Source organism: Passer domesticus, chromosome 22, assembly GCF_036417665.1.
Source record: "Passer domesticus isolate bPasDom1 chromosome 22, bPasDom1.hap1, whole genome shotgun sequence".
In the NCBI taxonomy this organism is placed as follows: Eukaryota; Metazoa; Chordata; class Aves; order Passeriformes; family Passeridae; genus Passer; species Passer domesticus.
Window position 1 is genome coordinate 4,585,795 of NC_087495.1, and position 122,017 is coordinate 4,707,811.

General features: G+C 51.7%; 7 protein-coding genes and 1 long non-coding RNA gene across 13 annotated transcripts; 5 read left to right on the forward strand and 3 right to left on the reverse strand.

Moving 5' to 3' along the window:
- Positions 1 to 52,103: 52,103 nt before the first annotated feature.
- Positions 52,104 to 55,205, forward strand: C22H1orf174 (chromosome 22 C1orf174 homolog). The gene is made up of 3 exons (XM_064397518.1): positions 52,104 to 52,293; positions 52,869 to 53,354; positions 54,119 to 55,205. Exons 1-3 carry the CDS (start codon positions 52,129 to 52,131, stop codon positions 54,233 to 54,235), a joined length of 768 nt encoding a protein of 255 aa, XP_064253588.1. The 5' UTR covers positions 52,104 to 52,128; the 3' UTR covers positions 54,236 to 55,205.
- On the reverse strand, positions 54,568 to 60,007 carry DFFB (DNA fragmentation factor subunit beta). Of its 2 annotated transcripts, XM_064397516.1 has the most exons (7): positions 59,840 to 60,007; positions 59,345 to 59,471; positions 59,077 to 59,265; positions 58,280 to 58,359; positions 57,955 to 58,128; positions 57,479 to 57,579; positions 54,568 to 57,002 (listed from the first exon to the last, which is right to left on the reverse strand). In XM_064397516.1, exons 1-7 carry the CDS (start codon positions 59,951 to 59,953, stop codon positions 56,786 to 56,788), a joined length of 1,002 nt encoding a protein of 333 aa, XP_064253586.1. In that variant the 5' UTR covers positions 59,954 to 60,007; the 3' UTR covers positions 54,568 to 56,785. The 2 variants fall into 2 exon arrangements, with proteins under 2 accessions (XP_064253586.1, XP_064253585.1); XM_064397515.1 differs by lacking the exon at positions 59,840 to 60,007 and having other exon boundaries at positions 59,345 to 59,832.
- Positions 59,997 to 74,194, forward strand: CEP104 (centrosomal protein 104). Its single transcript, XM_064397514.1, has 22 exons — positions 59,997 to 60,087; positions 60,700 to 60,863; positions 61,369 to 61,542; positions 61,861 to 61,999; positions 62,311 to 62,376; positions 62,808 to 62,884; positions 63,028 to 63,196; positions 63,462 to 63,620; positions 64,225 to 64,455; positions 64,666 to 64,866; positions 65,373 to 65,540; positions 66,110 to 66,283; positions 66,640 to 66,816; positions 67,232 to 67,438; positions 68,013 to 68,129; positions 68,591 to 68,627; positions 68,704 to 68,776; positions 69,371 to 69,479; positions 69,740 to 69,878; positions 70,585 to 70,652; positions 70,873 to 70,963; positions 72,128 to 74,194. The coding sequence occupies exons 2-22, from the start codon at positions 60,751 to 60,753 to the stop codon at positions 72,259 to 72,261; spliced, it is 2,823 nt and encodes a 940-aa protein (XP_064253584.1). The 5' UTR covers positions 59,997 to 60,087; positions 60,700 to 60,750; the 3' UTR covers positions 72,262 to 74,194.
- A 972-nt stretch (positions 74,195 to 75,166) lies between these two features.
- On the forward strand, positions 75,167 to 80,011 carry LRRC47 (leucine rich repeat containing 47). The gene is made up of 7 exons (XM_064397080.1): positions 75,167 to 75,833; positions 75,907 to 76,353; positions 77,079 to 77,195; positions 77,502 to 77,617; positions 77,924 to 78,026; positions 78,418 to 78,507; positions 78,685 to 80,011. Exons 1-7 carry the CDS (start codon positions 75,198 to 75,200, stop codon positions 78,895 to 78,897), a joined length of 1,722 nt encoding a protein of 573 aa, XP_064253150.1. The 5' UTR covers positions 75,167 to 75,197; the 3' UTR covers positions 78,898 to 80,011.
- Positions 80,012 to 80,229: 218 nt separating this feature from the next.
- CCDC27 (coiled-coil domain containing 27) lies at positions 80,230 to 83,541 on the reverse strand. Of its 2 annotated transcripts, none has more exons than XM_064397084.1 (6): positions 83,449 to 83,541; positions 81,893 to 82,023; positions 81,673 to 81,750; positions 81,190 to 81,402; positions 80,575 to 80,679; positions 80,230 to 80,459 (listed from the first exon to the last, which is right to left on the reverse strand). In XM_064397084.1, exons 2-6 carry the CDS (start codon positions 81,995 to 81,997, stop codon positions 80,325 to 80,327), a joined length of 636 nt encoding a protein of 211 aa, XP_064253154.1. In that variant the 5' UTR covers positions 81,998 to 82,023; positions 83,449 to 83,541; the 3' UTR covers positions 80,230 to 80,324. The 2 variants fall into 2 exon arrangements, with proteins under 2 accessions (XP_064253154.1, XP_064253153.1); XM_064397083.1 differs by lacking the exon at positions 83,449 to 83,541 and adding an exon at positions 82,819 to 82,976.
- Positions 82,957 to 90,437, forward strand: LOC135285122 (myo-inositol 2-dehydrogenase-like). The gene is made up of 9 exons (XM_064397082.1): positions 82,957 to 83,282; positions 84,324 to 84,845; positions 85,729 to 85,799; positions 86,204 to 86,312; positions 86,447 to 86,577; positions 86,960 to 87,067; positions 87,977 to 88,095; positions 88,822 to 88,978; positions 89,412 to 90,437. Exons 1-9 carry the CDS (start codon positions 83,041 to 83,043, stop codon positions 89,549 to 89,551), a joined length of 1,599 nt encoding a protein of 532 aa, XP_064253152.1. The 5' UTR covers positions 82,957 to 83,040; the 3' UTR covers positions 89,552 to 90,437.
- Positions 90,438 to 90,565: 128 nt separating this feature from the next.
- TP73 (tumor protein p73) lies at positions 90,566 to 121,026 on the reverse strand. Of its 4 annotated transcripts, none has more exons than XM_064397087.1 (14): positions 120,896 to 121,026; positions 116,771 to 116,866; positions 116,068 to 116,191; positions 111,011 to 111,256; positions 99,501 to 99,687; positions 99,295 to 99,410; positions 98,463 to 98,572; positions 97,997 to 98,139; positions 97,581 to 97,672; positions 97,154 to 97,278; positions 96,094 to 96,248; positions 95,224 to 95,356; positions 94,417 to 94,510; positions 90,566 to 92,887 (listed from the first exon to the last, which is right to left on the reverse strand). In XM_064397087.1, the coding sequence occupies exons 2-14, from the start codon at positions 116,827 to 116,829 to the stop codon at positions 92,564 to 92,566; spliced, it is 1,908 nt and encodes a 635-aa protein (XP_064253157.1). In that variant the 5' UTR covers positions 116,830 to 116,866; positions 120,896 to 121,026; the 3' UTR covers positions 90,566 to 92,563. The 4 variants fall into 4 exon arrangements, with proteins under 4 accessions (XP_064253157.1, XP_064253156.1, XP_064253155.1 ...); XM_064397086.1 differs by lacking the exon at positions 120,896 to 121,026 and adding an exon at positions 118,391 to 118,476 and having other exon boundaries at positions 97,587 to 97,672; XM_064397085.1 differs by lacking the exon at positions 120,896 to 121,026 and adding an exon at positions 118,391 to 118,476.
- LOC135285127 (uncharacterized) lies at positions 99,414 to 104,148 on the forward strand. The gene is made up of 4 exons (XR_010350121.1): positions 99,414 to 99,712; positions 99,863 to 99,983; positions 101,558 to 101,665; positions 103,432 to 104,148. It is a non-coding gene; the product is annotated as an uncharacterized LOC135285127 (long non-coding RNA).
- Positions 121,027 to 122,017: the final 991 nt, after the last annotated feature.

Here is a 122,017-nt window from a genome sequence, read left to right on the forward strand (position 1 = left end):
AGCAGCTCTGTGATGATGCAGTGATGAAGCAAAAAAAAAAAAAATAAAAACCTCCCTGCAATTAAAAGCTTAATCCCTCTGAAATGGAGCAGCCACAGGAAAAGGGGCAGGCAGGTGAGGATGGATGTCACTGCACAGGAAAGCGATAATGGAGAACAGAGAAAGGTGAGCAAGAACAAAGATTAATCACAGGCAGAGTTCAATGGGAAGGTTTTAAGGTGAGGTAAGATAAGTGGAAGTGTCTCCTGAAATGGATAATTGTCAGGAATTTGGAGAATTACCAGTGCTGGATGTGTGCTGGAGAGCCAGGGCTGCATTAGCCTTTCCTGGTGATTTGCTAAATTTATTCTTCTGTGATTCCTAACAAAATTCAAAGCTCATCAGCACCCGGTGGGTTATTTCCATTTATCTGCTTTAGAAGTGGTTTTAAAAAACCTCAGATACTTTTAATTAGCTTTAAATTCCTCTGTTCTTTCCCTCAACCTGTGATTACTGTTTAACCCAACTCTATCTATTGTCTTCCCTCCCTCCTCTGGGCAAAGAAATTCCAGTTTCCTTCAAACCAGCCACTGCTGCTCAAAGCCCTGCAGTTGGGTTCTGGGAAGAGCTTTTGCTTTGTCTGTCACGACCGGAGGGGAGCTCGCGATGTGAGATCTCCTCGGCTCCTCCCAAAAGGGAGCAGCAGCAGGGGAGGCTGTTTCGGGAGACCCTTCCCCGCTTCCCGGGGGGCTGAAGCTCTCGGCAGGATGAGCAGCAGCACTTTGGCAGCACTCAGAGCTGCCTGCTGCGAGTTAACCCCATGCACTGCAGTCTGCAGGGGTGTCACCAGCTGCAGGACCGCTCCTGCAGCCCGGGCAGTGCCCGATGTGCCAGGCTGCTCCTGCCCACCGAGCCCCAGGGGGACCCCCAGCCCTTCCCACCACCCCGGGCTCCAGCCTGCTGCCTCACACGGGTGACTCACTGGGAGTGAACCCACTCATTTTTGACAGGATCTGGAATTTCAGGTCCCTCTGAGACCTCTACCTCGATCCCCAGCCCTAACATGGATAGTTCCTGGCATGCTGCAGACACAGGAATCACAGCAGCCCACCTGCCTCCCTGCACACTCCTATCCGTGCCTGGCCTGTGTGCCTGAGCTGGAAAACCATCACGGTCTGCATGGGATTGAGATCAAAGCTGCCCAGCGGTGCTGATTACTGACTATTTTTAATTCCAGGAGTGGTGTGTGCCTCTGTGCCAACCTGCGAGCGCTGTCAGTTTGCAGGGAAGTCAAATCCGATTAGCACAGAAAATATGCAGGGAGGGTAACATGGTGTGAACTGACATAACACGTGCTGGTAGAGGTGCCATCCTGGGCTTGTCTGTTTTCTGGCTGTTATAAATCCCACAGCAGCAAAGAGACACACATATCCAATGGTGATTACTCACCGTAAGCCCTTCAGCTTGAAACATATTTTCCAGGAGACTCCAAGATGGGAAATTTCCTTACAAACGAGCACCCCTTTTTACAGGTGGGGTTTGCACCCTCTGTGCCCTGTGGGAGCAGTTCAAACTGTGCCAGCTGCAGTGAGGATGGCACAGGGAGCCCTCCTGCACACCCACACCGGGATCAGGTCCCTCTCCATCCCCTGGGGGAGCAGAGCATGGCCACAAGGGCTGGCATAGGCAGAGCTGGGGGCTCAAAAGCCACAAAAGGGCTCAAAAGCCACGGAAAAGAGGCAGGGAAAAGGCACAGAGCCAGCACAGGGCTGGGATAGGCAGAGCTGGGGGTTCAAAAGCCACAAAAGGGCTCAAAAGCCACGGAAAAGAGGCAGGGAAAAGGCACAGAGCCAGCACAGGGCTGGGATAGGCAGAGCTGAGGGTTCAAAAGCCACAAAAGGCTTCAAAAGCCACGGAAAAGAGGCAGGGAAAAGGCACAGAGCCTCAGCAGGCTGCACGGAGATCTGCCTACCGAGGCACCTCTGCGGCCCCACCGCTCACGCAGCCAGGCCAATTAATGATCCCAATCAATAATCCTGACCCAGAAATTTCAGACAGGAGCTACAATCAGAGCGAGGTCTCCCCAGAGGCAGCCTCGCAGGCAGGATCTCTCAGCCAATTTTCCCGGGTCCTCCCCTGGACTTTGGGCTGTGGGATCAGCAGTTTAAAGAGCTCTCCCAGCTCCTCCGGGGTAAGTGACATCGCTGGCATGTTTGATAATCACCGGTAATTGCCCCTGCATCGCACTGGGCAGCTGGAGATGGACTGCAAAGCACACCCTGTTCTCCGGGATGCGCTTTTAAATCCTGATGGGAACCGGAGGAGACGGGCGGTGCTGGGCTCAGCACGGCGGGGAGCAGCATCCTCCCCTCCCAAGGGTGCTGCTGTCACAGCATTCGCAGTGACAACAGCGATTCTGCGACCCCAGAACAAACGATGCCGGCTAATGCAGAGGCAGCTCGCTTCCCCTCTGAGTAATCACCTTCCTGATGCTTGGAAAAGGCTGCGGGTGACATGTTCATCCAGGAGGGCAAACAGGTTTCCAGTGTGCTGACAGGGCACGGGCAAGCTCCAGATTTTGCCAGAGAGAGAGCCTAGCTCTTATCTGGTGGGATTTAAAACCTGAGGGGTGATCACCAAAGTGGGAAAACTTAGTGTGTTTCACTAGCAGGTGTGTTCCACTACACCCCCAGATGCTGGTGTGAACTCAGGTGGAGTTACTGAACCTGGGATGAGCCACGTGGGGAGAGCAGAGGAGAGGGGAAATGGAAGATGCACTTTGTGTTGGAGGGTTTAAGGGTGAATACAATAAAATCCATCTTTCAGCGTGGAAAAAATAGGGGCAAAACATGAAAAAAGAGAGGTCTGTAAAAAAAAAGATCAGCTAGGGAAGCTGTTGCAGGGAAAGGGAAGGGGGCAGGTGGCTGAGGGCAGGCTCAGGGCAAGGGGATGAGCTGTACTGTGGTTTTGAGAGACGTCCTCAGCAGCTGTGTGAGGGCATTTCTGTCCACCGAATCTGTGCTCTGCTTTGAAAATTTAAAATCTTTTCAAGATGAGAGAAGCACTCCCTCCTCAGAGAAGGCTTTTATTGACCCGGCAGATCCAAAGCTGAATGCATTATAATGTCAGAAGCAGTTTCATCCTCACGGTCAGTCCCTCGGCAGGGCTGTGGATCTGTCCATGTCCTGCACAGCCGCTCCCACTCCTGGCACCTGTGGCATCCTTGGAGATGCTCCACACCCCAGAGGTGTGGGCACTCTGTGAGGATCCAGGAGAGAAGGGGTTAAATGCCTCCCTCCCCATGGCCACACCTGGGAGGAATTTGTTCCTTCTGAAAGGTTGAGGACAGGGAGGGAGATCTTCAAAGTTCCTCCACAAGCCACTGAAGCTGAATTTTAATGGTGAAGAAAACAAAAAAAATATGAAAGCGAACAGAACAAACAAGAATAAATTATTTATGAGGATGAAAGTGAAGAAAGGGAAGTTAAGCGAAACAAAGGGAACCACGCATTTCCCACAGCTGAGGTAGCATGATCAAAGCTCTCAGGAAACCAAAGCCTTTCGCTGGCGCCCGCCGTGGCGAGAACACCCAGGCTTTGATAGCGCACTGTGAGCGGCACAGCGCTCACAGCCAGGCTCCCCTGTGCTCCCTTGGAGCTTGGAGGGCTCCTCTGCCACCTCTGCCCACCCAGGGGATGCCTGTCACCTCCAGGGAACAGGCTGGAGCAGAGGAAGGGACCTTAAAGCTCGTCTTGTTCCAAATTTCCACAGGCCAAGCTGCTCCAAGGTTGGGCTGGAGGGAGCTGTGCCTCCCTGTCACTTCACTGCTCAAATAACCTCCTCTTTTGGGTAAATGAAAGACAAACTATGGCAAACATCTTCCCCTTAAATATTTCAGAGCTGTTAACCTCCCTCCACACTCATCGTCATCTAGCAGGTAATTGAAATGGCTTTGCCTAAGCAGAAATTTTCGGAGATCAATTATTTACTTCCAGCAGAAGGGTCTGGTTTCAAGCTTGTTTACGATGCAGCTGTTGCTACCGCTGGTTCCTCAGCCTTGTTTATCCCTAAGCAGATAAAAGCTGGCTGATTGGAGATAAAGTTCTTGATTTTCCCAAAGTGCCTGATGGATCTTGTTGGCCACACTTGGAAATTGGGATGCAATGCCTTCATTACGCTGTTGTCTTCCCTCAATTGCTGTTCTGCAAATAAGCAACAGGACGGTGGAGTAAGCAAAGAAGAGCTGGTGTGGAGACAGGAAAATCCACTCTGATGTCTCACCCTGAAGAGCAGCAGCCATGGATACACGAGGACGTGCTTCTCTTCCCTGGGGAAACCCAATATCCCCAGCTGGGAATCTCCCTGCCCTGGAGTTGCCTCCACTTTTGCTGCCCCAAAGCAAATGGGAAAAGTGAGAAAATTACCTGGGAGGGAGGGAGGGTGAAGTGAGAACAGATCTTTCACTCTTCCCATGAATAATGTAGTTACCAAGCAAGGCCAGCATGGGGAGGGTGAACTGCATCGTGCATCCGGGCCAGGGAACAGCACAGGGGTTGAGGAGGGGGCTGGAGAGGCTGTGGCTGCTCTGCTCCTGGGCCTGCCGTGCTGCAAACAAGCCGTATTTGACCATATAAATGGTCTTATTCAAAGAGGAGAATTAAGGTAATAACCGTTCTCCAGGAAGGAAAAGGAATTCAATTTCAAAGCCAAATTAAACAAAGCTTCCAATTAGAGCAGATAATGTTTGCAGTGAGCTGAATGGCCTTTCTTCCAGCTCAGCCTGAGTTTAATTTTTCTAATCGGCTCTATTTTGCACCTCGGTTGCTTCAAGGTGGCCAATTTCTTAGGAATTGGCAGATATTGACTGAGGATGCTGGGCTCAGAATTGGGGCTTTTTTTTCCTCCAGCGCCGAAGTCTTTGATCGCTCACATACTGCTGGCACCCAGCTGGGCTTCCAAAACCAAACCCAGGCTGGGATCCAAGCACCAAACCCAGGCTGGGATCCCAGCACCATCCTCTAAACCCAGGTTGGGCTTCCAACACCAAATCCAGGCTGGGATCCCAGTGCCTGCACCCATCTGGGATCCCAACCAGACCCTGGACGGGATGCCAATGATGGCACCCAGCTTGGCTTCCAACACCAAATCCTGGCTGGGATCCCAACCCCAGACCCTGGACAGGATCCCAATGATGGCACCCAGCTGGGCTTCCAACACCAAACCCTGGCTGGGCTTCCAGAACCAGACCCAGACTGGGATCCTGATGGTGGCACCCAGCTGGGCTTCCAGCATCAGACTGTGGCTGGCATCCCAACACTGGCACCCAGCTGGGATCTCAATGGCAGCATGGTCCTGATCCCTGTGGCACAGTCCCAATCCCTGTGGCACAGTCCTAATCCCTTTGGAACAGCCCCGATCCCTTTGGGACAGCCCCAGTCTCTTTGGGACAGTCCTGATTCCTTTGGGACAGCCCCAGTCCCTGTGGCACAGCCCCAGTCCCTTTGGGACAGCCCCAATCTCTTTGGGACAGCTCTGATCCCTTTGGGACAGCACAGCAAGTCCCTGCACGGGGCAGTTTTAACCTGTGCCATGGTCCCAGGCTGCAGCAGGCAGCTGCCCTCACTCCTGCAGTCCACACGTACAAGGCCCAGATTTCTGTTATTACAAATGACCCGAAGAGCTTACTGGGTTCATGTAGATGAAAATATTGATTTTTTGCTTTCAGGAAAAAAGCCCAATTAAGAAAATCTAATGGAAACGCGACCCTTTATCCCCTCTTTGTCTTATCTACCAGAAGCCAATATTCCACTGTTTCAATGAAGGAGAAAATCTGATCATTTTTCCTCTATTTCCCTCTTGCTGCTTGTGGCAAGAAAGACTTGCTGAGCATGAAGGAATTCACCCCAAGGGCACCTGACCTGCTGACTGCTGTACTGGGCTCCCAGGGGAGCTGCTGCTTGGGAAACACAGGTGGGATGGGAAAAAACAGCCCCAATAGCACAGGGCAGCCCCAGTTACCCCACATCCATTCTCCCCCATTTGCACAAACCAAAGTGTAACAGGAAAGAGTCATCAGCCTCGTCTGCTGATCCCTGACTCGCTTTCTCATCGATTTCTCTCCGGACTACACGACAGAGATGCCACTTCCCAGTAAAGAAGGGCTCTCCTGGGAGCTCATCCACACTCCTGATATGACACAAGCAGAACTCCTCGCCCTGGCCATGCTGGGGGAAGCTGTCACGGGAGCAGGGCAGAGCAGACAACATCATTGCCTTAATACGCGTCTTTAAGCAACTCTGCTCGCTGGGGAACTGCGTGGGGCTGACAGCAGAAAGGATGATCAGCTGCACTGGCTCTCCCACTCCTGTGGCCAGGAACCTCATCCCAAATCCGAACATCTTGCAGGGCTCCTGCTCATCAGCTTCCAAATCCCTCTGTATTAAACCAGCACTGGAGGGACCATCCCTGACTTGCTTGGCGTGAAGCTCTGCCCACCACAGCTTCTCCAAGGAGGAGTTTGGGGGGGTTTGCCGGATCCAAGGTTCTTCTCCCTGCTTCTGCTGCCTTGGGAAAGACCTGTTGGAGCAATGCCAGAAGGAGGGCAGGCTACAGGGGCACCATCCTGCCCCTTGATTAGGAGGAGGAGGGCTCGAAGCTGCAGTCCCAGCACCCGTTCTCAGCCCTCGGACTGCAGCGCTTAAACCTTCCAGGGCCAATCTCTTCACTGGTTAATTATGTTGGAGGATTACACTTATTAAAACTTCCCACTTTGGCAGCTCATCTGAGATGAAATCCTCCGGCTTTGCAAAAATAATTCGCATCGGATCTGCTGCCTCATACTCCGAGCTCGCTTGTTAACAGCGAGCTGGGCGGGTGCCAGCAGCCGTCATCCCGGCCTCTCTGGGAAACGGATGATTTCCTGAGAATAAGCTGGTTTAATTTCTCCTGAATTGCTAAAGCACACACACTCTGGGATTTTCAGGCCACCTTCAGCGGAGGCGAGGGAAGGTTGGTTCTCAGATGGATCTGCCTCCCGTGGGAGCGCTGGCAGCAGGAGCTGTGTGAGTGGGGGCACTGCCCTGTCCTGCTGCCCTTTCCAGGGGCATCTCCCCAGCCCAGCGGGCAGGAACCCTCCCAGCAGGGTGGCCGCAGTGCGTGTGGCATTGCCCTCTCCTGGGAGGAAACAGAACTCCGAGCAGGAATTATCCACAAGGAAAGAGGGACAGCAAGTGCCAGGAATAGCCCAGCTCCCTTTCCCCTCTTGGTCAGGTGCCCATGGCTGGCACATGGATTGACTTCTGCCTGTGGATTTTGCCAGTGATAACAGAGATCCCAACAGCAGCAGGACCTGAGCTGTCCTGGTGAGGGAAATCGATGTGAAAACAAGTCAGGGATCAGCAGTGATGACTCTTTCCTGTTACACTGGTTTGTGCAAATGGGGGAGAATGGTTGTGGGGTAGCTGGGGCTGCCCTGTGGTATTGGAGCTGCTTTTTCCCACCCCACCTGGATGGAACTCACAAGCCACACTCTGTGCTTGCCCACAGGTCAGATTCCTGGAGGGATTTGGCTGGGATGCCAGCAGGGAGCCAGGCTCCAAGCTGCAGCTGCCAGATCACCTGCCCACCTCTTCTCTTCTCTTCTCTTCTCTTCTCTTCTCTTCTCTTCTCTTCTCTTCTCTTCTCTTCTCTTCTCTTCTCTTCTCTTCTCTTCTCTTCTCTTCTCTTCTCTTCTCTTCTCTTCTCTTCTCTTCTCTTCTCTTCTCTTCTCTTCTTTCCAGATCTTTGGCAGTTCCAGCACTGGCACTGGTTCTTTGGAGCACGGGTTTGTAAGGATGGAAGGGCTGAGCAGCTGCACGGTGCATCCCAGCAAAGCTCTGCCCGAGGCTTCCCGAGGGCAGAGCTCTGTGAGCCCTGTGCCAGGCACCTGGCTCTCCCACCTCACCCAGGGACGGTGCAGGAGCTGTGTCAGGAGAGGTGCTGGCACCTGGAGCAGCAGCTGCTGATGCCTCCAGACAAGGCATCCCGTGGACAGGATGGCATTTGCATTTTCTGGAAAAATCCCTATGCCCAGGATTTTTCTCCTGGGAAGCTGAGAAGCCTCAGAGAAAAAGGAAAATAGAGTCTTATCTCATTTGCTTCTCCTGTGTTGTGCTCACATGTGGAATGTGGTTGGAGATTGTTTACCCACAGGTGGTTGCTTCATTGGTTTCAGCTGTGAGTTGTTTTCACTCATTGGCCAATCAGTGCCAAGCTGTGTCAGGGCTCTGAAAAGAGTAATGAGTTTTTATTATTATCTTTTTAACCTTCTGTAAGTATCCTTTCGGTATTCTTTAGTATAGTTTAGTTTAGTATTCTTTAATATAACATAGCATCATAAAATAATAAATTAGCCTTCTGAGAACATATAATCAGATTCATCATTCCTCCCTGCCACGAGGGACCCCACAAATACAACAGGAGGTTTTGCTCCCAAAGGATGGCACGGAGCTGCTGTGCAGGAGGGAGAGCTGGGGGCGAGGAGCTGCTCCTGCTGGGCATGGGGTGAGGGAGCCAGCAAAGGGCTCAGCCCAGGTTTGTGCTGAGCTCTCTCCCTCCTGGTGAGTTTCCCAGCACGCTCAGAGCCGCTGCCTAAACACGCTGCTGCTCCAGCAGAGCCACCCTCGCACGGCTCCTCCGCCAGGAAAAGTGATTTGCAATTAGCTCAAACGCAGGTTTATCTCCTCCCTGCACAAAGGGGGCTCGCGCAGGGCTTTGAAATAAATATTGGAGAGAATAACCAGAGGCGGATAGAGCCGTCTACTCCGTATTTTACCTCTTTCAGGAGAAGAGTGTGAAATATGTTTATAGTCCCAACTCCCAGCCATCCCGAGGAGCGGCTCCGTTTGGGCAAATGGAGCTGATGAGCAGCAGGGATAAATCAGGATTTCCCACCACAGTCAATAAAGCTCCATCTCGGGCTGCTTAAAGCCTAACGGGGGATGGAGCCCGGCTTAAATCCAATCTGGATCCAGCGGCTGGGAAAGCTGAAGGAGGGATGTGAGCTGTATTGATTCTCAGGCTCTGCACTGGAAACGCTGGGAACTTCAAAAAGACAAATGTCTGCTGGGAGCAGATTTGGAAAGTGGAGGCCTGAAAACAATAAATATGGCTCATAAAAAAGGTTAAATGTGTTACTCATATCTGCGTGAGGCAAACCAGGTTAGAGCCTGCTCGGGAGGGATGGCTGGCAGAGCAGATCACGCCTGGAATATGGAAATTCCTGCTAAGAGATGGTGATGGATAGACCTGAAAGTGCAGTGGAAGAAATTGGTGAAATATGGAGTTCTCAAAGTCCTCAGGAGCAGTTTAGCTCTCAGGTGTGAAAATTCTGAGAATGCAGCCAGCATGGCTGGTGCCAAGGCCTGGGCTGGGATGAGATGGGAAAAAGCAGCCCCAGAATGGCAGGAGGGTGGGATGAGATGAGATGAGACCAGACAAGACGAGATGAGATGAGACGAGTTGAAATGAGATGAGATGAGATGACACAAGATGATGAGGTGTGACATATGAGACACTCCTCATGTGCTGGAGCAGAGGCAAGAGTGAAAAATGGTGGCCTGGTGGCCTTGGGGTCAAGGTGTGAGTCGCTGTGGCAGTTCAGGCAGCACGTTCTGCCTGTCACACGTCACTGCCATGAGATGAAGCTGTCTCCATGTCCCGAGGTCTCTCCTGTGCTCCATCACCCTCTCCTCCTCTGAAATGCTAATGGCATTAACATATTTATCATTAACAAATCTTTTAAGTCCCAGAACTGGATCAAACTGCTGAGTCGTAACACCTCATTTATAATTTTCATCCCCGAGGATGCCTTTAGGATTATAAATAAACTCCCTGCTCCTAAAAACACATGGAACTTTGGGAGGCTCATCCAGGCTCTCAGGAGCTCAGGGATGCCTTGGGGGAGCAGGGGGAGCTCGGAGTGCCCCAAGAGGAGCAGCAAAGCCCAGTGCTGGAGGGGATGAGGCGTCAGGCTGTGATGGGTGAGTGACACGTTGGGGCTGAAGCAGGAAGGAATGAGAGCAGCTCAGCACAGTCATCCCTGATGTGCTGTGGCACGAGAGGTCTGGGATTTCCCCTTTTTGGGGTTTGCAGAGCAGCACCAGACCCCTCCCAGGGCTTGAGGGTGGTCAGGGGATGCTCCTGGGATCACTGGGGTGGTGATCACTGGTGTGGCCTCTGGGGCAGGGCTGCTTCCATCACCCACCTCGTGGGAGGAGGATTCCCTCCTGCCAGCAGCCTGTCCTGGTGGGAATGCTGCTGGAAAGCAGCACCAGCACTGCAGCATCACCTCCTCCTTCTCCTCTCAGGGTGCAGCCGGGTCACAGGGCTAGAGGTGGGTTACAGCTCCCAGGAAGGGTTGTCAGGGTGATCATCAGTGCTCAGAATTATTGGGACAATGAGGAATAAACACCGGATCTATTTATAGAAATTACAGGGAAATCTCGCTCTAGCCACAAACCCCCTTAATTGCAAATCTGCACAGATGTTTCCTTTGGATTTGAAAAGTGATTAATAAATAAATGAGAGTAGTGCTTGTTTTGGCTGAAATAGAGTGATAAATGATGTCTGCAGGGCTTCGTTACCCAAACAGGGTGAGGGATCTGACCTGGGACAAACAGCCAGAGCTGACAAGAGGGGAACAATCAACACCAGGCTCAGGCCAGGAATGAACTCAGTGCCACAAGTGGCTGTGCAGGAGCCCTTGTGCCTCAGGGCACGTGTGGTGTTTGTGAGGGAAGAGATGATACTGACTCCATGTTCTCAGAAGGCTGATTTATTATATTTATTTATTCATTATAATATTATAAATATAATAATATTTATTATATTTATCAGAAGGCATGATATTATATTATATTATATTATATTATATTATATTATATTATATTATATTATATTATATTATATTATATTATATTATATTATATTATATTATATTATATGCTATACTGAAACTATACTAAAGAAAGAGAAAGGATACATCAGAAGGCTTAACAAGAATGAATAATAAATTACTGACTTGTCAGTCTGACACACCTGGCTGTGATTGATCATTAAGCAAAAACAATTCACATGGAACCAATCAAACACTCACCTACCACATTCCAAAGCAGCAGAACAGGAGAAGCAAATCAGGTAATATTGTTTTTCTTTTCCTCTGAGGCTTCTCAGCTTCCCAGGAGGAGAATCCTGGCAAAGAGGATTTTTCAGAAAACATCACAGGCAGGACACGGCACCTGGATCCTGGCACCTGGTGGCTTCATTCTGCCTCTGATTTCCACACCACAGGACCCTCCCCTGCACCCCCTCCCCTGATCCCCCCTCTTCAAGCCCCTGGCAAAGCCAACGTGTTTACTGCACTGCTCGTGTTGACTTTTTTTAATTCATGCATAATTCAGGCTATATCTGTAATTCCTGGGTAAACACAGACATAACTTTTCTGTTGACTATTCCTTGACCCACTTACTGTACAAACATGCCTTGGAATGGAGCAGCACTGGGGAGGAGAGACCTTCAGAGGAGTCAAGGGCTCCCGGGGGGCCGGGAGAGCGTGGCCAGGCAGTGCCAGGGCTGTGTCAGTGCCGTGCTCTCTTGGTGCCCTGAGTCTGCCCACTCTGCCCCTGTCAAAGCCAAGGCATTCCCCGTGCTGGGGGAGTGACCAGCCAGCTTGGCAACTTGCAAAATTGCTGTCAAATCCCTTCAGGTTTCCACTGAAATCGGAGGTTTTGTATTAATTTGTATTGTGATGAAAGCGTGTACCAGCACCGTATCACAAACACAAACAGGGCAATCTTATAAAAATTTCATCTTTATCTATTTTGGGGAGAAATAGCCGTGTCTGCCTAATTGAAGCATCTGTCATTCTGACATTAAATAGTGCATCCGTGGTTCTTTTATTATATTCCCTTGCATTTCCCATACACTGTTAAATTGAAATAACACCGGTGGCTCGGAGATAAAGGGAGATAATAGGTATTTTATAATGAGCAAAGAGGAGGATTCATATTCAGTCAAAGCCTAGAATTGCTTTTAGATTTTTTTTGCGTTGTTATTTTTGTTTGATGTTGTTATTTTGCCACCCTAAAGTGGGGATTCTCCCACTCAGCTTTCCCAGGAGGAGATTTGCCCACAGGGGAAGGGAAGTGAGCACCAGCAGCTGAGGTGACACCGTTTTGACTGTGCACAAAATTAAGTTTAGTGAGTGCCACTCCTACCAAGGAGGAGCTGGGGCAAATCAATTCAGCCTCAGGTTTGCATGGAATAAGTAAAAGTGGATCCAGAGATCCACACACTGCCTGCTCTGCTCTCTGCACCAGCGTTTGTCACCTCCTCTTTGGGACAGGAGTGCCCCAAGGACAGAGACACCAGGGCCAGACCTCCCCAGCTGCAGCTTCCCCCTGACACAAACGAGCCCCAGAAAACTGAACCTTCCCCAGAAAATTGAACCTTCCCCAGAAAACTGAACCATGCAACGCTTTCCCCATGTGGATCCTGTAATTAAATCCCATGCAAAACGAAGCAATTACAAAAAAAAAAAAAGGCACCGTGTGAGCACAGATAATTATCAGCGTGGAGGCTCCCCAGGTAGCTGGCACAGAGGCTGTGGCAGCTGCTTGCCCTGCCTGGTGCCCACCCCAGGGATGCTCCTGCTGCCAGGGAGGGGTGGCCTGGCCTGGGCACCCCGCTGGCTTTGGGTGGCCCCCACTTCCAGAGCTCCCTGTGGCTCCAGCTGGATCCAGCAGTGGGCACAGGGAGCTGTGGGGAAGGAGATGCCTGGGGAAGTGAAGGAATAGCCACAGCTCGGAGTAAAAAGCACAGATATCTAATTGAGATTTCCTTGAAACCCACTGGAAATAATTAAAATTGACTTCTAATACTTTACAAACTAATTAGGAGTATCGGACTGGATAACTACATTGAAGTATAAGTGGCATTTAATTGGGATAAACTGAATCATAATTGGAAATAAGTGCAGCCCAAAACAATAAACAGCTTGGTAGGAGAGGTTATGGGCAGCTTGTTCCAGTACAGGGAGCGTGGTGCTGGCTCAGAGGCTGTCCAAGGCACTGGGACACCTCTCATCAAACCACAGAATCTGCTGAGATAAAAAGGACCCAAAAAGATCACCAAAGTTTACCCCAAGCACACACCCCTGCACACACACCCCAACAATCCCTGAGAGCATTGTCCAAGCCCTCCTGGAGCTCTGGCAGCCTCGGGGCCGTGCCCGTTCCTGGGGAGCCTGGGCAGTGCCAGCACCCTCTGGGGGATGAACCTTTCCCAAAATCCAACCTGAACCCCCCTGGCCCAGCTCCAGGGGTTCCCTGGGTGTGTCCCTGTCACAGAGCAGAGGCTGGAGCTGCAGAGCCTGATGAGATCTGACCTCAGTCTGTTCCAGCTGAACACACTCAGTGCCCTCAGCTCCTTGTGTGGCCCCTCCAGGCCCTTCCCCCTATTCCTAAATGGGATCACACCCCTGGCACACCCCTGGCACACCCCGAGCACACACAGAGCCAGGGAGCCCTGCCAGGCTGCCAGAGGCACTGGGTGCAATCAGATCCATTGCAGCCACCCCAGAGGTGCTGCTCCCTCTCCAGAATCCCCAAACTCTGTTTCCAGAGCCAGCCTGATGTGTGTGAGCAGCCCCCAGCCCGTGCCTGCTGGTTTATTTATCTGAGCTTTAATAACGCCACCCTTTCAGTGGTATCAAACAGTCTCAGCTTCACATTCCCCTCAATGAGCTGGGAACAAATGAAGTGGGTGCAGAGCTGCCGGCCCTTTGTTCTCCCTCATCTGCTCCACTCATTACTTTGAGGAGCCCTATTTTCTTCTTCTTTACTGCTTTCTTCTCTCGAACAATGGGCTCTGAATGTATTCAAGTAACTCTTTTATCATTCACTTCTGCCAAGATCTTTAAGTTCTCCACCTGAACAGTTGGTATTTCTATTTATGAAAACTTTCTTGCTGACTGCTGAAATTGGGATTTTACTCTTGAAACGACTGGTTAGCTCAATTATGGCCTGTTTCGTTCCCCCCATTTAGATTTAATAGCTACAATTTATAAACGCCAGCCTTCCCTCTTGTTTCCTCATCCCCCACACACCGTCAGCAAAGCCAGGAGCCTTCTGATCTCCCTCCGAGGGGATCCAAGGTGGCCAGGCCATTTTTTTGTACACTTTTTGCCCTATTAAAAGAAAACACAAAACAAATTCACAAAACTCTCAATGCATTCCCTCCCTTTTCATCATTCTCCCAGCAGCAGACCTCACAAAGTGCTTTATGGGATGCAGGAAAGCCCTCACCAGCCTGGGAGCCCCTCGGTTCCCTGGTAACTTAGAGGATGCTCCTTTTCACATGGTTGTTTGTTCTTCCAAGCCTGGCTCAAAATATTAAAAAGCTGAATGGCTTTTTCTTCTCTCATTCATTTCAACAGCTCCTCTGAAGATCATTCTGCTCCTCCCTTGTTCCTGGAAGTTTTCCCTCACTGGTAATTGCTTTTTGCACTTGTGGCTGGACAGTGCCTGAGTCCAAAACCTCTTGCCCTGCTTTTGGAATATCAGCTTTTTACAGGCTGTGCTGATGGCAGGCACTGGATGCTCTGGGTGGCAGTGACAGGGGTTGCTGGGTGTCCTAGGTGGCAGTGGCAGTGTGTGCTGGGTGCCCTGGGTGGCAGTGACAGTGTGTGCTGGGTGCCCTGGATGTTCTGGGTGCTGGTGACAGTGGGTGCTGTGTGTCCTAGGTGTTAGTGACAGTGGGTGCTGGGTGCCCTGCATGCCCAGGGTAGCAGTGGTGGCACATGCTGGGTGCCACAGGCTCCCTGGGTGACATTTCCAGAGGATGCTGTGTGCCCTGGGTGCCCTGGCTGGTGGGCACAGGGTGCTCTACGTGCCCTGACTGGCAGTGGCAGTGATGATGGCAGTGCTTGGTGGCAGCACTGGGTTTGCCCAGCAAAGGGGCACAAGGAGCCATGGCTGGAGTCCATCACAGCCTTGAGAGGAGCTCCAGGGCTGCTCATCCTGGCTCGTGGGCCAGCCCAGCTCCTCAGCTGGAAATAATGTTCTGCTTAGCTCCAGCCCATCTGTTATCCCTCTCCTTTGCTAGCAGAGCCTGGGCTCTTTATGCTTTATTAATATTTATTTAGTCTGTTTGAAACCTAAGCCTGTTGCAGGAGACTTGGGATGCACCTACAAGGATTTTATCTCCCAGCTCAGGTGCTGCTGCACCATCAGAGGGCAAATGGGGTGTGGCAAAGGGATTCCCCTTGGAGGTGGTGGCTGGTGCTGGAACCCAAATCCATGGGATCTGCTCCTGCACCTACAACACTCACCACACCCCACCTGCCCCCAGGGTCTTCTCAGCACAGCTCTGCTTCCCCCCATCCACGCCCTTCCATTTTTAAGCATCTCAGGGACAGCAAGGGGCTTCTGCCAGGACACAGAGCGAGCAGCACGGGGCAGGGTGGTGAGACCCTGACCCACAGCAGAGCGAGCCCTCTTTAGAAAGAGCCTGTCAGCGCCCTGGAAAAGCCAGGGATGGAAAAGGAGGTCATTAAAGGAGCTTTTCCACGAGTTTGATAAGTACTACCACGCTGCAGGCTTGGGGTGAGCGGCGCAGACGTCGGCTGTAACGAGCTGAGTGGCCTCTCAGGAGGCTACAGGAAATCAAGTTTAACATCAATTTTTAACTCTTGCTCTGCATTATTTAATAAGTGGTTTGAAACCTGCCTGGCATCACGAGAGGTTGGGACTTGTTCCTGTGCTGGAAGGAGGGAATAAAAAAATATTTTGTTTTGCAATTAAAGGAGCGTCGCCTCGGCCGCAGGGGCGGCATTGATTGGGGTTTATAAAGAGCCCCCAGCAAAGCTTTTCTGCTCCTTTAATGAGATAAGCAAAGGTGGGAGATGCAGGAGCTAATCTGAATCAGGGCCCCCTGTGCCTGTGTTCTTGGCTGGTGCACACACCTGGAGAGGTTTGGAATGGCCAGAAAATGTGTCCTGTCCTGTCTGGTGGGCAGCAAACAGGAGCTGGCTCTGCTCTGTGCTTCACCTTCACTAATCACACACCCTCGTTAATTTACTTCTGCCAAGCTGTTACAACATCACCCAGAGCTGCTCTCTGAATCATCGTGTTGGGGTGTTTGAGCTGTGTTTTCCCTGGCTGGTGGCTCTTCCCAGGAGGGAATGCCTGGCTCTTTGCTGTCTGCAGCTTAGCATTGCAAAAACCCCACGTGGAGAGTGCAGCAGTTCACAAAGCAGCTGAGTTGACCCCAAAACAGGGTGGTTTTGGCAAAGTGGCATCTTCCTGCTGTGTCAGAGCAGGGATGGTGAGAGGAATCATGTGCAGCATCACTGCTGTCCCCAGAAAGGTGGGGTGTCTGTGTCTCCCCAAGACCAGGCAGGACTCAGGGTCCTCTCCAGCTCCTGCTCGTGAAGGGTTTGACTTTTCAAAGCTTCCAGGTATTTCCCAGCTGGAATAAAACTCACCTTTAACGTTTTATGGAGGCATCAAGCCGTTCATGCTTCTCTATCCCTGTTTTAAGGGAAGTTTTATTAGGTCAGCCCATGGATTTTTCAGTTAAAATAATTGGTGTTTTACACCGTGGGCATCAATACAAATGTAAACACAAGCAGGAACAGCAGCCATGTGTGTCCTGGGTTTGGCTCCCTGGGCTGAGCTGGTCTCAGGTTCTCTAAGGAGTGACAAAGGAGTGTAGAACAGGGCTGACCAGCTCTCCGTGGATCTTCACCACCAAAGCCCACCTTGTGCTGATCCTGGAGCTCTCCTGTCCCTGCTGGCACCTGCGAGGTGTTGACAGGACCCGTCCTGGTGGCAGGAGATGCTCTGAACTGAATTGGGTACAGCAATCACTCTCAGGTTGGGAGGGCTGAGTAGCTCTTCCATCCTCAGCTGGATAATAACTTCCAGCAGCTTCTGGAAGCACAATTCCAGCTGGAATGTCACACCAGGACATGGCATTCACTTGTACTGCTGCATCCCTCCCTACCTGGGCAAGTGAACTCACACCAGGCTCTGGCAGAGGGGGAGGGAGGCTCTATATGCTATTCCATACTTCCTCCTCCATTTAGATGGATTAATTGACCTTTAAAAATGTGCCCAGAAAATAAATGACCTAATAAAATGAATTATCCTCTTCCACAGTGCTCGAAATCCACTGTAACTTGAGAGGAGACTAATGAAACATTGAAAGCATTGAAGAAACGACTAATGAAAGAAATAACCCTAATAAAGAATAATTGATTAGTCATTTGGAAGCACTGCAAAGGGTGGGTGAAGACTCAACCTGGCCACAGGCCAGGGAGGTGTGGACTGGCTGGGAGACCCATTTTCCCCCCATTTCTGCTCATCTGGTGGGAGGCAGGAAGGTGGGAGCTGCTGCTGAGGCTGTTGTGGGACCTGAGTGCCACCAGCATGTGCTCATCTCAAATCATCCTTCCTTGCAGAAAAATTAAGGCTTAAAGAAAAGCTGGATGAGACTTCTGGAACTGCTGCCACTTCTTTAATGGTAATTTCCAAGAATTTAGCAAATTGAGCATGGAAGAGGGAAGCTGGCACTGCTGCCATAGCCTCCTTGGGCTGGAGCGACTTTGTGCTTGGTTTTTGGCACCACAGAGCCCTTATCTCACTGACCTAAGCCTGTGCCTTAATTTTGACGAGCTTCTTGGCGAGGCTGGTGGAGCAGAACGACAGCAGTATATCCCAGTTCAGCGAGGGGATATTGTTCCCAGGGTGGGAAATAAAAGTGGAAGTGTCCGCAGCGAATTTACAGCTGGCGATAAGCAGGGTTTCACCAACAGTCCCCCAGCAAATTCTGTTTATTGCCAGCTTCTCGCTGCCTGGAGCTGTGTCCAGGACAGAACAATTCAGGGACACTGCAATTGTCTCCCATCGACCTGCCCTGTGCTGCCTGGGAATGATCCTGCTGCTCCTCCCAATGCTCATCCTGCTGCTCATCCCTCTGCAGCAGTAACAGGACCAGGGAGCCTCTCCCTGAATGCCAACTCTCACTCTTGGTAACCCAGCTGAGCTGGAGGAGGAGGAAAATCTCCTGTGCCCTGACTCCCTGTGAGTGACACCTGACACAGCACAGGATATTCCAGAACTGTGGGAGGGACCCATTGGGGAGGGGGCTGCAGACTCTGCCTTGGACTTAAACAATCCTGCTGGTTCTTCTGGAAGCCCAGGGCACTGGGAATAGTTCTCTGTCTGCTCTGGGGTGCCCTGACCCCCAGGGGAGCAGTGACTTTGACCCTCATTCATGGAGAAAGTTTCCTAGACTTCAAGACAGACTGGAATCCACAAAAGTGTGAAATGGATTGTAGAGAGTAGTGTAGGTGTATCACTTGGTGAGAAATTTAGGGTTTAGGATTTTTAGTATATTGTGGATGGGAGCAAGATAGAGGGCACAGGGTGTTGTTCTGGGTTTCTTCTTCATGCTTCTTCTTCCTCCTTCTTCTTGGGTTTGGGTGGCATTTTGTAATTGGGCAGAAAAGTCCACATTGCAGCTCTTTGGGATCAGTTATTGGGTTAAAAGGGAAATAATCTAGGTGTTGGTTCTTAATTGGATAGTTTAGTCTCAAAACACTTTGTAACAAGAGATTGTTGGCCATTTCTGTGGTGTTTTCCAGTGTGCTTAGCCTGGTGTGGACAGCGTGCAAAACTTTAGATAGAATAATAATAAAGAAGAAGCTGAAGATTGAAAAAGTCCAGTGGGTCTCTCTTTTCTGACACAAAACACTCCAGGAGGGTCTCCCCTGACAGGGGAACCTCCTGGGAGGGCCCAACCTGAGGCCCAGAGGGTGACAAACCAAGAGTCCTGTCTGAGCCACCCCTGCCAGGCCCCCACTGGCAGAGCCCTCGGTGTTACCAGCACAGGCTGCCAAAGCACGGATGCATATTTACATATTTTTTTAAGCAGTCATTAGAAATTCTGCAAAAGAAAGCCCCAATGAAGTGCTCATTAATAATCCCCCGGCCTGCAGGTTGGTGATGCAGTTGTTTGCACAAGCAGCCGTGTTCCACAATCCCACCAGGATGTTCTCCCGCGACGGTGCCATCCATAACTCTGTATTAAAAGTGTCACACGCAGCGTGCTCTCGTTCCTCAAACCTGCGCCTTCTGTTTGTTTATTTGTTCTTCCAGCACAAAACAATTCAACCTCCACAGTTATTTTAAGCAAATCAGGTTTCACTCAGCGTTTCATTTCCATTTTAAAAGATGTCCTTGCAGGAGCTGCAGGAGGTGCGGGCGTTTCCAGCAAATCCATCCATCCCAGTTGAACTGTTTTTGTAAGGGTGTTATTAACACTGGCAGCCAGAGGTGGGCTCCACAGGATGCCCTCTCTCCCAAAAAATGCCAAATGTGGCAAAAAATGGGGGCGTGGGAGCAGCCAAGCCAGGGAGTGGAGCCCTCACTGGAACTCAGCTCCAGGCACGGCGTTCATCACTTCCTCAGCCTGATTTTCTTCTCCTTGTCCCAATCACGACTGCCAGATTAGCTGGAGGTGAAAGGAATATTAAAACTTTAATAAAGTCGTCAAGACTGAGCCACGTCTGGGCTCTGTCCTTGTCTGAGTGTTACCTTTGGTTGGGATTTAAATTTTTATAAAAGATGTCAGATCTGGACGGAGCTGGGAGGAAGAAATCAGGCTCTCATGTAGTTAGTGGTATCCCAAAAGGAAGGTGCAGCAGCATGAGTGAACTCTGTGCTGAGGGTGAGAATGTAGCTGGGTCTATCCAGGGATTGCTTCTCTGCAAGAAAAGGCTTTGCCCTCTGCCCTAAGGTGTCCACAAATCCCTGTAAATCTATAATCTTCATCAGTCAGGGCTTCTGCTGGGAAGATCCACGTCCTGTCTGCACAAGGCCCCTGGGAATTGGCTGCAGAAGGCACTGGGAAGCAGCTCCAGCTGCCGGATCAGGGTCCATAACTTCAGTTCTTGCCATTGATTTTCCTCCTGCGTGCTTGGCACATGATGTATCTGGCTAATAAAAGCTAAGTGGGAGCTACTGCTCGTTCCACAGAGCCCCAGTGCTGGTATCCCTCGACATCCTCATCCCCAGCTCCTGACATCTCCTGCACCTCTCCCAGGGCTGGTGAGAGGCACCACAGTGCCAGGGATGGTGACCCTGGGGTCTCTCACAAGGTGCAGCCATTCCCCAAAGCTGTTTTGAGAATTGAAGGTCCTCACACCCTGCTTGGAACCAGATCCTGGCCTTCCCCGGAGGGAAGGGAGCACTTCTCCTGCAGGTCTGGGATGTGCTGGCGGGGTTTGGGATGCAGCAGCTCCAGGTGCTCGAGATGCTGAGCTGTGCACCCAAACACCCTTCCCCAATTCCCCTCCACATCCCTGTTTGTGCAGCCCTGGATGTTCCAGGCCAGTGATTAATCACGTGCTGAGTCTCAAATCACAACCAGCAAAAATTGAACCGTAGCTCAAAACCAGCACTGAGGTCATGGCTCGAGGTATTGAAGAACTGTCTATGAGGCACCATAAATCCTAATCTGGGTTTGTTAGGGCTTTATTAGGAGGGAACCCTCTTGGCTGGGGTGCTGTGGCTTTGCTGCTGCCCACGTGCCTGCTTTGGCCTCCCTGGGAGCAGGAGAATTCCTCAGCCCTTCAGAGAGAGCACCAAGCCCTCTCCACGTGGCCTCAAGTGGAGACTCCTCATATTTCACCCAGAAACTCATCTTCAAATCTCAGCATGACGAGGGCACTTGGCACTAATGAAATGAAAAATGTTTCTGTTAAGCAGAGAAGCTGTTAGGACAGCTTGAAGTATTGTGCTCCTCTGTCAACTCCAAAGTGGACCAATTTTCCACGAGGTTCTTACATATATTTGTTCTTAACCTTAAGAATATGATTGCAGGGATAATAACTCAATCCTGCGAGCAGGAGGGAGAGCAAACAAAGAGCTGCCCCGCTGTTTGCCTTGGGAAGGAAGAGCCCAGAGCTGCAGCTGCCTTTGCTCTGGGCATCTCCTGAATTCAGACCTGAAACAGCCTCTTTGGGGGTCCCTGGCTGCAGCCCCCCTTGGCTGATTCTCTGGGGAGAAAGGAGTGTGTCCTGGAGTGAGTAATGCCACAAGTGTGGGCACAGTGACAGAGCCTCTCTAGAAATGAAACGAGATCATGCACCAGGTAGAGCGTGGGTAGGGAGCTCCAATTCATCACCACTGAAATGACATTCCAATGCAAATTCCCCCAGCTCTGTTGGCAATTCTTAATTGGCCAGTCTATCAAAACAGGTATCAGTGCTGTTCCATCCCAGGGATATGATACTTCCCTCCAGCTCTCAGAAGTGGCTTTATGTGTTTTCCAAATTGTTCTTCGGCTTTGAAAAACCTAATGTAGCCTGAACAGCTGAAATGAAGGGCTGCAAACAGAGTGCTGGCTCCGTGCAGGATCCAAATCCCTGAGCAGCAGCATCCTGGTGGCTGGGGAGCAATAGCACAGAGCAAGGGTTATAAATTACCCAGGATCTCCTGCTTCTATTTTTTCCCCCCCTTTTTTTAACAAAAAGTGAATTTATGAACACGGACTTTGAATTATTACCCAAAAAAAGGCACATTAGGTATTTTACAGCATATTTCATGTAGTTTCTCATCTAAAAAAGGCAGACAGGCAGAGGAGTGTAAAGAACAAACTGTTCTTCACTAATAAAGTGTCGCCAAAGATAATCAGCAATTTCCTTTCACTGTAAAGCCTGTACATGGGCTGGATATTTATAGTTCCTTGTCCCAAGCTGGGCCCCTCTGTGCTCCCCCATTCCAGCCACCACCAGGCCCCCAGCCCCACTGGCTGCACTCATGGGGGGAAATCTTCCTTTCTCCCAAGCTTCTCCAGGGTGACAAAAATCTCTATTAAGTCCCTCAGCAGAGCCTAAAGCCCGTGGATCTGCCTGACATTATGATATAGCTCGGAACAGCTCAAAATCCACCCTCGCAAAGTCCACGGGAGTAAGAGGATTAGAAGTGATGGGAAATTAAATGCCAGTTGCTCCAGAAGATGAGCGGAGGAAGCTCTGCTGGTGCCCTCCTGGTTCTCAGAGATGCTGGTTGACAAAAATGTCCTTCCTGGGAGAAGGAGCCAGCGTTGATTCCCTGAACTGTCCCCTCCCTCTTGCCCTTGGGTCTGTCCCAGCTGAGCCTGGATGGGTTTTGCCTCTCCCAGAGATCTGGCCCTGGCATTTGGCTTTGCCTGCCTGGCCCAAGCTGCTCCTTCAGTAAGAAGGGACAAGGTTTGCCTAAAAACATGTGGCTGAGGCAGCAAATGTAAATTGGATGCATCCATCTGCCATGAAGTACTTGACCTGGAGAAGAGTTATGGTGGCTTTGGGAGCTGTTGGGGACAGGAGAAACATTGGGCAGATCGGCTGGAGCAAATGGTAACGAGGATTTATGGGGTCTGCTGGTGGCAGGAGTTTATCTGGGCTCCTACAAAGTGCTCCTGAGAGAGGGGCATGGACGTGTAACTCAACAGGATGGCAGGGGCCACCAGGAGTGTCGCTCAGCCCAACCTGGACACGAGCATTAAACCGGCCTCAACAAGAAATTAATGAAGGTACAAGGCTCCACGGTGGCTTCTCTGCAGGAAAGCTGCTCATTTTGGGGTTCTTTGGAGCACACACAGCTCACAGGCACCAACTGGGCTGGCTGCAGCTGCCAGCACTGGCGTTTCCTTCTGCTCCTCCGAATCACGGTCGCTGGAATCCGCCTCCCCATATGTGGCAGCTTCCCAAAACTGTGCAATTAAACAAGTGGCTGGAAATGAAGCAGGAGAAGGGGCAGCTCTGCTGTGGATGCGGGAAAGGAAACAAATGTTTTCATATAAAGGGAGTTTACACTGCGTATAAATCTGAATGCCAGAAGCTTAATACATTGTGGACAGAAGCTGTTCCATCATTCCAGGGCTATTAAATTTTTTAATCAAACGCTTTAGCTATTAAACTGCTGAGGGTTGGCAAGGGCTGGCTCTTCCTGTAGGATAAACCGGCCGTGGTCCAAACAAATACAAAATTAATTCCAGGTGCCAAAGGAATGGGGGAGTCAATATAAGAGTAATATTTCCTGGGGCTTGGCTGGTGCCATCCCACCTGCTGGGAGGTGACCTGAGGTTTGGGGGTCTGGGTGTCTGTCCAAAGTCACCCAGGGAGCATGTGGCAGACCTCTGCAAGGACTGGGACTCTCCTGCCTTGCCTTGTCTCCTCCCAGCAGAGCACCTGGGCACTCTGAGGGGGTTGCTGCCCACAGCTGTGGCCCAAGTGTCACATCTGGGAGGTCCCACACCAGGAGGACAAGAGCTTCTCCCAGACTGTCACAGCCCAGGGGAGGAGCTGCCGCTGCTGGCTGCTCTCATCTGCAGCTCTGCCCTTGCCAGCTGTGCTGCACAGCTGGATGCCCTGCTAGCCCTAACCAAAATATGCCTGTGAAAGTCCATCTCCTGTGTCCAGCAGAGCTCCAGCAAGGCTGGTACCACAGGAGAGCCCGTGCTGAGCTCATCTGGCTCGGCAGCTCTGCCAGCAGCTGGGGGCTCACTCATCCAGCACTGCTCAGGAGCTGAGAGCAGGGGCACTGACACTGCCACGGAAAGAACCAACACAGAGCAAGCAGTGGGAGAGAAAATATCTGCAGCCTGGTAGTTAAAGCTGGTTTTAAGGATACAGAGAAAATTTGTGGCGGGTGAGAAATGTAGAGGTTCACCTTGATTAAGTCACCTGAAACACGGTGGCTTGCTGGACTCCTGCTCTGGAAGCTGGGCTGGTCATTACTCCTCGTGACACTGCCCACGTTTCCTGAGCTGAAAAGGTGCTGGGAACAGCTTTCCCACCTTGAGATGTGCCTGCCTGGCCCCTCTGCTGTGTGGCTGAGGCAGCAGCGTGCCTGTCATCCCAGTGTCTTCTCTCCCAGAATAACCCGTAACTGATGGCGCGGCAAAGTAAGGGAAGGAGGCAGCAGGTAATTATGAATTCCTGCCTGGACCTCGGCTTCTTCCCTCACATACCAATACCCTTGTAGGTTTTCCCTCAGGCAGAGCTGTAGCTGTGGATTTGCTCTTTATCCCTCTAAACACATAATCCACCCCAAACCCCGCTGGTCCCTTGCAGCTCATCCTGACAAGGCAGCACTGCATGTGCCTAATAACCCATTCTTTTTAAAAACATTTGATTTTATCCCTTCTAATTGTTTTTCCCTGCAATCTTGAGGGGAAAAAAAAACCAAACCATGTAAAACTGCCAGCTTTCAAGCCTAGGAAGCTGGATCTTTGAGCTCCCAAAGTTCAGGAGGGAGGTTGTGCAGGTGTGGGGTGGGTGGGTGGACAGACGGATGGACATGGACAGAGCTGAGCTGTGGGGCACGCTGGCCTTGCCCCATCTGCTGATTCCATGGGCTCCAAGCCTGTCTGGGTGCCCCAGCAGCCCCAGCACTGCTGGTGTGGTGCAGCAAAGACACATCTGGGAGCTCACTGGTGATGGCCAAAGTTATTTGCTCACGGCAGCTGCAGGTAAAGCAGGAGACCAGGGCTGGCATTCCCCCACCAGAGCCAGCTGCACACCACTTCCACAGATCTCTGACTTCTTTTTTTCCTTGCTGATCCCAAAATATATGTTATTCTGTGTCTTTTCACACGCATACACACACACAAGCACAAACCCCAAAAGCTTTTGTCCTGGATTTCCAGGCACTGAAATAAGTCTGGAAAAGATTAAACCTCATTTCAAGGTCTCCTGGGTGGAGGAATTGCTTTCTCTGCCCTGAACCTTTCTGCAGCTGCTCAGCTGTTAGGTTTTAAGCTGTGATCCTGTGGGTCCAACGCTTCCCTGGGCCATGCTGGAGAGCCCTGCAGGTGCTGTCACATCCTGATGGTGCCACATGGCACCTTCCCACCCAAATCCCATCCAAATCCCATCCCCCGTGCCTGCCCCTTTGGCGCTGACATGTTCACCACTTTCATTACATCCTGTACAATTAAGTTAAAAAATACAGAATGTTATCAAATTAGAGTAACGGCCAAGAATAGACAGAGGCACTTAGCTGGGAAATGGAAGTGTGAGCGTGGAGCACAGACAGGCCCTGCAGGAAATCGAGCTGAGTTTCAATCACTGTAATGACACCTTGTCCAGCCACACGGGGAGAGCAGGAGCTGGAGACTGGAACAGCCAGCAAAAAGGGAACAGCTCTGAAAAATGGCCCTTGGTTATGGGCAGGAGAAGGGATTACTTGGGGAATGCAGCTGAGGGAGTTGAGGACTGCCAGCAGCTTTCCTTGTTCTTCCTCCAGCATGCACAGACCTTGCCAGTGCTCAGCACCCCCCAGAGAAATGTCACTCAAGCATCAGTGTTCTACCATTAATGGAGCAGCCTGGAGAGCATGGACCACCTCCAGAACCAGGCAAGTTCCTGCAGGAGGTGTCTCAGGAGCCCTGAGATGAGGGAGAACAGAGCTGATGTGCTTATCCTGGAGTGGGAACATCCAGTGGGGTTCAGGATCAAGCAGCTCTGGGTCTGAGCAGCTGCAGCACAGAAGAGGTGATGCCCTCAGCTCTGGGGATTAAATGAACACCTTGAGCTGGTGTCACCATTGCACAGGTGACACTGGCTGCTGTTCACGGCTCAGGAAAGCAGGGCACTGTGTAATTAGTGTGTGCAAGGAGGGTGATGTGGTTACTGCTTATCAGAGATCTCTGGCCGAGCTGAGGTGATACACGTGGCCCTATGGACAGGGGAGTATTTTTATTTTAAATAACAGCACCTACATGTTTAATTTAGGTAGCACAATAACCATAAACCCTAGAAAGCAATTCTTCGTTTTAATAATTCATCTCCTCAAGTTTTACTGTGATTGACCAAAGATATTAAATTTAATAAGAGAATTTATCAAGGTTATCTGGTGTCAAAATAAAAGAGCACCAGGGCTGTGTTCCCTGGCTGGGGGACTCTGTGTGTTTGTGTGTGTCCACATTGTATATCCAGGCATCACATGGGGCAGAGGGAAAACCGAGGTCAAGCTGCTGCAGCTTCTTGGGAGAATCCTTCAGGAGTGTCTCCTTGGGAGAATCCTTCAGGAATTTCTCCTTGGGAGACTCTTTCACGAATGTCTCCTTGGGAGAATCCTTCAGGAGTGTCTCCTTGAGTGAATCCTTCAGGAATGTCTCCTTGGGAGAATCCTTCAGGAGTGTTTCCTTGGAAGAATCCTTCAGGAATTTCTCCTTAGGAGAGTCCTTCAGGAGTGTCTCCTTGAGTGAATCCTTCAGGAATTTCTCCTTAGGAGAATCCTTCAGGAGTGTCTCCTTGGGAGAATCCTTCAGGAGTATTTCCTTGGAAGAATCCTTCAGGAATGTCTCCTTGAGTGAATCCTTCAGGAAAGTCTCCTTGGGAGAATCCTTCAGGAGTGTCTCCTTGAGTGAATCCTTCAGGAAAGTCTCCTTGGGAGAATCCTTCAGGAGTGTCTCCTTGAGTGAATCCTTCAGGAAAGTCTCCTTGAGTGAATCCTTCAGGAAAGTCTCCTTGAGTGAATCCTTCAGGAGTGTCTCATTGGGAGAATCCTTCAGCTCTGGCTCCAGCTTCTCACCCAGTCCCCAGTGGAGGGGCTGACCCACGTCCCCCCTGGCTGCAGGCTCTGATCCTGGTGTTATTTTTGCATCAAGGCTGGACCCCTGCGTGGTGCCATGGACTCTCCAGTGTGAAAGTGCCTGCAGAGTCAGCAAGGAAAGGAATATCCCAGGAAATGAGAGGGCTGGCAGTGCTGGGGATATTCACAGGGACGAGGGCAGCAAGGAGGAGTCAGGAGCTCACCCAGGGCAGAGCCAGAGCCCAGGCTCTCCCCTGGCACTCAGAACTGGATGAGGAGAGCAGGAGCAGAAATCAGAATCCCTAATTAATGTCCCCAAGCACTGGCACTGACACCAGGAGTTTGCATCCATCACCCACTGGTGGTGATTACCATAATTTTGCCTTCAGTGCTGGGGGTGTGACTGGATTACGGAAGGGAAACCCCACGACTTTAATGCAGTTATCAATCTGAATTACATCGGGCATTTTTAATCATGTAGCTCATTCCAGGAGCCTTCCCATGCTGGCTTTGGCATCATCATCCTTCCTGTACTTCTAAAAACAGCCCAAAGGGAAGAAACAAGCAGAGCCCCTGTTTGCCTGCACACCAGCCCAAGGTAGGAGGGGACAGGTTGGGTGACACCAGTGATGTCCCCATGCTGGGCAGAGCTCCCTGCCGTGCTCCTGCCTGCACACTCAGCCCTGACCAGGAATTATTCTGGTCGTGAAGAGGCCAAATTACTTTTTATATTTCTTGTTAATGCTTCATCATCTCCTCGAGCTGAAGGATAAGCTCCCTTTATGAACAAGGTTCAAGACCCATCAAGAATTGTTCAGACAGGTCAAGCAGGAGCTGATGTATTCAAATAATGACTGTAAAAAATGTCCATTATCTGTAAATTAAAGCCAGGATGGCCACAACTCTTCTCACCCCTCTGCTCAGGAGAAGTTCTCTTTTGGAAAGTCACATCTTCCAGCCCAAGAGTAAAAAAAAAAAAACACCCTTAATTTGCCTTGCTACAATATTGAATTACCATTACACTGCTGAATAAATAAAGAATGTGGTTTCTGGAAATTCCCATAGATCACCATAAAATGCCTCATTATTGTCGATGTGGCTTATGACAGGGGCTATTAACAGGGAATGGAATCAATAATGAGAGGGAGTGCAGGGAACAGGCTGTGATGGGAGCCCCACAGAGAAAGGTGGGCTTTAGGGGCAGGCAGGGGTGGGTGGGTGCCTGGGGGCTTCCCTGCTCTGCCACCCTACATCCTGCAGTCCCTGAAACCCCACAGGCAGCACCATCCATTGCTGGCAAGTGCCAGGTGACAGCAGGCTCTGGGCCAAGCTGCTTTTCCAGATGCAGGAGGGGGAATGTGGGGGGACCCCCTGGGCACCTTTGCTAGCTCACCCAGATAAAGGCAGAGCACGGCCCAAGGCTTCCCAGATGCAGGAGGATGTTTTCCAGGGAAGTAGGCCCGCTGGCCAGAGAGGTGGAATCATTCATTTCAAAGTCTAAAGTACATTCTGCTAATCAGGATTACAAAGAGCAGGGATAAAGAAGCCAGCAACAACTATGTCCTCTAAGTGCTGAATTTGCCCTTGGACACAAAGAACAAATTGATAATTATTGTTCTAATTCTTTTCCCTGAAGGCCTGGCTAGAGAATTAAAGCCTTGAGCTTTCTAGAGACTGAATACCCCAGTTTATAATGTGCGTTCCAAAGCACATTGTGCTGTGGCTTTCTGCTTGCTCCACCCTCAGCTCCATCAGCTCCCGCCACCCTCACTCCTGTTAAGGGGTCACAGGGAGCCCCTTCTAATTTTTCTGTGTTGTAATGAATAAATAAATTCAGCTGGTGATCCAGAGCATGTGGAGATGAGGGGTGAGCACAAAACTCGGCCGCAGCATCAGGAGAGGAGCTGGGATGGGCACTGCAAGGGCAGGATGCTGGTGACACCAAGGAAGGGCTGATGTCACCAAGAGGCAACATTCCTGCTCCATTCCTTAAAAATCTCACTTTCAGAGCCATTCCCAGACCTACCACTCTTGCAGAGGGGGGAACCAGGTGCATAAATCTTATCCAACCCAAAGGGGCTTGGCATTCCCTGGGTGCTAACAGCACCTCAGGGTGCTTGGGTACAGTGTGGCACTCCCTTCCTCTGCCCAGGACACTTCTTACACCAGCAGAGGGAAGTGCTGCTGAAATGTGATTGCTTTTCATGCTGAAAGGGAAGCTCCAAAGTGTGAATTAAGACTGGCTTAAAACCCCTGGAACACAAATGCTGAGGTGGCAAAGCACCCACGGCTGAGCGACGGCGGGGACAGCCCCATCCATCTCCAGGCTCAGCCCCTAAAACCCAATTGGGGGTGTTAAAAGACAGTAGATTTGAATGATATGCAGAGTCCAATATTATTTAAAGCCTCATAAGTCAGTAATAACGCTTTAAAATCCTTCCTAAATCTTGCCAGTAGCTGGGGCAGGTTGGTTTGAGGCTGGGAGAGGATGAGCTGCTTCTGTTGTGCTGTGAGCAGGGATGGAAGGGAGCAGAGAGCATGGACAGGGACTGGTAGCACCGCGGTGGGGAAGAGAGACAAATCTGAGATGCTGTGGACTGTGGGGAGTGGCAGGTTGGGGTCTGATGGCTCGACCTGGATGCCCAACCTTCCCAGAGAGAGGTCCAGCAAAAGACAACTTTCTAGGAGTCTCAGGAGTCCTTCAGCCACAGGGTAACCTCAGCAAGGGGCAGGCAGCTCAGCTCTTAGCAGTGATTTCAGCTCCTAGCAGTGATTTCAGCTCTGCCTTGTGAGGTGTATCCTCGCCAGGGACACAGGGACAAAGGGACAGGAGCACTGTATGGTTGTTCCACAGAGTTCTTTTATTCCAGCACCCTGCAAAGGACACCAGTGATGGCAGTGCCCTCCTGAACAGGGCAGAAACTGGAGGTTTTATGGGGAAAAGCAGGGGTGGTACAAAGGGGGAAAAAACAATCAGTCCCAGCAAATCTACATGGAGTTCCAAAGCATGGTGGGAACTCACCATGACCAAGGAGGATTTCTCAATCCAGGAGAGTTTGAGAAGATCTTATCACAGCCCATTCAAGGGATACCTCTCCAAGGGAGAGGGCTGCCATGCCCATCTGTCTCCAGAGTGGACAGCCCCTGGTCTGTGTGGGGTGGGCTGTGCTGGCACTTGTTGCCACATTTCTCTTCACAGAGAAAAGCAAGGCACAATTTTTCCCGAGGATTTCTGAACCTCAAAGAAAGGAAAAACACAATTCTTATCTCATTTGCTGTGCCTGTGTTGTGCCTAAGTAGAATGCAATATGGAGATTTTTTACCCAAAGTGATGATGTTTTGTTCCCTTGGCCTATCAGGGCCAAGAGTTGTGTGTGTGTCCAGACAGTCACTGGACACATTGGACAGTCACTGGAGAGTGGACAAAGTGGACAGTCACTGGAGAGTCACAAAATGAGTGCAAAAAATACAGTGTATACAGAGTGAGTGCTTAGCAGATTCAGTTTAGATATAATGTAATATAGTACAATAAAGTAATTAATTAGCCTTCTAATAAGATGGAGTCAGATGCATCATTCTCTCCCCATGGTTTGGGTTGCCCTTTGATTCGATCGGCGCTGGCAGCAGATGCCGATGTGCAGCGCTGACATGTCCCATCTCCTCGGCACCTTCTGCCAGAAGCGTGTCCAGCTCGGTGCTCCCACCGGCTGTGAGCGTGCCCTTGTGCTGGGCAGGGACTCGTGGGGACAAACTCATTTTCCTCTGGGCTTCGGAGCGCTGCCACCGCCGGGCCCATCACCGCGGTGCCGCGCGGCGACCCGGCTATTTATAGCCTGGAAAGGATGTCAAATGCCTCGGAGACAAGGGACAGCGTCTGGGGATGGAAACAATGCGAGTGCATTATGTGGCCTCCCTGGCAGGCAGAGCTGCCTCTTCTCCAGGGGACTGAGGGCAGCAGCTCCTCGTGCCGTGCCCGCGGGCGCTGCGGTGCCGCCGAGGACCGGCACGCGCGGCACGGAGCCAGGCGGCTGTCAGGATCCTCACCGCCGCCACTCGCTCGTCACAACGTGGGCTGGAGATGGGAGATCTGTTTTTCCTGGTTAATAAGGTTTATTTTTGTTCTGAATGAATAATACATGATTAGTGTCAAAATAAATTACAGTCCTTCCATTATAAACCACTTTGCTGTTCTGTATCTTCTCCTCTCCCTGTCTTTCTGCTTCTTTCAACTATCTTTCTTTCTCTTTGGCTTCTTCTCTCTCTTTAAAGCTCCCTCTTCCTCTTGTCACCGTCACACCATTCATTTCACAGCGGCAGGACAGAATATAAATGCACTGCCTTAGGGCTCGTCGAAGTTAAGCGCGTGTTGCGTGAGGAAGCACTGATTGGCCTAAATTATGTAAGAGCAACCCGAAGCAGCTGGGGATTCACTCCTTTGATAGAAACAACAACAATTTCAAGATTTAAATGCCTGCATTTTCCAGCCACACTGGGGTCCCAGGCTGAGGGAGGGAGCAGGGCTGGGTGCTCTCTCCCATGTGGAGCCCGCCCAGGGGCTGGGTCACCAGGGGTTGGAAGTTCAAGCGGACACATGGGGCTCTGATGCCATCCTTGAATCACCCCTGGATCTGCCCTTTGAGAGATAAATGAAATTCCAGGATGGTTTGGGTTGAAATGGACCTTAAAGATCATCCACGCCCCTGGCACGGGCAGGGACACCTTCCACTCAACCAGGCTGCTCCAAGCCCTGTCCATCCTGGTCTCGGACTCTTCTAGGGATGGGGCAGCCACAGCTTCTCTGGGCACCCTGTGCCAGGGCCTGCCCACCCTCACAGGGAACAACTTCATCAATTTCTTCTCCTCCTTCAGTTTGACGCCATTCCCTGTTGTTCAGTGACTTCAGGCTCCTGTAAATAGTGTCTGTCTGTCTTTCCTGTAGTCTCCCACCAGGCACTGGAGGCATCACTGCCACTGGCATCCCCACAGCCCTTCACACCACCTGGGGCACAGAAAGCCTGTCTGGAGCTGAGGGGACACACCTCCCCTCCCTGGAGCACACCCTCACCCACCAGCAAGGATGTCCCAGTGCTGTTTGGCCACTTTTTCCAAGGCCACCACCTGCCCAGGACCACTGAGGCAGGAGGGAGATGCTGACTCTCTGCTGGCAGAGCCAGGGCATAGAAGACTTCAATCAGTCTGTTCAGTTCACTTGGGCAGCTCTGAGATGTCTAATTTAACAGAGGATATTCCATTGCAGGCTCCTTGCTAAGATGCCTGGAGCAGGTGACTCAGGTAATGCAGGCTCTGAGGTGGGATTGCTGCATTTCCCACCTGCCACTGAAGAGCCAAGTGGCCGTATTTTTCTTTATTCCATCATTACAAAAAAGAAGCAGCTTCATAAAATATTTATATTTCTAAAAATAATTGATTTCCTTTTAAGATCCTTGAAGTGAAACCTTAGGGTGGTATAAGAGCTGTCCAGGTCACATTCCAAAGAGAACAAACCATAATGAAACTGCTGGCACAGCCACTTCAGAGGGAGGACCGACGGCTTTATTTAATTACTTTATACAATCCAGGCTCTACTTCTCAGCCTCAAACAATGAGAAATGATCAGAATCTCTGCAAGGACCCACAGCTCAAAGCATCTGTAGTTCCAGATTGAGCTGCTGAGCCACATGGGGCTTCAGCAGCTCAGGGAGGGTGAGAGAAGGGGAAAGGGAGCTTGAGAATTTGGGAGACTGAGGGCCCCTGGGAACCTCAGGCTGGCTAGGGGGAGCAATATGATGGGAACATCCACAAGTTTACTTGCTCCAGGAAAAAATAAAAGAAGGAAAAAAAAGATTCTTTCCATTGGGTGCTCTGAAGTTTCTTCAAGTTTTCTCAGTTTTCCTACCTTTGGGGGCTGACTGGCACATGGCTGGTGCTGATCACAGCTTCTGTGAGAGCAGCACAACACACAAACACTGCATTACAGAGATTTCCTCTGCAGAGGGGGGGCTTGCATGTGTTGGCCTCACCTTGCTTTGCCCACACCAATGTGTCCAGAACAGCCCTGCCCCAGTGAGGGCAATCCATGCCTGCTGTATGTGGAAAACAGAAGGCATTGGTGTGTGGGATTCATAAGGCTGCCAAGGTAAGATGGGGTGGGAGCAGGCTCACTGTAAGGCTGAGGCCCAGCCTCACTCTCCATCATTTTACCGTGAATTTCCTTTCACCTGAAGGTTTTCCAAACAAACACTCGCTCACACCCCAGGGCAGCTGCCCTTGGTCTTTTGTTCTCTATAAAATGAGGCACACTGCGACCTTTCCCAAAGGGGAAAGACAATCTCAGTTTGATAAATTCCTGGGAACAATGCGCATCTCATTCCGGTTTATTACCCTTGTCAGAAGGTTACAGAAACACTCGCTCAGATTATGGTGCTTAACCCACTGCCAGCCCCAGCCATAAATCCCAGCCACTGCCTGCACTGGTACCTGGGGCAGAGTTTGGGCATCAGATGGATCTTTGGAGCATTGGGAGGCCTGAGCCAGTGGGTCAGAAACCACTGCTGGTTTAACCTCACTCATCCCAATAAATCTCCTTTAGGGCATGAGGGTATCAGAGCTGACTGGTTTTTTTACAGTCATGGTATTTCTGCCTTCCTGAGGTACAAACCCAGCCAGGGAAACATCTCCCAGGTTGATTTGTGCCAACAGCTGAGTCATTTAACTGGTGGGATTTATACAGGCAGGGACAAATTGGACACCTGCGCTGAGAAAGCGGAGTTCAAGCCAAAATAAAAATCAGCCCCCAATTGTTCGGAGGTGGCTCCGCTATTATCCATCAAGGGCATTGTCTTCAGGGAGACAATTCCTGCTCTCAGTTCGTCCCCACATCGTCTGTCACAAATTCATGTCCATTGTTGGGGATGACGACACGTACATAATAATTCTGTGAATTCCAGCGCGTTCCAGCTTTGCTGTTTAAGCACCAGCAGCCGGTGAGGGATGAAGGTTTAACACACGGGTGTTAGCTAATGTAAAGCTCTTGCTGCCGTGCAATCCGGAGGCAGATGGCTCCAAGCTGCAGAGGGCTGTGATCCTGAGTGGCTCTTTTTGAGGATGGCTGCACTGGGGTGTTGGGCAGGAGATGAAAGGTGGCAGTGACTGCTCAGAAAAAAATAAAATATCAGGGCAGAGAGTGGTGGTCACAGGCTTTGATTTCCCCTGCACAACAGGCTGAGCAGGCTGGAGGATCCTGTGTGGGGCAGGAGGTGCTGGTGCTGGGCAAGTTGGGATCTCTGAGGTCTTGTGCTTCCAACCCACAATGGCTCCAGCCTGATCTCCCCATACCAGGGCTCCTCACTCTCCTTTTAATCAAACTTCAAACCCAGGGTAACGACTTAAACATCCGCAGCCAAGGGAGACATAAGGGCTTGTTTGATCTTTTTCTGAAAGGAGAGTAGGAATCAATTCCTAACAGAAAATGCATAAGGACAGTGCTGGAAGGAAAAGCCAGAACAGAGCTGGGTCCAGTCACACGGGGCAGGTTTGTGCTCCCAGGACATGTTTGGCACCTTGAGGGCAGCAGCCAAGCAGGTGGCATGACCAGAACGTGAGTTCAGCACTCATTTCTCCTTGGATTGCATGTGCAGGCAGGGAAAGCTGTGAGGATGAGGCCAAGTCCCCCTGCAGGGGTGGGGGCCCTTCTTGTGGGCACGCATGTCCATGCCACAGCCTCCCAAAAGCTGCTCCAGCAGGAGCTGGGGCTGTGTGGACCAGGAGGAGGAGGAGGAGGAGAAGCAACAGGGGGAGGAGGAAAAGGAAGAGGAGAAGGTGGAGGAGGGAAAAGCCCAGGAAATGCTGATTCTCGCTGGCAGAGGGGCGCTGCAGGCGCGGGGCTGGCAGGGAAGCAGAGCCAGCTCCCCCGGCTGGCCTGAGCACATCCCCTGGGAGCTCCTCACCGGCACTCCCATCTCTACCAGCTCGAGCCTCCAGTAATGCCTGGGGTGGTGCTTTTCAGTGCCAGGATTTAGAAGAATGAAATCTAAAAGCTGGCAAGAGACATGAAGGGAAGTCGCTGCCTCCAACAATAACGGCATATTTCAGTAGCTGAATTGAGTGTGACCCTTCCCATGCAGCAGGTCAGCAAACAAAGCAGGGAATTAATTGCTGCTGTCGATACATATCTTAGCAGCATCCAAACATTTATAACTGTGGGTTAGTGCCGTGGTCACACTGCTGGAGCTGGCATGTCCAGGCTGGCACTGGTGGCTTCTCCGGCTGCTCTCAGGGACGTCGTCTGGGTCACTCTGCTTCCAGCCCCATGCTGCACTGTGCTCTGGTCTACTTCCAAGCCAGACATGCTCAAAACAGGGTTTCCCCAAGCTGTTTTTGGCCTTGGATGGTCCTCCCTGCTCTCTGCATGCCCACAGCCCACAGCACCTCAGTGGCTGTCCCCGTGTCACCCTGCTAATGACAAGGCTTTCAGAAGGGGGTGGATAATAATCACAGCACGCTGTTTCTCACGTTCTCCTCGGCTGGCAAACTCTGCCAGCAGCCTCAGCCGCTACGTCAGAAGCAGAAAAAGAGCAGAGATGGCTCAGCTGTGTGCTCCGAGTGGAGCTGTGGGCTGGGGAACAAGGACACTCCGGAGAGCACGGAGGGGAGCCGGGGGCTGAGCTGGCAGTGCTCGGCTCTGCTCCACTGGCAGCCCATCCCCATCCCTGTCCCCATCACTGCGAGCTGGCCTCGGCAGGGACAGGGACAGCAGGGAGCCTCAGGATGGGTCTACACCCTGGAGAGAGGCTGCAGGCTTCAGGAACACAGTACTGCTTGCCTTTGTTATTTTAATTCCGCACCTTAGATTGTATCACTAATAGAGCCAAACAGTATTGAACTGGAAATGTTGTTTAATTATTTTTCAAAAATAAACCAGGGAAGGGCAGTAAATGGAAATACCAGTGAACACGGAGCACGGCGCCAGTCTCACAGCAACAAATGGGGCCCAGCTCTCAGGGCAAGTCAGCTGTGACTCCATCGAGCCACTCAACTGCAAATTATTCCTGTCCTCTGGTGACCATCGTCAAGAAATCACAAGCCCTTCTGCTCCTGAAAGAGCTCATAGGCAGCTAGAATGACCTGTTTGTATTCATGTATTCAACACGGGGATTATTAATTAATATGCTTTATTGGTTTTGTTAAAAGCACCTGGGCTAATTTTAGGGGGGATTTCGGCAATATCGTTGCATTAAAGGCAAATAACCTGGAACTAAGGGATTGGTTTTGTGAATGTGGATATTAATGCCTCTCCTGGAGCAGTGCTGTGGTGGGGAGGGGAGGCATTAATGGTCCCATTACGCTGTGTTACACAAATGGCATGTTGCCCTCATGGAGGGGATTTAATGGCTTGGTGCAATAACAGGCTAAAAGCTGGCAAGGGTAAGATAATGGACTGTAAAAAATATATGTTTATTGACACTTTTCCTCATTGTTTGGATTTCTGCGGGGTGAATCTCCTCAGTGTGCCATGTGATACTGCTTGGGAAGATGCTGGCACAGGATGAGGCTCTTCTCCAGTGGCTGGGCCAGGTGGGAAGGGGCCTGGCACGTGGCCCCTCTGAGCTGCCCTTGCCAGGCATGATCCAGCTGGGAAGCCACGGCAAACTCCCCCACATAGCACCGAGTGGTGCAATGAGCCCCAGCTAAGATCAGATGGATGCACTCCACAACTGGGGGCCCAGCTCAGCCCCCCACACCTGCACGTGAGGGATGATTGCCCATTTCCAAAGGAAGGGCAGGTCCTGATCCCATTTTCCTTTCCCCTGCACACCCAGGAAGGTGGGCAGCAGCCCCAGCCCTGTTGGCAGCCAAAATCTGGCCGGCTCCTCCCTGCAAGCACGATCTGACACTGAGGAGAGGCAGCCTCGGGAATTTTTGCAATGAGTGTTCCAGCACAGGTTTAAAACACCAACTTAGTGAAGAGGCTGTGACACCGCTGGCTCCAGGTCCTCAGAGCCACTTGATCATCTCCTTGCCAAAGCACGGAGCCTCCCAAATCACAGCGCTGTGGGCGAGGAGATAAAATCCCCGCTAAAGACGTCACCATCTGGAACTGTCTCAGCTCTCCTGCACAATGAGATGTCACCACTTGGCCTCTGAAGCCCAAGATGCATTTTCCAGATTTATCCAGAAAGAAGTTTTTGTTTAAAGTCCCAGTGCCTGGGCTGCACTCCCAGGGCATATTTCCTAACCCACCAATGGTGTCTTCCACCACTGAGGTCCAGCTGCAGATGAGGTGTGTTTGTCTTCACCTTCTGAATGTGGGGTTAAAAGGGAAGGAAATCACTTGGCTGCTTCCCCAAGAAATAAAATGCTCTGCCAGGGCTCCCCTGGTCCTGACAGCTCTGGTGCCAGGACTGGCAGCTCTGGTGGAATATCAGAGCTGCCCGGGGCTGTGCAGTGTGGAACAAACCAAGGGGTGGGAGATGTCTGTGGAGACCCAGACAGTCAGTGATACGGCACTTGTGATGATTGTTCTGCCTGGAATCTCATGCATGGGTAATTATTACTCTACTAATTCCATTATTCACAGTTGTGATAGGTGGTTTCACCTCTATTTCTCTCTCACACACAAAACCCCTTATTAGCATTCCTTGCAGTGAGAGTATTCCCCACCCTGCAGCCAAAACAAGCCAGGAGCAGGTTGGTGCACAAGATCACCGTGTCACTGTTGCCCTTCTGTGGCTCCCACCTCCCATCCCTGCTTTGGGGCCAAAAGTGGTGTTATTGAGGGCGGTGCAGGGCCAAGGCACAGCTCTGGGACACGTGTCCCTTCCCAGGGAGCCAGCAGCTCTCCTCCACCTGTCACTGCTCCCTGCTCCAGACCACACCAAGACATTTGGTTTGGAGTGTTTGATCTGCTTCCAAAATAATGTACAAAAAGGAAAACTTCCACTTAGCCTTTCTTATGATCCATAAAACCCTGCGGGAGGCTGAGACAGCTGCTGATATAAAAAAGTTACATTAGGGAAGGAGAAGTTAATGTGGCTGCATGGGATGCCTGGGACTGTGGATGTCTGGGACTGTGCAAGTGCTGGAATGGAGCACTACTGCTGCCATCCCCAGATGTGCTCCCAGAATGTCACGTGCCAGCAGGGCTGGGTGTCTTGGGACTGCAAAGGCACCCATGGGTTTCTGATTCCCTGGCTGGGATGTCCAGTGCTGTCAGCACGGTCACTGCCAAATCACAGACTCACAGAATAATTTATTTTGGAAAAAGCCTCCAGGACCATCGAGTCTTTGCCCCAGCTGGAAGAGAAAGGGGAAATAATGGCTGTGTGGAGGCTGAAGGAGAATCCTGCCACCCACCTGAGTGGGCTGGAGGTGAGGCTGGGCAAGGCTGCATGCAGCTCAAAAAATATCCCTGCAGCCCTCCCCACTCCAATCGGGGAAGTCAGCAGTCCCCAAACTCATATCCATGATCCATCACTTTGTTTTGCCTCCTGGCAACTGCAGAGGGGGAGGCATGAGGTGGGAGGAAGGGGTGAGTGGAAGACTAATTGCAGCTACACCTGGGGACCTTGGGCACTGCAGGTATTTCAGACAGAAAAAAGTAATTTTCAACAGCAAATTGGTAACCGGGTCCTTAATGTCAGCTTTCAGCTCCAGAAAGAACAGAGACCTGTGGTGATGCCTCAGCATGGTGTGAGCAGCACAAGGGCAGGACCAGGACCAGGACAGGACCAGGATCAGGACCAGGACCAGGACCAGGACCAGGACCAGGACCAGACCAGGACCAGGACCAGGACCAGGACCAGGACCAGGACCAGGATCAGGACCAGGACCAGGACCAGGACCAGGACCAGGACCAGGACGGGGTCCTGTCATTACTGTAGCCCCGGTAATGATGCTCAGAGGGGGCTGGCGGAGGCCTTGATGCAACAGTTTAACAGCAGTGTTTAAGAAGAGGAGTTGCCATGGCAACTGCTACCCGGGATTTCGTGTCCTGGCACAGGAGGTGCTGGCGCTGCCTGTGCCCCGCAGTCACACTTTCCTGCCCCGAGAGAGCCCGCGGTGCCCGCTGCGCTCCGTGGGCACCACCGCGGGGCTGCCCTGCGCTCCGTGCCCCGGCGGCTCCCGGTCACAGCCGCAGCTCCGAGCATACCCGGCTCTCGTCCGAGCTCTGCAAACGCTTCCTTGCCCTCCCAGCTCCCCAGATGGGCACGGCGGGATGGAGTTTATGCTCTTCAGGACTTGCTTTTCCACCCTAAAGCAGCGTGTGTGGGTGTGCAGGTGCCCAGACGCTGCCCTCAGCACAGGGCACGTGGTGACATGAAGAACACAGGTTATTCCCCATTTGGAATTACCTTGTGAGCTGCGTTAACAGCTTAGCTGCTAACTAAGACTAGATCTCGGGTAGTAATAAAAGCAGTCCCTTGGTGGGTGGGTTTTGGCATTTCATCTCGATTCCAAAATGAATAATTTATACAAGGCTTTATTGGAGCCCAGAGTTATACAATAAATGTTCCATGCAAACACGCTCACATATTTCAATGTTAGTATCTCTCCAGTGAATTTGCCTGGCAGGCCAAGCCAGGCTGGGATTGCCACATTGCTTATTTACGTAAAATATCATAATCTCACTTTTATTTGCATTTCTGAAGTGCCATTAGGGTGATTTGGAACATATGAGCCCAGCCAGTCGATTGCAGCTGCAGCTCCTGGGCCAGGCTAGGAATGACTTTCAGGCCTCTGTGGCCAAGAGTAGGAGTGGGTTTTGGCAAGCTGCTGCTGCAGGGAGGCAGAACCCACGGGGTGAACGTCAGGGCACAGGGGATGAGCATTTGGGGGTTTTTAGGGGTGGTGTGTTTGCATGGGCTGAGCAGATGGAGATGGGAACAGTGTGTGTGTCACTGGGGGCTGCTGCCTGAGCCTCCTCCTGTCCTGTTTTGGGGAACGAAGCCTCACAGGCAGGTTAAATCAAAGGCAGTTCTTGAAAGAGAAGGGTGGCAGCTTTCAGCAGCGATGGGCTGCAACCCACCCCTCCCCAAACCAACTCTTGAGGGATTTCTTCCTTTCTGAGTGAGGTGAAATAGAACCTATTTCCAATGATTTCATTGCTTAAAACCCAGTTGTAGCCTCCAGAGACTAATTACTTTCTCTCTGCATTTGCATCGTTTACATTCAAGTCAGTTTAAGGGATGTGTCATGTTTTGGAAGGAGATGAGAAACTCAGAAGCAAAAATTTCTTCTCAGAAGCAAAGGGCTCGGGAGGAAGATGTGGGAACAGGCGTGTTGTGGGGGAACAGGCGTGTTGTGTGGGAACAGGCGTGTTCGCAGCCGTTCTGCGAGGGCTTCCACCCTCCCTCCCGTCAGGACAGGGGCAGCGGAGGAGGAGGAGGGTGAGTGCATCCCTCAGACGAGCCCTTGCGCGGTTCCAGCCGCAGAGGAGGATTGTGCTCCCCCGCACGCCTCGGCAGGAGCTGACAGGCAGCAGCCTGGCGGTGCGGTGCCTGTCTGATCCCAGCTGTCTGCCTCCCGCACGGAGCTGCTCTCACAGCACAGAGGCAGCTTTGAGACAGGCAGAGATGATTTCCAAGTCGCTGCTCTGTGCTCTGCTGCCCTCAGCCATGCCGGCTGCTGCTCTGTGACATTCACTGTGAGGCTGGGGTCTCGTCTGAGCTCAGGGATGGGAGGAGGGGACAGTCCCAGCCCCCCCCAGCCAGGACAGCTATGGACATGACCTCTGCTCCATTCTGCTCCGAGGCAGGATTCCCCAGGTGCCTGTGCCTGCCATTTAAAGCTCCAAACTTCCTCTGTTGTCATCTGTTTTTCTTCTGCCTCTGCAAATTCTACCTGGAGCTGGTGATCCAGCTGAGAGCTTTCCTTGCTCAAGGAGTGAGGGCTCTGCAGAGGAAAAGTGGCAGAACTGTCTCCTACTGTGCCCAGCTGGGTGACCAGCAGCCCCTTGGGACACTGCAGCTCTGCTCCTCCTGGCTATTGTGGCTCAGGGAAACGGGAACTTCAAATGTCAAGGGTGAGCTGGATGGGAGAGATTCCAATAAAAAGCAAAAATGGTTGTTTGAGAAAATTAATTGAATTTATTTGACAAATACTTGCAGATCCAGGGAGCAAGTGCACACATACCTGGAAGAATTGCTTCAAAGAAAGCCTATTGTGCTGCTGTCGCTTGTTCTGCTCCTTTTTCATTTATTTTTTTTCCCTCTTGGAACTGCTCTGAGCTGGAGAGCCAGTGACAGAGGAGTGCATTTCATCCACAGCCAACCCAGCAGCACACGGCCTATTCCAGAGGATCTCCACAGGCCATCATTGTCTGGCCCTGCCGCTGTCTGGGCAAATTTAGCACATAGCCAGTGGGCTGCTTTAATAGGAGTGCTGCGATTTCAGGAGAGCTGAAAATTTATATTCCCCTGTAATTGCCACAGCACACCTTAGTGCTGCTGCTGTAGCAGGAAAATGGTTCTCCCCAGTGCACCGGGGACTCGGCAGAGATGCTGGCACAAACAGGATAATGAATGCTAAGGTACCTCGTGTGTCGCACAGACTGAGCTTAAATATTGAACGAGCAGCATTCCTGAAAGAGCCAGATCCCCTCCTTGGAGAGGGGCAGGATGTTATCTTAAACCTAGGGAGCATTTTGCCCTCGGCACACTGGGATTTGCACTGAGACCTCACGACAGTGATAATGAGATTTGAGAGTTTGGAACACATCTTAATGCACTGTGTCCCTCATATCTCTTGTCTGAGTAAAATGAGTTTGAATTTTTCATTTTAATTGCAGACTTGTGATCTGGAATAGACATTCTTGTACTGAAAAGCATCCGCTTTTAGATCCACTCCTTGGGGCATACAATGACACAGGCACCCCGTGTCAGGCACTGCCTGTCAGAGCACAGCTGGATCCCCGTGGTGGGCACAGCTCCACAGGCACTCCAGCCAGGCAGAACAGCTCAGGAAAGCCTCATGGCTCAGGAGTGGCTCCCTTCTCTGGACAGGCAGATTCAAGCAGGGTTTTTTGTGCCATGACTGACTACTGAGCTTGGAACAGCGTTCTCAGAGCCCAGCCGACCCCAGTTCAGATGAATCACAGAATCCCAGGATGGTTTGGGTTGGAAGATCATCTTGTTCCAATATCCTGATGTAGGCAGGGACACCATTCAACAGACCATATTGCTCCAAGCCCTGTCCAACCTGGCTTTGAACACTTCCAGGGATCCAGGGGCAGCCACAGCTTCTCAAGAACATTTGTGCCAGGGCCTCACCACCACAGGGGAGAATTTCTCCAATTATCCCATCTAACTCTGCACTCTATTGATGTGAAGCCATTCCCCCCTTGTCCTGTCACTCCAGGCCCTTATAAAAAGTCTCTCTTCATCTTTCTTGTCAGCTCCCTTCAGGTACTGGAAGGCCACAATTAGGCCATCCCAAACCCTTCCAGACTGAACAATCCCAATCCTCTCAGCCTTTCCTCAGAGGAGAGGTGTTCCATCTCCAGTGGGGAGAGGTAAACCTGCTGCAGGCTGAATTGCACCAAGCCTGGGGTTTCACCATCCTAGGCCAGCCCCTGACCAGCTGTACAGTGTTGGTCTGTTCCCCATATCCCTTGGGATCACACTTCCCTGGCCTCAAAAGTGAGCTCAGGGGTTTGGCTGTTGCTGCTGCCCTGTGAGAGTCCTTAAAGTCGCTGCTCTACTGGAATAAGAAGTTATCTCTAACCCTGTAGGGATTTGGCAAAGATGCTGGCACGAAAATAGTTTGTAATGAGCTTTAAGACATATTAATGAAGAGAAGTATAATTATTATTACCAAGTTCAATTACAGCCCTTGGATTACAAATATTCTCCCACAATCCCTCAGGAAAGCAATGCATCTTGTCTCCGCAATTAAATAAACTGAGTATCAAGGGGAGGGAAGAGGATTAAACTACAGAAGAAAGAATTGCTTCAACTTGACTGTGGTGGCCCCTCTCCTCCTCCCGCCCAGCTCTCTGTGCTTTGAGGAGAAGAATCCTCACTCAGCAGAGCCCAATGGTGATAAAATATTCCTTGAGAAACTGGTGGTTGGCTTCCTTCCAAAGACTCCGGCATCTGTAATGCAGCAGTTGCCATGCTAGTGGAATCTAATAAACTCTTGTCTGCAGCACTTCTGGAAGTGCACACCTGTACAGTTCTGCTGCCCAAAGATGCAACCTAGGCACTTCTTCGGGCTTTTTCCTTCTGTGGTTACTGAGCGTGGAGACAAAAGCGAGGGATGTGCCTGCTCCCCACGCAGGGGTGTGACCAAAGCACGGGGAACGTGAGAACCTGAGAACCGCGGAGCTGCAAACGCCGAGATCGCCGCGGGTCAGGCGGGGAAGCTGCACAGGAGTCGAGAGAGGGAAGCTCGACCTTGGCAACACAGCAGGAACGCCAGCAGTGGTAAAAGCAATGCAGTCCCCAGGGAACAGCGAGATGCAGGGGCTGCTCCAGCCTGCTGACTTCTTGGCTGGAGCAGTTTGTCTCTGGAGAGCTCAGAGGGGAGGAGAAGGCGGTGATCAGCTGTGTGTGAGCAACAAGGGGCACTGCACTGCTTTCCCTTGCTGGAAGAAATCCATTACAGGGAGGATCACCCTGCCATGGATGCTGGCTGGCACAGGGCCAGGCTCACTTCCAGGGCCAGAGCAGCTCTGCTGGCTCTGATGCAGGTGGAGAAGAGCCTGACAGTGTCTGGAAGGTGGAATGGGCAATCTGCAGGTGGGACAGGAGGTCTGGGAGGAGGGACAGGAGGTCTTCAGGTGGGACAGGAGGTCTGGGAGGAGGGACAGGAGGTCTGCAGGAGGGACAGGGGGTCTGGGAGGTGGAACAGTGAGGTGCACAGTTGACACCATTGCTGTCTCTGGCCCCTGGAGCAGTGCAGGATGCTCCAAGCTGGCCAGAGCAGGGGCTAGTGCTTTCTCTCTCTCTCCCCACAATAAAATCTATCCTGAAACACTTCTGATACCAAAATGTACCAAGTTAAGCACAAGAGCAGAAGTCTCTGGTGACATGGCTGAGTTTTGGCAGGACATAGACAAAGGATGACAAACCTTGGCATATGGATGGCATGGAAAATGTGCCAGTAGTGCACAGGTAAGTTACCCAGCACCCTACCGGGCAGTGCCTAGAAACTTGGTTTACTTCTTTTCCTATTAAACAGGATAACAAAAGCACAGCCACACAGTGCAGGAGTTTCTCCTTAAACAGTGCTATTGTCTGCAGATGAAGCAGGGCCAATGTTTGTTTCAATTCCCTCAGAACCCTCTCTCTGAATGGGTTTCTTGTGCACCTGATTGTTGTTCAATCTCTCCTGCCCAACCTGGTGTACACACGGTTCCAGGGCTTGCTTTTGATCACGTTGGCTGCAGGACACTTGTTCCTCCTGTGAACCCTGCTCCTTTGTTCCTGTGAGTGTGCCACCCACGAGGAAACCTTTGTCCAAATAATCTCAGATTCCCTGAAGAGCGAGAGCTGCCAGCTTTGCTTTCTAGTTGAAGTGACAGCAAGGAACATACAGATTTATTCTTCTATTCACTGGTGGCTTTCTATTCGTGTGTCCTCGGATCAAATCAAAGTGTCAAAACAACATCCTCGGCACTCCAGCGGCAGCTCCTGCCCACCAGACAGGCATGTGAAGAGCAGGTATTTTTAGCAGAAAAGAATAACCAGCAAGGGTCATGTAGTGAAAAAATAACCCAAGACAATGGTAAGAAGAAACCAAGGCAATTCTACTGGAACCTGAGAGGATTGGTATCACACCAGTCACTCCTCTGCCCCAGGAAGAAGTACAGAAAGGGACAGGAAGATGTGGCAGTCAAGTTTCTGGCTCTGTGACAGTGTTATTAGAGCCCTAAACCCTCTTCCTGGGCGGTTTTTAATTCTGACTCTGTGTTAAGCATTAAGCATTATCAGTGCATGCAGGAAAGAGCCCTAGAAATGTGCTGCTTGAGCAGGAGTGCCCAGCTGAAGTCTTTCTCTGCTTACATGATTAATCTGTCTCTGAAGAGCAGCTATTACACAGTGGGACGGTGTCTGGACAGTTGTGTGACATCTTCTGTGCAGGATGCGAGCAGTGTGGATGACAAAGGCACTCAGCCAGCCCTGTGGAGAGGTGGGAGATGACTCAGAGCTGTGGCATCGTGTAATGGAGCTGCTCCTGGAAAACCTGCTTCAAAAGACTCGGGACACAGGAGATCAGCAGCGGTGCTTGATGGAGGCAATACCTGATGTAGGAAGTACTTAAGCAGATTGTAATGAGGATGTGGGTTCATTACCAGAGCCTCCCAGGGCTGATAAGGGAATCGCTGCTGTTGCACTGCAGTCCCCAGACGGAAGGAATGCGTAAGAGCGCGCCGCACCGGGCCGCTGGAGCCGCTGTCCTAGCGTGATTCCTACCCATGGAACAATATTGCTTGCTGTTGCATGAACAGAACATGTCTCCTCTGATTGTTTTTTCCTGCTCTTTTGAAGATAGATGCTGTCTGAGGATCCCCACTGGTAGAAGGTCCTCTCTGAGGTGCAGTTACAGCTCTTTACACGTAACCTCTGGCACTGGGAACTGGTGGTAAAAAGAAATAAATCCAAGTGGAGATCTTTTGGCACAGAGTTTGTTCTGGTTCTGAAAGAAGTCGTGAGAGTGGACAAGAGACTGACCTCAATAGCCTGTTCCATGGCCCTGCTCCAGGGTGCTTCAGCTGTAATTATCCTTTTTTTAATTCAGGGAGCTACTGAACTGTGATGAGATTCCTGCAGTGGCTTAAACTCCCCCTCCTGTAGGATACCAGGGAAAGAGACACCTCTTCAGGAAAATGCTGATGCCTTCTTGCTCTGCTAAGAAAATGCCGCCTGGCCCAGCTGCCTTCTCCATCTCAGGTGCTCATCCATAGGCATGTGCCTTTGCTTGGACCAGCTCTGTCCTGGGAGATTTCCTCTGCCCAGAAATTGGCAACTCTTATACGCCAAGAATTAAATTGTTGAGGGGTTTTAAACTTTACGTATTGAATTATTGCAAGACAAGTGACAGAAAGTGAGCAAGAGTTAATTATGTGACAGGGAGAGGAAGTGCCACTGTGCAGCAATCCTTTCAAAGGCAAACAGAAATATTTATAGACTCGGGACTGCACAACTTGCCGCGCTCTGACTCGAGATGTGCTACTGATTCACGGGGCAGCACTTTCGGATGGGGCTCTGGTGTGGGCCACAGCTCTGCTGAAAGGTAGGTCTCACCTCAAGCTGCGTTCAGAGGCAAGTGCTAATGAGAGAAAATATTGGTAGGATTTTGTCAAATCAGGGTTTAAAAACATCCTGGTGATGTCCTCTTTTCAGTCCCTCGGTGGATTTCCCTTTCTTCATGGCTGGCAGAGTGGCTGTGAGTGCTCACCGAGGTGACCCCTGCCCACACCACACCACCAGCTCTGCAGGGACAGTGCCCCAGCCCCTCCAGATTTGGGGCACATGCACAGCTTGTGCAAGTGCTCATTTCTTGGGTTATTTCCCACCACACCACGATACTTCTGTTCCATTCTGCCTTCCAAGCAGCGCTGCAAAGTGCAGAAGCTGGGAGAGGAGACAAACACGATGCTGAGATCAAACCCGATCAACGTCTGCAAGCAGCCACCCCGCAGTGACGCCCTGTGGGACACTCCCTGCCCTCCTCACTGCTCCCAAGGGTTACCCCGTGCAGAGCCACCCTTGGTGGCACAGCCTCGGCTGTGTGCCCTCCACAGCCCTGGGCCTGGCCTGGGATACTGTCGCTATTTTCAGGGACTGACTAATCCTGACGGGAGCAGGAAGAATCTGCTGTTACCTGCAGAGGACAGAGGGAGGAGATAATTCATTCCCATCCCCAAAGCAATCCCTGCAGGCAGGTTTTGAGTCAGATTTCCAATCATCTGCCTTTGGAGACCACCAAGCAGGCTTAAAAGAAATCTTTATATTTTTAGCAGTAACATAATAGTGGTGGAAATTTAATAAAATTCACCATCAAATATTTATCCCATTACATTGGCTTAAGTAATTTAAGATGCTGAAATCAACATGGTGGGTTTATATTTAATGAGCCTTGTGTAAAACAGCCACTTCCATCCTTGTCAGGTGTGTAGAGAAGACACTTGCATTCACTCAAAGAATTTTTATCTCCCCAAAGATATGGTGTTAAATAATGTACAACACTCACCAAAATGTTACCTGTCACTGGTGGAAAATCAGGCTGGGGCTCAGTGAGCCTGATGTTCACTGGCATGTAGGACAGAGGAAGGGCATTCTTAAATTATTATTATTTTAAATCTAACTAAGCAAATTTGCTGAGAGCAGCCTGGGCTCAGCTTTTGGATGAAGTTCAGCCTTGCTGAGTGTGGTGTTCCCAGCAGCCTGTCCCTCTGACAGCTGGGCAGGGTGGCAATGCCAGGACCAGGCTCAGCTACCTGCAGGCAGGGGAGGCTGGAGGATGCAAAGAGAAGCTGTTTGTTCCTGAGATGCCCTGTTCCAGCTGGGAGCAGCACACTCAGAGCTGCAGAACACAACTGCTCCAGCTCTCTGGGGTGCCCAGCAAAACAACCAGGCCAAATCTGGGCATGTCTCCCATGGAGACAAGCTGGGAGAACTGGGGGAATCCAGCCTGGAGAACAGGAAGTTCTGGGGAGACCTTGGAACCCCTTGCAGTGCCTAAAGGGGCTCCAGAAGAGCTGGAGAGGACAATGGACAAGGGCATGGAGTGACAGGACAAGGGGACATGGCTTTAAACTAAAATAGGGGAAATATAGATTTTATTTTAGGGAGAAATTCTTCCCTGTGAGGGTGGTGAGGCGCTGGCACAGGTTTCTGAGAGAAGCTGTGGCTGCCCCATCCCTGGAAGTGTCCAAGGCCAGATTGGACAGGGTTTGGAGCAACCTGGGATAGTGGAAGGTGTCCCTGCCCATGGCAAGGGGTCGCATCGGGATAAGCTTTAACGTCCCTCACTCCCCAACCATCCTGTGTCTCCCCGACTTGGGCTCCCGGCAGGAGAGCAGACTTGATGGGGGCTGAGCCTCTCCCACGAGAACGGAGAGAACTCCTTGTCCCTCCCATGTCCTTTATGTCATCATGTCCCCCCGTATCTCCCCGCGTCGCCCACCCTGCGTGTCCCCCCGTGTCCCCCATGTCCCCCGTGTCCCCGAGCCCACGAGCGGCGCGGCCGCACCGCCGGTCTCACACTGACCCCCAGCGTCGGGCGGCGGCTGAGCCCGAGCTGCTGCCCCGGCCGGGAAGTTCGATGGGAATGAAACCCTAATTAAACCCTAATTAGAGCCTGTAGCAAAGCGACGTGACAAAGCGGGAAGCGGAGGGGCGGGAGCGCCTGTTCCCACGGCTACAGTTACTGCAGCCTTTAAACTGAGCCAGGAAAAGGTTTCTGTAGCTGATGCTTTTTAACAGCCAGGCCAAGTTGCCAGTAAATCATTAAAATCCTTGTAATCAGTCTCCTGGAGCAAAGGTAAGGATTTGGACGCAGTGAGACGCTTTGTGCTGGGAGAGATTTACTTGTGGTTTGTGAAATACTTTCAAAATCGATATGCCAGGAGCAAGAGGGGCTAAGAGAGGGCAAGAGACCTGAGGCAGGTGGAATTCACCGGGCAGTGTTTAGACGTGCCTTGGGAAGGATTTGCCAGGTAAACACTAGAGATGGTTACAAAAAGTGCATCAGTAGCAGGGGGACAAGAGCACGAGCAGCAGGGCTCCAGGAAAGGGTTTGGGGCTGAGTCCTGGCAGGGCTCCAGCTGTACCCATCACAGGAAGCCCCAACAGCCCCTCAGACAGGTACTGCAACCCCCCAGGCTGGGCTGGGTTCTCTGCACTCCCTGTTCCGCGATGTTCCTTATGGTTTGTCATTAACAAATGTCACAGGTTTCCTCTTTGTTGCTCTTTCTCACAAAGCCCACGTACAGCTCTGTCGTGTTAATTAATTTCCTCAGATACTGCCTTTCCATGTTTGGTCCTTGATAAAACACTTGCTAGAAATCCAAAATAAGACTCAAAGAGATTTCTCACATGGCAAGCATAAAGTTTCATTATGTACCGTAAATTGCCTGTGATTTCTGTGTCAAGGCTCACCAGCTCCTGACGGGAGCACTCCTCTGTGATGGAAATGAGGGGTTTATTCTGTGTGAGTGGTGCAAAGGTCCTCAGGTCAGCAGTGCTCAGGGCAGCTGCATCGGAGGGCTGCAGATCCATGTGAATTTCAGTTCTAGATGGGGCATCAACTCCCAGAGAACTTCCCAGGGCACAGTGCCTCTGGGAGCCCAAAAGTGGCAGTTCATAGAATCATGGAATCACAGAATGGCTTGGCTTAGAAGGGATCTTGAAGGTCATCCAGTTCTAACTCCCTGCCATGGGCAGGGACACTTTCCTCAGGCCAGGTTACGCAGAACCCCATCCAACCTCAATGCTCACCAACATTACCTGAGCTGGCATGACAACACCCTGTGATGGAACAGCAGCTAAACATTTTTTCTTCAAATCTTCAACACAAGACCAACTCTTCCTGCTGAGGAGGCAGCAAGAAGGATGCAGCAGGGAGCAAGGCTCCTGGTCCTGGTTATTTGGAAGTGAATCTTCCTCCTGCTTTCTCCCATGGAAGAAGAATTCAGCCACTTGAACTCCACCCACCTTTCCCATGGCAGGAAAAGGCCAGCCAGCGCTCCTGATGGATGGCTGTTCAGTATGACAGACCTCACATTCAACAGTTAACAGCCAGCATGTTTACAGGCAACAATTTTTTTGGCTGCTGTCCCTGGCATGTCAGTCATGTTTAGCCAAATGAACTGGGAGGATTATAACAGACAGGGACACTGGTGCAAGTGACAGGCGCAGAGACAAGTGCTGCAAGAAGCTCATTTGCACATCAAGTTTCACAGCCCGGCTCTCCCTTCCTGCTCCATAAGCTCATCAGCTGCTGCTGCAGAGCCGCCAGTTTTCACAGGAATGATGGAGCTCACAAAACCTCTTTTCATTTTTTCTTCCCTGCCTGCTTAGATTCTAACAAATTCTAACATAACCCATTTTTTTAATAATGAGAATAAGCCCCCTTTTATGTGGAAATGTGGGTTTAATGTAAATAGCTCGTGCTGCTCTGATTCTCTCAGAGGGCTGTTGGCTGTTGGCAGTCCCCCTGTTGCCTTTCAAGCCACTTGGGAGTCACTGCTGCTGAGATGGGGATGTATCTCAGAGGGATCCACAGTCTCTCCTGGGTGCTTCCTGCGCTATGTGACAGTTTTTATCTCGGCCATATTTCAAAATATGCAGCAACATCTGAAACTGTGAAATTGCCCCCAAAATAACGTGGTTAAAGGAGGGAATAGGGGGAGTGTGACACGAGAGCTCTGGATGCAGCCCTGCCATCCCAGCTCCATCTAAGCTACTGTGCCCCTTGCACCCTGTGTCCAAGGCCACCCCATAGAGCCTCGTGTGCTTGTAATTGTGTACCTCACCCCACACCAGGTCACCAAAAGCCACGGGATAGCTCAGGGCTTTGCCACCCCCTTCGCAGTGCTCAGTCACATCAGCTTTCCAAAGCAGCACAAAACCCCAGAAACATACAGTGTTGTGAAAAGTATTTATTAGAATTAAATTTTCCTTGCTATTTTCAGTTTGTTGTAGAAATTAAAACAAGAACCACGTTTTCCAGCTGCAGAAATGCTGCTTTTCAGCCAGCTTTAGTCTGCGGCTGTTTACAAGACAGTATAAGTTTTCACTGCCTAATAAAAACAATCATCTGTATTCCATGGCTGCAAGCAACAACACTGTGAGAGAGTGGAGCAAGTCAAGGAGGTTTTGGAGAAGAATATGAATTATCTCACCCGGAGAACAAAGCATAGACGGACCCTGAGCACCGAGGGAAATTGCACAACAACGTGCAGGCGAGTCTCCAAACCTGCATGGTTTAACTGGGGGATTTTATACTTTTGAGAAAATATGTGTTTCTTGAATATCCCCATAGGTACAGTCTTGCCACTTATTTCTGCGATTTAAATTGTTGCTTCTGTTTTTTAAGGCCAGGCTGAACAGACAACCATTTAATCAGCCAAGTTGGATGGAGGAGCACAGGTACCACTGAGACTCGTGGGACAGCTCTGCAACGAGTAAGAACATTAAAGGCTGCTATAAAGAAACAAGCTCCTGTGCCCTTAGATGGACAGAATTATAAAAATCCCCACAGCATCCCCAAAGCACTGAATTAACTGGAGAAGGAGCTGTGTTTAATGTGATGGATGAAGCCCGTGGGCCCCATCGTGGGGACGTGGCCGTCAGGGCACCGGTACCTGCCATCGCTCCCCGCAGCACCTCCCTGGGAACATCAGACAGGATAATTACGTACTTAAATCTGGGTGCTTTACTACACAGAAATTCATCTGCTACCCTCAGAGTCCTTGAAGTTAAAGAGGGATTTGAGTTACTGACATAATTTGTTCCCTGAGGGCTGTGGAAAGCAGAGAGAAGAACATCTGAATAATAACTCTTCGACCACGTCTTGAATGGGAGCGAGCGCTGCTCCAGAGTGAGACACAATGGGAAGCAAACGATTTCAAATGTTTATAAGCTACATAGCTCCCAGGCAGGATGGGGCTGGGCTTTTCCCCAAGCAGCAGCTGGGAGGGAGGTCAGTAAGTTCCCTTCAGAAACTGTAATTGCAACCTTCCAATACTTGAAGGGAACTTACAGAAAAGATGAGGCAAGACTATTTACCAAAGCATGTAGTGACAGAACAAGGAGGATGGGTTTAAATTGATAGAGAGTAGGTTTAGATTGGATATTGGGAAGAAATTCTTGGCTGTTAGGGTGGGGATGCCCTGGCACAGGTTGCCCAGAGAAGCTATGGTTGCTCCTGGATCCTTGTAAGTGTCCAAGGCCAGGCTGGACAGGGCTTGGAGCCACCTGGGACAGTGGAAGGTGTCCCTGCCATGGCAGGGGGTGAGACTGGATGATCTTGAAGGTTGCTTCCAACCCACCCCATTGTGTGACCTGTGACGAGCCGCTTTGGGCTCACTTTGCCAAAGCTTCGTTAAGGTGATGCTGTCTGTGGTCCACGCTAGGGGCTGCTGTGTGTGAGGGGCTCCAGTGTGTGAGGGCCTGCAATGTGTGAGGGGCTCCGGCGTGTGAGGGGCTCCAATGTGTGAGGGGCTCTGGCGTGTGAGGGGCCCCGGCGTGTGAGGGGCTCTGGCGTGTGAGGGGCTCTGGCGTGTGAGGGGCCCCGATGTGTGAGGGGCTCCAGTGTGTGAGGGGCCCCGGGGCTCCGGTGTGTGAGGGGCTCCGGTGTGTGAGGGGCCCCGGGGCTGCGGTGTGTGAGGGGCTCCGGCGTGTGAGGCCCGTGAGCTCCCCGCCCTCTCTGTGCGGGATGAGGCTGCCCTTTGCCCGGAGCCCTTTGTCGGTGCCCTTTGCCCGGAGCCCTCTGCCCGGTGCCCGCAGCCCATGCTCGCCCCGGGGCTCCTGAAGGAAGCTCCACAAGATGGCGAGCGCGGGCCCGCGCGCGGCCCAAGATGGCGGCGGGCGGCGCGGCGCAGGGCCGGCGGCGCTCGGACACCCGCGGCCCCGCTCGTCCGGCCCGGCCACAGCCACGGCACCGGGCTCGGCGCTCCGCGGAGGCGGCCCCGGCTGCCGACCCCGCACAGCCCGCGGGGGAAGCCGCCGACACGGCGAGCCCGGTAGGAGGCACGGGGCTGGGTGGGATGGTGTGGGAGGGAAAGGCCGCGGGGCTGGGTGGTCACAGAGTGGGGGGGGATCTCAGGTGATTATTAACAGCTACAATCTGAGCATCATCATGTGGGAATTGTCAGGGGAATTGAAATAAATTTATCGGCGTTCCCGCTCCTCCCACGACGTTGTTTGTGCCGGTGCAGAAATACAGGGCAGATTTAGCTGCTCACCTTGCTGGGTGATGACAGGCCTGGCACAGTAATTCCCATTAGCATCATCCTTAAGAAAATATGAACATGGTGATTGACCTCTTCCGGTGCTAGTTTATTCTCTGAGCAAAGCGTTTTTCTCTTGCTGGTGATGGACTGTACATTGTGGTTTATGTAAGCTGTCTGCTCCTCTTTTCCTCCCTTTACGTGCACTTTCTACTAATTACTTTTCTTAGAAGGTTTGGATCAAAATGCCACTTGTGTGATGGAGCCCTTCTGTTACAAAGCCAGCTTTGTAACTAAAGAGATGAGGTGATTATTTTTTCTTCTTTACTTCAAGTGAGCTTTACAATCTTGTCTTTTTTTCCTAACAGTGTTCATCACATGAAGCTGCTGAAGGACGACCTGCAAAGAGGATGAAATACGAAGAAAGCAATCTAAAATCAGAGCTAGAGGGACTCACGTGTGAAAGTGGAAACCTTGCTGCGCTGGGGGAAACACCTAAAACGTCTGATGGGGATGGAGGTTCAGAAGATCCAAGAGACATCAGTGTAATCCAACAGGAAAAAGATGAAAGCATCCCAGAGACTGACGAAGGGAAGCAGGAGAAGGAGCATGGCGTTTCTCTGGAGCCACACACGGTGAAATCCAGCGGTGCTCCATTAAAAACGGGTGGATACCTGCACCACTACCACGTGTTCAGTGAGGAGGAGAGCAGCTGTGGGAGCTGTGACGGGGCCACCTCGGAGGACGCGGATCAGCCGCGGAGGCCGATGCTGCTGGAGCACAGCAGTGGCCTCTCGGATGAGGACAGCAACCAGCCCATGCCAGTGCACCGCTTCTTTGGAGATGTTGAGCTGGTGAGATGATGAGTCTGTTGCTGCTTTAGACCCAGCCCTGGTCTACTTAAAATTTGCCTCAAAACTCTTGGTGAATTTGGCCAGTAGTGTTTGGCCCTGTACCCCAGCTAAAACTGTCTCCATCAGAGATGAAATTTCTTGCCCAGCTGAATTCATTTCAAGTGTAAAATTTTTCTTATTTAGACTTTTTAGTCCAGTTCCATGAGATAGGTATTTTTACTGATAATGACATTATGGAGACACAATATTGTTGGCAAAATAGATTTTTGTTGGTCTTTGGTTCTTAACAGAATCACAGAACAGCTTGGGTTGGAGGGATCTTAGAAATCAGCCAGTTCCAGCCCTGCTGCATTGGGATTGTTTGGAATGGAAACTGATTTGTGTCTACCTCAGCTTTTGAACTGATCCAAGGGCCAGAGCTTTACATTTGAATCCCTTTGAGAAGCATAACTTTGGGGCAAGTCATGCTGCCACCTTTTAGGTGTTTCTTGTGGTGCTTAGGGAGCAGTGAGGATTTGTTTAGGGAGCCCTTCACCCTCTGCCAATCCTCCTCACACCAGTGGAAGGAATGCCAACCCTGGGAGTGCCCATGGGTTTGGTTTGGGCACACTCCCCTCAAAGCCCCACAGCTTTACCTTCATGCCACTGCTCCCAAGCTGAGGCTTGGTTCCTGTGTCAGCTGAGGAGGATGGGAGCTGGTGGAGGTAGGAGTTCTAGTTCTGCCTCCACAGACTCTCCTTGTTGATTTGATCTTTTCCTTCCAGCACCTTCCAGCAGTTGTGCTCCCGAGTGTGACGAGGAGCAGGCGAGAAGCCAGGAAGCTGCATTTCATTGCAAAGGAAGATGATGAAGAGGAGGAGGAGGAAGAGGATCATGTCTAACAACAGACTGTAAACAAATTAAACCCTTCTTCTTTCTCTTTGTGACCACATGGCAATGGCTGGGTCAGTAACATAAGGTGTCTTTGTCTTTTCTCAGGGAGAGAACTGGGAGAGTTTGTTTTGCTGGAATTGGCAGATACAGTATTCCAGTGATTATCTGGGGCAAATACTGAATTTTCAGTGATTTGGAAATAAAGTATAATTGAGCACTTTACCACTGATATTTGAGAAAAAAACCCCAGGGAATATAGAAGTTCTTATGGCTTTTTTGTAAATTTGAGCCTCTATCTTGAGAAAATATTTGGTTTCACTCCTTTTTTTTTGCAAAATAGTCAAGAAAAGGATGCTGGAGCAAAGTTGTTTAATTCTGCAGTCTGTGGCATCCAGGTAATGAAGGGGCCAACTGACTCCCTGGTACAAGGAAGGTCAAAGGTCTTCCTTGTGTGGGTTGTTTACACCTAACCCAGGACCAATTACACCTCTAAAATGCAGTTCTGCTGGCAAAATGAAATGCAGGATGTCAGAATGGATTCAGTGTTCTCATCTCTGCGAGTTCAGCACATTTTCATTGCACATCAGCTCCCCAAACACCCACCCTGTGGTGCTGCCTCCTCCCTCCACCTGCTGCTCTAAGTGTTGTCCTTCGTTGATTTCCAACTGGTTTCCAGCAGGGATTTTGGAAACAAATGCTTTGGTGATGATACACAACAAATACCGTCCCTTTATGGACAGAGGGAGATTGCTGAGGCTGTGGGACAGCCCCCTCTGCATGTTTAAAAAACAAAATGAGCAACCTGAGCCAATTCCAGGAACTGTTAATTCACCCAGTGTTTGTGGGAATATTTCTTTGAAAGTGTGATTATGCAATAAGCTTCTAGATATTTATTGTTATAGCTCCTTCTATGTTTCTAAAAATAGAGAGAAAATGTTATCAGCAGATGGTTTAAATAAATATTAATTTCTACAGCTAGAGCTTGTTAAACATTCAAAAGTTGTAAGGCAAACAAATTGCATATGCATGGCATGGTAATGCATTTCCATTTCCACTCCAGCTGATGCATTGTTTCTGTCAAAGATATTTCTTGGCTCCTTTTCACTCTAATTCTGTAACACGGAAAAATCCAGATTTTTTAATTGCATATTCATAGTTCCAGCCCAGCTCTGTGTTGCAGCAGCTCCTCCCAGCATTCCTTCAGTGCTGTTTGCTGCTGGCTCTTTCTAGCAAACACAGTTTCACACAGACATTCATTTCACTTGCAAAATGCATTTTCAGCCACACAGGTGACACTGTGTTTGTCACCAGAATCCTGCCCAGTGTCAAAGAGTGCAGGAAAGATCAATTACATGCAGTGGAATTAGAAATCCCATGTTAAAAATGCACCTCCTAGCTTTTCAGATTGCAGGTTTTGGGAGGGGACTGAGTTTGCTGTTTAAAGTAAATCAATACTCTCTGTAGCAAAGCTTCCAAGACCCAGTAATTTGGGGCTTGGGCAGAAATATCATTTCCACACAATTTCATCTGGACTAACAGGTCCAGGACCAACAATATGAGGGGAAAATAGAGCTTTTCCTAATTATTTACAGAGCAGTAAGTAGCTGGTGCTCAATTCATAAACACATTTCCCTTCATGCTCTGTCACCCCTGATTAATGTCTTGTGTACCTTTATGTACTCACACACACACAGATGTGGGGGCATTTTTTATTTAAAATGTTCACACGATCTACATTGACAATCCCAAAAGTTCAGTTGCTATCAGCTGGTATTAAAAAAAAAAAATTCAAGTAAAAAATTGAACTATTCCTGATTTGTTGCCTGAGGTAGGAAATGTTTTACCAAAACAGTGTTCTCCAAGGCAGTGGGTAAACATTACTGTAAACATAATCATTATAGCTGTCCTTTCTGGTGGTGTGTCAAGCAAACTCAGGCTGGAGGCAGAAAGTGTTAGAAAGGAGAGGGAAATCAGCAGGGAAGATGGCAAACAAAGGTGGAAAAAGCCAAAAAAAAAAAAAAAGCCATAGCCTTGCTCTTCTTTCTAGGAGATGCACATCTGAAGCAATGGCAAAGGGGCAGGTGGGGATGAGGGCAGGAGCTGCTGCTGAGCCACCTTTGGCATTCCTGAAGCTACCTGAAAAAGGCACAGATAAAACGTGATCCTAAATCCTTCTTTGGTTTGATCTCCAGAGGAACAGGAGTCTATGAGCCCCTGCAGGTTAGTTTGTAAAAAAAGTTTTGTCCAAGTTTCATTTCTGTGTACTGTGAATTTTGGGCCAACATTGGGCAGAGATGACAGGGTAGAATCAGAGTCAGCCTCTGGCTCATTTTGTACCTTTATCACACTTGATTTGAGGGAAGCTTGTAAGGAGTGGGAAGGCAGGAGAGGACAATTAAATGGGATATTGGAGTGTGCTTTGTGAGGCTCAGGTTTGGTTACCCAGCCAGTCTTGTGCCAGGGATTCTCAAATAGTTCTTATTTAAGAAATTGGAGCTATTTAAAAACAACAGGCTGACATGATTGAAAAAGGCAGCAGGTCCCTAACAGAGACAGCACTAGGAAATCTCATGGGTTTGCTTCCTCTTTCTGTAAATTCTGGTTTTGTCACAGCTGAGGTTATGATTGGTTTTCTTATGGCAAGCAATATGTACGAGTTTTAAATTATCCAGGGTAAACAGCAGCTGATAGAAGTATTCCCAGTTCACTTCTCTCCCGTCTCGTGTTTTGACAGCTTCTGCCAGTTCTGGGACAACAGCACGTTTCTTCTCAATTCTTGGGGACACAAAAGAGAAGACAATATTGCCATCAGGAGTTTTTTCAGAATAATCAAGCCTCCATCTTCCTTTCAGAGCCAGGCAGAACTGGAATTCTTTCTCCATTACTAGGCATATGATTTTTTTTCCCCAAGGAAATTAGTTTAGCAAATCTTGTTTACTTCACACCAACATTTGAAATGGTTCAGAGGGGGTTCTGCCGGAGAGGAGAATTCACACGGATAGTGCAGTGAGGAGGGGTTTGCTTCCATACACAGAAAATCTGCACAGAAGCAAAGCAGCTAATGAGAGGCAGCATTTCATCTGTCTTCAGGGTTTTGTTCTCACAGCAGCTGCAGCATCCCAGCACCTTTTCTCAGCACATATTCACAGCAGAGCTGACTGCACAGCGCGGGGAAGGGACTAAGGCTGAACCTTTCTGGTGAAGCTGAAGGCCACAAAGCAGGTAGGTCTGGATTAACATTTTGTACATACACGTGGTCGAGGTTCCAGGTGCTGAAGAGGATCCTGCTTTCCCTGTTGCTGTAGGGGTTGATGGAATGCTTACACGGGCAGTCATCTCTGTCAAAAGGGCCCTGTGAAAGGTGTCACACTTGTCACAGCATGGTCCTGCCACATGCTAGTGAGCCAGAGAGATCCTACACCCACATCCCCCCAGCCTGACACTGCACCCAGGAAGCTGTTTCCTTCCTCTGGTGCTGAGGGGCGGATGGGATCAAACTGAAGAAAGGGGAAGTTTAAGTCAGTTATGCAGAAGAAATTCTTCCCTGTGAGGGTGGGGAGGCCCTGGCACAGGGTGCCCAGAGAAGCTGTGGCTGCCCCTGGATCCCTGGAAGTGTCCAAAGCTGGGCTGGATGGGGCTGGGAGCAAACTGGGCTAGTGGAATGTGCCCCTTTAAGGTCCCTTCCCACCCAAACCATTCGGTGATTCTTCAGGAAGGCTGCAGGTACCTGACAGGAGAACCACCCCTCCGCGGTGCACAGGCGTGCTGCCTCCTCCTCCTCCCTTCTGTCAAAGTAGCACCCGTTGTACTTCACGGATTTCAGTTTATCTGCCATCAGGTCCATTATCCCTCTGTAGGCATCCTGTGCTGCAGGATGAACGTTTGAAATAAAACCACTAACCTAGAGGGAGGAAACCCAGCAATCACTCCTCAGTTCCTGTGGCAGCCTGAGGCTCTTTTCTACAATCACAGCTGTAGAAATACTTTATATTCCTGCAGCCACAGAACTACTGTTACAGCTTGACGTAAGTTACTTCAACAGAAACTTTTACCTCTCTCATGTAGCCCCGCATTCTGCTCTCACAGCTATGCCGCAGGTAGCTGGATTTGTTCTTGAACCGAGACTCCAGCCCTGGAGGGAATGAGATTATTTTGTACCTCAGCACAGCTCCTGCCCAGCTGGGAGCTCATGCTGGCTTTCCACTAACTCAGGTTGCACAGGTTTTTTAATTTCCCATTTTTATTTTACTGGTTCAGGACTACCCTGCTCTTAAACACTTAAAAGAATGCTGTAGAGCATCTGCTGAGAGAGCAGTAGCTGGTATTGTTATGTTTCTTGTCACTCTCTATGTGGAATGCCAAGACATTGTGAAAGGAAAAAAATTGTTGGGGAAGAACTGCAGTAATGGCTTGGGAATGGGAAGGGAGACTTGCAGATTGTAAAGAGATCATAAAGCACAGTTAGCTGGCAGAGATGTCCCAATTATCCATATACTATTAGGAAATCATTAAAATATCATAAATGCAGATTTATATTAATGAGGGAAATCCATTCCAGAGTTATCTTTATTAAACCAATAGGGAACACCATTTAAAAAAAAAAAATTCAGCTTTGATACTAAACTACTGACACATTTAGCTTTAAATACTAAATGTGCATGTATTTTAAAGAAATCTAATTACACGTGCCAATGGAAGGGATAACTAAAGCCCTGACCAAGTCCCCAATCCCACCAGCCAGAAGAGCTCCCAAACTTTGCTTTAAGAGCAACAAAACTGACAAAAGTGACTTTTCAGAGAAGAGCAAGACCCGGGAGTCCCGTAGCAGGTTCCTACGGCAACAAACTACCTTCAAACCATTTCTTATCATCCTCCCTGTTCTCGGCCAGGATGTTTTCGCTCAGGTTGTGGATGAGATCCGCCAGCAGCTTCTGCCTGTGGGGAGCCCGCTCGTCCGTCAGCAGCCTCCGCGCAGCCTCCACCAGAGCGCCCTGCTGGCTGCAGAACGCGGCCAGGAGCAGCTCGATGTCGCTGGCACCTGGGGCAGGCGAGGCGGCACCGGCTGAGCCCCCGGGGCCGCCGCTGTCCCCGCGCCCCCCGCCCGGCCCCGCACTCACAGCCCCGCCAGCTCTCCCCGGGGCCCAGCAGCACCAGCTCCGTCTGCGGCGGCAGCGCTCGGAAGTAGCTCTCGGTCAGCTCCGTGCCGTCCTCGTACAGGCACAGGCGGCTGCCTGCCAAGGGAAGCTGCCCCGCGGGCGGGTGAGACCCCGGCTCCGGGTGAGACCCCTGCTCTGGGTGAGACCCCGGCTCCTGGTGAAACCCCGGCTCCGGGCGGGACCCCGGCTCCGGGCGGGCGAAACCCCTGCTCCGGGTGAGACCCCGGCTCCTGGTGAAACCCTTGCTCCGGGTGAGACCCCGGCTCCGGGCGGGACCCCAACCGCAGCGGGCAGCTCCAGCCCGGCCCGGAGCTGCGGCACCCGCTAGTCCCGGCCCCGTCCAGCATCGCCAGATCCGCCCCGCATCCATAAGCAGCATCCCAGCCTGGTATCGTCCCGTCCCTCCGGCACCCGGCAGCCCCCCGCCCGTCCCGCACCGTCCGGTCCGCCCCGCACCTGCAGCAGTCGGCAGCCCTTCCTCAGCAACCCGCGCAGGCTCCCGGCCGCCACGCCGAACTTCTGCGGGCTGCCGCAGCCGCGCAGGCGGAAGGGCCGCAGCGGCTCCGCCATGCCCGGCCCGGTGCCGGGGCCGCTCCCGGGGCCGGGGCCGCCCCGCGCAGGCGCCCCGGGGCCGGCGGGGCGGTCGCGCCTGCGCGGCGGGGCCGCGTTGCCATGAGAGCGGCGATGGCGCCGCGCTGAGCCAGGTGCGGCCCGGCCCGGCCCGGCCCGGCGCTCCCCCCGCGCCCCGCTCTCCCTCCGCCCCGGGGATCCCCACGGGCCCCGCCGGGCTCCCGCCTGCTTTGTCCGCCGCCCGGCCTGGCTGTGCTCCCGGAGCGGCGCGGCCGTGACCCTTCGGGCCTGCGCCGGCTGCGGGGTTGCGGCCGGTGAGGGGAGGGAGGGACGGGGCCGGGGTGGGGCAGCGGTGCTCCCGGTGCTGTGTCCCCGGCAGTAGCCACGGTGGGCGTGTTGCTTTGCCAAAAAGACTGAACTGACCTTGTGCTTTGGTTTTTGTTCGCGTGACTCCGACACCCAGAGCATGGTGCAGCTACAGGTTTGGTTGCTCCTGGATGCACTTGGAACTCTTAGTTTCAAGGTCCGTCTTGGATTAGGAGGTTTAATTTATTGGCAGATTGCTCTGCAAGTGATTGAAATCCTCGTTTTGCTCAGCACTGATCAAACCCCCACCAAAAGAATATTTAGGGTGCCAGTGTTAATTAAAGGGAATATATATTTGCACTCATCATCTACTGACCCAACAGCCTCAGGATGCAATTCTTTGACTGTGGTGCCTCAGTGGGTTTTTGTCTCCCTTCCAGGGATGAGTTTAAGCTTGAAGGCCGTGGCTGTGACCAGCTGCTCTGCCCAGGATGCCACACAAGATCGGTTTCACGGTGGTCAGCTCGTCGGGACACGAGGATGGGTTCAGTGCTCGGGAGCTGATGGTTCATGCGCCGACAGTGAACGGGTGGCGCTCGCCCAGGTACTGTGGGGATGGTCTTGGAGCACTGAAGTTCAGAACCTCCAAGTTTAAAATGAGTGGCAGAGGTACCACGCATGGTCAGAGCAGTTTAGAGGATCCCAAACCAAACTGATAAAACAAAATAAAGTTACTTTAATCCCTCAGGCTGGAGGGGAATAAAGCACCTTGGTTAACACCTAAAGGCACTGCATTGTGTTTAAATAAAGTCCTGGAAAATGAAAATGGGAACTGTTTTCGTTCTTGGCAGTCTTGGAGTTGGAACTGCTTTGGTTTAGTATGAAAAATCCATTTGCCTCAGCACATCTTCTAAACATGTGTGGGGCACCTGAAGATGTGCACTCAGTAAAGGGAAAAGTGTTTCCACTCTACTCTTGGGATTCTTACAATATTTATAACGTTGGCTTACAATTCACAACTTGAAAGTTCCATAGTGAAATGTTGCTCGAGTTGGAAGTGAAGTCCACTTTAGAATGATGATTGAATTGAGAAACTGTGTCTCTTTCAGGCTCTGCCAGTACCCCCAGGAGATCACCCTGCAGCTGGTGGAGAGGTGTCGGATCCGGAAGCTGCAGCTGCTCGCTCACCAGTACATGATTGCGAGCAAAATTGAGTTCTACATCAGTGAAAGCCTGCCTGAATACTTTGCTCCCTATCAGTCAGAGAGGTTTCAGAGACTTGGGTGAGACAGAAAGTTCTGGATCAGTTTATTGCCTTGATCAGAAAAGCTTCAGGGGAAAATAATACTCAGTGTGGGCTGTGTGTGACTGATCATGCTGTGTGAGCAGCTGGGAGATCCTGGACTTGTGTAGATCTGTGACAAAGCTGGAGATGCAGGAGAATTGTCTTGCCATGTGGCAGCACAGTTATTTCAGTTGTGAGGTTATGAGGGAGGTTTCACAGTTGTTTCAGTTGTGAGGGAGTTTTAAACCTGAGGGTCAGAAACCCACCTGTGTGTTTGGATGTATCCTGTGCTCATGTGTTACTCTTTCCTTCCCAGTTATGTCCCGCTCTCAGACAATGAGAAGACTGATTTCAGAGCTCGAGAGTTGAAATCTGTGTACATGGATGCAGTTGGCCAGTACCTGAAGCTGATTTTCCATAAAAATTATGTCAATAAATACAACTTGTATGGCCAGGTGAGTTAGAAGTCCTTACCTGGTAACCTAGGTGACACTTCCATAGCAAAGAGCAGGCACAGAAATTTGCTCCCTTGATTTGTAGAAGCAAAAAAATGTTGGTTGAAAGCTCCTGTGTTTATTTAAGTTTGTTTTAAAGCACAAAACACAAATGACAGGTTAGAAGTGAGTTGGGATCAGGTGGATGTACCTCATCCAGAGCAAACGAGTCAAGGGCACATTCTGTCACTCTTGTTTGTGCTGAGGTTTAGCCACACAGCAGGGTCAAAGGAATGAGCTTACACATTTCCATTTTCTGTGAATTTCTGCAGGTTGCCCTGGTAGCTGTGAACATCATTGGGGATCCAGCAGACTATGGCATTGACAGCATGAGCAGTGTAAGTCCAAAGCATCCCAAAGCATCAGTAAAAGGACAAAAGCATGTCCTTTTACTGATGCTCCATTTCTTCAAGTACAGCTTCCTGGAGTAATGGGATGAACCTTTCTTGTGCCAGTTCTTCAGCAGAGCTGTGTTGCATTAATTTATTTATAATGTTCTCTTAAAGCAAGAAATTTGAGCCTAATGTGGGAATACAAAAAATAAAATATAATCAGCTGGGACATTTTCATTGTCTCCAGGTTCTCTTGCTTCAATGTGCCCCAAAACACAAGTGCTCCACATTGCAGAGCTGATGTTGGTTGTGGCAAGTCAGAATTCTGTCTTGAACACACACCCACACCCACACACCCACACACTCACACACACACATACACACACCCCTGATGCTGGTGAATATGCATTAAGATTTTTTTTTTCACCTTTCCAAAGCCTTCCAGAGAGATGCTGATAGATCACTACTTGGGAATTAAATTGGATGACCCTGCCTTAGATGGAACTTACATTGGGTAAGTTTGTCCTTTGCATGTACCCTGGCAAAACCTCTGCTTGGTGTAAAGCACTTGTTGATGTCTGTGTTTTGTTAATTCCCTGCTAATGAAAAGAGAAGCCTGCCTTATTGTGGTTTACTTGATTCATTTTCTGCCTTCAGGAAACGTGACTCCATTTCCCCTCTGGATGATTTGGCCTTTGACATGTACCAGGACCCAGAAGTGGCTCAGATAATCCGGAGGCTGGATGAGAAGAAGAGGGAAGCTGTGCATCTCGAGTGCTATGACCACGCCAAGAAGCTCAAACAGGCCATTGCAGACTTGCAGAAGGTGTTGTTGGAAGATTTTTTGACACCTAAGTGGAGCAGAGCTCCATTGGCCCAGCAGGGCCTTGCTGTTTGTGTGGAATTGTAATGATTTTCGATATATTTTTATCAAAAATGAAAATATTAATTTTAAAATCAGATAGCTTGGTTGAATAATTTGGCTGGAAGCAATGCAACAAGTAGAGTAGGGTGATTCCAAGAAGTGCTCAGTGAGTGATTCCAAGGAATGCTCAGTAAGATGATTCCAAGGTGATTTGTGCCAATCCTAGGTGGGCGAGCGGCTCGGCCGGTACGAGGTGGAGAAGCGTTACGCGGTAGAGAAGGAGGATTATGACCTTGCCAAGAAGAAGAAGGAGCAGATGGATGAGTACAGGCTGAAGGTGTACCAGCAGCTGGAGCTGCACGACCTCCTGGATGCACAGCTGCTGGTGGGTGCTGTTAGGCCAGACTCAGGAGGGTGTTCTAAATAGAAATGGCAAAGCAACCAAACTTCATTCACAGGTTAATGGAAACTTTGAGATTTACTCAAGCGTTTCAGTTTTCTCTTTGGATTGTGTATTTCTTCAACCTAAGACTCTCAATGTGGTGTTTTATGAACATGGTTAGTTCTCTATAAATCCCATTAAACTGTTGAGGTCTCAGGAAAATGGCATTAGAATCCTGAATGTTTTGCATAATTTCAAGACTACCTGATACAAATGAATAAGGTATTTTCTCATATTTTGGAGGGGTAGAGGAGGCTTAGGGGGATATCAAGGCTAACCACACAGAATCCGTGTGATTTTTTGTATCCATACAGTTATGTAATGTGCTCAGAAGAGGAAGTTTTATAATCTCTCCACACATGCACCCACACAGAATTATTTTCTGACTGTTTCCTAAAGCTGCATCCAGTGGGAATGATGACACACCTGTGAGCCAGGTTCAATATTTACTTGAAATCACCAGAAGCCTGTTGACAGAGTTGTGGCTGTACTGACTGATTTTAGCACATATTTAGCCTTGCTGTAAAAATCTTCTTCCCTTTCTCAGATCCAAAAGCCACCTGAGTTGCCTTTGGGATCTGTGAGTGGCACTGAGAGCCCCCAGAGCTGCCCTCCTGAGCCTGCAGACCCACCCCAAGGAGAGCCCCTGAGGGCAGAGCCTGTGCTGGAAGAGCAGTTGGTGGATCCCCTTTGTTCTGAGCCTGTTGCTCCCTACCAGTCCCCTCTTTCTCCTCGGACTCAGCCCACAACCTCCAAGGAAGTGTTTTCCAAGGAAAATGTGAGTAGTGTTCCCTCTGTTACTACAGAAACCTGTCAGAGCAAACAATCTTATGTCCAACCTTCCAAATAATGTGGTTATTCTCATGGTTAACTGGGATGTGATGCTGCTTTGATGTGAGAAAATTGCACTGAGGCGAATCCAATTAGTGATAAAACCACTTCACATCTGAGTCATTTCCAGAACAACAAAATTTATCTTTTCTGCTAGGTTGAAATTTTACCTTATGATGAGAGACCTCTCCCAACTACCTGCAAGCAGGTGGATGCAGCTGTTGCCTGTGTTGAGCCAGAGGTGACTGAGGAGGATGTGGGTGATACTCCAAGGACTGGCAATGCTGGGGAGCCACAACCCACACAGAAGGCACTGAGGGAAGCCAGCCCTGTTGTGGAAGTTTTTGGAGAGACTTTGGTAAAAACCAGTAAAACAAACCCAAAACCCAGTAAAACAAACCCATGGGTTATTGTGCTCTGTGTTGAGAGGATTTTTATGTGTTTAGAGCTGCTATTTTGAAATCTGAGCTTAAAATTTGACCTTGGCTCTTTGGGTGCCTGTTTACAGCATTTCTACCAATCTGTAGCTTTGATATTGATTACTTGATGTGCTGATAAACAGACAGGATCCAGCAGACTGCTTTAGGGTATGGACCCAGAATACCCATAACTTGCCACTGTCTTGCAGGGAGAGAAACCCTCCCTGTGCCTGGAAGGGCTCCATGAACCTGACCTGTTAATCCCATTTCACTCATCTCATTTCAAAATGTGTGCTTTTAATAAAGCCACATTCCTGTGGGGAACATCTGGGGACTTCACACTTCAGTTCATATGTTCTTTTGAGGCTGGTTCTCTATAAAAATGTTAAATATGAATTGAAATATCTGTAGGGACTTTTTAATAGATAGATTTTTCTGTGCTCAGGTTTTAGAAGCATATTCCAGAACTTGGTCATGTCGAGAAGATGCTTTACTGACTGTGTACAAGAAGCTGATGGAAGTGTCAGTGGACACTCCAAAGGAGGATTTAAGGGACATGCTGAGGGCTGCTGTTTTCCTTGCGAGGAGGGCCATCAAAGACACTGTATCTTCAGTAAGTTGGGATAAGTTTGGTGCTCCAGTGAAGAACTGGCAGCCAAAATTGTAGACTCTTGGGGTTAGGATACTTTGAACAAATAGTTTATAAAGCTACTGTTGAATAAAAAAAAAACAAAACCCAAAACAATTCCCCTCAAAACTCCCAAAACAACTGGGAAATGTCTGGAATTGAACAGATGGGGAAAACTGCCCTGGGCTGAGCCATGAGCTGATGCAGTAAATGTGCAGTGAGGTTGATCCTTTTTCTTTGTTAAATGTGAAATACAATGAAATAACTTCTAGTTTCTAGCTCAAAGTACTGCACTTATCTGAAGGACACTTGAGCATCAAATAAACCTTAAATAAGAAAAGAAGAAGATCAATCTGGTACTCTTTATGAAACAATTTCTGAAGCCTTTCACCTGAGTCCTAGCAGCAGGTTTTGTGGAAGACAGTTGTCTGAAGTAGCTTCCATTAAGGGTGTTACTGTAATTCCAGATTAAGAACAGATCTTGTTGCATTCTCTGAAAACAGGGGGTTCTGTGCTGTTTTTGCTCAGTGTTTCCTTTTTCCTCTTTAACTTAGGTTTTTCAGGCTTCCCTGAAACTTTTGAAAATGATAGTTACCCAGTATATACCAAAACACAAACTGGGGAAGCTAGAAACTTCTCATTGTGTGGAAGCAACCCTGCCACATTTGCTTTCCAGAACAGGAGACTCTTCGTCCCGCCTTCGTCTTCTGGCTTCAACCCTCATCCAGGTGGGTGTTCCCCTTCAAATTAGGGAGCTCATAGGTGAGAAACACCTGAGCAGAGTGGACTGTGGGACCAGGGTTGGCTGCTTTGAAGTGTTATAGTTTATCACAGAATTTTAGAATCTTATCACAGAATCTTATCACAGAACAGCTAGGGTTGGAAGGGCTCTTTGGAGATCATCCAGTCCAACCCTCTGCCAAATCAGGGTCACCTGGGGCAGTCTGGGGCACCTGCTGCTGCTGCAGGTGTGACTCTTGTGTTCTTTACTGCAAGTTACAGAGATGAGAAAACTCTGCTTTGCAGAGACAGGTAACTGTCCTTATCCAGCATCTGTGTGCTCACTGACTCTGTGTGTTTCTAGGAAATGGCACTGTGCCCTGAAGTAAAATCTCTCCAGATTATTCCAGTGCACCTGCTTAAAACATTAAAACCAAACTCCCCAACACACCTGGCAATGAGTCGTGTGGAACTGGTGGAATCTCTCTTGGGAGCCATGGGGACTGAAAACTCTGGGTTTACTGTCAACAATGTCATGAAGGTAAGAGGTTGAGGTTACAGCACATGGAGGATTTTCTGACGGTTTCCTGGGGGCTTGTTGGCTTTTTTGGAGTGCTTGAGAGTTCCTGGAGAGGTGTGTTCCCCTCATCAACAGTGCTGGTAATTTTAGTCCAGGTTGGACAGGGCTTGGAGCAACCTGGTCTAGTGAGAAGTGTCCCTGCCTTGGTATGGGGTGGAATGAGATGAGCTTTAAGATCCTTTCCAACCCAAACCACTCTGGGATTCTATGAAGCAAGATGTTAATATCTGGAAAAAAGAACCAATGAGTTAAAAAGTGTTTGCAAAAACCTGTCTTGTATGAAGATTTCTCCTGCTGCAGGAAAGTCTTGGACTAATAAACCAATCCTTAAAAGTGGGAGAAAAGAGAGACATCATTTTTTTCTCATTATTTCCAGTTTGCCACGGGAGCTCTGGAGCACAGGGCTCATGAGGTGCGTGAGGTGGTGCTGAGGATCATCTTTGCCATGTACAGGGAGCACAGGGCAGCTGTGCTGGAATATTTCCCTCTGGACGACGCCGGCGCCCGCAGGACCGTGCGCTACAAAACTCTCTTTGAGGGCTTTGCCAAAATCGATGGGAAATCTTCTGAAGGTCAAGTGAGGGTATGTAAGAGAGGCAGAATGTACAGGGCCACTTCAGACGTGGTGTTTGGCTGAGTGGTGTCCTGATTTCGTGGCTGGATTGGACAGTGCATGGGTAGCAGAGTGTAGTATCCCATGAACTCCCTCCCCAGCCAGTTCCCAAGGGCGTTGCACCACAGAGTTTGTTCCTCCTGTGGGGACAGACAAGACTGCCCCATGACCTCTGCCTCACTCCAGGTGTGTGTTTAGTGTTCCTTAGCATGGATAGCTCAGTGTATTCCCTGTACTCACTCCTGGGAATAAAGCCAACAAGGAATGCTGAGATGGACAAGCAGTTTGGAAAAAGCACAAATGCTATTTTCTGCTGTCAGTCCTTGGGAACAGTAAGCCCAGAAGCTGTGCCAAGTGTTCCTTTCAGGTAGTGTAGAGGAATTTGGGAAGAGGGAGCTGTCACTGTATCACAGCCATCACTTAACCAAGCAGGACATTTCCTGTCCTGCATCAACCACGAGTTTTGTGCTGATGTGTTTTGCAATCTCTTGGGTATGAGGGATGGTACCAAAGCTTTTGGAGCTGACAGAGTATTTCCTGCCAGGTACAGAGAAAAGCAGCAGCAGAAGCAGAGAAACAGACACAGGATGTAATGCAAATTCTAAAAGGCTACCCAGCAGCTCTGAAGTTAGAGTTACAAGCAGAGGTTGAAGCTGAAGAGGTGAGCATGTTTCAGTTTAAGGTTGTTTAATCCTTTGCTCCTTGGATATCATGGACTTAGATAATGGGCATTGGTGTTGTCTTATTGAAAAGAGTGAGAAACTCTAGACATACCCTTGGTGACTTTTCTCCTCAGCAGTCCAGCTTAAAATCTGGGGTGTTGTTCCTCCTAACTTAGTGTAAAATTTGAATAATATAATATAATATAATATAATATAATATAATATAATATAATATAATGTTATGTAATATCTATCATACCTTTATAATATAAAATAATACAATAATACAAAAATTTTAATAATACAAATAATACAAGTGATTTTCCCTAGAACCAGAAGCATGAATGTTGTAGTGCATTGGCACTGCTTCTAAATTTTAAATTCCAGACAGAAATCAGAATACTGAATTCCCTTTCTGTCTGGAAGGCAAATTTCTGAGTTAAATTTCTTTGTTTGATAGGAGAAAGAATCTTATTTTCAGAAGACAGAGAATCAAGGTAGGTAGTTTCAAATAAGTTAAGAAATGTAGATGAATTAAAACGTGATCTTGCTTTAATAGTTCTCTCCTTACAGGTTACCAGGTATATGAAGCTACAGCAGCAGAGATTCAGGAGGAGCTTTCCTCTGTTGCAAATTACCTGGATAAGTAAGTGAGATGAGCCTCTAATCACCTTAAGCCCTTGATGTCACCTGTGAGCTCCTAACAGTAATAACATTTTTCCAGTAGATCAAAGCTAATTCCTTCAGCAGTGAAACAATAAAGACTAAAATCTCTTCTAACAGATTTTAAGTGGTCACCAGTCAATCCTAGGTGCTTTTCTTTGAAGTGCTTGGATAGTGTGACTTTGTACTTTTTTTTTTTCTGAGTATTTGCTTGTGGGCTAAGAAATAGCCACTGTTTAATGTTCAGCTGCCAGTGTCAAATAAGGGAAAAATATAGTGGGGCTTTTCTGGGTGTTGTAAGGGGAGGGCATAGAAGAAGCCCTTGGAAATTCTGGAGCTAGGAAAGCCAGTTTTTGTGAGGTGCTCTCAGAACTTCTGTAGAATTAATCATTCTCTAAGAAAAAAATGCTCTGTGGTTGTATTTACAAAGCAAGTACCTGCCCCATCCTAAGCTCAGCTCTACAGAGGGAAAAGAAACTCTTCAAGATATGGGGTGTTTTTGAGAACAGTTTGGAACATAAGGATCAGGGCTCATCTGTTTCTCTCTGATGTCACTGATGTTTGTATTTTTTCCCAGCTTGTGTATATTTTGTGGTGAAAGGAACGAGACCTTCACTGAGGAAGGGTTGGATCTGCACTACTGGAAGCACTGCCCCATGCTAACCCGCTGTGAGCACTGCAAACAGGTCAGACTGAGCTTCCCAGAGCTTCTGAGGCATGGACTGCTCTTATTGTGCTTTAGAGGCACTGCAAGATATTTAACACTTGGGCAGGTGAATTCTGAACACACCCGTGGGATTTGGGTTGTGCTTTTGGAAAAGAGCACCAATGGAAAATGAGTTAATAACTGAAATTAAATTTTCCCTTTGTCATTTTGGAAGGTGAGGCTGAGCTGATGAATCCCATCTCTGTTTGCTCAGCACAAACCTTGCTGGCTGTGTTGCAGATGCTGGAGATCTGCAGCCTGACAGAGCACCTGCTGACTGACTGTGACAAAAGGGGCAGCTTTGGGAGGTGCCCACGCTGCAGAGAGGCCGTGCCCAGGGATGAGCTGCCCAAACACATAAAGAGCAGGATTTGCAATCGTGAGTAGCTCCAAACAGGAAGGTGGAAGATCAGACATTCAGATTTCAAACACCAGGGATCTTTGGCAAGTCAGGCTGTTTGTGTTTCAAACATAGGGATCTAAGTAAATCCTCAGGAGGGAAAAGGTTTGGGATAAATGCCTGAATTTTCTGGTGCTTGGCCTCTGTGAATGTGTGGTGGGAGGGTGAGTGAGAAGACTGGAAAATCTCTTCCATATCCCTCTAGATGAAGCACTATCCCAGCACAGAAAGGACATATCCCTGTTTTGGAGTGAGTTCAGAGGAGGCACCAAGTTGATCAGAGGCATGGGTCACCTCTGCTGTGGGGAAATGAGAGAATTGGGATTGCCTGGAGAATAAGAGGCTTTGGGGTGACCTAATTGTGACCTTCCAGTAGGGGCTGAAGGGGCTACAAGAGAGGTGGGGAGAGGCTGTTTAGAAGGGCCTGAACTGACAGGACAAGTGGGAACAGAATGATCTTTAAGGTTCCTTCCAATCCATGTGATTCTGGGTTCTGAGATTCTTTTTTATATTGTTTTGATGAAGATGATTAAACACAGGTCTTTTTTGGGAGCAGTTAATGGTAATGGGGCAAGAACTGGGTTAGACATGGGGTAGTTTTATGCTACTTGCTCTGCAGTTCTCTTCTTGTGTCTGAAATTAGCCTCTCTTTGCAATTCTTACATTATTTTTCCAACAATTTCAGCTGCCAAACCAGAACATGTGGCAAACCACTGCCCTTTGTGCCATGAGAACTTTCCTCCTGGAGAAGAGGTGAGGCCACCCTTCACACTGGGCAGATGTTGTTATGGGTTGGTTTATTATGAGGGACCTTTCAAGATATATTAAAATAATGGAGATATTAATTTCTATTTAATAGCAAGGAGTTCATAGTTTGAAAAAGCAGGTTAAAGTGCTGTTGATACAAAGTGTGTACACAATTAATGCTAATTTTGCTGGAGTTGTGCTGTCATTGCTTTGTAATTGACTTCAGGCCTGGAGATATCACCTGATGAACAGAGATGGCTGCAAAATGAACCAGCGGAGGACATCCCTCCTGAACAAAACCATTCTGGTGCAGCCTGGTAAGACATCAGTTCATGATAATAACATTTATACTTTTTACTGTGTTAGCTTTGCTTAAGAAAAGTGTTACATCCCCAAGAGCTGGGTCTGTGCAACTCCTGATTTGCATTTGGGTGAGCTGAGTGAGGGTTCTTGTGCTGGAGCAGTGTGCCTGGGGAGCAAATTCCCAAAATCAAGCAATAACAGTTATGTTCAAAGAAGGACACGAGCTCAGCTGGTGAGGAAAACTGGCAGATTTGATAAATTGATCAGTTCAGGGATTTTTTCTGCAGAACAGGATGACCATGAATAGAACAATCAGCTGAACAGTGTTCTGGAAAGCTCCTGAATGCTGACACAGGAACCAGAGCCTGATTTAGCTTTTAGTGTCCAATCAAAGGTTGCTAATCTGATCCTAATTACAGGGTGAACTGAACAGTGAGTGCTGTGCACTGCTTTTCCTTTCCAGTGCAGACTCAGGAACCTGACAGATTTATCATTGTGCAGCTTTTTCACCATCAAAGAGACATTGATGATGTCAGGTGGTGTTTTTTTCAACAGTTGCCTTTATGAAGAATATGGAAAATCCTTTTATTTCCAGAACACAAAAGTTAAACAAACTGTTTGCAGCACCAGAATTTTGGCCAGTAACCTCCAAACCTTTCCTCCTTCAGACTCTTTGGAGTTTTTTAGTCAGCTGTGTTCAGAGTTCATCTCTCTGAGCTGTGCTCTGCTCATACCTGCACATCACTATTCCAAATTCCTGGAAAGAGCTGTGGAATTGCCCATTGCAGCTGACCTAAGTGAATCAGTTTAAACTTAGCACTTTTCAGTGTTAAACTGGATCCACAGTCCTGTCTGTCTGTCCTCAGCTTTGCTGTTTGTACTGGCTAATGAGATAGCAGTCAGTTATTAGTTTGTTGCTGCTTAAAATTTGGAAATGGAAGCAAATCCTGCCTGGATAAGCTCTGATTCCAGAGCTAATTGCTGGAGGGAGGAAAGGAGCCCTGAGCATTCAGTCTGACCACTGCTGGTGTGGAACTTGCTGAGGCTCAGTGCCTGCCAGCTGCTGGTTGCTTCAGTCGTTCAGACTTAACAGATCTTGGGAATCAAAACAGTGGAATTAAATTCACTCCTGGGACTAGATGTGCTTGTAATAATGATCTCTATTTTTCTCTTTGCAGCCAAAGTAGTTGGCCACTATTTAAGGAGACCAGGTCCTTCAGGAGCAAAGTTTCAATCTCCTTCAATAGGAGGCAAGATCAGAACTCGAGGGGGCTCAAATAAAAACGCTGGCAAAACATACTCCAAGCGATGACAGGACAAGTATTTCTTCCTTTGTCTGAGTAACTGGGCACATGGCTGTTCTGAGCTATCTAAAAATTGTAGACAACTTGTATCATCTTTTACGTGGGTTGTTTTTAGCCTTGAGCAGTGCCTGGTGTGATCCCCACGGCGTTGCTGTCACTGCAGCATTGAGCTTTGCTTTGCTAGGAATGCTCATGTTGGAAACACCAAATATTCTGGGACAAAAAGATTATTTTGACAGAGTACTATGCTCTTCTTTCCAATCAGTCTATAATTTAATGGGTTCAAAGATACTAATTATGTCAGGGGAGAGAAGTCTCTTTCCTGGTGCTCGAGGAACAGGAACCACAGAGGGGGGAAGCCTGGCCTTGTGTGTGTGTCAGATTTAGGGTTCTAAAGGCAGCAGAGCTGCACCCAAAGCACTGCTCAACCCCAGGAATTTGCAGCAAATTGAAAAGCCAGAGGGCTGGCTGGATGTTTTCCTGTGTTGTGCCACTGTGCAGTAGGTGACAGGACATTGTGGCCTCTCTCACTGTGCACCAAGTGCCTTAGGAGCCCTCTTGGCAGGAGGGTTAAAATAAACCCTCCCAGTCTGTGTCACCAAGAAATGGCCCCCTACAGAAATGAAAAAATTATCTTGGTTGGGTCCTGAAGAGCTTGCATTAGTAAATGTAGACCTTTTTGCCTGCTTTAGTGCACTTTCAGCTCAAATACTGAGCTCCTCTAGTAAGATATTGATTAAAATAACCATGCACAGACTGGAGCACGTGTCTTGAACAGCTTCAGAGAGACAAAGTCTATGAAGACCCAAGGCATGAAGCTTTGTACCAAAGCAGCCATTCTCACATCTCTAACATTCTCTCTTTAACATTCCAGCTGTTGCTTTCCAGTCTGGAATTGGTACCATGGGCACAGGAATGAGTAGTCATTATAATTATGAGGGGAAATTTGGGGGTTTTTGCTCCCCTGGAGTGACTTTGTGGTGTTGTTGTGTATATAGAGCTGATTTTTCTAATACAGTTTTTCTAGTTTGCCTGCAGCCTGCCTACCAGCTTATGGCTTTTCCACGTGGATCAGTGTGCTTGGATTTCAAAATTCTTTGTATAAATTGTTTCTCTAACTCTTCCAAATACATATTTCAATATTTATGCACACATTAGGAACATATATATAGGTATTTCTATTTTCCCTTTAGTGACATGGGTTCTTATTTGAGAGCCTGATTCTCTATGCTGAATAAATAATAAATATATCAAAATAGCCATTGATCTTGCTCAGAGGTGTAGGATGAAAACTACTCTGTGGTACACTAAGGAAATAACTTAGTGGTGATAAAATAGCAATTTTTTAGAATGTGAAAGGACCCTTTTGGAGTACAGTAGTACCACCAGTGTCATGTTTAAAGCTGGATTTACTCCTTAACAGCCTGGGCTTGCTGCAGTGGCAAAATAAACACTGGAGTGAAAACACCATGAGGTTTGGTGCTGTGCCACCAAGTCTTGTGCAAAATGTTCCAGAGAAAACCCATTGCACAGCTGTGGGTCTGGGCAGTGAAAGAAGATCTGCAAAGTGTTGGGCTGGAACCTGGATTTGGCAACAATGGGGAAAGCAAGGACATAGTGTGCTCCTGAGCTCAGGGCTGGTTCTGTGTGATCTCTGTCCATTTGAGCTGTGCCTGAGTGTCAGCTGAGGTGTTTTCATGTGTCGCTGCAGAGATGGCTCCAGAGCAGCCCCTGTCCATGTGTGGAGGAGTTGATCTCATCCCAAAGACCTCTTGGTGTTCTGCTACCCCAAGAGAGCAATTTATAATGATTGCATGTTCCTAACTGCTGGATGAGCAAATCACATATTGAAATCTGGGAGATTTTATCAGGAAAAGGAGTCACTTGTGTTAAATGTCAGTTATTTTTATTGCACATATTTAATAAATTACTTTAGCCAGTCTGGAGGGTATGTCTGCATTTTCCACCTGCTACAATGGAAATGGGTACAGAGTGGGGTGAGGCTGTGGTACCTGTGAGTGCTGTACGTGTGTGAGCTGAGCCTGTGGGACCTGTACCTGTGTGTGAGCTGTACCTGGACCTGTGTGAGCTGTGCCTCTGGGACCTATATCTGTGTGAGCTGTGTCTGGACTTGTACATGTGTATGCTGTACCTGGACCTGTGTGACTTGCACCAGCGTGTGCTGTACATGTATGAGCTGTAATTGACCTGTATGACTTGTACAGTGTGTGCTGTATGTGTGTGAGCTGTACAGGTGTGTGTGCTGTAACTGGACCTGTGTGACTTGTACCAGTGTGAGCTGTATGTGTGTGAGCTGTAATTGACCTGTGTGACTTGTACCAGTGTGTGCTGTATGTGTGTGAGCTGTAACTGGACCTGTGTGACTCGTACCAGTGTGTGCTGTACATATGTGAGCTGTAATTGACCTGTGTGACTCGTACCAGTGTGTGCTGTACAGGTGTGTGAGCTGTAATTGACCTGTGTGACTCGTACCAGTGTGTGCTGTACAGGTGTGTGAGCTGTAACTGGACCTGTATGACTCGTACCAGTGTGTACTGTACAGGTGTCTGAGCTGTAATTTGACCTGTGTGACTTGTACCAGTGTGTGCTATACATGTATGAGCTGTAATTGACCTGTATGACTTGTACCAGTGTGTGCTGTACATATGTGAGCTGTAATTGACCTGTGTGACTCGTACCAGTGTGTGATCTTTACCTGTGCAAGCTGTGCCTGCTCCTGTGCGGCAGCGCTGGGGCAGTGCCGCGGCTCAGCAGCGATGCGCTCCCGTGTTTTGCCCTTGTTTACGGTATCCCTCCTGCCGGATGCAGCGATCCCCTCCCGCCGCCGCGTTCCCGCGCGGGTTGAGGCGCGGCCGGACCCTCCCCGAGGGCGGGCCGGTGCCGGGGGCGGCCCTTGGGCGGCTCGGGGCGGGCTCTGGGCGCGATGGCGGCGGCGGGGCCGTGGCCGGAGCTGGAGGCGGCGGCGCGGGAGCGGCGGCGGGAGCTGTCGCTGGCGGGCGCGGCGGTGGCCGAGCGGGTGGCGGCGGGCGGCGGGCGGCTGCCGGAGGCGCTGCTGGCGCTGCCGCTGCTGCAGTCGCTGGAGCTGAGCGGCTGCGCGGCGCTGCGGGAGCTCGGCCCGGGCGTGGCGGCCTCGCTGCCCGCGCTGCACACGCTGGTGCTGAGCCGCAACGCGCTGGGCCCGGCCGGGCTGGGCGCGGGGCTGGGCGGGCCCCTGCCCGCGCTCCGCCTGCTCGACCTGTCCGGGAACGGGCTGGAGGCGCTGCCCGCCGCGCTCGGCGGCACGGGCGGCGGCGCGGGGGACGCGGCCCCGGCCTTCCCGCAGCTGCGCAGCCTCAACCTGAGCGCGAACCGGCTGCGGGAGCTGGGCCCGGGGCTCGCCCGCGCCGCGCCGCAGCTGCAGGAGCTGCTGCTGTCCGGGAACCGGCTGCGGGCGCTGCCCGGAGGGCTCCTGCCCCCCGACGGGCCGCCCGCGCCCTTCCCGCTGCTCAGCCGGCTGGACGCGGCCGACAACGAGGTGGCGGAGCTGGGCGCGGACATCGCGGCGCTGCCGGCGCTCAAGGTGCGAGCCGACCCCGCCGCCCCGCCCGGCTCGCCGTGTCGCGCCGCTGAGCGCCCCGTGTCTGTCCCTGCAGAGCCTGGACGTGGCCAACAACCAGCTGCGGGAGCTGCCCGCCGCGCTGGCCGACTGCCCCCGCCTGAAGGAGGCCAACTTCAGGGGCAACCAGCTGCGGGACAAGCGGCTGGAGAAGATGGTCAATGGGTGCCAGACGAAGGCCATTCTGGAGTACCTACGGGCCGGCGGCCGTGGGAAGGGGAAGGCTGAGAGTGGCAGAGAGGACGTCAGGAAGAAGAAGAGGGAGAAGCAGCAGAAGAAGGACGGCGGGGACGTGGAGCAGGATGAGGTGGAAGAGGCGAGCAAGCTGCTGGTGAAGGTTCTGCACGTCTCTGAGAACCCAGCGCCTTTGGTGGTCAAAGTGAGCCCGGGTGTCAAAGATGTGCGAGCCTTCATCGTGTGCTGTGTGCTGAAAGGAGTGAACTTAAAGCCGGGAAACGCTCTCAAGAGGTTCCTGACCGTGCAGGTAACAGCTGCAGCCTCGTGGTATTCATTTGGAATGGGAGAGTTGGAAATAGACAGTTCTGTTGCTGGCAGAGTTGGAAATAGACAGTTCTAGGCCTCTTCCAGCAGATGAGTTTGGGAAACTTAAGGCGAGCTCGTCACCCAGCAGATGTGAGGGTACAGGGTGAGTTGTCCCTGCCAGCAGCACATGCCTAGTCAGTCTGAAATCAGCAGAACTGGTTTTTGGGAAGGACCCATCAGAGCTCAGGTACTGCCATGGGGGCAATGGATGCACTCACATTGGTGTTGTGACTGTAACAGCAGCTTGTGAGTGCTGTGGAACCTGTTAAAAGCTAAAAATAACCCTTTTTCCCCTGGATTGGCTCCAGCTTCCCTGATCTGTTAAAACCATGTTTCACACCCAGCTTTCTGACTGAGGTATCCTGCCCACAGACCTGTCCCTGGGCTTGCTGCTCACCTGTCCCTTAGGTGGCAGGTGGGAGCTGCTGTCAGGTTGCAAGGCTTGAGTATTTGGGATTGCTTTCTGACTTAAAATTTGGTTTTCCTGTAAAGAAACATGTCACGTGTTGTCAGGCTTTGCATTGGAGATGTAACAGTGATACAGGGAAGGGAAGGGCTCTCTTGTAGTCACCTGGGTGGTAGTGCTGCCCGCATTAAATATAGAAGATAAGAGGGATAAATCACATTGACTTTTTGGTCTGTTTTGATGGCTTCCTTTATGTTCAGACCAAGCTGCACGAGGACATCTGTGAGAAGCGCACAGTGGCCACCATTGCCACCCACGACTTGCAGCTGGTCAAAGCTCCTCTGACATATGATGTTCAGCCTCCTGACGAGCTCAAGGTAGGGCTTGAGGTGGTTGAGGGTGCTTCCTTACCCCACAGAACCTAGAAAACAAACTCCAGGAGCTTTACTTTAGATGTGGTACTGATTTCCTTGCTGTCTTGCTGTACCAGGTGCCTGGTTTAGTACTAGTGACCGAGTTTTTTCAAGTGTTACAGCAGTCCAGGTGAAATGGAAAGTATTTCCATGCTGAAAAAGGCATGACAACATGCAGGAATACTATTTAATTATCGACTTGCTTACAGGGGAGTGTTGTAACCCTGGTGTTTGAGTGCAATTGAATGAAAATCTTGCTGTGTGGTGCAGATCATGCCCCTGGGTCGGAAGGAGATCAAGGCAAAGGACCTGCTCCGGCAGCTGCAGCTGGAGGCTGAGGAGCAGCGGAAGCAGAAGAAGCGTCAGAACGTCTCTGGGCTGCACAAGTCAGTGCCTTGCTGTGCTTTTCCCTCATACCTGTGGGTGACTGCACTGGGCGTGTGACAGATGCGTTTAGAACAGCAGATAGAAGGGAAGCAGAGTGGATTGAAGGGTGTGTCGTGCACGTGCTGTGAGCTAAGGGAATCAGGGATGAGGTAAACTTGACGTAGTAGCAGATGGGCTAAAAGGCAGTGTGTGGCACTGCCCTGTGCTGAGGTCACACACTAATCCCTTTTTGTCACTATTTCCTGCCCTTGTGTCCAGCTGCTCTCTCAGTTGCTCACTTCTTGCTGCTTTTTTCCTCGTGGCAGGTACCTGCAGCTCCTGGATGGCAAAGACAGCTACCCGTGCCTGGTGGATGCTGAAGGTGCTGTGATTTCCTTCCCACCAATAACCAACAGTGAGAAAACAAAGGTACTTCTCATTCATGGAAATTCAATAGAAAGAAACACTGCTTAATTATTAATGTGAGATGTTTAACTCAAAGACATACAGTTCTGTGAAACTTGTCCTTGTAGTCCAAGTATAAACTCTTACAGTTTATATGGGTTCCACTGTCACACTGAGAGGGATCTGGGAGTTAGTTACAGTTTTACCTCTGGAAATCTGTCCCAAAGCACCAGCCTGCCTGTGCAAAGGCTTTGTTGACGGGTAAGAACATGATTTTTGATTTGTAAAGAACAGCAGAGCTTTGCCCCTGATTAAACTGAGTGAAAGCCATTGGCTCTGTGGGCTGGAATGTGTCAGGGGGCTGTGGGTAAGCTGCTCTGACTCCTGACTTGCTTTATCTCTGAAACTCTTACAGATTAGAAAAGAGACCCGGGACCTGTTTCTGGAAGTGACAAGTGATACCAGTTTACAGATCTGCAAAGATGTGATGGACACCCTTATCCTGGTAGGGAGTTCAGGAAAATACTCTTCTGTTCTGGGGTGGGCTCCTACCAAATGTGTCATTGCTCACATGCATTGAGAAGAACACAGAAGCTGATTTGTATTTCAGTAGTATTGTTACTCCCTCTTTTTGTTCCCTGCCACAGTATTGATGTTGTTCTCTGTACTTTGCTTTTAACAGAAAATTGCAGAGCTGAACAGATCTGCCTTGGAGAGCAAGGAAGGCTCTGGTTCAGATATGGAATCGGATGCTCCCTGTGGAGCAGGGAATTTGAACCTGCCCTTGGTGCTGGAGCAGGTCCGAGTGGTGGACACGGACGGGAACTTGAAAGTACTTTATCCTTCAAAAACAGACCTGGCCACAGTTTCCTCTCTGCTGACTGTGATCCGTTAGCAGCTGCCTGAGCTGGGAGAGCATTCCATTGCCTTTATTTTGGTTTTTTTTCATATATTCAACAACACAACTGGTGCACAGCGAGATGGTTTGGGTTTTTAAAGAAAAGATGTGGAGCATCCTGCTGGGAAGGCAGTGGCTTCAGAGTTTGATGAGCTACAGCAAGGAGAATTGGGATCTTTCATCCTTAACAGAGATCATCCATGTTAGGCCTGTGCAAAAGAGCAGCATCTTCAAACATGGACTGAAGGCAGAGAAGCTGTTGGATGTCAGAATGCAGTAGAGAAAATCATTACAATGGTTAAAACAAGCACAACCACATTTTTCTGCAGGATCACTTTTTCTTCCTGGTGTTTCATCTGGATCATTATTATGGCAGCAGAAAAATGCAGGAATTGGCAGTGTGGAACTGAGGTCCTCTGCTGGGTACAACCTGGAGTCAGAATGCCAAAGCACTTTGCTGACATCTTGTTCTGCAAAATTTTATTTGGAGTAACTGTGAACATTTAGTTGCTGTCAGAAGCATTTAATTGCTGTCAGGACTTGAGGGATGCATTTTAAAGTGATGGTTTTTGTGTTCAGGCATGAGCACAGCTTCAATTTTTAAGGGATTTGTTGAGTCAGCTGCAGGGTTTGTGTGTCCCAGTGCATTTCAGGGCCACCCTCCATCCCTGTGGGAATTGTGGTGACCTTGTGTGTGCCCAGAGAGTTACTGTGGTTGAGCACTGGCTTTGTTCTTGCTGAGAAGGTTCAGGTGCACTCAGAGCTGCCTCCAGCTGGCACTGCTGAGCTCCCTGTCCCCCCAGAGTACAGGCACTGATGCCCAGAGTGACCCTCCTGGAGCTTTCTGCCCCAACCACATATTTTTGCCTTCCAAAATACAGAAAATTGGAGCAGTTCTTGTTTGGCAGTCTCTGGGTGACCTATATTTGTGTGTGTGTGAGCACTGGTGTGAACTCACACCTCTCCCTAAACCAGTTAACTCCCCCAGATTGACTCTCTTCTGGTAAAAATGATATCTCAGAGCTCTAACTGAACTGCTGCTATGTCAAATACATCCCCATGTTGGGACTTGCACATGGAATGGAAAAATAAAACAGCTTCTGCAGCCCTGGCACTGTCCCTCGTTTTGGCATGGGGGGATGTTCAGTCAGGTCACTTAAAAACTTCCCACGGCAAAAATGGGAATTATACACTCCCCAGCTGCTTGTAGCCAAGTCTGTTTGTGCTTCAGGCTTCTCTGGGAAGTCAAGTGTTACTACAGACCAAGGACTTCCTGTGACTTGTGCTCTGAGCTGGCTGAAACAATTGAACCAGATACTCCCACAGAACTTGGTGTCAGTAAAATGAGTTTAATCTGTTGTAAGGCACCAGCTCCGAGCTGAGAGCCCAGAGCCTGAGGCTGGTGATGGGATCTGGCTCAGCCATCAGAGCCTTTCCATCCTGGAGGATTTCCTTCTCCTAGCTTGTGATGCTGTGCTGCTGTCGCTGCTGAGCAGTGATGTCTTGCTGCCCTTGTTCTTCAGCATCTGCTGGAACTCCGTCCGCTCGTTAAAGATTTTCTGAAAACCAGCAATATATGAAGAGCTGGGAAGGCTGGGAGCAGCACTGCAAAGTGTCCTCTTACCTTAGCAGTCCCCTCCTGGCTGCTGGAAGCTGTCTGGAAGAGCCACATACCTGCACTGCCTCCAGCACTTCATCATCTGTGAGCTCGCCCTGGGGGTCCTGGCTGCCCTCCACGCTGAACGTAGCCTGGATTATTTTGTTTCTAAACCTTTCAAACTTTGGATAAAAGAGGAGAGCAGGTGTGTTCAGTCTTTGTGTGCAATTCCTTGGCATTTGCACTGATTTACAGAGACTGTGCTGTCAGGCTTGGGCAAAGGAGTGGTGAATGATGATGTGGAAAAGTGTTTATGTGAAATTACAGGCAGTTTGGGCTTCACTGAAAATGCTGTGGTAATTATGTGGGTCTAGGTGGGCCAAGGCTCTTTCCCCTGGCTCCAGGCACATGTGCCTGTAGGAGGTGACTTTAGGGTGATTCTTTTACCTTGGGTCTGCAGGAGATGACTTTAGGGTGGTTCTTGTTACCCTGGGTCTGGAAGGATGTTAGAAATCTGGTGATGTAACTGATCTGAACTCCTGTTTCTCAAGAGTTTCTGGTATTTGTGGTCTGTATTCTTTTTAAGTGGCACAAGAGCTGCCTGCTCCACAGCTAGGGAGCAAATGGATTGAGATTCCCAAGTGTGTCCCAAGAGGGAGACAGGGCTCTGAGGTGACAGAGGCCACGCTTACCTTGCTGCTGATGAGCTCCAGTGCCACTCTGCTTTGCAGCTCCGTGTGCTGCAGTGTCTCAACCTGGCTCTGGGTCTCCTTCTGGGCCTGTTTCTGCGTCAGGAGGTGGAGGCGGGTGGTCACAACCTCAGCCTGCAGCTGGCTGATTGTCCCCTGTAGCTCACTGATGAGCTTGTGCTGCTCAGCCATCTGGAGTTCCTGTTCTATAACAACCTGAGCAGATACAGAAATCCAGCTGTCACTGGGGAGAAGAAAAGTGAGCAAGTTTGGCCTCATTTTCCCACTATTTGATCTAAATGTTTCCTGGGCAGAATCTATGGACTGACAATCTCAACGGTACTGGTAGCTGTTATTACTTGATGTTTTCTCTAAAACTATTTGGATTGAGTGGAGTTTTTTTATGCCAAACTCCACCAGCCCTAAAACTAGCCCAGTGAAGCAGCAAACACCAGACTTTTATGTAGAGGCTTTGCACGAATTCACCCGTTGAAGGTTGTGGTTCTCCTCCTCCATCATCACCACCGCTTCTTCCTGCCTCTGTTCTTCTGTGAGGCTGCAAAGCTGTAAGGAGAATATTTTACACTTCAGTTTCACAGCTACAGCTGCCACTCCTGCCTAAGAGAGAGGGACATGTTGCAAAAATCCCAGATTCCCAGCTGCCCTGTCTCCTGCTAGCCATGGCCACCACGCTCTTGGGCCGTACCTTGTCAGACACAGCTTGGAGCTGGACTTCTCTCTCTCTGAGCTGCTTCTGGAGCAATTCCTTTTCAGATCTGATTCTCCGAAGCTCAGATTCTTGGATCTCCATCTGTCTTTGCAAGGAAGAGATGGCACCTGTAAAGTGGGAGAGCACTCTGTTAGCAAAGCAAATCCCTGCTCTGTGGCTGCTTTGTTCAGGTGAGCATAAGCAAAGCCACTGTGGGAACAGTCTGGGACCAGACTTGGGTCACATTAATGCTGCAGCCGCAGTAATTCTGGGTGATAATGTGGTTTGTGGGATGTGGGTTTGTACGGTCTGGGGAAGAAAAGGTGGTTTCACTTCAGGGTGACTAATTGTGGCATTCCACTACCACAAGGAGCTGACAAGAAAGAGAGAGACTGTTTACAAGGTCCTGGAGCGACAGAACAAGGGGGAATGGCTTCACACTGATAGAGAGCAGGGTTAGATTGGATATATGGAAAAAATTCTTCCCTGTGAGGGTGAGGAGACCCTGACCTAGGGTGCCCAGAGCAGCTGTGGCTGCCCCTGGATCCCTGGCAGTGCCCAAGGCCAGGCTGGACAGGGCTTGGAGGATGGTGGAAGGTGTCCCTGCCCACGACAGGGGGTGGCACTGGGTGATTTTTAAGGTCCTTCCAACCCAAACCATTCTGTTATTCCATGTAAACAACCCAGCTTTGAGGTGGGCACTGCTCTGAGTGGGCACCTCAAGCCCTGCTGTGCCACTCTGCTCAGCGCTTTCTCTGCTGGGTTTTCTCATGTCCTTCACTTCCATGGGCAAAGAAAATGTTTTCAAAACAAGCAGCTTTTCAGCCTGTGAGCGACACCCTGTAATGTTTCCAAGGTGAAAGGAGCCGAACTGAATGAGACCTGGGCGGGTAAAGGCGTGCTCTGGGCACTCCCCCGTGTACCTATGGCCATTTTGTGGTCATCCTTGGCTTTCCGCAGCTCCTGCTGGAGCTCCTGCATGGTTTCGGTGAGCTCTGGTCCCTGCGAGCTATCGGCCTCCATCGCTCGGAGCTGGGGCCGGGGCCGGGGTCTCTCCCGGTGCCGCGGCGCTCGGAGCGGGGCCGCTGCCGGGCAACGGCGTGAGGCGGGCGGGCCTTCCGCTTCCGAGTCAGCGGGGCCGCGCCATGGGGCGGAGGAGGAAGACCCTGCACGACTACGCGGCCGAGTTCTCGGAGCTGTCGGTGCGGCGGGAGCCGGCGGGGTCGGGGCCGGGCCCGGCGGGCGCCGTGGAGACGCTGCTGTGCACGCCGTGCCAGCTGCCGCTGAGGGTGCGCCGCGACCGCATCCTGGAGCACCTCAGCTCGGGCCGCCACTGCCGCAACCGCCGCCTGCTCCGGCAGCTCGGGCTGCGCGCCCCGGGGCTCCGGTGAGGGACGCAGCGCTGCTGGGGATCGCCCCTCGGCCTTTCCCTGCCTCACCCGACCGACCACTGCTCGGGCTCATCCCGCCCTTCCCTGCCTCACCCGCCTCATCTCAGTCTCGCCTGACCGACCCCTGCTCGGGTTCCTCCCGCCCTTCTCTACCTCACTCACCCTATTTCAGTCTCACCCGACCGACCACTGCTCCGGCTCACCCGGCCTTTCCCTGCCTCACCCGCCTCATCTCAGTCTCGCCTGACCGACCACTGCTCCAGCTTATCCTGCCCTTCCCTGCCTCATCCACCCTATTTCAGTGTCACCCTATTTCAGTCTCACCCGACCCACCCCTGCTCGGGCTCATCCTGCCCTTCCCTGCCTCACCTGCCCCATCTCAGTCTCACCCAACCAACCACTGCTACGGCTTATCCTGCCTTTCCCTGCCTCACTCACCCTATTTCAGTCTCACCCTATTTCAGTCTCACCTGACTGACCCCTGCTCGGACCTACCCCTCGGTCTTTCCCTGCCTCATCCACCCCATCTCAGTCTCACCCGACCCACCACCCCTCCTGGGGCTCATCCTGCCCTTCCCTGCCTCACCCGCCTCATTTCAGTCTCACCCGAGCTCAGAACATTATCCCCAGCTGGACCAGTGCCCGTCCCCCTGAGCTGGGCACTGCTGAGGCTCTTTGAGTGCCGTGCCCAGTTCTGTTCCTCACTACAAAACAGATTTTGAGGGGCTGGAGCGTGTCCAGAGAAGGAGTCAGTCTTATGCGGAGTGGCTGAGGGAGCTGCGGGTGGCAATTAGTGCTGTGGTTTAATTAACAAGGAGGTGTTCAGTCAAAGGTCTGCCTTGATGATCTTGGAGGTCTTAATGATTCTTTAATTATCTGTTTCACCTGACCCCACTCAGGAAGCATTTGGACAGCATCCTCAGACATAGGGTGGCATTCTTGGGGTGTTCTTATGCAGGGTGTTCTCAAGAGTTGGATGTGATGATCCTTGTGGGTCCCTTCCAGCTCAGGATATTCTCTGATCTCTGTCTCCTCAGCTCTGCAGATCCTGACTCCAGCCTGAACCTGAGCCTTCCCCTGCCACTCGACGTGCCCTCCCTGCTCTCCCATCCCTCCTTCCTCATCACCACTGAATCTGGCACCGGCTACAGCATGGTTCCCTCCCCACCCTCCTGCCACAAGCTGCTGGTTCCTCATCACCCCATCCCTGCCACGCATAGGGACGACCCAGCACCTTCCACCAGCCACCCCTCACTGCTGGCCACCTTCCACAGCAGGACTGCCCCTCTTGGCCAGAGTGGGCCCGCACCTGATGCCTCCAACAGCCCGACACCCCCCTCATCTCACGGTGGCAGCGGCGTTGGCCTCGCGCTCTTCGGCACAGGGCTCGTGAGCACAGCCTTGTTGCAAAGCCTGCTGGAGGAGGCGGGCTGCTGCCTGTTGTACGTGCTGGAGGATCAGCTGGAGGAGGTGGAACAACGTGCCTTCGGTGCCCAGGTCCCCGGTGGTGCCACCGTGCTGCGGCAGCAGGATGCCAGCGTCGCGCTCAGCGATCCGCGGTACTGACGGCCACCAGCTCCTGTGTCTGGCTCTGCTCAGGGCAGGGGGGTTCTATACAAGCCTTGCTTTCCCCTCTGGGAAACTCTGATAGCCCCAGACTGTGCCTCTGGTCATCCCTGTGGGAGTGAGGGGTCCTTTTGTCACCTATCCACGCGTCCTTCAGGAGTCTCTGAGGAAATGAACTGGGCTTGTGTACCCAGATTAATGGAAACTTGGAGGTGTTCAGTTACAGGCAGTTTTGTTAAATAATAAAACCCATTTTCCCCAATTCCTACAGAACAATAATAAATGACACCTTCCCTGCTGTCAGCCAGTTTCCCTGTCTCAGAGCAGTCGGCTGAGTTTGGTGGCTCTTGGAGCTCTGAGATAAGCGAGGGTTGGTGTCAATAGAGAGGATTGTGGCATTTTGATTTACAGTTGAACTGAACAATTGTAACATCACTAAAGTGCTGTTGCTGTCAGGTCTAAAATATTGCAGGAGCAAAAGCAGAGCTTTTAGAAAAGGCAGATTTGATATTAACAAATGAATCACAGGAAGCTAAGATGCATTGATCAGCTCTACCACATAAATACTTTGGCTTTCTCTGTGTGTATTAACTGACAGGATTTAAATCCTTTTCAAAGAAAACCTTTAAAATACTTTCTCCTAGAAGATGCAGGAAAAGCAGTGCAATTCCTTTGTGTCACTTGTGATTCTAACCTATGTGTGTTACTCTATATTTCATCTTTGGAGCAAGCACCAAATTCCTTCTATAACCCAGCTGGCTCTTCCAGAGCAATGGGATTTTAGGTTTTTTTAACTGTAACCAAATAGAGGTTTTGAGCACTGTTTAATCTAGTGAAAACCTCGTCCTTACTGAAGATCTGTCTTGATTCCTGCAGAGTCTCTGGAGCTATTATTTGTTCCCCACCTGACAAAGCCCCTGAGATGGTAAGAGATGCCTTACGAGCAGGTGAGAGGAGCAGCTGCACATTCAGCTTTTCCCTGTGCCCATTGATGTGCACTTGTGAGTGTGTTTGTGTTTCAGCAGCAGCCCTGGAGCTGTGCAGGCTCTCAAATTGTGTAATTAAAGTGACTGAGATCCCTGCTGATGTTAAAGGCTGGACACCAGTGGGGTTTGTGCTATGCTGGTATGACTGGGCAGTGTCTCATCCTAAAATCCCACCAGGGCTCACAGGAAAGCTGTCACCAAAACAGTCCCACTCCTGGGGTCTGGGACAGCTGAAACCACAGCAGGCAGGCAGAAGGGGATAAATGCCATCAAAACCAGAAATGTAACGAGCTGTTTCTGCAATGTCAAGGTGTTTTGTGCAACTGTGTCTCCCCTGAGCCCCGTGTGTGTCCTGTTTTGCACAGGTAAAGGTGTGTTCTGCGAGGGGCTGCCCAGCTTGGACAGACAGACAGCAGAAGCCTGTTTCGATGAGGCCGACAGGTGTGGGAGGCCACTCGTGTGTGGGTTCTACAAGTAAGACCTGTGGTTTTCCTGTGAGTTATTCTTGATAAAATCCCATGTCTGCAAGCAGCACTGATTCCTCAGGCTTTCCTGCCTTTGTCCTCAAATCAGCTTGGTTTCACCTCATTCCTTGTTCCCCTTGGAAGGCGCTTTGACCCAGCCCTGCAGTTCCTGTACAAGAAGGTGCGGGACAGCCAGGCCCTGGGCAGGATCCAGCGGATATGGACCCGCAGCAGCCTCTATCCTGCAGCCTCTCTGAGCCTGCTGAAAGCCTCAGGTACCCAGCAGCTCCCTGCTCAAGAGCCTGGGCTTCACTCACAGTCATGGAATGGTTCGGGTGGGAAAGGACATTTGAGCTCATCTGTTGCATCCCCTGCCACACCTTAACCAGACCAGGCTGATCCAAAACCTGTCCTGGAAGTGCCTCTGTGTTCTGTGGGAATTCACCTGAATTTGTATAGCCTTAAGATCCATGGGGAGGAGTGTTTTTTGAGGAGTGTTTTCTTTACCAAACTTCATTTCTAGGCATTTTTTTGGTCCATTTAGTATTAGTTCCTTCACTGTGGGGGCTTTTTATACCATCTCTGTGCAGTTCAGAAATGTACATTGGCTGTGAGTTTCAATATGGAAACATTAATGCCCAGTTTTGGTTTTTCCAGGTGGAATTTTTTACAATGCTGCCGTGCATGACATAGATATTATCAGTTGGTTGTTGGGAGAGAGTGTACCAGATATAGTATTTTCCCTGGGCCATGCCTTCTGTGCAGGTAACAATGAGTCTTTTCATGGTTTATTGGGTACCTCTGGACTTCAGGGTTAAAACTGGGAAGAAAGAAGGAACGAGAGCATTATAGCCATGACAATTGTTCCATCATGGATCGGCTGAATAAACAGGCTGGTGGAGCAGAAGGCAGATTCCTTGGGGGTATTTGGTGAATATCTCTGAATCTGGTGAATCTCCTGCTGATGTGAAGTAGTTGCAGTGGAGTTATCATTGAACTTGACTCTGCAGGACACCAGGTTTGGAACCAGAGTGCAGAAGATAACTGGGCTAAGGTTTGAGCTCACAAGAATGTCAATGAAATGTTCATTCTCTGCTTTCTCTGGCCCTTCCCTGTGGATCCCACCACAAAGCTGTGTGTTTGCTCTGGGTCATGCTGGGCTGCCATGCACACTCTGGGTTACCACACTCACTTAAACAAACCATAAAAGGTGGAAACTGCCATTTTTGAAATGAAAATGCAGAGTTTTTAATTAAAGTAATTGCAGCAGCTGCCAGGCTTGGCTGGCTGGGGTGAGGAGGGGCAGGATGCAATGCTCTCTTCCATGGCACACATTGAAATGCAGCAAACAAGAGCCCTCCAGGAGGGTTCTGTACCCTCTGCCTTGCTCCAGCAACGTGCTGGAAGTTGTCTGATCCTGGAGGCAGAGGTGTGTGCCCTTGTAAGGGAGCTGCAGGCTGGGGAGGTGCAGTTGGGCCTGGGGCTGTGTGTTCCTGCAGAACTGCCTGTGTTCCATCAGGAATGCTGGTGAAGCAGCTGGAGTGCTGTACCAGTGCATCCTGTGAGAAGGTGTCACAAAGCCAGTGTCACCTCCTGAAGGAAGAACAGCAGTTTGTAGCTGTAGGATGTGCTGGTTTCTGTTCCTGGGGTGAGCCAGGCCTGTTTTGTCCCCAGACATGGGCTGCCTGAGGGACGTGGACACGGTTGCCATCAGCATGAAGTTCCCCAGCGGAGCCATTGCCACTCTGGACATCAGCCAGCACTGCACCAGGAGCTGTGACCAGCGGCTGGAGGTGGGGCCCTGCTGCTCAGTCAAGTCTGCTCTGACTCCACAGCCCAGCACAATTTTTCCCCTCTGGGTGTGCCTGCAGCACATTTCCCAAAACCCCTCTGATACAGAATCACTAAGGTTGGAAAAGACCTCCAGGATCATCAGATCCAACCTGTCACCAATCCCCACCGTGTCACCCAGAGCAGAGTTCTGAGTGCCACATCTGTTTGTTGGGCTGTTGTCTCAGCAGCGGTGGCTTTTTGTCCTTTTTCAATCTACAGTCCACTTTCTCTTTTCTCACCCAGATTTTCTCTCTGTCCCATGCATTATGTGGTGTTATAAGCTGCATGAATCATACCAGAGCAGGAACTGGTGTCAGCTCTTCTGAGGCTGCAATTGTGCAGATTTCCTTTGTCCTTTCCAGAGTGGAAGTGTAAATTCCTATAGTCATGAATAATTACAGCTATGGGGGCTGGTCTTGGGGAGGAATTTCTGTTCGGCACTTCTAAAAGGGGCTTTGTTCAGGTGAGATATCACACAAGTGGAAACCACTGTACTACAGATCCATGGTGTTTCTGTTGTGTCTGAGCCATACCAGGGCTGGGGCAGGTGAAATTCTCCTCATTTCAGATCCTACTTTTGTCTTGGTTTTACAAACCAGGGCTTCTCTAACCTGGCCAGGTGTGTGAGATTGAAAATGTGATAATTTAAAAATGCTCTTTCTTCCTTGTTGTGCTCCTTCCCTCAGGTTCACGGGTCTCAAGGGACGTTAAGGGTGGACAACCAGAACCCCCTGGGCATCACAGAGCATGGGACTTCTGTGTCCATCTGCCCCCAGACCCAAGCTGAGCGCTATAGAGATGCATACAGGGAGCTCTTCCGGCACTTTCTGAGAACCCTGAAAGGTGGGACAAGGCTTAAATTGATGGCTGGTGTTGCTTTGGGTTGGCTTTCTTACAGGATGCACTGTGTCAGGTCATGGGGATGGGTGGGGGATGGTGATCTGAAACTGCTGGGAAGAAATGAGAGTTGGGAGGGGAAATTGCCTTGGACCTTCCTGTCCTTTGTGGTGAAAGCAGCTGTTTGTGACAGCCAAGAGATCCTCACCTGAGTCCTGGCTGCCCAGAAGGGATAAAAATCACAGAATCATGGAGTGGCTTGGGTAGGAAGAAGCTTTGAAGATCACCTACTCCAAGCTATTTTTGTTCAGCATACTTTAGTTCTTGTGGCTGCATTGACGGGGGGGGCTGAAATGTTTTAACTCCTGCAGCCCCAGTGCTGTGGTGGGATCTGTGCTCACAGGGGACTGTGGGTTTCATCCATGTTGCTGTCCCACAGGCCAGGAGCCCCCCGTGGTCACCAAGGAGCAGTTCCTCTGGACAATGCAGGTCGCTGAAGCAGCTGAGCAGTCCTGGAGGGACGGATCTGCTGTGGACTTGCGCAGCAGTGCCACTGGAGTCAAGGCTGAGCTCCTGTGACAGCCACTCCCCCCCAGTGGCCTCAGCAGGAGCCTGGAGGATGGCTTTGGTGTTCCCACTGGGAATGCCCAGCTGACAGAGGCACTTCTGAACCAGGAGCACTTGGTGCTGGGGCAGTGCAGGGTTCCTACCATGTCAGCCAGAGCCTGCAAGAAATTCCCTGTGGTTTCATCCAGGTGGCTTTTCCTCCTGGAGAGTGCTGCTGGCCACAGAGCTCTGTTTCCCTGGGAGAAGAGTGATGCTCCTCGGGCCAGGCAGGGTGGTTGTAGGACCACCAATAGCTGGGATGAGGGAGAAATCTCCCCTTGGAGAGGGAACAGCCACTGCCTGCCTGGAGGAGAAGTCACAAGCAGAACCCTTCCCAGCAGTGCCACAAGGGAGGATTTAATACTCAGGAGCATCTGTGAGATATATTTAGATTGGATATGTGGAAGGAATTCTTCCCTTTGAGGGTGGTGAGGGGCTGGAATGATTTCCCAGAGAAGCTGTGGCTGCCCCTGGATCCCTGGAAGTGTCCAGGACCAGGCTGGACAGGGCTGGGAGCAAGCTGGGATAATGGAAGGAATTTTTTTTCTTTTTTTTTTTTCTTTTCTTTTTTTTTTTTTAATTGAATTACAACAACATTCTTGACTTCTTCCATTTCAAGGCATTAGTTTATAAACTTCTCACAAGAGCCTTTAGTTCAATCAATTTCCAATTCCTACCTGTGGAATATATACTCCTAAAACTAGAAATAATGGTGAAATTTATGTTCTTTTTGGGAAATTGTTTTTAACAGTGTCATTTTTCAAGCTCAGAAAAACTGTGTCTTAATGCTTGTTGTCCATTCCATTCACTTTTCTTTAGTCATTTATGGAGAAAAAAAAAAAGTTTTACGTGTTCAGAACCTGGTTTTTGCCTCTCTGTACTTGCTGCAGCAGATTAGTACACAATGGTGGATTTCTTTTTTGTTTCAGTAGCTTCAGGCCCTTTGAGGTCCTACAGTTGAAGTGCCCTCCTAACATATCCTACTATATGTTAGGAGGGCACTTTCTGTCCAGTTTTAATTTCCAGATGCAAGAATTCCCACATTGCTTTTATTGTGTTACAAAAAAACCCCAAACAAACAAAAAAACAAAACAAAACACCCCAAAAAAACAAAACAACAACAACAAAAAAAACCCAACCCAAAATAAAACAAAAGAGAAACCACAGCTATAAAAATAACACATTTTCCAAAGATAACATTACAAAAAAATACAATTCCTATCACAGAGTGATCCATTAATACTGCTGGGAACAGTCCTGGGAATGCTGGAAATGTGAGTGGTTGTTGCAAAAGCTTTAAAGCATTAAAGTGCTTTACTGAGCCATTTCCTGGGGACACAGAGTCCCTGTCAGCCACACCAGAGGAGCTCCCAATCCCAAGGGTTCCCAATCCCTGTGGCGTGAGGGGTGGGATGGTGGCTGCACCTGCAGCTCACCAGTACCCGAGGGAGAGGAGGGACAAGAGGCAGCCTCTGTGTGCTGAAGGCTCAGAGCTGCTGTGGGACACCCAGGCAGGGCTTTGGAGGAGGGCCCAGGGCTGTGGGTGCAGCACATCCAGTGGTCACACTCCTGTCCCCACTGGAGAGGGAACAGCCACTGCCTGCCTGGAGGAGAAGTCACATCTCAGGTTAGCCCTGGTGGGACTTGAGCTCTTCTGCTCTTAGAGGGTCCAGGGCTTTGGGAAGGGTATCCAGCCCCTTCCTCAGCCTGGGGGAGATGGGGAGCAGGTGCAGGGCTGCCTTTGGAGGCCTCCAGAGGGAGAGCAGCAGTGGGAATGTGCTGGGCAGCATCATCTCTGCAGGTTCCCTCAGGCTGCCCAAAATCTTGAGTGACCCAGGGCTGAGGGGGCAGGTGCAGCAGCTCCCTGCCCTCCCTCCCACAGTGACAGCTCCTGTGACTTCCAGTGCCTTTCCAAGACTTGTTGTGGGACATAGCCTTCCCAAATGTGTAGGGAATAGGGAACACACCTATTTGTGTCCTTGCTTTCTGTGAAGGCTTTTTTCCCCTGTCTGAATCAACAGAGAAATTGCAGCTGGGGAAAATGATGAGAAACAGAAGAGAATTGGGCATGCAGTCCATGCTGTGCTCCAAAAAGATGGAATTTACACCATGACATTCCAGCTTGTCAGGTCTGACCTGTCAACAAAACTCCCCAAGGGAGCAGGGAAGGGTTATCCAGACCTCTGACTTCCCAGGACAATCAGTGGCTTTCCCCCTCCTCAACTGCATGCAAGAGATTCAGAGGAGGGAAAAAACTGTGTTTTGAATAGATAAGGCTGGAGACAGGATTCTCTGCATGTTTACATGCTACAACATGGAATTAATTTACTTGACACTGCGGTGTCTCAGGAGTCAGTATCAATTTTTATAGCTTACATGAAAATAAATCTTTCTCTGTCCTTACAGCACAACGAGTTTACTGTATGTACATTCTGTTTATATACACCAACCTTTAAGTACAAGAACACATCGGACAAACAGGGTCTTTCTGGCTCTACTGAGGGCTGAGGGAAGGGGTGCATTTGGCAGTCCATGGAAAAGCAGGATGTGGCTTCACACCAGTCCCTGGCCATGCCTGCACAGGTCAGGGCTGAGTCTGTTGCAGTGACAAAGCCCTCTCAGTTTGGGACACCATGAAGAACACGGACGGCAACAGGGGTGAGAAAAATGAGAAAATGAGCTGTCCTTACACGGCTGGATGCAGGGATGCTCCAGGAAAGCACAAACCACACAGTGCCTCCTGTGCCGTGGGCAGGCAGAATTCCCACTCCGGCTGCTGAGCTGGCTCGGCTGCCCTCCTCCTTTCCTTCCTCCTCCTCCTCACCTCCAGTTTCCTCCCCAGGCAGGCACCTCCTGCCTGGCTCAGGGCCTGCAGTTCCCCTGGATAACAAAGTTAAACTTCTCCAGGTGCCCAAGGCTGCAAATACATTTTGAGGGGGGGGGTTTATCACCCCGCCGGTGTCTCGCTGCCACCTCTGGAGCCCCTCAGTTGATCTCTCCCTCCGTGAACTCCTCCTTTATGGACTGCTTGCGGGATTTGCAGTCGGGGAGGTCGAAGCCGAAGTCGGCCCAGTCGTCGGCGGCGCCGCGGTTGGGGATGGTGATGGTGTGGCGCACGCGGAAGTGCACGGCCTCCATCACCCGCTGCCGCTGCAGCTCGCCCGAGCTGCCGATGGAGATGGTGGAGGCGTTGCTGCTGCTGGAGCGGATCAGCTGCTGGGCCCCGTAGTCGTGGCTCTGCTTGAGCTCCTGCAGGCCCCGCCAGATGATCATGCGGTACTGCTCCGGGATCTTCAGTGCTGCGAGATCCTGCAAGGACAACACCGCTGAGTGGGGCTGTACCAGCAGGAGAGAGCCCCAGGTTGTGTTTTGGGGTGACACAATGCCCAACAGAGGAGAGCTAGACCTCCCACCATGGCCATGGTGCCTCATCCCCTGGGTTATTTCTCGTTTGTAACCAAGTTGCTCACTGCAGGTTTGCAGGTTGGAGATTTTTGTTGTTTTTGGAGGGGTTCACATCAAACTGATGTGGAAATGGGAGGGGAGGAAAGGATCATTCCCCTTTGAACACGGGTTGCAGAGCAGCGTGTGGAGCATCCCTGTGGCTGTGCACTGGGGATGGCCTCTGCTCTGTCCTGGCCCAGGAGGCTGGAGCAGCACCAGCCTCCAGCACTGAGGTGGGTGACACCAGGAGAGGTGGGTGACCTCAGGCTGGGGACATGTGCCAGGACACACACCAGCACAGGGGGGAGCTGCCAGGGGTCTGTGTTAATGCCAGCACAGAGACTCACGGGAGCGTTAACTGGAGCAGACAGTGAGTATGCAATTAGTAGCTACAAACGCCGACTCAGACACACAGCTCTGCCCTGACACAAGTTTTGGCCATTCCTAAACGTTCCTGTGGACAGCTGACAGGCAGTCATGGAGTTAGTTCAGCAAATGGTCCAAAGCCAGGCTCAGGTTACACAACTGGCCCCAGCCACCAGTGACAAATCATCATCTCTCCTGTGGGATGTTGTAGCTGCCAGGTAGGGACACTGCTACACCTGCCTGGGGCAAAACGAGGTCAAAACAGGGTCGGGCAGGAGCTCTGTCTCAGTCAAAACACCAGCTCTGGGATTTACAGGGTTTTCCATGGCTCAAAGGGTTCAGGATTATTTTTTGTTTTCCTTTTTCTTGTTCCTCTGATGGGCTGGGGAAGCCCCAGCTCTGGTGCCACACCTGGAACCAGCAGCAGAGTGTGGCAGCAGCAGAGGCTGATGCTCTGGGCACTCACAGGTATTTCCAGCATCCCCCCCATGCTTTTTCTGACAGCTTTTGCCTGACCTGGGCTATTTCATTCCACACTTCCCTTAATAAAAATGTCCTGGGCTCAGCTCCCTTATTTCAGCCTCTTTCATTTTAAAAATTAGCAGGGGAAGAGGTGAGACCAGATTAAATCTCCCTGAGCTGCAGCGGGGTGTCCCTGCTGGCTCCATGGGATATGGGGTGTTCCACTGAGCACCCCAGCTGTGTTCTCTGTGTTAGGTGGAAAATCTCCCTGAGCTCTGGCCTGGGGATCTTTGATCTCTGTTGTTTCTGAGAGTCCGGAGGAAGCAGCTGAGATTGGTTGTGGGTTTTTGGGACTGGTTGTGATTTTTATCAAGGTCTGAGCAATAGCTACCTCCAAAGGAACATCAAGGGGGCAGGAATGACAGGCATCAATCCTGGGAACACATGTTCTCCTGTGAGGGGTTGGGGCACAGGTTTCCCTTCCTCCAAAACTCTTTTGGTTTTGCTTTTCAGACCAACAGCTGCAGGAAACAAGTGGTAAGAACAGATCTCCCCAAAGCATTTACCTCTATGGATAGGTTCTGCAGGTGGTAAATATTCTGTAACCCTTGTGAGGTGAAATAGTCGATGCAGTTTGGACACCCCAATCCTGTTAAAAAACTGCAGAGAAAGTTTGGAAAATAAAGTGGCATTAAGTTCTCATGAACAACAGCTGTGTCCCATCTCTGTGGGACAGACCATGTCAGGTGGGGGATGTGGAGAGCTCCATGGGTGCTCCACTGGCACTAAGGTCAAAGCACAGTGTGGGGTTGTGTTCATTCCTAAAACTACACATGTTTTTCTCCTGATTGTCTGAGATTTTGGCTCAGGAACTCATATAATATGAGGGAGCTCAAGCTGCTGGGGAGGGGGATCAGGACACAACCCAGGCTCTGCTCTGTGTGGGTGCTGGCCCAAGGTCTGTCAAAACATCCATGGTCTTTTTAAGGCTAAAACATTAAAAACCTGCAGAGCTATTAATGCATTTCTGATTGAAATAAGCCACATGGACCCATTTCCAGGTGTTGCTGGAAGGGGAAGGGGGAAGCTCATAAAGCTACATGCTATTGGACATGTAGGACAAGACCCTCTTTAGGATGCACTTAATTTCTAATTGATCAGGGATGGATTCCCAGGGAGGTGTATGAGGGCAGTAGGGGTTCCTGACTGATTAGTAGCTGGGCTTTGGCTGCTGAGGTGAGAGGAGCAGCAGTGATTTCTCAGTTGGGGCCAGTGGCCAGTTGACCAGTTGCTAGACAGATGGGAAGGTTAGAGCGAGGGGCACAGCAAGGAGCAGAGGACAAGGCAGGCAGGTCACCAGGTGCCTTCCCTACCTGACAAGGCTGGGGTCGGCGTTGTAGGGTGGAGGGGGGGTGCAGTGTGACCCGGACACCATGGACTGGGAGGAGTGGCCCCCGTTCATTTCTCCATTGGTCTGCATGGGGTGGCTGTTCAGCATTCCAGGTCCTGGGCAGTGGCAACAAATGAACTCATTAGACACCACCCAGACCTCATAACCTGTGGGAACCCAGGGCACAGGGAATATTTCTCTGTCTGCTCTGAGGGGTCCTCACCCCCAGAGAAGCACTGGCTTTGACCCTCACCCATGGAGAAAGCTTCCAGGACTTCAAGATAGACTAGAGTCTACAAAAGTGTGAAATAGATTATAGAGAGTGGTAAAGAATGTCACTTGGGTGAGAAAGTTAGGTTTTGGGATTTTTAGTATGTTGTAGATGGAGGCAAGATAAAGGGCATTGGGCATTGTCCCAAGCTTCTTCTTCATCTACTCCATTTTGTGTAGTGCTGGTGGCACAGGGTGATCGGTCAAGGAAAGCCACAGTTTTAGATTACGTGGGCAGACAAGGGATGAGTTGTTGGTAGATAGGTAAAAATAAAGTGCAATTTAAAAGTTAATTAGATGGGGCAAACTTTAAAAGACCTTGAAATGGTACATCTGTAGGCATTTTGTGGTGTGCAAAGTCTGGTGTAGATGGCATGCTGAAGTTTGCTAAGATAATAATAAACAACTAGCTGAAGACCAAAAAAGTCCAGTTCATCTCCTTTTCCTGACACAGAACTACTCCAGGAGGGTTTCCCCTGACAGGCAAACCTGCAGTGGGAGGCTCAGAAATCAATAAATCGATAATAACCCCCACTCCTGGGCAGGGAGAGCCCTGTGCCCGGCCTGCTGACAGAGGACGTACCCATGGGGCCCAGGCTGGGCGCAGAACTGGAGCCGTGTTGGGCAGGCTGCCCCACCAGCTGGTTCACAGAGGGCAGCTTGTTGATTCCTCCGCCGTGGACTTTATTCATGGGGGAAAGCACGGGGCCGTAGGAGGAAGGCGTCTGCAGCTGGCTCCTGTTTGGGGTGGGAACACTCTGGTCAGACTGGGGTGAGTGGGATGGAGCTGCCCTGCTCTGGCCTGCAGCTCCCTCCCAGCCCATTCTACGAGGGTGCTCAGGGGCTGTGGGGGTCTTGAGGGGCTGGGGGGATTGTAGGGGCCTCAGGGACTGTGGCAGTCTCAGGAACTGTGAGAGTTTCAAGAGCTGCAGGGGCCTTGAGGAGCTTCAGGGCCCTGGGGGACTGTGGGCATCTTAGGGATGATGGAGGCCTCAGTGATGGTGGAGGTCTCAGAACTGTGGGGGTCTCAGGAGGCTGCAGGGGCCTGGAGGACTGGGGGTTCTCAGGAACTGTGGGGGCCTCAGGGATTGGAGAGGGTCTCTGGGGCTGTGAGGGTCTCAGGGGCTGTGAGAGTCTTGGGCCCTGTGAGGGTCTCAGGAGCTGTGGGGGTCTTGGGGGCTGTGAGGGTCTCAGGGGCTATGAAGGTCTCAAGGGCTGTGAGGGTCTCAGAGCTGTGAGGGTCTTGGGGGTTCTGAGGGTCTCCAGGGCTGTGAGGGTCTCAGGGGCTGTGGGAGTCTCAAGGCCTATGGGGATCTCAGGGCCTGTGAGGATCTCAGGGTCTGTGAGGGTCTTGAGGGTTGTGGGAGTCTCAGGGCCTATGGGGGTCTCCAGGGCTGTGGGGGCCTTGGGGGCTGTGAGGGTCTCAGGGGCTATGAAGGTCTCAAGGGCTGTGGGGGTCTCAGAGCCTGTGGGGGTCTCCAGGGCTGTGGGGGCCTTGGGGGCTGTGAGGGTCTCAAGGCCTATGGGCATCTCAGGGGCTGTGAGGGTCTCAGGAACTGTGAGGGTCTCAGGGGCTGTTGGGATCTCGAGGGCTGTGAGGTCTCAGGGGCTGTGGGGGTCTTGGGATCTGGGGCAGGACTCACTGCCTCGGCAGGAGCTGCTGCTGCTGCTGTCTGTAGGAATCCACCAGCTGCTGCGGGACCAGCTCCACCAGCTCCAGGCTCTCCTTTATCTTCATCAGGATCTCAAAGTTCTCCCGGCCTCGCACCTGGAGGAGGGAACAAGACCAGGACTTTTCTTTACTCCCATCCCGCCTGGCCAGTTCCTCATGCTCCCTTTTTTGCACCCAGACCGACTGTCACTGTTGCCAGGGACTGTTTGGGATGCCTCAATCCCTTGGACATGTGTGTCCATGGATTATTTTGCTCCTATTCCCAAGGCCCCTGCTGTCCTACAGGAGCCTGTGCAGCCCCAACCTGCCTGACATCCCCTCCCCAAGGTGCTTCTGGCAGAGGGGACGGTGCCACCGCTGTCCCAAGAGGATTTCTGACCCCATTGCAGCTCACTCACACTTACAGGCACGTAGTACATCTCCTCCTCCCCGTGCCTCCGTTTCTTAACGGTGCCTAGCGCTGGGATGCCCTGGGGGCTCTGCTTGAAGGCTGGGAAGGAGAGGGGAAGAGAATTGGTAGAGTTGTGGGAGAGAGGACGTGGCAGGGAGCACCTCAAGCTGTGCAGGATGCTAAAACCATTCCCTGGGGGCATGGGCATGTCCCTTTGTTATTTTCAATAATGAATAAGTATATCCAGCCATGAGAGCCATGCCCAGGCATCTTTGGGCTCTGTGAGGAGCGGAATGGGGTCTGATTTATGAGATTTAGTGGAGAAAGGTCAAAGCATCATCCCTGAGTGTGGATTTGAGCCCAAACTTGTGGAGGGCAGGGATTTCGGGTGCCCGAGCCCCCCACCCCTGCCAGGGGACTCACTGCGCTTGTTGGCGTTGCCGTTCTTGGCCGTGCTCTCGTTCAGGGCCTGCTGCTCTCGGAAATGATCCTCGTCGGCTTTCCTGTCCCTGCCAGGACAGGCACAGATCCGCCCCTCGAAGGATCTCCTGCCCAGCACCTGGCCACTGGGAGAACAGCACAGTCAGTGGCTCTGCTTCCCCTTGGGAAGGACATGGGGCTTGGTCCGGGCAGAAACCACATCAGTGACCCTCAGCAAGCAACGGAGCCCCTGAGTGAAGAGCAGCTGGCTCCTGGGGCAGAGGAAGGCTCCAGCTCCCTGGTCCCTCCGTGCCGTCCCCTCTCCAAGCTGGCAGAGGGGAGCATCGCTGTGCAACGAGCTGGGGCTGCCCCATCCCATTCCCTGGGGATGCTCCCTGCAGGGCAGGGTTCCTTCCCCAGCCCTCCCGCGGTGGGAGGGATGCCCAACCCTGCTCCCACAGCCACTCACTCTCTCGTCTCCAGGGTGATGATGATGAGGATGGGCCTCCTGTTCATCCCTCCCACGCAGCTGCTGTTGCACATGAAGTTGTACAGGATGGTGGTGAACTCGGTCCCCACCTGCCCGGGAGGGGAGAGCAGGTGCTGAGTGGGGAATGATGGGGGGAGGCAGGCTGGGATCCCCAAGGAGTGAAGAAGAGGAGAGGAGGCAGGCTGGGATCCCCCAGGGAGTGAAGAAGAGGAGAGGAGGCAGGCTGGGATCCCCCCGGAGTGTAGAAGAGGAGGGGAGGCAGGCTGGGATCTCCAGGGAGTGAAGAAGAGGAGGGGAGGCAGGCTGGGATCCCCCGGGAGTGAAGAAGAGGAGGGGAGGCAGGCTGGGATCTCCAGGGAGTGAAGAAGAGGAGGGGAGGCAGGCTGGGATCCCCCGGGAGTGAAGAAGAGGAGGGGAGGCAGGCTGGGATCTCCAGGGAGTGAAGAAGAGGAGGGGAGGCAGGCTGGACTGGGATCCCTGGGGAGTGAAGAATCACGGCTGGACCCTCTGGCACAGGGCTGCTGCCCTGGCAGGATGAGCAGGGGAACTCTGGGGATGATCCCAGCTGGAAAAAGGGGACTGTACAAGGATTGTGGGGGCAGCATCCAGGGAAGGAGTGGGGGGATGTCCTGTTACACCCCACTTCCCAAGACCAGGCTGCTCTGGGACCTGCAGGTTCTGGAGCATAGTTGCCACCAGTGCTGGGGATGAGCACAGCGTGGTCTTAGATGTAGTGGGGCACAAAGGGCCAAGCAGCCCAAACCAGGGAAGCAGGGGCTGGTCCTTCTCCCTGCCACGAGCAGCCGGGTACCTGTGGGGGCTCGTAGGGCACCATCACGCTCTGCCGCCCCGTCACTGGGTCATCCACGTACTGGGACAGGTTGTTGCCTTCCACCCGGATGAGGTGGCTGGCAGGAGCTGACTGGCCTGCAAGGAAAACCTCTAGTTAGAGCCATGGCTCATCCTGAGCACACGAGGGCTGTGACACAAGGGACATGCAGCCCCCGGAGCCCTTACCGTCATTGAAGTCGCGGCCCAGCTCGTGGTTGGGGCAGCGTTTCACCACCTCGGTGACGTGCTCTGCCTTCTTGTAGACGGGCATGGCCCGGATGATGGTGCCCGGGGGTGGCGAGGTGGACACTTTGATCTGGATGGGGCATGTCTTGGCAATCTGACAGTAGAGCTTCTTCAGCAGCGGGGAGTACTGGAAAAGAGGGGAGATTCCTCAGGTGAGCATCCCTGGTGGGGTGGAGGTGCTCCCCCATCCAACCTTGGCGTCCTCTGTTGCTCTGGTGCAAAGGCAGGACTTCTTTCTTTTCCCTTTCCCCTGGAAACATTGAAATCTGACAGTTTCACCTACACTATGTTTCCACGTAAAGCAGATACAGCCACCTCCTGAGGCAGGGAAGGGTTTCCTAGATGGGCAAAGGCTCTGGCAGAGCAGGCACTACTGCACTGAGACAGAGGGAATCTCACTGGAAAACAGGAGACATCCCTCAGGTGAGCATCCCTGGTAGGGTGGAGGTGCTCCCCCATCCAACCTCGGCTTCCTCTGCTGCTCTGGTGCAAAGGCAGATTTCTTTCTCTTCCCTTTCCCTGGAAATGCTGAAATCTGACAATTTCACCCACACTATGTGGTAGCTGCTTTCCACATAAATCAGATACAGCCACCTCTTGGGGCAGGGAAGGGTTTTGGAGATGGGAAAAGGTTCTGGCAGAGCAGGCACCACTGCACTGAGACAGAGGGAATCTCACTGGAAATCAGTTTGTGCATCACTCAGCCCGTTTTGGAAACATTCCCAGGTCTGTCCTCACACATGGAGCATTCAGGGCACTGACACCACAACCTGAGGAAATCATGCTTGGTGCCATTACCAGTGTCACAGCTGATTAGGCAGGACCTGGGAGTTTAGTTCTGACACAGTTTAGTTCTGGGATTTTCCTGATCCTGACTCAATCCTTTGCAGCAGAAATTGTTCATGGAGAGGACAGGGTAGGGACAGGATGGGGACTACAGCCCGGGCTGGCTGTGGGAGGAGGATGCTCTGTGGCAGCTGGAGGCACTGCCAGCAGTCACTCCTGAGTAGAAACTGGTGTGTGGCCACCAAATTCCTCCCCGTGAGGGCACAGTGGGGTTTGCTTGGTGGCAAACTTGTCTCACAAGCCCCTTGGATGGGGGAAGCTCTGGGGGCTGCAGTGTGTGCCCCTCCAGAGCAGACTTGGAGAAGGAGAGCCTGTCCTTCACCTTCCAGATGTGGGGATGTGCAATTCTGCAATTCCCTTCCACCTCAGCCGTGCCATGCTGTTTTCCACCTCGCAAGGAATGTGTTTGCTATACACCAGCCCACCCCTGTGCTCGGAGCAGCCCGTCCCTGCATGGCAGGGCATGTTCCTGCTCCAGGTATTTTATCTCATCCCCACAACACAGCACCCGATGCCAAAAAAATACCACCGTGCAGAGAGTCTGTGGGGATGTTAAAGCTTGTCCTGAGCCATCCAAATACAGGTGTGCCGAGGGGAGGCTCTGCTCTCCCCGTGCCAGGCAGCTCCTGAGCTGGGGCTGCCCAAAACAGGGGCTCAGCACAGGCCTGGAGGGTGTTCAGGGGCTGACAGTGATGGCTCAGTCCCTGCTTTTCCTGGCTATGAGCATGTCCCAGTGCAGATGTGGATCAGGCAGGAAGGATTTGTGTTTCCCAGTCCCTCTGTCCTGGCTGGAGGAGTAGATCCACCCGTGGCTGAGCAAGCTGCTCCCACCACCAGGACAGGGACAGGGCAAATAACAGAAAACATTGTCAGGTTTGTCTCATTTAGGTGGTCTCTGGGAAGTTCTGAGAAGACAAAAAGGGCAGAGGATCTGCCAAGGCAAACAGCAGCAGCTCCTGCAGCTCCTCCAGCACTGCACTGGTGGTGGCCAGCTGCAGGGACCAGCTCAGTGGTGTGTCCTGGGTGTCCCAAGATCAGAATCTGCTCAGAGCTGAGGGAGCAGGAAGATGCTGGGGTCACTGGAGGGTGGTGCCTGAGAGGTGTAACATGCACTTGAACCTGAGAACAAGAATTAATCCTTATTTTTGTAGGCACCTGGACTCACCCAACAAGAGAGGATGCTTGGAAACCCCTACTGAAATCCCAAAATTTTGTACTCATACCGGATGATGCTGACTACACCTTGACTCCATGGCCAGGTTAGCTTCCTGGGTGTGATCCTGCATCCCCAGCAGGGATTCTCAGGGATCAGGCCTGAGCTGGAAGCGTGGGCTCCACTCACAGTGTGGTGACTCTGCTCTGCCTGGCTGGAAACTCCCATGTGGCTACAGCCCAGGGGACCCACTCACCCACCACGATGGGGTTCAACACCCTCCTTCAGAGGAGCCACCATGGCAAAACAAGGGTTATTTGGAGGGGGCTCTTCCTTGCCAGGTGTTAAAATACTGACAACTCCTGTCAAAGGATCTTTTCATGTAGACATTCCCGGGCAGCCCTCAACATGCCTGGGAACTATAACTGCTCTGGAAGAGCAGAGATGCATTATGGCAAGTTCTTTGGTAACAAATTCTCTCATTATACCATGTTATGACATGGATAAATCTCTGTTAAATAGCAGAGTGATGCCCTGCAGGGGGAAGGCAGCCTCTCCGTGCAGACTTGCCTCTGCTGATAACCTTATCGTGTCCCAACAGCTCCGGGATCGCCTTCAAAGATCCCTCCACAATAACAAACTATTCTTTTAAGGAACTCCCTGCTGATAATTCTGGGCAAGAAAAGTCCAGGCTGTGCCCTGGGTGGCTGCGCTCCTGATTCCTCCCCCTGTGGAGCCATCCTGTGCCACACCTCCAGCTGCAGCCAGGGCTGAGAGGTCCCACAGACCCAGGGTGCTCATGGCCACCAGGACAGCCAGCATTGTGGTTTTGGGATGCCAGCTGCATCCCCAGCTTGGCAATGCACATTCTCTATAGGGGACACCAAAATCTGCACTATGCAGAATGTCCCTTGGCAGACACCTCTCTCCTCCATTATCTGTATTTGATAATTATCAGCCCCAAGCACATCTCTGCTGGGCTGTGCTGCATCACCTGAGGTCCTGGCACCTCCCAGCACAGCCATACCCTGCCCAGCACACTGCAAGGACCACAGGCACCACGTGCTCCTCAAATGTGACATGAGGCAGTGGCAGAGCAGAACCCAGAGATCAAATTGCTGGGATTTGATCTCAAACCAGTGTGGCTGCCTCGCTGCTTGGCTCTCTGTGCCATGTTCCTGCCACCTGCACAGGGGAACCTCAGTCTGTTCACCCACACCCTTCCCATTCTGCAGTGTTTAGACAAACTGACCTCTCAGGACTGGCCACATGTGGCAGCTGGGTCACAGACAAAGCTCAGGTCACTTGAACTGTGGCCAGATTGCTGCCGGGCATAGGAACAACATTTTGGGGCACCTGAACCCCTTCCTGGCATGTCCCGACCTCAGCTCCAGGGTTCCTTTCACACCTACAAAGAAGCCAGGGTATGTTCTGCCCTGGGCATCTCCTGTCTGTGTCTCCACACCCTGCTCTACCCTGGGGATCACTGGTGTCTGTCTCCACGGTTACATTAGGACTCAGGTCACCTCTGTTCCTGGAAAACATTGGAAACTCTGTTATTGAGTATTACCATGTGTTTGGGGAACACAAAAGGTTTCTGTGGCTTGTGGAGGCTGAACCAGCACAGAGCAGCAGCAGCACTGACAGTCTCCCCTGGAGCCTATGGAAACACACAGAACCTCTATTCCTTTGGGATTTCCTGCAGCTTCCAGTGTTGCCCTCAATTCTGGGCTGATACTGTGATGTCAGCTCTGTCTCTGTCCCTTCCCTACTACTGCTGTCTGTCCAGAGCACGAGGAATAAGCCAAAAAATGGAAAAGCCAAATTATTTAACTCCTAGCAGCCTATCATCTCTGAGCTCTGTTTCCCCAGGAGCTTGGTACCACAAAGGGCCTTTGGATGTGTTTGAAATGCAGCTGCTTTTTGGGTGAGATGAGACCATGCTGCACCACTGCTAGATGGAACAGGACATAAACCAGTCACCCCATGGTGCCACCGGCCACTGTGAGGTTTCACCATGGTTATCCTGCTGCTGCTGCCCCAAGGAAATGTTCTGGACACCACAAGATTCCACTGAGTAAATGCCCCACAATGATTCGTGGATGCAGTGCTGACGTGGAACCTCAGCATCCATCACTGCCCACCCTGAGAGAGGACCAGGAGATAGCTCCAGAGGCCGCCACTGCTCAGCCCTGGGGCTACCTCCCCATGCAGGAAATGAGCAGGGAGAGGTGGTTTTCCCCATGGATGCTGACAGCTTCACACAAAAAATAACCTGAGTCCTCTGCTGGAAAGACTTCCTGGTGAAGTCCATCTCGCCCGGCCGTCCCTGGGCAGCAGAACCGCTAGGAGGATGTGTCCCAACAGATTTGGAGCTGATAAAATCTTATTTATCTTCAACTGTTGACACCTAAGCGTCTAGACTTGCCTGTTGGGGAAGGCGCAGCCAAGGCCTCCTTTCCCTCTAGAAGGAAATGATTTGCTCAACAATTGCTTTTTCCACAAATCCTCCCCTCCTCCTCCTCCTCTTCTCCTACATTCCAGGCTTCTCATTAGCTTTACTCAAGACGTGTCCAGGACTGCAGTCAATGGATCCCCAATAAAGCCACTGGCCTGGCAAGGCAGAGAGAAGAAAAGTGCTGCCTCCGGCTGCTAATTTCCTTGCACTCCCCAGCAAGCAGCTGCAGAGCTGCATCCTGGGACAGGTTGGGGCAGATCGCAGGCGAGAGGTGATAATAACGTGTCTGTCATCTTCCCCAGACATGTAGCATCTTGCAAACCGCAAATACCGTTAACCGGCTCGGACGAATCTGTTACGGCAGATCCTGGAAGACGTGCCGGCGGCACAGCTAATTTTTTTTTTTGCTCTGTCTAATTTTTTTTTAATAACTATTTTTTAATCACCGGCCTGTAAACTCCTCACTGAGCTGGAAATTCCTCCCCGAGCTACTTTGTTGCTCATTTACTACGAGCCAGGTTTGAGTACGACTGGTGTCTGAGAGGAGAGGGGAGTGTCCAGCGTGGCCTGAGGTACCTGTCCAGCACACAGGTGGGCTGAACAGGGGGGATATTGCCCTGGGGATGGCTGTAAGAGGTACCCCAATGCCCTGTGCCTCCAGTCCCTGCATCACAGTGGTGATGGGTTGAAGTGATGGCCATAGGGATGCCCCAAAAGCCATCTCCCTACATCTCCATTCCCTGTGCTACAATAATGATGGGCTGGGGTGATGGCCATAAAGGATGCCTAACATTCACGTCCCTGTGCCTCCAGTCCCTACACCACAGCAATGATGGACTGGGGTGATGGCCATAAAGGATACCCCAAAAGCCATCTCTCCATGTCTCCATTCCCTGTGCCACAATAATGATGGATTGGGGTGGTGGCCATAAGGGATGCCCAACACTCACCTCCCTGTGGTCCCAGTACCACAGCAGTAATGCCTTGGGGTGACACCAAGCCACCACCAGCTGTGCCCAGCACAGAGGGTCTCAAGGCACTCAGCAGAGCCCCCTGATCACCCCAGCCATCATCAGCTCTGTCTCCCACAGACTGCTGATGTCTCAGGGCCCTGCAGCAGAGCAGCACAGGGAGGCTCCCTGTGCTCCAGCCTGTGTTCTTCCACCTTAATTAGCATGCCATTACTGCTAATTAAAATTCCTTGGTTCATCCCCAAAGGACTCCTCTCCCTGCCCTCCCCAGTGAGCACATCCTTAAAATAACTTCCAGCGGGGATCTCTCTCACTCACTGCTGATCCAGCGCTGGCACAATGAGGGTTTAATCTCTTCTGGTAGCTCTGACTCCCTCTGTGTGGTGGATACTCAGATCCCCCGACCAAGCCAGCCCAGAGCTCCCTCCCACTCAAAAAAGGAAGCCACAAATCCAGCAAGGAGATTACTTCACACTGCCAAGGATGCAGGGAGCAGGCTGGGAGGAGAGGGAAGGGAAAAGGAGGCTGAGTTGGCCTTGGGAATTGCTGCTGGGAAGGAAATGTGAAAACCAGCACAGCAAGAGCAGGATTTAGGGGGAAACCACCGGCTCTGGAGCATCCCAGGAGGGCTGTGCCATGCAGGAGGAGCTGCTCCTCTGCTCTCTCTCAGCCACTGCCTGGGGTGGGCACGGGCAGTGTGTGGGTTTGCCAAGGGCACACCAGCATCCTTTCCCCTCCCGTGCAGCAGCGACCAGGGCTCCCAGCCCTGTCCCACCTCTCCTGCCAGGGAGCTTTGCCTTCCCCATGCAGCAGCATTGCCAGGAAGCCATTCCCTTGACCTGTGCATACCAGACACGTTCAAGATAGTGGAACTGATAGCGGGATCGTGTTGGAACATCACACACCGAATTCCTTTGCCTTTTTTCTTAATTCCATTGTGTCTGGAGCTCCTGGAGCCTCATCCACACCCTGAGAGAGCTGGTGGGAAGCCTCCAGTGGTTGGCTTCGATGGGCTCTGGAGCAGGCTGGTGCTGAGGTTGCTTTCCTACTTCTGGCACACCAAAATATCCACATTTATCTGCACAGCTACTCAAGGTGTCCTCAGCTGTTTCAGCCCAAATCATCTCCAGGGCATGGCTGTTGGACAGCAGCCTCCCTGGAATATGGGAAGGTGCCAGCGAGAGTTTGCAGAGGGGGTTCAGAGATGCTCCTGAAGTATTTTCCCTCCTCTTCATATCTGCCTCTACCCCAAAAAACAGATAGTGACCAGCAGAGGAGAACCTGCCTCCCACACACCAGTTACACCCATCCTCCTCGTTCAGTCAGGACCAGAGAAAACATTTCAGCTCCCCAGTGCTGATGCTCCAGCTGCAAGATCTATCAAGCAAGTGGAACCAGTATCTCCCAGTGGCTGAGCACTGGGGTGCAGCCTGGTTTGCTGTGGGTGACTGCTGGACAGCCACCCACGGCAGCAGGAGCAGCTCTCCCCCTGTCCAGCCTTCCCCTCGCAGGCTCTTTTCTCCCTGAAACATCAACCAGAGCCTGGGTTTGGTTCAACCCCTGCATGGCTGTGTCAGAGGGTCTGGACAGAGGAGATGGACAAACCTGCTCGGCGGTTTGTCCATCTCCCCCCGGCTCCAGGGGCTCCGTGTGAGCCCCGACAGCTGCCCCACACCGAGCTCGATCCCCCACGTCCCAAAGACCCCATTAACACCTCCGCGGCTCTGGCACATGCGCCAGCATCCAGCTCGGAGGGAGCCCCGCTCCGCCGCCAGCCCGACTTGAGAAAAATCCTAATTATCCGCCAGTTACCAGCTGGCTGGCGTGGTGAGGGGCTGCGGCGAGAAAACAGCCGCGATGGGCTGCGGCTGCAGCGTGTCCGGGCAGCGGAGCCGCGCTGCCCCGGCGGCCGGGCAGGATGCCGGCGTGCCCCGTCTTGCCGTGCCGCAGCTCCCGGCGCTCAGCCGGAGCAGCCTGCCAGAGGGGGGCTTCCAACCCGCGGGGAAAAGCTTATTTTCGGCATCTGGCCGCTGGTCTCTGTGATAAGAAGGCCATTAAAAATGAAGAGGGAGGTGGTGGCAGATTGGAGGGCTTCCTGCGGTACGGGCTGGTGAGGATGCTGCTGTCCGGAGCTGGTCGGAGCTCAGGCCCGGGAGGGGGACACCAGTGTCCCCACTGCTGCCCTGAGTCCCTCTGACAGGACAGAGCCGGTCCCAAGGCTTCACCCTTCTCCATTCACCTCTTTTCTAAAATTAGAAATTCAGCATTTTGAAGCAAGAGAGAGAGAAGCTGACGGTGTTCTGGTCCCATTGCCCACACTGCTACCCTCAGCTCCCTTCCCTTCCCTTCCCTCCTGCATTGAGTCAAGGGTGTCTGCTAAAGCACATCTTATCTCTGGAGAGATATGCAGACTCCTCATTTGAATCCTTCAGGAGCTGGGAGAATCCACCACATTCCTTGGTAAATTGTTCCTATGGTTAATTATCCTCACTGCTAAAAAAAAAAATATACCTCCTTGTTTCTAGTTTGAATTTGCCTGGCTTCAGCTTCCAAGTGCTGGATCTCATTATGTCTTTTGCTATTAGATTAAAGAGCTGGCTGCTATCAGGAACCATCTCCTGGGCACACCATGGTCGAGCCCCCTTGCTCTTCTTGGGGGGAACATCCATGCAGAACATTTCTGAGGTATTGCTCTACAAGGCATCTGTTCCAAACTGCTCATTTTCTTCACATCTCCCTCCCAGGCCGTGTCTGTTTTGTCAATAGAGGGTTTGAAGTGTGGGCAGGAGCACTGTGTGTGGACAGGGCTTGGGGACACTGATTTGCCCAGCCCTGCAGAGCAAGGGCTTGTCCAGCGCTCTACAGGGGCCAGCTCACCTGTCCTTAGGAGCCTCCTCTCCTAAGTGAGGGAGAATGGGTAATGCCACATCTCCCAGAGGGATTCAAGTCAAAACCCTTCAAAACCAGGAGGCCATTGGGCTACACACTTCCATCAACCAAAGCTCGTGACAATATCAAAAAATGATGCCAAATCTTTTGACAAGATGACTCACGGAAACCATTTGTTTTGGCATTGCCTGCTCACCAGCTGTCCTTTCCTCTGTGGGCAGATCCTCCATGATTCAGCCCCAGATTGCAGGAGACCTTCAGCTGAGACTCCTTCCCTCACTGCTCCAAAATGCTGCCCAGCGTGTTGGCAGCTTGTGATCAGTGCCTGGTGGAAATTGATCAACCATCCTGGCATGAATTATTGGGTGCAGCAAAGCTCAGCGTATCCAAAAGCCATGAGGCTTCCTCAGGAGGAACAGGCTGGGCTGGCTCTTCCCAAGTGCTGTCCCAAAGCAGAGCACTGGGATGGTTGATGCTGTTTGGCAAGGTGTGGCCATCACTGCCCTGTCAGGTGTCCCTTTCTGTCCCCAGCCCTGCTGACCAGACATTTACCTTCCCTTCCCAAGTGCCTGCATTTCCAGTGGCTTTTCCTTACCTTAGGTGTGTGTTCCCAGCTCACACGGTGTTATTTGTGAGTTCACTGACAACACAGAGCACATTTGTTTTGCTGAGCTCCTTTCTCTGTTAAACCTGAGTTTGTCAGGTGTGGCAGTGGCACTGCAGAGCTCACGGTGAGTTGGAGGAAGGCAGCAGCCTCATCTTCCAGCACTGACCATGCCTGTGACAGCCCCAGCCAGGAGGACACCAAGAGGACACCAGGAGGACAGGGAGTGACACCAGTGTCACCGCAGCAGGACCATTTCTCATGTGGCACCTTGGCAAGCTGGATGTGCTGCACCCGCCTTGGCAGTCCTGCAGGAATCACTGCTTCCAATGAAACATCCCCTGTGCTCTCCAGGGTGCCACTGCTGCTCTCCACAGGCTCAGCTCCAGTGCAGGTGGACACGGGCCCTGCAGCCAACCTGCTCTGGGGGATGCAGCCACGCCAGCATTGTGGCTCAGAGGGCCACACAGCTCTGAGTGTCCTCCCAAGTGCTAAAACCACTTCAGCCATTCAAATTCTCGCTCTGGACCCTCCCCGGGACCCCTCCTTGCAGCCGTGGCTCCCAGCCGCTGGTGGGTGCATCCTCCACAGATGCTCCCAGCCACCCCTGGAATGAGCCTGGGCAGATCCCGGGTCCAGCTGCTCCCCCGAGGCTGGCAGGGCACCGTGTGGCACTGCCTGCCCTCAACTCCCACAAAGGCTTGGGAAAAGCAGCCACATGCTGTCCTGGGTGCCGAGCTCCCAGTGGGCACAGCCAGAGGAGAACAGTCAGCACAGGGTGATGCGAGGCAGCCTGAGCTCCCTTTAGTTAGAGCTGTGGAAAGATCCCGGGGGATGGGATGGCTTTCAGGAGGGGAGCCCTGCTGAGCTGCGTCTGCTCCACCCCAAAGCCATCCCACTGCACTCCCAGCTGGGGACAGTGGCGAGCGAGCACCGGCCACGGTCTGGCCCCCATCCCTACGTGCCGGGACAGGACACGCTGCAGTGCTTGTTTCGGTTTCCATTCGGACGCTTTAGGCACGGGAATGCCTCCGATCCCTTCCCTTCCCTTCCCTGGGCAGCTTTACCTGTGGCTGCCAGCAGCTATCCATCCCCCAGCGGGGACAGGAGCGGGCTGGAATCACATCCTGCCCGAGGACCTCCGCTTTACTCACTTCCTAATGAAATGCAGCAAGGTAAGACAGTGGAAAGGGTGGAGATTTAACACCCGGCGAGGGCAGGGCGCTGTCCCCAGTGCCCGGTCCGTGGGAAGCAGCAGCCACCGTCCGCGGGGAAGGTGCTGGACGGCACCAGCGGGAATTCGGCTGCTTCAAGCACCGATCGCTGCTGCTTTCCACTGCACACACCTCTGGCTTCGGCAGGACACAGCCCCAGCGCTGCGGAGCTGCCGAGCCCGTTCCCCTCCCGCATCCTCCCCGGGATAACCGGGAGCATCCCGTCCACAGCTGCCCGGGGTGCCCCTGCAGCATCCGAGGATGCTTTCTGTGTCCCGCGGGAGGGACTGTCTTGGCAATTAAACACGTCACCTTCCGCAAACAAAAGTCATTATCACAGCCGGGGTTTAAATACCGCTGGGCTGCTCTGCCCGTGCCATGACAATGTCAAACCGCAGTCCCGGAGGAAACTCTGCTGCTCCTGCGGGGTGTCAGCCGTCCCATCCCAACCTTGCTGCTCTGCCGGAGGAGAAAACCTGCCCGGCTCGAGCATGGTCAGCTGCTCCCTCAGAGGCACCCGCTGCGGGATTGACACTTGTGCCACCGGCCACAAGTGCTGGTTCTCCTTAAAAACCCCGCGCTGAGCCAGCAGCAGGGCTGTGAATTTAGGAGTTTCTGCCACAGAAAGCAGAGCAGCTCCCGTGCGCTCTGCCCGGCCCCGGGTCCCTGCTGGCAGAGCTGTCCCGTGCCGGGCAGCAGGAGCAGCCGCGGAGCAAACCTGCATCCCGGCTCCGAGAGACAGCAGCCATCCCCCTGGGCATCAAAACCTACTGCGCTCAAAATCCTGCTCTGTTATTTGCTGGGACTTGTAGGGATTAAGTTACTCCTCTAATGCGGGAGGGAGAAGGACTGTAAATGACATTTTACAGCACAGCTGTAAATGGCATTCACAGCACAGCTGGGAACGCTGCCGGCAGACACGAGTGAAGGTCCCTCTCGCCCACGGCCTCGCCTCTGACAGCACCCGCTGGCAAATACGCCGGGAAGCACCCTGAGAACAAGGCAGGTACTGCCCCAGGACATTCCTTTTCGCAGGACATTTCCCCACCATTTAGGGAACGGCCACGACAGAAGTGACATCCCAGCCGCTGTCCTTCACACCCCTTTGGGACAAACCCCCGGAAAGCAAGCAGGGATGTCTCCAGCTACTTCCCTCCCCAGGGCCACCACCTGTGCGGGTGAAGTCGCCACCAGTGGTGGCTGCATCCCCCCGTGCCACCTCCCCACTGCCGCCAGCTCGGGCGCTGCTGGCAGTGAGGACGCGCTCAGCCACACTGAGCATCTCCCCAGCCGAGGCAGAAGAACTCCTACTTACTGTCCAGGTGGCTGACTTGGCGGTGCTGGATTGCTGGAAGGTCACCTCGAAGTGGTGGGGACCAGGGTAGTCGGTGTTGGAGGGGATGACGGGGGCCGGGGACATGGCGTCGAAGGTAGAGCTGGGCTGCGAGTAGGGAGAGTGCGTTGGGACATTGGAGGTGTGCTCGGAGCTGTAGGGGCTGGTGGAGGCTGCTCTGCTGCCGATGCTCTGATCCATGCTGTTGTTCAGCAAATTGAACTGGGACTGGAGGAAGGGAAAAGGGGAGGAGGGAAAAAAGAAAACACCAGCCAGTTTAGAGACAGGGAAACCTCAGCCACCTTTCTCCAGGGCTGGGGTGTCCTGTTACAGCCTCCTTAAAGGGCCAGCGTGCGGGAGGGGAGGCAAAGGAGCTGGTCTGGGTGGCTCGGGTGTTCTGACAGGTCACCACTTGCGTGAGGGATGAAATCCGTGTGCTTAAATCTCCCCCCTCGAGCCTCTCCATCCTCGCTGGAGGCGGCGAGGTGCCCCAGTCCCGGATTTCTAGAGCACCTGCCTCGGGAAAGCCACGCTCCTGACAGTGGGCAGAGGGCAGGGATGTTGTGGGGTTTGCTCAGGTGTGGGAAGTGTTCCGCTGGAGGTGGGGAGTGCCAGCCCTGTCCTGCAGGCAGGGCTCTGCTCCCCGCTGTCCCTTCCAGCAGCCAGAGTGTCACAGCTCGGCGAAGCCACCCCGCCGAGGTGAGCAGCAGTCCCTGGCGATGGCACCGCTCCATCGCCGCGGCGATTCCCAGCGGCTGTCCCGTTTTCCAGCCTCTTTTCCAGCCTGTCCCCGGTGTGTTCGCTGGTCACGGACCCACCGCTCCTGGGAGCGCTTCCCCGAGCCGGCCAGCCCCGAGCAGTGGCTTGTAGCTGGTTTCCCAGCGGGATGTCTGCTCCCTGATGCAGCTCTAATTCGGGGAAAACCTCAAACCTACAAAGCAGGCGCTGCAGCAAAGTCACAGGGCATACAGACCCTCTTAGGCAGGTCCTGGCTCTTATTCCTGACCCAAATAATGACTTTTTACAATTTTTTCCTTATTCCTATTCTGACCGATTACTGTCAAATTCTTCCAATAAGAGCTGGCAGCTCCTTTACCCAAGGCACAGCCCAAGCACAGCGACATTCCCAAGAGCCCTGTGGCTAAATCAATCTTAGTATTTCCTTAGAAAATCAGACTCAAATACAACAGCTTCTCAGAGCAAGTGCGATGGGTTTTTCCCCCAGAAATCTACAATTCCTGAATTGCTCAGGGGTTGTTCTCACCCTGCAGTGGCAGTGCTGCTGACCATGCACCCTGTCGGGTGCATTGCCGTGTGTCACCCTGGCTCCCAGCACTGGAGCAGGGACACAGCCCCCCTGCACTGTCCCTGTCCCCAGCACCCCCTGGGGCAGCTGTGGGAAGCCAAGAGCTGTGGAAGCAGCTGTGGGCACAGCCAGCAGGCTCAGCCTTCTCCAGAGGGCTGCAAAGCTCACGGCTCAGGAATCAGGAAACGTGTTTTAACTTGGGATCCCAACCTCACCCAACCCTCTTCGATGTGGAATGGTTTAAAGGCAATCATCCTTCTCCAGGGAAGTTCTCCTGTTGCCTGCATCTCTCACAAGGTCGTTGGAGCCTGTGACTAACTGGAGGAATGCTGAACAAGATCTGGCTTGCTTTTACGCATCCAGCCATTTTCTCCCCTAAAATATGTGCCTAAATCCCTCTATTCCTCCTCACCGCTCTATAAATAGCCCAGCCAAAGACAAGCCAAGCTTTCCTTAATCCAGCCTTCACCTGGAGAAAAACTTATGAGAAACTCTGGCAAAACAGGCACGTTAGGAAAGCTTTTACCATCCAACTGGGAGATGGAACTGCTGCAGGGACTGCAGGCAGGGCAGAGCCACTCAGGTAGCACATGAAAAACTGAGGGATCAACCAGGAGAACAGCAGCAAGGGAAAAGGGATTGCTGCTGGATGGGGCTGCTCCCAACCCAGCTGATCCAGGAGTCCCAGGGCTGAGCTGTTTTGCTCCCATGCTGAGAGACAGGATTGCTCATGGCTGAAGCCTGTGGGTGAATGGGGACCCACCACAGAACGGAGCATCCCGAGCTCTGTGTGGGAGAAAACCCTCCCTCAGGAGGGATGGTGAGATAAGAGACCCAGGGTATCACCTCTGCCAGCCAGGCTGGCTGCCCCGAGCTGGGCTGCCTCAGCACAAAGCAGGAGGCAGCACCCTGAGCACCCAGATTTTGGGAATCTTTTGGCAGAGAGACCCAGAGTCAGGTGCGTGGGCAAAACCACAGACTTGCTGCTCAAAATTGATGAAATTGTGGAAACATTCCGCTAAAAAGACGAATTGAAGGCAGGAGTGTTTGTGTGTGTGTGCAAATATGTACATACACACACAGGGATAATTGTTCACACAACTGCAGCAACGACCTCCCATGGAACAGCCCCAACAATGGGACACACGGGCTTGGTACCAACACACTCAAGGAAAAACCAGGAATTACGGAATTTCCTTCTATTTCCAACTCCCTCCGTGCCTTTGTCTGTTCCAAATGCCAGGGACAGACACAAACCCTTTTCCCTAAGGAAACAACCTCAGCACTTGAGGACAGGGCTGGAAATGTATTACCTGCAGCACAGGTGCAGGTGCAGGTACAGGTACAGGTACAGGTACCTGCCCTGCCCTCCCAGGGATTTCCAGCAGGGAGAGGAAGCCTCCCTGGGGAGGCAGGCTCAGCTGAGTGGATGACAAAGTGGTGCTGGACACCTCCAGAACCCCCAGGTGCTCCTTGGATGGATGCTCTGGCTGACCCCCTTCCCACACACAGCTGAGGGACCCTGCACCCTCGGCACCTGAGCTTTAAATCACACCTTGGGCTCTGCAGGCAGCAGATGGGGCAAAGCAAGAGGAGCAGCGACTGCCTGCCGAGGCTGCAGCATCCTGCACCAACACGAGCAGGGCTGCACCAGCTGCAGGACAGCGACAGGAGTGCACTGGCACAACCCCTGGAGCATCCAGCAGCCAGGCTGGTATCCAGCAGGTACCCCAGAAGCCGAGGATAACTCTAAGGAGAGCATCAAAGCAAAGCCCGCCCGCAGCAAGCAGCACCTACCGTGGTGTAATGCTGCATCGGGTCGCTGATGTAGAGCATTTTAGTCGTCTCGGGGCTCACGGAGCGCGGGGAAGGCTCCTGGCACCGGAGTCATGGGGTCGGGGCGCCGCCGGGGAGGGGTGGCGGTGGGAGGAAGGAGCGGGAGCGGGGCCGGGCGGGCAGCAGCGCCAGGGATGCTGCGCTGGCCGCCCGTCCGTGTGCCGCCGTCTGTTGGCTTTTTTTTGCTTTTTTTCATCTCCCTTAGTTCTGTCAACTCGCTGCATCCAACAACAAAACGGGGCCCACCCCTTCTGTCCCTCATGACTATTCATTAAAGCACAGGGCAGGCCCCAGCTTGCCCAGTGATGGACTGGGCGATACCAACCATTCCCACTGCAGGGAGAGCAGGGGTCCAGCTCCACCACAAAACCTGTCCAGATCCCACTCCCCAAAGCTTCTTCCAGCCACACGGGGATGGAGAACTGCTGGGCTGGCAGCTTCACACTGAGGTGCTCACCCTGGCTCTGACCAGGCAGGGCAGTGACTCTGAGAGAGCTCCGTGTCTGGGAGATATGGAGTTGTTTTTATCTGGATGGATGGACACACATGGGTGAGGATGGATGGATGGATGGATGGATGGATGGATGGATGGATGATGGATGGAATGATGGATCCATGGATGGATGGATGGATGGATGGAGGATGGATGGATGGATGGATGGATGGATGATGGATGGAATGATGGATCCATGGATGGATGGATGGATGGATGGATGGATGGATGGAGGGATGGATGGATGATGGAAGGATGGATGATGGAAGGATGGATGGAGGGATGGATGGAAGATAGATGATGGAGGGATGGATTGATGGATGACGGATGGATTGATGGTGGATGGATGAATGGATGGATGGATGGATGGATGGATGGATGGATGGATGGATGATAAATGGATGATGGATGGATGGATGGATGGATGGATGGATGGATGGATGGATATCTAGAGGGACAGACAGGAATAGTTAGGGATGGATGCCTGACAGAGCATTGGGGTGACCTGCTCAGTGCCACCAAGCACCAGCACCACTGTGGCACTGATGTGTGCCAAGAACAGCAGGAATCATGGACTGAGTGGTCCCTCCACAGCCTCTCCCCATCCCATTACCAGATCACTTTCTGCCGCACACCCCGGGCTGCTCCAGCCCCGCCGGGCTTGGCTTTCCTTACAGCAGGATCGAGGGGAAAGGCGAGGCTCGCTCAGCGAGGGGCACAGCCACAATTAGCAGCGCTCTGCCCGGCTCCTGCCCGCTGTGAAAGGCCGGGGAAGGGAGGGAAAGCGAGCAGAAAGGGAGGGAAAAGGGGCTGGGGGAGGGGAGGCAAGCTGTCAGTGAGGGAAACAGCGACTTTCGGGAGGGAAAAAGCGACTTTCGGGAGGGAAAAAGCGATTTTCCGGAGGGAAACAGCGATTTTCTGGAGGGAAACAGCGACTCCCATCAGGGAGATGCATCCAGCAGCCTCGGGGATGCTCCGGGCACCGCCGAACAGGCACAAGTGGCCGGGATGTCTCGCATGGCAGAGATGCTTTCCCAAGATTTTGTTTGAGGCAGAAGCAAAGGCTTCTGCAGGAAAGGCAGCGGCACGGGGCTGGGGCTGTGCTGGGAGCAGAGCTGCGAGCTCGGCGTGCCCCTCCAGCAGCTCACAAATGGCTTTGTCCCAGAGCGAATGACACTGCTGATGTCCTGGTACTCCCGTAGAGCTCCCCGCTGCTGCCTGCACTGTTATCTAACAATGAATAGCCACGGTTTTACTGACCCTTGTGCCATTGATTAACCCTGCACCAGTGCCAGCAAGGTTGGGCTATGAACCAGCAAATCCCAGAGCCCCCAGCCCACCCCTGCAGGGAAACTGAAGTGTGTGCCCGGCTCAGGTCCCATCCCTGCTGCTGAGCACACTCACCATCACCGGGTCGCTCATGCCCCTCATCTGGAACACGTCCATCGTGACCTCTGTGCTGTTGGAGACCTCACTGCTGCTGCTGGGGTTGGCTGGAGGCAGGTCGAAGTAGGTGCTGTCTGGTTCCCTGAGCAGAAATTGAGGCACAGTCATCTCCCAGCCCTCCAACACAGCCTGTGCCACCACCACCACCCCCAGCAACTCACAGTCCCCTAAACCTTGTCCCTCTCCCAACTTCTTCCTCCATCCTCTGCTTTTATTTCCACCTGGCAGAGCAGTAGATGTAGGAAATTCTGCATCCACCCAGCTACTCCAGCATGTCTGTCAACCTGGGGTGTCTTTAGGAAGGTAGGAAGAAGATTAAATGGAGCACAATCCTTCCCCTTGCTGGATCAGAGCATGAAGCTCGAAGGCCAGAAGCCTCGCAAACATCTTGGTGGGGCTGGAAGATGTTTAATTTTGGAATTAGGGTTCCCAGCTTGAGGGGAGCTCTGCTCTGGCCCTGACACTGTCCCCATGCTGCCCTGGAGCATTGCAGGAAGGAGCTACCCATGAGACAGACAGGGCAAATGGAGTGCCCTGAAACCAGGGAGGCAAATGTGCCAGGTGGCAAAGGTGTCTGCGGAAAGAGAGGATGCAATAGGAAATTTGTCTTTGTCAAAGAGCCCCTGAGCACCCCCATGGGGAATGAGGACACCCCACTTACAGCGTGCTCCAGAGGTGCTCGAACGTGGGGCCTTCATCAGCCGGGGATGACTGGGACATCTTCAGAGCAGGGGAGTCCGACAGAGGATAGACCACCCTGGCCAAAGGGAAACAGCAGGGTTAGTTAGCACTGCCAGTGTGCTGGGCTGTGCTGTGCCATGCTGTGCATTCTGTGCTGTGCCATCTCACTCCAGCAAAGCAGCTGTCCAAGGAATCCCTCAATCCCAGCTCCCTCCCAGCAGCACAGCAGGGATCAGAGACCCCCAGAGCCCGTGGCAGGGAATGCACAGGTCAGGGACCCCAGGGTCCCTTGTGGGGCACACACAGAACCAGAGACCCCAGAGCCATCGAGGGGGACACCCAGGACCAGAGCCCCCCAGAACCACTGTGGGGCACACACAGAACCATCATGGGGACACAGAGGACCAGAACCTTCCAGAGCCCATTGTGGGGGACACTCAGGACCAGATTCTCCCAGACACATCGTGGGGGGACACAGAGGACCAGAGACCCCCAGGGGCCATCGTGGGGACACAGGACCCGAGTTCCCCAGAACCATTGTGTGGGACACAGAGGACCATAGAGCCTCAGAACTAACATGGGGACACAGAACCAGAGCCCCTCAGAACCATTGTGGGGGACGCTCAGGACTAGAGATCTCAAAGCCATTGTGGGGGACACAGAGGAACCAGAGACCTCCAGAACCACTGTGGGGGACACAGATGACCAGAGCCCGTCAAAGCCATCGTGGGGGACACTCAGAGCCCATCCTGAGTGACCACAGCACTGGACACCCCGTGGCCCACGCTGGGGGACAGTGTCCCCAGCCCCACAGTGCAGGCCAGGGCAGCAGGCAGGGACGAGCTCAGCAGCTCAGTTTTTCACTCAAAGCCTCCTGGACGCTGCTGCACAGTCACAACCAGAGCCACGCTCAGTCCAGCCCGTTCCCCCTGTCCCTGCACGGGGATTCTTGGAGGAAAGCAGCCCAGCCCAGCTCTCCCTGTGCCCTCTCAGAGCCAGCAGCTGGAGCCGGAAGTTTCACGGAGCCATCTTGAGCCTCGTGCTGCCTCCCCCCCTGGGCAACCATCATCCTCCTCCCTCAGCCTCTCCCTGCAATCAGCAGGACCTCTCCCCTGCCCTGGCTGACACCCCCAGGCACATCTGGCTGTCCCTTTTCCCCACGCTGCTGTCAGCATCCCATCTCGGCTGCGCCATGTCATAGTGAAAACCCGACACTTCCTGCCTTTTGGGCGGGAGTGCAGGGCAGCTGCTCCCCGGGCCAGGGATGCTCGGGTGCCCAGGGCCCCTGGGACTCAGCTGGGGACCGGCTGGCTGCAGGGGACAGAGTTAAAATGAAAGCAGGGAAGCTTTCCCCGTCAGTTTCGACAAAACACAGCGTGCGCAGCCACCCTGCCTGGAGGAATTCCCACACACAGGAGGGCACAGCAGGGCACAGGAAGGCTCAATCCCCACGGCTCCCATGTCAGGCACAGCTAAAAGCAGAGTCTGATGTCCTCCCGTCCCTCCTCACCCCACGTGTGACACACAGAGAAGCGAAAGCAGCTCTGAGAGAAGCCTAGAACAGACGCAGGTGACAGAACGGGACTGCTGGCACTCTTACCCTTCTTCCATGCTGCTTTCCCTGGCCCAGAGCAGCTTCAGGAAGTAGCCAGGCCTTTTCCTCCCGAGGAGAAAGCACCTCTGCACCGCCCCGGCTGTGTGGTCAGCACGGGTGACACCAGCTCTAACCACGTGGCTGCTCTCGCTCTCAGAAGGAAAGAAATCTGACTATTTTAAGGGCGTTTCGGAAGTTCCCTTTCACTCTCTCAAAGCACAGCGTGGGTGTGCAAAGCCAGGCCAGCCTCTAATGGTGCCTGGGCTCTGAGTTAAGGGGTACAAAGGGGAGCTGGGGTGGTAAAGCACATCCCTGCTGCTCTGGTCCCTGCTCATCGCCTCTGCAGCAAGAGTGACAGCCCAGCACCGAGCACCTGGCTTTGTAAAGAGTTTACCAACAAATTTACCTACAAATAGGGTTCCCTCAAATTTGTCTGGTGCTGATGTAATTCCCTCTGAAAGGAGGGGCCATGTAGAGCCTCTTTTCAGGGAATGCTGGAGGCATTCATGTTTGGGAAGCTGGGAAAGCTGTGATGGTGAGGTCCTGCAGAAGGAAAAGGGTGGGAAGCTGTGGGACTTTTGTGCAACATCAGAATCAAAGGGAAATTGGGAAGAGCCTTAGAGCCCAATTCTGCATTGCTCTGGAGGAATTCCTGGTGGCTTGGATGCAATTCTGTGCCCAAGGCTGAGCAAATGGCACCTGGGGCTGAGCCCAGAGCAGCCACAGCCCAGCTCTGCTCCCTGCTGTCACCACAGGGAGGACCTGGGGGTTCATCCTCACTTCCTCCAGCAAGAGTTCTCCAGCCAGGCTCCCCCAGGAGGATTGTCACCTGCAGAGACCCCAAACTGCTCCTTAAAGTGGGGATCTCCTCTCCCAGGGAAAGGGTGCAGCAAGGAGAATTCCAGCAAGGAATTCTCCATCCATCCCACCTGGATGCAGTGGGGGATTCTTGGCACGGCTGGCACAGCTCGGGAGGGACCTGCACTGGATTTATCGCAGGTTTCTAAGGAAAAAAAAAGACCAAAAAGTGCAAAGCAGGGGGTTGGTGCTGGGATCCAGGGCTGCCGGTGGGATTTGCCGGCGGTCACTGGGAGAGCTGCGCTCCAACGTTCCCTGGATTGCTGCTTCCCTCTGTTGCTAGTCAGGGCATTGCAGGGAGGCTGCACACGGGAAAAGAGCCCGGCAGCGGGCAGAGAACACCTGCCAAGAGGGGATCCCGCAGCTCTGAGCCCCGCGGGACCCGGCGGGGCTGCCCCCTGCCCATGGAGCTTCCACTGAAACAATTCCCAAAGATTAGCATGGAAAAGCTCCACGTAGTCAGTTTTCCACGGTGCTGTGGAAAAACCCAGCCCCAGAGATAGAGGGAGAAGGAAAAACAGGGACTAAGGGCCCTACAGCCAGCCCAGCATGGGAGAACAACTCCCTGGAGAGGCAGAGCAGATGAACCTCGGTCCATCCAACCATGCCTCACTCATGTGTTGTGACCACACAACAAATAAAATATAAATTCTAATAAATATTAGAATGATCAATAAGGTCTAATACATTATTGGAATGGTTATAAACTCAAATTTTTTCATCACAGTGAGGATGGTGAAGCGCACTGTGGGCTCTCAGCCTTGCTGGAACTGGCTGAGTTTGCTCACTGAGTTTCTGCACTCTCTGGGATGAGCATCTTTGAGCTCACTATCAACTTTAGGGCTCGGGTTTAGCACCAGAAATGCTCAGAATTTGTTATTCACAACTCCAACAGCCCAGAAGGAAACATGACAGCGTTTTGCAGCCACCTGAAGGGGAGATAAATGCACAAACCAAATGTAACAGGGCTATAACCAATTCCTAAGGACCCTCTGGGAGAGCAGAAATCCTGAGAGCTGTTTCACCCCTCACACAGAGCTGCTCCATGATTTGGGAACTGGCCCTGGCCTTTCTCTCCTCCTCACACCCAGACCCATCAGGCTCATCCAGCCCACAGCAAACAACTTAAAGTCTGAAAAAATGCTGCCAGCCCCACGGTGCCAACACTGCCCTGTGCTACATTCATTCGTCCCAGACTGTTAAATTCACCTGCAAAATGAGCTTTGTCAAAGCAATGGAGAGCCAGCCAGCTTTCCTGCAGCACCCTTTGAATCTCAGGACCTCTCCGTGGGGTCCAGCAGCTTGTCAAGAATTTTCTCCCGAGGGGGAGGCAGGTTGGAGAGAAATCCTCAGTGCCAGCAGCGATGGGGCAGGAGGCTGGGGCTGCTCCCCCTCCCTCCCTGGCAGCCCTACACAGGGACCTGAGCCCAGGATCCCACCAGCATCCAGCCCTTCCGTTGCCTCTCCCATCCAAGGCTCCCCCAAAAGTGCTCTCACTCCGGAGTTAACCCACTTTGGGAGCAAACCTCCCGAGACACTTCACCAGCGAGCCACAACCCCGCCGCAAATCACCCTCCAGCCGCCTTATGGAGAAACTCACACACCCCCAGAGCGAGGGGCTTCCTTTTGGCGATTTTTTCCCCCCTCTCCTACCTGAGTTTTGAGGTCTCCTGCAGCCAGGAGTGGCCTGGGATTGAGGATCTACGTTATTCACCGCGCTACCCCGGAGTAGCGTCCCGGTCGCCAAGGCAATGACATTGGAGCTGCCGAAAGCTCCGTGAAAAGTGAGGCAAAAGCTCCTTCCTGCCATGGGAGGCACTTGCGAGGGGGTGGGGAGTGCTCAGCCGAGCGTGCCAGGGGATTAAAGCTGGTCACCAGCGCCAGGTGGCTGCGGGGGGGCAGGAGTGGCCACAGAATCGGGGCTCGGTTTGGGTCCAAGAGGGGACACAGAGAAGCTCTGTCTGCTCATGGATCCCTGGAAGTGGACAAGGTCGGGCTGGACAGGGCTTGGAGCAAGCTGGGATAGTGGAAGGTGTCCCTGTCCATAGCAGGGGCTTTGACCCAGATGAGCTTTAAAGTTCTTTGTACTCCAAACCAGTCCAGGATTCTGTATTCTATTCTATATGCACTGAACTCCACTGCAAAATACAGTGAGAACTAACCAGGGAAAGGGGGTTTTACAGTAGTAAATACAATCCTTGATTCCATCACTGCTGGGGAAGCAACTCCAGCTTTTAAAACATTACTTTCTGTCTTGCAATTTATTTTATTTCACAGAATCCCTCAATGGTTTGGGTTGGGAGGGACCTTAAAGTTTATCCAGTTCCACCCCTGCCATGGCAGGGACATTTTCACTGTCCCGGGGGCTGCAGACCGTGGGGTCAAAGGGAGGCAGCTGTGCATCCCCTGGCTGCTCAGGGGGAGGGGATGCACAGGAGCCTCAGTTTTGGGGTCACTGGCTGTGCTTTGGGGTCACAGACATCCCTGGGAGCAGTTTTGGGGGCACTGGTTGTGTTCTGGGGACCCTGCCTGTGTTTTGGGGACCCTGACATCCCTGGGGGCAGAGTTTTGGGGACCCTGGTTCTGTTTTGGGGGCACAGACATCCCTGGGAGCAGAATTCTGGGGACTCTGTCTGTGTTCTGGGGACCCTGTCTGTGTTTTGGGGACACAGACATCCCTGGGATCAGCGTTTTGGGGACCCTGACTGTGTTTTAGGGACCCCGGCTGTGTTTTGGGGACACAGCCATCCCTTCACCCTCCCCGCTCCCCCTTGG

Bases quoted from the DNA above. Each gene is read 5' to 3' on its own strand.
- C22H1orf174 (XM_064397518.1), top strand. From the start codon at position 52,129: ATGGCGGCGGGCGGCGCGGCGCAGGGCCGGCGGCGCTCGGACACCCGC. The intron at 52,294-52,868 runs GTAGGAGGCACG...TTTTCCTAACAG, and splicing joins CCGCCGACACGGCGAGCCCG to TGTTCATCACATGAAGCTGC. The intron at 53,355-54,118 runs GTGAGATGATGA...TTTTCCTTCCAG, and splicing joins TCTTTGGAGATGTTGAGCTG to CACCTTCCAGCAGTTGTGCT.
- DFFB (XM_064397515.1), bottom strand. From the start codon at position 59,762: ATGCTGCTTATGGATGCGGGGCGGATCTGGCGATGCTGGACGGGGCCG. The intron at 59,266-59,344 runs GTGAGTGCGGGG...CGCCTGCCCCAG, and splicing joins CGGGGAGAGCTGGCGGGGCT to GTGCCAGCGACATCGAGCTG. The intron at 58,129-58,279 runs GTAAAAGTTTCT...TCCTCCCTCTAG, and splicing joins TGCGGGGCTACATGAGAGAG to GTTAGTGGTTTTATTTCAAA.
- CEP104 (XM_064397514.1), top strand. From the start codon at position 60,751: ATGCCACACAAGATCGGTTTCACGGTGGTCAGCTCGTCGGGACACGAG. The intron at 62,000-62,310 runs GTGAGTTAGAAG...GAATTTCTGCAG, and splicing joins AATACAACTTGTATGGCCAG to GTTGCCCTGGTAGCTGTGAA. The intron at 66,284-66,639 runs GTGGGTGTTCCC...GTGTGTTTCTAG, and splicing joins TGGCTTCAACCCTCATCCAG to GAAATGGCACTGTGCCCTGA.
- LRRC47 (XM_064397080.1), top strand. From the start codon at position 75,198: ATGGCGGCGGCGGGGCCGTGGCCGGAGCTGGAGGCGGCGGCGCGGGAG. The intron at 75,834-75,906 runs GTGCGAGCCGAC...CTGTCCCTGCAG, and splicing joins CGGCGCTGCCGGCGCTCAAG to AGCCTGGACGTGGCCAACAA. The intron at 77,196-77,501 runs GTAGGGCTTGAG...TGTGTGGTGCAG, and splicing joins AGCCTCCTGACGAGCTCAAG to ATCATGCCCCTGGGTCGGAA.
- CCDC27 (XM_064397083.1), bottom strand. From the start codon at position 82,918: ATGGAGGCCGATAGCTCGCAGGGACCAGAGCTCACCGAAACCATGCAG. The intron at 82,024-82,818 runs GTACACGGGGGA...CCCACTTTACAG, and splicing joins TGACCACAAAATGGCCATAG to GTGCCATCTCTTCCTTGCAA. The intron at 80,460-80,574 runs GTATGTGGCTCT...GCTGGTTTTCAG, and splicing joins AAGTGCTGGAGGCAGTGCAG to AAAATCTTTAACGAGCGGAC.
- LOC135285122 (XM_064397082.1), top strand. From the start codon at position 83,041: ATGGGGCGGAGGAGGAAGACCCTGCACGACTACGCGGCCGAGTTCTCG. The intron at 83,283-84,323 runs GTGAGGGACGCA...CTGTCTCCTCAG, and splicing joins CTGCGCGCCCCGGGGCTCCG to CTCTGCAGATCCTGACTCCA. The intron at 85,800-86,203 runs GTGAGAGGAGCA...TGTTTTGCACAG, and splicing joins AAGAGATGCCTTACGAGCAG to GTAAAGGTGTGTTCTGCGAG.
- TP73 (XM_064397085.1), bottom strand. The intron at 99,411-99,500 runs GTAAGGGCTCCG...TTTTCCTTGCAG, and splicing joins GGGCCGCGACTTCAATGACG to GCCAGTCAGCTCCTGCCAGC. The intron at 98,140-98,462 runs GTGAGTGGCTGT...CTGTTCTCCCAG, and splicing joins ATCACCCTGGAGACGAGAGA to TGGCCAGGTGCTGGGCAGGA.